Source organism: Arvicola amphibius, chromosome 3 (genome assembly GCF_903992535.2).
Source record: "Arvicola amphibius chromosome 3, mArvAmp1.2, whole genome shotgun sequence".
In the NCBI taxonomy this organism is placed as follows: domain Eukaryota; kingdom Metazoa; phylum Chordata; class Mammalia; order Rodentia; family Cricetidae; genus Arvicola; species Arvicola amphibius.
Window position 1 is genome coordinate 121,765,575 of NC_052049.1, and position 124,026 is coordinate 121,889,600.

At 40.9% G+C, this 124,026-nt stretch overlaps 3 protein-coding genes and 2 long non-coding RNA genes across 7 annotated transcripts in view; 3 read left to right on the plus strand and 2 right to left on the minus strand.

The window, feature by feature from the left end:
• The window catches only part of LOC119810316 (protein NPAT), a 40,564-nt gene extending 22,853 nt beyond the window's left edge, over window positions 1-17,711 (plus strand). Inside the window, exons 13-18 of one of the 2 annotated variants that reach the window (XM_038323735.1) lie at window positions 1,998-3,635; window positions 7,132-7,247; window positions 7,328-7,436; window positions 12,542-12,602; window positions 12,696-13,827; window positions 15,073-17,711. In XM_038323735.1, coding sequence (XP_038179663.1) covers window positions 1,998-3,635; window positions 7,132-7,247; window positions 7,328-7,436; window positions 12,542-12,602; window positions 12,696-13,827; window positions 15,073-15,150 — 3,134 coding nt within the window. In that variant the 3' untranslated portion in view covers window positions 15,151-17,711. The remainder of the gene's footprint in view (window positions 1-1,997; window positions 3,636-7,131; window positions 7,248-7,327; window positions 7,437-12,541; window positions 12,603-12,695; window positions 13,828-15,072) is intronic. The other variant, XM_038323736.1, reaches the window with a different exon arrangement.
• A 6,259-nt stretch (window positions 17,712-23,970) lies between these two features.
• Acat1 (acetyl-CoA acetyltransferase 1) lies at window positions 23,971-52,843 on the minus strand. Its single transcript, XM_038321723.2, has 12 exons — window positions 52,692-52,843; window positions 43,493-43,540; window positions 41,889-42,006; window positions 41,303-41,398; window positions 41,007-41,107; window positions 38,003-38,146; window positions 37,342-37,492; window positions 35,132-35,227; window positions 33,178-33,291; window positions 30,148-30,212; window positions 25,109-25,266; window positions 23,971-24,279 (listed from the first exon to the last, which is right to left on the minus strand). Exons 1-12 carry the CDS (start codon window positions 52,752-52,754, stop codon window positions 24,159-24,161), a joined length of 1,275 nt encoding a protein of 424 aa, XP_038177651.1. The 5' UTR covers window positions 52,755-52,843; the 3' UTR covers window positions 23,971-24,158.
• On the plus strand, window positions 50,854-54,479 carry LOC119809040. Its single transcript, XR_005284610.1, has 3 exons — window positions 50,854-51,467; window positions 51,897-52,052; window positions 54,386-54,479. It is a non-coding gene; the product is annotated as an uncharacterized LOC119809040 (long non-coding RNA).
• A 2,227-nt stretch (window positions 54,480-56,706) lies between these two features.
• On the minus strand, window positions 56,707-117,872 carry Cul5 (cullin 5). Of its 2 annotated transcripts, none has more exons than XM_038321721.1 (19): window positions 117,404-117,872; window positions 96,276-96,385; window positions 93,089-93,188; window positions 91,158-91,334; window positions 88,726-88,867; window positions 83,005-83,150; window positions 82,842-82,922; window positions 76,968-77,061; window positions 75,124-75,254; window positions 74,798-74,905; window positions 73,898-73,962; window positions 71,025-71,157; window positions 67,690-67,821; window positions 66,036-66,159; window positions 65,090-65,265; window positions 63,961-64,122; window positions 62,970-63,088; window positions 62,014-62,137; window positions 56,707-60,243 (listed from the first exon to the last, which is right to left on the minus strand). In XM_038321721.1, exons 1-19 carry the CDS (start codon window positions 117,425-117,427, stop codon window positions 60,049-60,051), a joined length of 2,343 nt encoding a protein of 780 aa, XP_038177649.1. In that variant the 5' UTR covers window positions 117,428-117,872; the 3' UTR covers window positions 56,707-60,048. The 2 variants fall into 2 exon arrangements, with proteins under 2 accessions (XP_038177649.1, XP_038177650.1); XM_038321722.1 differs by lacking the exon at window positions 117,404-117,872 and adding an exon at window positions 110,015-110,333.
• On the plus strand, window positions 69,150-71,377 carry LOC119809041. The gene is made up of 3 exons (XR_005284611.1): window positions 69,150-69,180; window positions 70,465-70,583; window positions 71,245-71,377. It is a non-coding gene; the product is annotated as an uncharacterized LOC119809041 (long non-coding RNA).
• Window positions 117,873-124,026: the final 6,154 nt, after the last annotated feature.

Here is a 124,026-nt window from a genome sequence, read left to right on the forward strand (position 1 = left end):
GTATACAATATTCTGTCTGTGTGTATGCCTGCAGGCCAGAAGAGGACACCACACCCCATTACAGATGGTTGTGAGCCACCATGTGGTTGCTGGGAATTGAACTCAGGACCTTTGGAAGAGCAGGCAATGCTCTTAACCTCTGAGCCATCTCTCCAGCCCTAGTTATGTCTTTCTTTGAGTACCAACATAGCATAGTTAGTCCATACATAGGAAGCACTTGGTGAATTAAAGAAAAACATGAGTAAGTCAGTATTAAAATTTTTAAAATATAGAATATTTTTTAAAGAAATCTTGTCAAGTATACCACAAATTTATAGAAGTACATAATAAAATTGTATTAGCTTTCTGTTGTGTAATCAAATCAAGAACTTGCCTGTGGAATCATCTCTCAAGTGAGAAAAGGTTCATTGCCAGCACAACAAAGAGTCCTTTCAGTCCCTGGGTCTGTGTTCTTCAGATAGTCATCATCTTCACTTTTCATAATTTGGTAAACTTTATGCCTTTTTCAGCAACAGGCACCTCCATATTACTTAGTCTCTCTACAAGCCATGCTTGATTATCATTTCTCCTTACCTGTTTTGATTGATTGGTGATTTTTTTTTTTTTTTTTTTTTTTTTTTTTGTGACAGGATTTCTCTGTGTCGCCCTGGCTGTCCTGGAACTTTCTCTGTAGACCAGACTGGCCTTGAACACAGAGATCCACCTGTCTCTGTCACATGAGTGCTGGAATTAATGATGTGTGCCGCCACCACCTGGCTCCTTACTTGTTTTTAAGTGAAATGAGTAATGGCTTCCAGTTTTTTCACATCTTGTCCTCAAAAACTTGTTTTGGAATATCTTTCTTTGAGTTCATTGTTAATAACAAAGCTCAACTTTGCATTTCTTAGGCTGAACTATATTTGTGCAGTTGTGTGTTCACAACTAAAAGATTGTTTCACTGAAGCTTTCGCATAAGCAAAATAAAACTTGTAATCCTGTCCTCAGAAAGTCTTGCAAATTCATTAAGAAACCTCTTTCAGGTTGAGAATGGAGCGTGTGGCAGAGTGCTTATGTAACCTAGTGCTCAATTTAATCTTTAGCACTGCTTTTTTTTAAGTGTCATTTGTCCTATTTGTGTGGCCTAATATAATTTCCCCTAATCTCTTACCTCAGTATAGAATTAAGTGGGCACTATACACTATATGATTTTACCAGTTATAATAGTTAAAGCCATTTTTATGATTTTTTTCCCTATTTCTTTCCATATTTGTTCAAATTGTCTCAATTATTACTGCTATAAAATTCACTGTATTGATGCTACCATTGTTTCCTCTTAAAAAGATTTTTTTAAAAAAATTTCTTTTTGGCCTTTTTCCTATATTGTATTACAATTTTCTATTCTATGTGTTTTTTCCTAGATATCTCAATCTCTATATCATTGAGTCAATTGTTTATATTTGCATTCTAGAAAAATGTGTATGGTTGTCCTCAGTAAATGTGTTAAATGTTAAAGTGTACACAGAAATAGTGTTAATTGCGCAAAATGATCTTGGTCTCATTTTACCATTAAAAATAAATCAGGCAAATAGAGTCAGTTGACATGGCAAAATTTGAAAATCCCATCATTCAGGAGGCTTGAAGTGAGAGGATCACTGCAAGTTCAAGGCCAGTGTGGGCTACTTACATAGTGGGACCTGTCTATTAAACACTGAGAAGAAGAAAAATGTCCAAATAGGGAAGCAACTATTTCCACTATTGTTTAGAGCCAGATTAGGGCATTTTGTCTTTTGGTAAGTACTGGATGTTCTTAAGCCTGTGTACATTTTCCTTCTTTGGCGTCTGTTTTCCTAGAAACTTGAAAAACAATCTGACATTTATTAATTGTGCATCAGTCTTAAACTTAACTGTTATGCCAAAGATTAGTATTTTCTTGGCAAAGTAGGTTGTACAGGAAAAATGGCTGCTTTCAGAAGCTAAACATACTCAAGGTAACTTTCCATCACACTGGTGTTTTACAGATGGGCAATCTGGTCAGCCTCCCTTTTGTACATCCTATCAAAATGAAGATGTATTATTAAGTGATTTGAAGAATGGCAACAGCCATGATGTTCTTCAACAAGAATCCCAGGAAAATTTCTCCCAAATAAACACTAACATTCAAAAAAAGGTCTTTAAAACAGCTGTACCTGCTGAACAGAAGTGTGCCCTTGATATTACCTTTGAGTCTGTGTCTAATTTGAGTGACTTTAACCAAAGAGGAGGCTCTACTGAATGTAATGACCATTGTTCTGAGTTATACACCAGTCAGATGCCCACTGACACTGAAAGGGCTGTGGAGGTTGAAAAGGATTCTTTGTCTCCAAGTATGCTGAATGAACCTCAGATACAGCCTGACCAGCCCGATGTGCCAGTGACTTCATTTGTGTCTCTTGGTAGTGAAGCCAATGATGAAAACTTAATTCTCTCTGGGAAAAATACCCAACTTTTGTCCCAGGATACTCCATTAACTGGAAAGCCATCTAAAAGTCAATTTTGTGAAAATTCTAACAATATAATAAAAGTTAAAGCTAATTCCCATGGTTCCGAGCCACTAGATTCTTGTCAAACTCAAAGCAGTAAAATTGAAACTAATAGTGTATCATCAGTTGCAGCACAGCCACTGCCAGATTGCCAAGATAATTCTCCATTGCAAAGTAAAACATCACCTGGGGCTGTTGAAAGTTCAGGTTTAAATGTATCTGAACAAATAGAAATTCATCTTGAAGAATCGGTCCCTTCAGATAAACAGCTATCTAATGGTTCAGCATCTGTTGACTTGAATCATATGGAAAACAAGCCTGAGACACTTAAGTCTAAGAACTCCCAAGAGCCTTCCTCTTCTGTGAAAGATGGAGATACAGTTTTTCTCTCTTTGGGTGAACACAACAGCTGTGAAGAAGTTGCACTGGTTCCCCGAGAGGATAATCCTGTGAAAAATAATCATTCGCTTCCTTCAGAATCTGGTGGTTCAGTGGGAGGGTCTCCTGAGACCCAAAGTACTGATGGTAAGCCTAGCAAAGACTCAGTGGAGGTGGATGCATCAAGTATCGTCTCTCTCAAAATTATCATTAGTGATGATCCATTTGTTTCCTCAGATGCAGAGCTTAACAGCGCTGTATCTAGTATCAGTGGAGAAAACTTGCCAACGATAATTCTGTCTTCTAAATCTCCTGCCAAAAATGCAGAATTTGTTACATGCCTGTCTTCAGAAGAAACTACAAGTGCTGTTGTATCTGTTGAAGTAGGGGATTCTGGCTCAATGGAGCAGAACCTTGTAGTGCTGAAACCTGAGGAACCTGTGGTAAACAACCCTCAGAGTGAAGATGGCATTACTTTTTCAACCAGTGTTGCACCATGTGTTCCTAAGGACGGAGGATACATACAGTTGATGCCTGCCACAAGCACAGCCTTTGGCAATTCAAGTAACATTTTGATAGCTACCTGTGTGACTGATCCAACAGCCTTGGGACCAACTGTCAGTCAATCTAATGTAGTGGTATTGCCTGGGAATTCTGCACCTATGACTGCACAGCCTCCTCCACAGCAGTTACAGACACCACCAAAGTCTAACAGTGTATTTGCTGTCAACCAAGCTGTGTCACCAAACTTTTCACAAGGTAACTCTAAGAGCATATTGGAGGTGAGCTGGGGATATAGTGGTGGAAAGCACTTGTATAGCATGTGCAAGGCTGTGGACTGTATCTCCAACACTGAATGAAAAGTGATACGTGTATGTATGTGTAATTTATATGTGTGTGCACACATTTTGGAGCTTCTCTGTATTGCAATATTAATTTTCTTGTGTGAAGTCACTGACCAGGAGATAATATAGATAATTCACATGACAAAATACCATACAAATAATTGCTTATGCCTTTCTTCCTACCTAATTCAGCCAGGTTTTGTTTAAATCTGATAGGATATAGCTTTAATTTTTTTCTTTTATAGTTTTTCGTCTACAGCACTAAGCTGTGAAAAAGAAAACGTAATTCATTTCATAGCTGTAAACATTTTAACTCAACGTAGCAGGATATTTCTTTATTCTCATTATAGTCATAGTTTTTTGTTTTTGTTTTTTTTTACTGGGGGGGGTAAGGGAGTTTTGAGACAGGGTTTCTTGGTATAGCCCTGGCTGTTTTGCAACTCACTCTTTAGACCAGGCTAGCCTCAAACTCAGAGAGATGACCCACTTGACTCTGCCTCCCAAGTGCTGGGATTACAGGCGTATGCCGCCACCACCTGACCCTATACTAAGTTTTTAAGGAATTTGTTTTTTAGAGAGACTTTCAAGAAAACCTGAATTCTACTAAAACTCTTTGTCATTTCTCACATTCTGTTGCTATTTTGAAATGATTCTTTAGAGGCTCCACAGGGGCTCTTGTCTTCATTGTATGCTGGTTTACATACAGTTAGTAATTGACAAGCTTATCATATCTGTTGATTTATGTTTTTTAGAGATAAGAATTTACACATGTTCTATATCCCCATGTGTACTGATTTATAGATTATTAAATTTAATTAAGTATTATCAACTATTAAATTTGGTGAATCTATTTTAAGAACTATTTCAAATGAGGTAAAAGAGAGGCCAGAACTATTGCATAATATGAAGCTTGAGTTTATTTAAAGCTTAGAGAAATGAGGAAAGATTTGAAGCCAACGGGAGTAGAATAAGTATTCGTGGATGTTTGGGAAACTGGCAGGTTTGTATGAAAATAAAATCAATCTGACAGGGATAGTTAGTGTATTAGGAAAAGGTACATTCACATGAAGACTAAATAACTATAGCTTTTCTTGTGGCTGACTCCTAAGAACCATGTATGCACTATAATTTTCCCTTGGTAGTTTAATCTGGTCACAAAAGTATATTGTTTTTGATCAATACCATTATGATAAAAATAGTTAAAGGCTGTAAATTCTCACTTGGAATCCAAGTTTTCTGATACCAAGTTCAAACATGAGACATTGACTAATCAGTGTCTAATTAGTTTCAATCTTCGTTAGAAGAAGCAGTATGTAATGGATCTTCTAGCCATAGTCTCGAGCTTAGGATAATATCGCTAAATGCTCTATACCTTAATATTTAGATTTGCTTTTTCTTCATTTCTCAACTTTATTACTGTACTTAATCAAAAATTTATGAACAGGATTGTCTTAATTAGGGTTTCTTTTGTGATGGAAACACCATTATCATTAACAGCTTTGGTAGGGGAAAGGTTATTTCACTCATTATGCCATAGGGAAAGTTAATCGTCAAAAGAGGTGAGGGCAGGAACTCAAGAAGTGGAGTCAGGAAAAGATGCAGAGCCATCCTGAGGACATAGAGGGCTGCTGCTTACTGGTTCCTCCCACTCTTGCTTATGACTTGCTCTGTCCGCTTTTTTTTTTTTTTTTTTTTTTTTATAAAACCCCAGATCTATAGCTCAGGAATGACACCACCCACGATAGGTTGGGCCCTCCTGTGTCAATTACTAAGAAAATGCCCTACAGGCTTGCCTACAGCCCAGTCTTAGAGAGGCAGTGTCTCAGTTGAGGGTCCCTCCTTTCAGATAACTCTAGCTTGTATCAAGATGACATAAAACTAGCCAGCACAGTTGGTGCCTTGTCATCTTGACACACAAACACATTACTGTTAAGCCATAACTTCTCTTTTTCTTCTCAAAGATCACACATCAGTATCAACATTGCAGTATAAACATTCCAAATTTTAAACTATAAAGTCCCGCAATCTTTAAAAATTCATTCTCTTGGGGTTGGAGAAATGTCTCAGTGGTTAAGAGCATCAGCTGTTCTTCCAAAGGACCCAGGTGTAATTCCCAGCACCCACATGGCAGCTCACAACTGTCTGTAACTCCAGGGGTTTGGCACCCTCAAACAAGCATACGTGCAGGCAAAGGATACATTAAAAAAATCTTTTAAAAAAAAAATCTGTCTTCAAAATAGGCAGTCTCTTTTAAAATTCAGTCTTTCAATTGTGCTCTTATCAAACCAAAAATAGTTACTTCAGGAGGGAAGAACAAGGGCACAGTCACAATCTGGACAAAGCAAAACCAAACTCAACAATATAAATCATTCACTGTCTGATGTCTGAGATTCACTCATCTTCTGGGCTCCTCCAGGGTGACACAAAGAACTTGGTTCACTTCTCAGGCGCTGCCCTCTGCAGCACACACAGCTCGTTGTCTAGGCTATGATGGCTCCACTCCACCACCTACTACTATTCTTGGTGGTCATCCCATAGTGCTGGGGTCCCTTCCTGCAACTGAGTTGCACTTTCAACAATAGCCCTTCCTGGGCTCTTTTCAGGGACGTCAGCCCTGCCATACAGTGCCAAGCCTCAGCTGCTCTCCATGACCCCTTCATGCCTTCAAAATCAGGACTGCCAGGGTGACTCTTACTTACACTACCAAGATTTGCTACCAGTATGAAGTACAACCTTGGCTGCTTCTGGAACACAGCTTCTATGTGCTGACCCCAAGGAAGTACTTCCCAGAAGACTTCACCTCAGTGATGCTAGTCTCTTAGTCACAACTGGTTCTTCAGCACCAACTATCCCAGCAAAGCAAAGGTTTTACTTGAGTACTTCTGGGCTCTTGCTAATCACAGCCAATTCTTCAGCTCCAGGTGACCAGACACTACAGATTCTTCACACACAAGGTCCAGTACAGTGTTTGCTTCCCTCTGAAACTTAACAAGTGAGGCCTTCATCGTCTGCACTGTCCTTAACATTCTTATCTTCCAAGCTCCTAAAGAACAGTTCACTGAACTCTTAATATCTAGCCCAAAGTTCCAAAGTCCTTCCACAGTCCTCCCCAGAATATGGTTAGGTCTGACAGTAATACTCCACTCGTAGTACCAACTTCTGTTTTAGTTAGTGTTAGTGCCGTGATGAAACACCATTACCAAAAGAAACTTGGGGAGGAAAGGATTTATTTCACAGTTCTATATAGCAGTTCATCAGTGAGAGCAGGAACCTGGAGGCTGGAGCTGGTGCAGAGATTGTCAGGAAAGAAGATTTAATGATAGACTTTGCTTCAAAATACTAATTTGACATTTATTGTTGTCAGAAGATTTATGGAAGTAAACCTGATTTTAATGAAAATTGCTTTTTAGGCTCTGCCATCATAATTGCTTCTCCAGTACAGCCTGTGCTTCAAGGAATGGTGGGAATGATACCCGTGTCTGTAGTTGGACAGAATGGAAATACATTCTCTACTCCTCCTCAGCAGGTATGTTTATGAACTAAGAATAGTGTGAGGAAGCATTGCAACAACAGCTTAGTTAATTGTGTCTGTGTGTTTCCTTCTAGGTCCTTCATATGCCTTTAGCAGCACCTGTTTGTAACAGAAGTATTACTCAGTTCCCCGTTCCTCAAAAATCTCAGAAGGCTCAGGGACTCAGAAACAAGCCTATTACAGGTACTTGTTCAAAGAGCTCGAACGTTGTGCTTGTGAAGCAGCAACTGAATGTTTTTTTGTTTGTTTGTTTTTTCAAGATTGGGTTTCTCTGTGTAGCTCTGGCTGAACTCAGATATCTGCCTGCCTCTGCCTCCCAAGTGCTGAGATTAGATACCCAGAGAATGTTTTCTTGAATACCTTGTACATCCCTAACAAGCAGTTCTCTTTCTCTTCAAGCAAGCAGTTTGTTTGTTTGGTTGGTTGGTTGGTTTTTTTTTTTTTTTTTTTTTTTTTTGGTTTTTTGATACAGGGTTTCTCTGCAGCTTTAGAGCCTGTCCTGGAGCTAGCTCTTGTAGCAAGCAGTTTTTGATTGGACAGCTTTGATTCTGGTAAATCCCTTTGCTTTGCTGAAGGCTTTAGGTTTTTTTTCTAGACACCTGCCTTCTCATCTCCCACAAGGAACAGGTGCCTGCCTTCTCCGGGATGACAGTTCATGGGATGCCTTTCCAGCCACACCTCTCGCTAAACGTGGACACCCGGCTCTCCCCTTCCCCACGCCGCCCCATGCCCGCAGGAAGTAGCCAGATTTGAGTCTACTCCCTTTTTCCAAAGAGAGCCTAAGTGTTTGTCATAATTACCATTCCAATTTTTTGTCACCCCTATATCCAAAGAGTCTGGAATGTTAGGTTGGAAGCATAGGTCCCAGTCCCTCGTGTCTATCCCAGCCCCCAGGCCTGGTCTGGACTTCAAATCCCAGCAGGCCAGGTCCTGACCTCTCCCTGGGGGTGGGGTCAGGACCACTTCCAGGGTACTTAAGTGATCCCCCTAAAGAAGAACAGGTGGTCTCCCTTTCTTCCTCCCTGGGGTTGCGTTCCTGTGGCTTCCCGGTTTCCCCCTCGGGGCCACCCAAGAACGCAGATCTCCCATTAAACCTGGATATTTTTTAATTTGGCTTGTTTTGATTTGGCTTGATAGGGAATTTTTGCGTCGTCAGGGAGCTTGTGTTAGGAAATATTCCTAACACCTGGTGAGCCCTCCAGCCCCAGATATTGGAGCCTGAGAAGTCATGCAGCCGAACTAAAGCAAGGAGAATATATCCCTGTAGGCTAGGGGTGATGCCAGTTCCTCCACAAGCTGGGTAAAACTGGCTGTTTTAGGCAGGGTCTTGGGCTACTGACAACTTGATGGGAGGAACTGCTGTAGCCCCCATGAACTGGGCTTTTGGTGCCTTTTCTTTGTTGGAGATTCTTTGAGAGAGAGGGCGTTGGAGAGAGAGAAATGGGGTTTTCCCAATCAAGCAGGAGTGAGTTAGAGGTTCCAGCTGAACAGGCAGTTTGGCTGATCTACCTCTTCAGGCTTCTCTGCTTGTTTGTGACTGTCTCTTAGCAGTCCTTATTGTTTATGTATGCTATGCCTGGGGAGGGAATGACTTGGTTACTCTGATCAGCTTTAGTGACTTCCTGAAGCTGTTGAGTTGATTACTTTCTGAGCCTAAGGAGATTTCCTTGCAGGATGCATTTTTACTTCCCTTTTAACATCCCCTGTTTTAAGGAGCTTCCCTACAAGATGGAGGGTTTGAATCTCAGAAAACAACCATACAATAACCATTAGTTTATTTATTTATCATCATTCAAAAGTATTGTTTAGTTTGCAAGTATCTACTTTCTGAGCTCAACCATTTAAATTGGCATATATTAGTTATAGTAGAATTTCTGGCAGTGCTGTCTTGGTTATTGTGAACTATCTTAACTTGTGTTTGTCTTGGAGTGTGTTCCTTTTTGATTTTTCAAGACAGGTTTTCTCTGTGTTAACCAGGCTAGCCTCAATCTCACAGAGATACTGCCTCTGCTTCCCACCTGCTGGGATTAAAGGCATGAGCTGCCACCACCTGGCTGTTTGGGGGTATTTTCATTTATCAGCCTTTTTTTTTTTTTACTTTATAAATAATACCAATCAAAATTCCCACTTCCTCCCCTCCCACTTCCCTTCTGCTCCCCCCAACACCCTATCCCTTACCCACCTCCAGTCCTAAGAGAGAAGTCCAAGGCCCTCCCTGCTACATCCAGGCTTAGGAAGGTGTGCATCCAAAGAAAATAGGATCCCAAAAAGTCAGTACATGCATTAGAGACAAATCCTAGTGCCATTATCATTGGCTTCTCAGTCTGCCCCAATTGTCAGTCATATTCAGAGGGTTCAGTTTGATCCCATGCTCGTTCATTCCCAGTCCAGCTGGAGTTGGTGAGCTCCCATTATCTCAGGCGCACTGTCTCAGTGGGTGAACCAACCCCTCATGATCATACTTCCTTGCTCATAGTCTCCCTTTGAGAGTTGATTTGCTGGGTATAGCAATTATAGCTGAGAATTATTTACTTGATTTATATCCTTTCCTGCTTTTCTGACTTGAAGGGTATTGGTAAAAGATCTCATGTTGTTTTGATGTTTCTGCCTCTATGTGAGTTAGTGTTACTCCCTTACAATTTTTACTCTTGTTTCTTTGTTCTGAAATTTTGGCTATTGTATATTGTAGGATTGCTCTTTTCTGGACATTATTGGCTTTGGTTTTTGAGTTTTTGTTGTCATTTCTTTTTTGAAAGATTTATTTTATGTATATGACTTTTTTGTCTGCCTGGTGTCTGTGCATGCCTGGTGCCCACAGAGATTAGAAGACAGTACTGTATCCCCTAGAACTGGATGGTTGTGAGATACCATGTGGGTTCTGGAAAATGAACCCCACGTCTTCTAAAAGAATAACTAGTGCTCCTAGCCACTGAGCCACCTCCCCATTTGGAGTTCTTAATACATCTTGTGTTTGGATCTCTTTTTCAAGACTTGGCAAATTCTTGGCTATAATTCTATTGAATACATTGTCTTAGCCTATGGATTTTTTTCTGCTGCTTTTATCCATGGATTCAGATTTGGTCTCTAGAATATAATCTTTTTTTTTTTTTTAAGAAATTTTAGTTTTGTTTTTGTTTTTTCCCCTTTATGTCCACTTTATACCTTACCCTTCATCTCCAACATTGATTCTCCTGTTTACTTTTGTGTGTTGCAGTGACTTTATTTGATGATTTGTTCTTTCATTTCTGCAACTTTTGTGTTATTCTTTTTCATCATCTCGATTTCCTTCATGAATATTTGCTTCAGATTTTTACATTTTTCCTTTTACTGATTATTTTAAGTACTCTAGTAACTTATTTTCTTGTGTAAGTCATGGATTGATATACTTACCTGTGTATTTAAGTCCTTAATATAGTGGTTGATCTGTTTTTTTTTTTTTTTTTAATGGGACTCTGAAATCTTTTTAAAATAAAGAGATGTTGGGGCTGGGGAGATGGCTCAGAGGCTAAAAGCACTAGTTACTTTTCCAGAGGTCCTGAGTTCAATTCCCAACAATCACATGGTGGCTCAAAACCATTTCTAATGAGATTTGGTAGCTTCTGACATGCATACAGAATACTGTGTACATAGTAAATAAATAAATCTTTTTTAAAAAAATATTTAAGTAGTCAAGTGAAAAGGACCTGGGAGAGGGGATCAGTAAGAATAAAGTGTTAGGAGTATGAAAACAATAGAGGAAATTTGTATGATAACAAAAAAGAAATGAAAACATTTAGGGCAAAGATTAAAATACAAACTAAAATTGATAGAAGGATGTTTTCAGTTTGTATTTCTTCCTGGTTGGGGAGAGCCTTCTGGTTACTTTAGTTTAGTCTATAAGGGAGCAGTTTTGCCAAACTATCCATACAGCTTCTTCCTGCTCTTGCCAGGGTGGGGGCTGTTGAGAATTAGATTAAGACCCCTTACTGCACCTCTGTTTTGATCCCCATTCTGCTGTTTCAAGTCTGTTAGTCCCATCAGGATGTTGTGACATGTTCACCATTCTGTTGCTTTTCCTGCAGTCTGAGGATCTGCTCATCTGGGTAGTGGCAGGCGTGAGGAAATGATAAGGGGCTTGTGCCCTTTTCTGGTACCTTATTTATGGCCTGTTGCTCCAATCTCTTCTCCAGCTACATTAAATTCAGCCTCCAATTGGTACTGTCTCTGCCTGGCTCTTTGTAGCATCTGGTTTTCAGAGTTGTTTGATATCACTTTCCTGGACCCAACTCAGCATAACAGTGTGGTGTGGCTGGGTATACCAGCTGGCTTCTTTATGGAGAAAAGTCTGTCTAGTCTTATCTTATTTCATGTAGCTCTTCCTTTTTTTTTTTTTTCCCTCCTCCATTGGTGATTTTATTACTTTGGCTTCCTGCTTTCTTCCATCCAAATTCCAAGTCTCACAAGCACTACCTCTAGTTTATCATAGCTCCTTCTCTCAAGATGCTTTCTTAAACTTAAGCTCTCTTGATCTAAGTACAGTTGACTTCTTTTCTCAGTTTCTTTGACATTTGCAGGTTCAGCCAATTTTGGAGAGTTGTAACTGCATTTGTGCTGAAGAGACTTTTCTCATTGTTTTTCCCTGAACAATATAGTATTAGCTACTAACATGATATTTCATATGAGTAACCTAAAGATGATTAAAGGATATGCTTAAGTTATGTGCAAGTACAGCTCCATTGTTCTGTAAGGAACCAAGCTATGTACAGGTGTTGGTATCAATGGGGTCAATTCACTCAGACGAACTGGTGTAGTAAGTGCCATTAAAAGCTGTAGTTCTTGAAGGTTGGATTCATGTTGGCCTGAAATTAAAGTAAGTCATTTGGTCTTTATTTAGATTTTCTTTATAAAATGAATGAGTATGCTATAAAAAATTTAAGTATTTAAAAAAAATAGTATAGCCAGGTGGTGATGGTGCATACCTTTAATCCCAGCACTCAGGAAGCAGAGGCAGGCCGGTATCATCAATGAGTTCAAGGTCATCCTGGTAGACAGAGTTCCTGGACAGTCAGGACTGTTATACAGAGTGCCTGTCTCGAAAAACCAACCAACCAAATAAATGAATGAATAAATGAATAAAATTAAAAATAATGAGAATAATATGTCTATGAAGATGTTTTATTTGTAAATTAGCAGTCATTTAAATTTTTTCTCATGTAACGTTATCATCTGGCTCATCCTTTTTCAGAGGAGTATATATATATTCTTTCACTATTATTTTTCTTTTCTAATGAGTTAATTTATGATTCCAGGAAAACAAGTAAATAATTTGACAGATTTGTCCGGTCTTTCAGGAGCATGTCATATGCAAAGGTAAGAATAAAATAATTTATACTGTAGATTATTAAAATGCTCAAATGACAAATTTCATGTTACTAAAAATAAGGTGTTATATTTTCATTTCAGTAGAACTGAAGCTTCTGATAAGAATATAGCCTCTGAACTTGGGAAAAAATTAGAAGAGGTCACAATTCCCCTCTCAGCAGAGAGGATAGCTCCTGCCAGCAAGCCATTTGAAAGTCATAGGCGTGTGCTCTGTTTTGATAGCACTGTTTCTTCTGTGACAAATACGCAGGGGCCACAGAATAAGATGACCTCCCAAAACAAAGAAAAGAAGGACACGTCCTGTCCTATTGACTCAGCCATTGTAACCTCCACCTTAAAGCCGCCTTCTAGTAGTGCCGTTAAAAGAGAGCGAGAGAAAACTGTGCCCAAGATTTTATCTAAATCAGAAGCTGCCTTTAGCCGACACACCACTGTGAAAGAAATTCAGTCTGAAAAGAAAGTTTTCCCCACAGAAGTGGCTCTTGAGTCTTTCCATAAAGCAACAGCTAACAAGGAGAATGAGTTGTGCAGTGATGGGGAAAGGCAGAAGAATCCAGACTCTTCAAAACTGCCTGTTGGGCAACAGAATGGGAGCTTGCGGAATGAAAAAGCTATAGCTTCCCTGCAGGAGTTGACCAAAAAACAAGCCACATCCTCAAACAATAAAAATGCTACTTGTATAGGTGGAACTGTGAAGGACCTAAAACAAGAGCAAAGTAAATCTACTAATTCCTTAGTTGGTGCAGAAATATTGCAGGATGTTGCACTGCACAGCCCAGCAAATAGGATTGCTGATACTGATTTGCCAGTACCCCGGACACCTGGCTCCGGAGCAGGGGAAAAGCATAAAGAAGAACCTGCCGACAGTATGAAGGCGCCCTCTAGCAGGCGCTTTGGTGAAGATGGCAGCATGCCCAGAATAATGGTCCCTCCTGTTACTGCAGACTTGCCTGCCTGCAGCCCAGCCAGTGAGACAGGCAGTGAAAACAGCGTGAGCATGGCTGCTCACACGCTTATGATTCTCTCTAGAGCAGCAATCGCTAGAACGACAGCAACGCCTCTGAAAGATAACACACAGCAATTTAGAACATCTTCAAGGAGCACTACAAAAAAGCGGAAAATTGAGGAATTAGATGAGCGGGAGCGAAACTCCCGTACTTCTACTAAAAATCTTGCAAATTCATCAGTACCAATGAAAAAGAAGAAAATCAAGGCAAGTTTAAAAGTTTTCATTCCAGTTCCACTCTGTCCTTTCCTTCAGTGTTCACATTAGATAGCCAACTTAGTACTGTTTTGTTACAGCTACCTGACCAAATGTAACCTCAGGACCATACACTTAGTAGTGTTTCCCAGTCACGATGATATCATTCTTAGGAGAAGTGGATGTTGTATCATGATACCTATCACCCAGGATTTTTCATGGGAATACATAAAATGGGAAGGACTGGGAAGCTACCATTACATGAATTACCCAGTAAAACACCACCTTACTTTCTTTGACTTGGAGCTTTCTACTTGTTTCCCCTCTCTTCCATGGTCTTTAAGAAAAACTCATGTCCCCGTGTTTTTTCTTACCATGATTGTCTTTAGTAAGGCAGTGCAAGGGTAGTAGCAATGATAAATGCATATATGTAAAATTTGTTTGTTTTACTGAGTAGACTGAATCAAAAATATGTGAATACCGTAGAGAAAATATAATAGGTGGGGAAAAGGGTATCTAGGTTTTGTGCCCTGCAACTCTGAGTTTGACCTCTGTTTCAACTGCTTGTCATCCCTGTGACTGTCCATGTTAGTCTGTGGTCTCTTCCGTGCCTCATCATTTACCATAAAATCATACATCTTACTCTGGGTTTTATAGTCTACTATATAGTCTACTACTTCAAAAAGTATCTCTATACTTAATGGTAGGAACTTGGTGAGTGAGTGGTAATCTTTGTGTGTTAGCAAAGGAGTCAGCTGGTAAAGGTACTTGTTCTCAAGACTGATGATTATGGAGTTTGATCCCTAGAAACCATATGGTAGAAGCAGAAAAGCTCCCCCAAAACAGTCCTCTGACTTGTATACTCGTGTGTGTGTGTATGTGTGTGTGTGTGTGTGTGTGTACACGTGTTGCACACATACAAAATCAGTATAATAAAACAATATTTGTTAGTAATACTTTCTAAGGCCTATGGTTTTACAAACATGACCACCTTAAAGGAAGCATGTTCTCGTTTAACATTCACATAACATACTCGAGATTTGTTTCCTGCCTTTTGCCTAAACTAAATTACAATTAAAGTGTATTTTAACATTGGGTTGATAAAACCTGTCTTTCGCTGTAGAAATAAAGTTATGACAGAATCAAAAATGATGCAGTTTAATAGTAAAGAACTCTATATAATGTTTTAGGTGATCTGCTAAGAAAATTATCTGGCCTAGAGTTTATTGTTTTTACTTCTCGTTTTTGTCTTCACAGAAAAAGAAGCTACCTAGTTCATTTCCAGCAGGAATGGATGTGGACAAATTCTTGCTGTCGTTGCATTATGATGAGTGAACCCCCGATGTAGAGAACAGTAGCTGTTTAAAACTAGTGTCCTTCAAACTGTGCGTGTAGGAAATGGGATCGCGACAGACTCTGCAAACATGACCTGCACTTTCATTGTACTGAGATTTCACTTTATATCTTAAGTCACGCTGTTTCTGAAGCAGCTTCCTGGTTTGTAAATAGACTTCCTTGCTATATTTTTATTTTAGAAAAAAAGAAAATGTGCAAAAATGTAAGTAAAGCCAATCTGCAAAACTGTACAGCTTTGACACTGTATATTGTACATGTGTATATCGTGTAGAAATACAGCTTAAGTCAGCCTGATGTTCACACACTCTTGACTTCTATGATGCCCAAGGCTTCTGGAGTAGTTTCTCATCTCCTTTGTAGGAAGATGATGGTTAGTTTTATAAATTACCTTCAGCCAACATTAGTAAAAGACACATATATACAGCCACTAAGTAAAAAATAATGATGATGACCACTTCAGCTGGTTAATAGAGTACCTAATCAGAAAGCAGCAGCTTGATGATTACCCTCAGAATCAATAATTTACCACTCCTGTCTCATAAATTGCAGTAAAAACTATATTTCTGAAATTCTGTACTTTCTTCCAATCATCTGTTCTCTTTGTTTTAAAGAGATTTTTATAAACCATTTATTAAGTGTTCTGATACTTCAATTATAACAATTATAAAATTTTACAGACCATTAAGTGGTTAGACTATTGAGCCATAAAAAATTTGAGTTACGTAGTAGTTGAGATTTCTTTATTGTATATAAACTTTCCCTGAGTACTAGGGATACAAAGAATTGCACTAATTCATAGAATTTTTCACATACTAGTGACCAATGCACATTTAATTTAAATCTTGTATGTAAAGCTTATGTGGAGGATTGTCTTCTGGTGTCTTTGAAAGTCATGTCCATCATAAGATGTAAAAATACAAATCATAGTTCTATTGTAATTTAGTTTGCCCTAAATTGGGGTGTGTAAATAACTGTGTCTGTGCTTACCTATAGAGCATTGTGTTCCTAGAGTGTTGTAAATACTTGTTCTCAAGGGCCTTAGGGGAGAGAGGTGCCTTCTCTGTGCTGACGGATTTATAGAAGTAACAGTCAAGTTGAAAAGCTGGCTTAAACTTTAAAGTAATGACAGAAATTATCATTAATACTTGACCAATTGTGCCTAGATATTAAAGTGTTTTCGTAAGTCCTTTCTGTTTAACTAAATATAAGTATATTAGGATTTTTTTCCTACGAGTGTATATTTTATTAAAAAGTCACTTTCTTCAACCATTTTTTGTACTGGGCCTTTAACAAATAAATCCATCCCACTGTAATAACAAAGTTTTCAATATAAAAATTACGTCTTTAATTGCTAGACTTTACAAATTTATACTGAGAGAAATTTTTATATGACTGATCTATTCCTAAGGAACTGAATAATCATACAGTTAATATTTACAAAACTCAATTTGGGTCTCTCCTACAGTTAAGTTTGAATAAATGTATTTTCATTAACTTTACAAGTTTGAATTTATATTGACAGTCCTATTTAGAAACTGTTGGTTCAATTTCTTTGCAGGTTAGTTAATTCTCACTGTTTTTTAGAAATTCACATAATGCAGAAAATTACAGATTTTCTTGTTTAATTGAAATCTATGTGCTGCATTGTGAAAATTCGTATATAAGTTAACTCGTGATTTATTTAATAGTCGTGTGTGTTTTTTAGTCAGTGTCTCTCATGTAGCTCAGCTCACTTTGAATTCATTATATAGTCGAGTGACTTTTAATTCCTGATACTCCTCTCTACCTCCTAAATGCCCAGTATTGTAGGCATGTACCACACACAACTTCTTCAGGATTCTCTTCATTGTTGTTCTTTGGTGGGTTTGTTGTTGTTTGTTTGTTTTATTTTTTGAGACAGAGTCTCTATGTAGTCCTGGCTGACATCAAACTCAGAGATCTTCTGCCTCTGCCTCCCAAGTTCTGGGATTAAAGGTGTGTGTTACCATGCCGGCCTTCAGGATTTTTAGTGAACTATCCTGAAGCACTAGATAGTTAAGTCCAAAGACAATCTGCACATACACACAACCAGAGAACAATGTCAGGATGTTTTAATTCTCTATGCCATTCTCCCGTAGGACAAGGTCTCTCTAGGCCTGGAGCTTGATTATTTTAACCTGTGCTGACTGGTCAGCAAGTCCCAGAAATCCTCCTGTCTTCCTCCTTGTGGGACCCTCACCCCTTATTCTCAAAGGGGCGAGAAGAAATTTCCTAGCAGAATCTTTTCCCAGGAAGTATGTGGCTTTCTCCTCTCCCACCTGGGAGCACAAGGTCACTTAGCTCAGCCCAGCCAGCCAGCCACCTGGTGATAAAGAAGCGGATGGGAGGGAGCAAAAAACCTTGCGCCCGTGCCAGAAGCCGCTTCAGAAAGCCTCTTTGTAGTTACACCTTTAAATGCTTACCCCACAGAGGAGATACAGCTCCTCTCTACCTCACTGCGGCGGGGTCAGAGAGGGTTCCAAACATGTTTGTATCATGCTAATTAAACCTTGCTTATTACAGTCTGGGCCTCTTTGGTGGTCTCTCTCTGGGGGTCGCAATCTGGGTACAACACTCCTGTCTTTGTTTCCCACATCCAGCAGCAAGTGTACAGGTACACAAGTCATTTACATATGTGCTGTTCATATATAGGTGCTGAAGATCTGAATTCAGATCTTTATCCATGCTCAGCAAGCACTTAGCCACTAAGTCACCTGCTCTGCCTTCATTTCATTGTTTTTAGGTGTTACAAATAGAAACATCATTGAGCTCATTTGTAAAGAAACATCTGTTTACATATTCATTTATTTCCTTAGGAGACATTTTACTAGTTACTTTTCTGCCAACAAGTAGTTGTTTCTTCTAAACCATATATTTATACCTTGCAAAATGTATATTCAACTAAAGCATCACTTATTTCTCTAGGCTCTTATTTAATGTGTTTAAAATAGCAGTAGTTAACTTCTAAATCCCTATGTAATTTGTTTGGGTAACTGGCGTGAAAAAAAATGGCAGAAGAATGTTTTCTCCTGACTCATTTCGCAGTTTGTTAGAGTAAGCTGTCCTTTCCCATGTTCATCTGTGTGTCATCTACCACGATTCACTCTTACAGTTCTAAAGTCTGAAAGCTTCTGACAACCAACCCCTTGTTCTCAAATTTAACCTAGAACCCACTTCATGGTAAAAATTGTCAAAGGGCCTGAGGCCTCTTACACTCTTCTGTTTCATTCTATCTGAACAAACCCCAAATATTCTGAATTATTAAACACAGCTTACTCCAAAAGTTGATAGTCAAGGATTTCGGGCTTGTATGACATTTACCTACATGTGTATGAACTAATACACTGTGTGCATAGATTATGTTCATTGGTTGCATCATAACTCTAGCTGTTAATATTAATTTTTTTCTCAAGTATGCCACTTCTACTTCCTGATTCAGAATCATGTTATTTCAAACTAAAGTTCCATTGAAATCGATTTTCAAAGTACATAAAAGTCATACCTTAACTGATGCTAAATAGCAAGTGGAGGTAAAGTTGGTGGCAGAAGCTTGTAATCCTAGCACTCAGATGTCTGAGGTAGGAGCATTGCCAGGATCAAATGGTAAGCATCATGAGGTAAATATCAATAAAGGGTTTCTTTAGATTTATTTATTTATTATGTATACAACATTCCTTTCATGTATGCTTGCATGCCAGAAGAGGGCATCAGTTCTCATTCTAGATGGCTGTGAGCCACCATGTTGTTGCTGGGAATTGAACTCAGGACCTCTGGAAGAGTAGTAAGTGCTCTTAACCTCTGAGTCATCTCTCCAGCCCCTCAATAAAGTTTTTTTTTTTTTTTTTGTCTTGGTTTGTTTTCATTTTGGGTTTTTGAAGCAGGATCTCTCTGTGTAGGTCTAGCTGACCTGGTAGACCTGACTGGCCTGAACTCCAAGAGATGTACCACCATGTCTCAGTAAAGTTTATATATCCTTACGAATTTCTTGACAAGCTATTTTTTAGGGAACTCTTCATTTCATAACCAGTTCTAATGGTTGTTGGAACTATGTGGATATGTTATTCTTTAATTAATGTAAACTTTTTACTTTGACTTTCTGAAACACCTTGACACGGATTTGATATGTTATGAATCATAGTGTTTTTATTGTCATATGAAGTTTTCTGCATTAGTGGAAACACTGTATTTTAATTGTGGAAACAAAGACAATATATTTCATTCCTCAGTTTATAGGTCTCTAGCTGATAACCTAATATAAACTTTTTACAGTTGTAGTATATAAACAAAGTACACAAAGTCATACACCTCAAGAAATCTCCTCAAACTACATACAGCCCAGATCAATAATATCAGCACTCTAGAAAACCCTAATGGCTCACAGCCCAAAGGATAATAACTACTTTGGCTTCTAGAACCATGGACTCAGCTTCCTGTGTTAGCTATAAGTTTATTAGTGTGGCATATTTGTTGTGAGAGTTGCTCGTGTTTTATTTAGTCTTTTTTAATAACTACAACTTCATTGCGATTTTAACACAGTAAACCTAGTTTTGCAAATGTTTTGTGTTCAATTTTTGTACAATTTGGGGCTGTTATGAAGAAAACTGCTACAGATATGCTCTTTTGTGTTTGGAGAATTGCTACACTTTTTGGTTAGTTATACTCTTACCCAGAGGTATTATTGGGACACATTTTTGTCTATTTCTGCACATGTTGAAAACTGTCCCAAGTGATTGTGCTGATCGAGACCTGCTCTGTAGTTTCACCAGTGCTCAGTCTTCTCATGTTAGTCATTTTAGTGTCAATACACAATATGGTTTTCTTGCCTGATGTTGAATACCTTTCAGATAGTTATTGACTATTGTGGACTGTCCATATCTTTTGCCTAACTTTGTAATGAATTGTCTGACTTTTTAAAAAATCTTACAGTGGTCTTTCTGTGTTCTAGATATAATTGGATATATTGATCTCAGTTGTCAGTATTTTCTGTATTTCTGTTCAACATGGTTTTTTGCTTAATGCCATATTTTAAGAAACCATCAGTCTGGAATTGATGTCCCATGTGGATATCCTGTTAACCCAGCACCATTTATTAAAAGATTGCATTGAAAGAGATAGGAGACCTTCAAAAACATTTGTCCCTGCAACTCATGTGGGCTTCAGGCCCTACTTGTGCACCACTGACCTGCAGCCATGCCTGCACAAGTCCGTGTCGCTGCTGTCCTCATCTGACTAAGCCAATGGCTTGGTCTTTTACAGACACTGCACACCGTGTCTTGTATTCCTGCACCTGTCTGCTTCAGCAGGCAACACCAGTTCTGTTTGGCCAGCACGTGCGGCTTGTACTACCTGATTTCAAACAGCTGGCTATACTGAGCTAAGAAAGAGCCTACAACAGTCCAGGCATCCTGGGAGAGCGTGTCCTGGAATTGTTTCCAGGACGGATGTTGAAGGCCACATGCATGCATGTTGTACACTTAGAGGAAGGACTGATGTGTGTGCTAGGTGAGGACCTCTTACTGGAAACGGTAATGCCTTTCTCCTCCCTTGCCAGAAAAGTTAGGGATCTCTTTGCCAAAGTAGGTTGCATATAGATGTATGTAGTGATATTTCATTTGTAGTATCTTCAGCTTGCCTGAAGACCAGAACGCAAACAGTCACACTAGTCAGCCATAGAGGCCAGGTGTTGGTGGTGCATGTCTTTAATCCCAGCACTAGGGAGGAATATAAGGCAGGATAAGACAGGAACTCGCTCTTTTCAGTCTGAAGATTTCACAGAGGTAAGAGCTTTCTAGTGACTTGGCTGCTTTGCTTTCCTGATTTCAACGTTGAACCTTAATATGTGATCTGGGTGTTATTTGTGCTACAGATGTGTTGATTCTTGTTAACTGAATCATATACTATTCTAATGTCAGAAACTGAAATCAGGTTAAAGATGTGGAGTGTTTTGTTTTGCTTTGTTTTTCTTTTTGAGAAAATACCTTTAAACAACCAATTAGGTCTTAGGTCTTTGATAATAATACAGGTACATCCTCAGTACATTTAGAGTTGTGCTCAAGTCTGGATAGACAATGCAAAAGCATTTGGAACCAGAAGGTGTGGTGCAAGGGCTGGGGGGCGGGTGGGGGGGAAGAATAGTGGCTGAAGATCATCCTCACCCTCAGGGACATTAGTAAGTTCAAGGTCATCTGGCACTACGTGAGACTGCGTCTCAAAACCAATATTGGCTAATAGCACTTAGAAGTTGTTTTAAGCCTGGCAGTGGTTGTAGACACCTTTTTTAAATCCCAGTACTGGGACACAGAGGTAGGTGGCTCTCCGGGAGTTTTGAGGACCGCCTGGTCTACAGAGTTCCAAGACAGCCGGGGCTCCACAGAAGAGAAACCCTGATGTTGGGGTGGGGGAAGGGCAGGGTATTTGATAAAGTAATTCTTTGGAGGAGGATGCCTGTTTCATTTAAATACTTCATAGTCTGTAGCAGTGGTTCTCAACCTGTGGGTCAAGGGATTGAGATCCCTTTGTGGGTCAAATATCAGATATTTTTATTGCAACTCATAACAGCAAAATTACTTATGAAATAGCAATGAAATTATGGTTGGAGGTCATGAGAAATGAGGAACCTATATTAGGATGGTTGAGAACCACTGTCCTAGAAGGATTTAAGTTTAATGCAAGTCTGGTAGCCTTAAAGACAGCAAGGAGTGAGATAACTGATCCTGAATAGTCCCATGTGGGGCAATTAACCGGGGGACTGTAACATGTCCCCTGGCCATTTCTGCTTTTCTAAGCTTGAAACACTGTATGTCAGGGTTAAGTCTTAAATCATAAACTTTGCTTGCATAATTTTACTCTATTAACTTTACTGTGCTGAACTTAATTTTATTCAGCCCCACTTCTCAGTTCTTGCTCAGCTTTCCTGGGCTGCTGGAGTCCTAGTCATTATTTTCCTGTACCTAGACTGGGACATCCAGTTTCACCAGCATCTTTTGTTGAGGAGACTTTTCTTCTCCAACAGTTGCTGAGAATCAGCCATAGCTGTGTGGGTTTATTTCTGGGTTCTGTATTCTGAGGCTTCATTCTTGAATCTCTGTGCCCTCGAATGTTATCTATTGATGAGTGGCAGTAGGTTCATTACAGCAGGGTAATGTTACCGTTCATTTTTGTTCAGAGTTAGGAAGTTGAGTACAGCACATTCATATGTATATACTTCCAATTATTTCTTCTTTTCCTTTCTTCTGTAACTTTCTTCTGTATAGTGCTGGAATGGAACCAGGGCTTTGGGAATGCCAGGCAACCACAACCGAGCTACATTCCAGGCCCTGTTCTCTCTTCTTGATGGACTGTTCCCTTTATTAATGTATAGTGGCATTCTTTGGTGTCTTATCTAAGAAGCTGTCTTGAAATCCAGCACTTGTCACTCATGACCAAAGCTGCATCTGCTTGCTCTTAGCTTCTATTGAAGAGCATATTGTTTACCATTCTGCCACTGTCAGTCTATGAGTCTGGCAGTATTTTCTCTTGTAGACAACACTTTGATCATGTTTTTGATTGAGATAGTCTTTTATTTTTAAGTTGAAGCCATTAAAAGTTTGGGCTGAGAATTTGCCCATTATAATAGTTTTGATTTCATTATTTCTTTCTTATTCTAAGCTTTGCCGGTTTACTGAGTTGGGCATGGTCTGTTTTATTCTCTCCTGGTTCTCAGTTCCTCTCGTGGAACTTACTCTTTGTGGTGCTCATGTTTGTGACTGTTTCCTCCTGCTCTGTAGGATTCCTGTAAGGATCGTCAGTGCTAACTTAGTTTACATGAATTGCTATTTTTTTTTTTTTTTTTTTTTTTTTTTTTGGTTTTTCGAGACAGGGTTTCTCTGTGGCTTTGGAGCCTGTCCTGGAACTAGCTCTTGTAGACCAGGCTGGTCTCGAACTCACAGAGATCCGCCTGCCTCTGCCTCCCGAGTGCTGGGATTAAAGGCGTGCGCCACCACCGCCCGGCGAATTGCTATAGTTTATGCTCACTAGGAAGAGCACTTGGAAGATTTAACGATCTACTTTTCATTGGTACTCACATAACTTTATTTGAAACCAATTTTGACTGCCCAAAGATCAAAGTTCAAAAACAGAAAATATAAATAGCCACACAGTCTTACTCTGTTCGTTCTGATGGCAGAATGGAAAGTTTGCTGGGTGTTAAACAGGTGATGTGGAGGCTTGGGAAAGTCTAGGAGCCTTGTTACTGCAATTGCAATGGTGATCAGCAGCCTTCCTGAAGAAACCTATCTGTGACTTAATCTTATTTCCTTGGTATATTTAGATGTAAAAATGCTGGCTCTCTCTCTAGTCTCATCAGGAGAGAGCCCCCATTACAAAGTATCTCTTAGGATGGCTTCCCTCTATATACCAGCAGCTAGTGAGGTCAGGAAGTTTAATATCTCATATCTCTGGCATCTGCAACATCGTGTGCAAGTCCTCCCTGGGTGTGCGACACCAATGTGGGTCCTGGGACCCAAACATCATCTGCAAGAACAACAGATGCTCTTGGTTTTGTATTTTCAAGACAGGGTGTCTCTGTGTAGCCCTGGCTGTCATGAGACTAGCTCTGTAGACCAGGCTGGACTTGAATTCAGAGATCTGAACTGCCTGCCTCTGCCTCCTGAGTGCTAGGATTAAAGGCTGTGCCACAGGCACCTGGCTAGCAACAAATCTCTTAACCGCTGAACCAGGTCTCTAGCACCAACATTGGTATTTCAAATAGTGGTGTCAGACTGTTCAAGTTTACCAAAAATATTAAAAGGAGAAATTTTTATTTGTACTTTCAATAGGTTTTGGATATGATGATTATTTTTTAGAAAATTTTTAATAGAAAAATAAAAAATGAAAAGCTTATGTTGAATATAAGCTAGCCCAAGAGAGTCAAGTTCACTTCAGCAGGGTTTCTGATCATATGGAACTGTCTCCTAAAACAGGTTGTCTGTCTACAGCTTCTCAATCAGCACAGCAGAAGCACCTCCTCCTCCATTGCAAATACTGGCCAGACCAAATTCTCCTTTCTTCAAGGCATGAGCCAAGTGAACGACAATCCGGGCTCCAGACATCCTAGGATCAAGAAAGCATTTGGTTCTTTAATGAAGGACAGAATTTAGAGCTAACCAGAAGAGTTTCCACTCCAAATTAACTTCTTGAGAACCTTATTAGCCAGAACTTGTAGCTGAGTTAACTACAATTCAGTTTAGGAAATGAGTTTCAGGAAGAGGTTACAGCTCTTACAAAGCCTAGGCTTTGGTTTCTTTGCTGTTCAACACTGTTAGTGTGTTGAATAGTTTGTGTTATCTTAACATAAGCTAGAGTTATCTGGGAGAAAAAACCGACAGAAGATCAGGCTGTGGATAAGACTCTAGGGTATTTTCTTTAAATAAATAAATAAATCTTTATTATGTATCCAGTGTTCTGCCTGCATGTATGTTTGAACGCCAGAAGAGGGCACCAGATCTCATCATAGGTGGTTCTGAGCCGCCATATGATTGCAGGGAATTGAACTCAGGAGCTCTGGAAGAGCAGTCGGTGCTCTTAACCTCTGAGCCATCTCTCCAACCCTCTAGGGTATTTTCTTAGTGAAATGATGATCCTGGCTTCTATAAGAAGGCAGGCTGAACAAGCCATGAGGAGCAGGCCAGTAAGCAGCGCTCCTCGGCCTCTGCATCAGCTCCCGCCCTCGTCTGAGCTCCTGTACTGAGCCCCTCCACCCTTTCCTCCCAGCTTGCCTTGGCAGTGGTGTTTTGTCACAGCAGTGGAGACTCTGACTCAGGTAGATTCCAGAACACAGATATGCTAAGTCTGTGCTCACTGTTTGAGTGACAGGGTGAAACAGCTGATAGGTAGGAGAGGCTACTATTAACTGGGTTGGGTTATTTGTTACAGTACTAACCCGATTGGATGGCCCAGAGAAACAGCTCCTCCATGGATATTCACTTTTTGAGGATCAATCTCCAGCATTTTAATGTTGGCCAGTACAACCACACTGAATGCTTCATTTACTTCCCACATGGCAATGTCTTCCTTTTTCAATCCTGAATATTTAAGAACCTAAAAATAAATTTTAGAGGGTTATCCAGATATTTAGCAATCAACTTGTTTTTGTTATTTTCTGGAAATTTTACAGTTTTGGTTTATATTTCCCCTTGATGTAGTTATTTACTTAAATAAGAAGGGCTTTTGTTTTTTCTTTTTGAAAGGATTTGTTTTCAAATTTTGCTTTTCTCCCTGTATTATAATCAGAATTTTGTTTTCCGTGCATTATGATGTCTACTTTTCAGATACAGAAATTTTTATGTAATTGGACATTCCACATGTACTCTACATGACAGTACATCATGCTGTATGTCCCTAAGATGTGTCTTGCTGGCTATATGTTACTTAGTTCTATGTTCTTGCAGAGTTTTGTCTGTTCCCACATATCCCCCTCAGTTTCCTTAGAAAAACTGTGGGATTATCTCAGGCACAAATACCTTTTGTGAAATTTTGATCATGTTTTGTTTCACTAGTTCCTCATTTTGAGGAGAAGGGATTTTTGTGCTAATGATTATCCTTATGATAATAATAACTTTTAAAAAATATTTCTAGTTTGTCATAGCCAGAACCTGGAAACAACCTAAATGCCCCTTGACCGAAGAATGGATAAGGAAACTGTGGTCCATTTACACAATGGAGTACTACACAGCAGAAAAAATAACGACATCATGAATTTTGCAGGAAAATGGATGGAGCTGGAAAACATTATTTTGAGTGAGGCAACCCAGACACAGAAAGACAATTATCACATGTACTCACTCATAGGTGGTTTTTAAACATAAAGCAAAGAAAGCCAGCCTATAATCCACAATCCCAGAGAACTTAGACAATGAGGACCCTAAGAGAGACTTCCATAGATCTAATCTACATGGGAAGTAGAAAGTAGAAAAAGACAAGATCTTCTGAGTAAATTGGGAGCGTGGGGACCTTGGGGAAAGGTTGAAGTGGGGAGGGGAGAGGCAGAGAGGGCAGCAGAGAAAAATGTAGAGGTTGATAAAAATAAAAATTTCTAAAGTCCCCTTTCCTTAGAAATTTTACCACTGGCTGCAAATCTAGAGCATTAACTTTCAAATGTATCTGTTCCTGAGATCTGCAGCTACTTGTGTCTGATCCTTCTCTAGTCTTATGTCTACCTGCTCCTTTTTTTTTAAATCTGTATATTATTCCCAGATGTCAGCTCTAGCTGGATGGGTCGTATACACCTGCAGTCCTAACTCTGGAGGCTGAGGTAGGAGGATCTCAAGTTCAAGACCTTCTCACACAAACAGAGGTCAAGGTGAGGACATCCCTTGTAAGCATGTATTTGTTGAACACATCCGAGATCTCCGAACCCTGAACCCCTGAGTGATGGAGGAGTATCTATGTGTTACTTTCATTATTAATAAAGAAAACTGCCTTGGCCCTTTAAGAACAGAAAATTAGGTAGGTGGAGTAGACAGAACAGAATTGTGGGAACAAGGAAGTAGAGTGAGGGAGACGCTTCAGGCATTCGCCATAGTGAGTCTCCATGCTTCTCCTCTCCGAGATGGACGCAGGTTAAGATCTCTCCTGGTAAGCCACAACTCGTGGTGCTACCCAGATTACTAAATATGGGTTAAAGGAAGATGTGAGAATTAACTAATAAGAGGCTGAAACTATGGGCCAGGCAGTGTTTTAAAAGAATACAGTTTCCGTGTAATTATTTTGGGTAAAGATAGCCGGGTGGCGGGACACAGCCCACCGCTTCATACTACAGATTGGCGCTCCAACGTGGTGACTAAATCCACTTAAAAACCTTGCCCGCTTGGGATCGGAAAGAAAGTTCTCTGAGACCATGCCAATGGCTCACTGCTCCCTTCCTGCACCTGGGCAGATGGAGGAATCAGGCTTAGGCAGGTGGAAGAGCATGGCGGATTCCTGCCACAATACAGAGAGATGTTTTCAGACTGCGCAGTGCTCTGCATGTCAGATTTGGCTGTAACTTGGATGAAAAGAGTTTTTGTGCTGCACGCTCAGTCTCAGAGTTAAAGTGCTGAGTGCGGCTCCTACCTGGCGGCCCCAGAGCTAGTAGAAAATGGTACATCCTCCATTTTGAAATTGGAGAGAGGTGGAGCCAACATCCAGAGCAGCCCGCAGCTCTGCAGCTCAGAGCTGCAACCGATTCAGAGTCACAAGCGGCTCAGCTATGTTGGACTGGGCGTGGCAAGCCTGCAGTACCTGTTTTTGACCTAGGAATGTCACAGCTTAGATTCTTAAGTGTGTAGCGATTTAAAAGCACAAAACAAAAGTGCTCCTGGATAGTAAAAAAATTAGAGATTCACAATAGGAAAGATTCAGACATAGAAGGCCTTTAACTGGGTCACAATGTTGGATAAATGTACGTAGGCTTGAGAGAGAAAGAGAAGAAAAAATATAGAAAATAAAGTTAATGCCTTTAAAAATAAAGGGTAAAGTCTTTAAAGAGACAGAGTACAGATAGTTATAGATTAAAAGAAGTAAAGTGATAGAGTAAAAATAAGCCACGTAAAAATGGAAAATTCACAGAGAGTCTGGATTATGTATTTTGTTGTGTTTTCTTTGATTTTTTTGACTGTAAAGGAGCTAAATACAGAGAGACATTTCATTATATGGGCTGCCAGTCTAGACCAGAATGGACATTTTAATGGTATGACTTCAGGATTTGGATCTAAGGACATGATGCTTTGGAAAAGAGTTTCTTCTTTTGTTTTCACAGAGGACGAGACTCTGTGGATTGCTTCTATCCCAATATGGTATGATAGACCACGCCCTCCTGAAAGGTTGCTGTGAACATCTTCAAAAAATTACTTCACTCAACTGCCAACTGAGAGGAACCTAGCACACAGGTTATACCATGAAAGACCTAAATAACAACGCCCCCATTCAGCAGGAAGCAGTTTGGAGAGAAAAAACTGCGCCCATTTTCCCAAATATTGCTTATAAATGTTCTTTTACATTTAAAGGGGGAGATGATATAGATATGAATAATTTGCATTGGTATAGATTTTAAGGTCAATTTTGTTATATGTATATGTATTTCTGATTTTGATTAAGCTATTGTGATTGTAGTTCATTTTAAAGAATGTAATGTATTATTAGGAAATATAGGTTGTTAATGGATAATCATTGATAATAGTTAAGCTTGTAGTCATGTTATTAGATTTTCTAGATATGTAGAGATATATTTCAGTTAGATAGACATTCTTCATATCTTTCAAAGACTGCAGAATATGGCATTTAATGTTTTAATAACTTAGGGTTTCTCATGACAATGAGACACGTCTGCTCCTGGCAGCACCAATCTACTTCGAGAGGAAGATGGGCATCGAAGAGGCTACTTATGGAGTTTGTTAGCCATTTGGGCAAGAAACTGCTCTTGCCTGGACTGTTCCATAAACTGGACACAAAGAACCCGCAGAGAGAGGACTGCTGAACTTGCCTAAAGGTGAGATGGTCTCTCGGGGTTCCTGATTCGTGAAAGAGTCTGCGAGACGTTCTGCAGGACACAGCAGAAAGTGACTGAACTGTCTTTGGAATTTTTCTGCTTCATGGAAATGTCTGCTGGATACTGTGGGCCTGAAGCCCGAAGATGGATGCCCCAACGGTACAGAGGAACTTTGGGTGACTGTCCAGGCAGCGAGTTGTCTCTGTCATTTCTAGAGTTTTATAAGTTACTTATTTCTTGTTTACTTAGGTAGCATTATATCCTTCTGGAGTCTTTGATGGAGTTGAAGAATAAATAGATAGTTATAGCTTTCCTTAGTTATGATAAAAGATAAAATAGATTTAAATATTGTAACTGTAATACTTGCTTGATAACTGTTATATGTAATTTTGCTATGTTAAAGTTGAAGCCTTTCTTTTTTGTTTAAACAGAAAAAGGGGAAGTGATGGAGGAGTATCTATGTGTTACTTTCATTATTAATAAAGAAAACTGCCTTGGCCCTTTAAGAACAGAAAATTAGGTAGGTGGAGTAGACAGAACAGAATTGTGGGAACAAGGAAGTAGAGTGAGGGAGACGCTTCAGGCATTCGCCATAGTGAGTCTCCATGCTTCTCCTCTCCGAGATGGACGCAGGTTAAGATCTCTCCTGGTAAGCCACAACTCGTGGTGCTACCCAGATTACTAAATATGGGTTAAAGGAAGATGTGAGAATTAACTAATAAGAGGCTGAAACTATGGGCCAGGCAGTGTTTTAAAAGAATACAGTTTCCGTGTAATTATTTTGGGTAAAGATAGCCGGGTGGCGGGACACAGCCCGCCGCTTCACACTACACCTGAGGTTAAGGGTTCCACGTCCTGAGCATCTTTGTTTGCCTGTGACCTTAATGTGTTCACACAGGCTTGGTATGTCTGCCTTTGAAAACACAGAAAACAATGTGGATTTATTGTATCTAGTGTTAACTCTTCCCTGCAAGACATACAGTCCATGGTTCCTGTCAACATGGAGAAACCTCTGCAAGCAGCTATTTATATTCTAGACTGGGTACCTTTCCTTTACCACACCAGGTGTATGCACTCAGCATCATATTTACAGGTGATTCAGCTGTCCACTTCTAATCTGTTCTAATGAAGGTAGGTTGAGGTTTCCTCTCAGTTAACTATTTTCTGAAGTGAACAGACTCAGTACCAAATTATCACTGTTCTGCAAATGAACATGTAAAATGTAAAAACTGCAATCTTTTTTTGGGGGGTGGGGATTTTCGAGACGGTTTCTCTGTAGTTTTTGGTGCCTGTTCTCTTGTAGACCAGGCTGGCCTTGAACTCACAGAGATCCGCCTGCCTCTGCCTCCTGAGTGCTGGGATTAAAGTCATGAGCCACCATTGCCTGGCAAAAAAAAAACTGCCATCTTAATACAATAAGCAAAGCACACGTTAGCAAAATCACCTTTTCTTACCTTAGGTACAGCATATGCGGGTGCAACTGGAAAATCAATAGGATCTACAGCAGCATCGGCAAATGCTGAAAAAGAGATACCGTTAAACTCTTCTACACATGCCCAAAGACTCATCCATGTCTCTAAGACTCGAAAGCAAAGCTAACAGATAAATGTGCACTGCCTAATCTCTGTGCCGTGTGTGACCATATATGTTCTTTTATTTTTTAAGGCAGGGTCTCACTATGTAGCCCTGCCTATGCTGTAACTTACTCTGCAGAGCAGGGTAGACTCATATTCAGGACATGCCTGCCCCAACCTTCTGAGTGTTTGGATTAAAGGTGTATACTACCATACCCAGCTACACATTTGCTCCTTTTGTAAGATTCTGTTCTTAACAAAATTAAACTAGTCTCTAAGACACTGATTTGTCTGGAAAGAGGTTAAAACTGTGGCACTAGGACGGTGGCTCTCGACTCTCCTAATGCTTTGACACTGTAAATACAGCCTCGTGTGCGGTAACCCTCAACCATAAAATTACTTTCATTGCTACTTCATAATGAATTCTGCTACTGTTATGAATCGTAATGTGTCTGCTATGTGACTCCTGTGAGGGGTGTGTTTGCATCACAGGGTGAGAACTGCTGGTCTGGGAGCAGTTGCAAGCATATGCTATTCTACCAGAGGACCAGAGTTCAGTTCCCAGCACCCACACCAGTCATCTCACAACTATCTCTAACCCCTCATGGGCAATGCTGACACATGAGAAGTGGAAGTGAAACATGCCCCGGCAATGCTGAAGCATGCGTGGGCAAGCCATTTATATTGGGTTTCATGGTCTGAGTTGCTGAGGACGACTGACCAGATCTCTTCCTCAAGGAACAGGTTCCACCGAGAAACAAACTTGGATGGCTGGATTCCGAGTCCAGAGCATTAACCGTTTCACCACAGGAGCTGATGCATCGGGTAGAGCTCATAAGGCTGTTAGTACCACAAATATAAGTTAGTCATGACAAGCTAAGAATAAAATAGTAAATGTATTATAAAGTAAATTCTATTTACAGAGAAGACACTGTAAACAAACTGCACTTTCACTTCCTGGCTGCCCAGACCCAAATAATCACAAAGATAACAGAAACTATTGATTACAGCACTGGTTGGCTGATGGCTCAGGCATATTTCTAGCTAGCTCTTACATCTTAAACGAACCCATTTCTATCAGTCTATGTATTGCCATGTGGCCCTGGCATTACCTCATTTTCTGCACATCTTTTTTCCTCAGTGCCTGGCTGCTTGGCTCCACCTACTTGTTTTTTCTTTAACCAATAAAAGCAACACATAAAGAAGGACATCCCACATCAAGACACAACAGATTTCAAAAGTAAAAATAAGGGCTGACATGATGTCTCACTCAGTAAAACACTCACTATACAAAGTATACAGACCTGTGTTCAATCTCTACATCCCATGTAAAGGTAGAAGGAGAAAACCAACTCCACAGAGTTGTCTTCTGACCTCCACACCTCCATGTGACATGTCATACATGCAGACAGTAACTTCAGTTTGCTTTTCTGGACTCCTACTTCCATATTCATTTTACCTGGCTGTCTCTCAGATAAAATATACCTTTTCCTTTTCTCTGCTAATATAGGATGGATAACAAGAGGGTTTTTTTGTATTTGTTTTGGTTTTGGTTTTGAGACAAGGTTTCTCTTTGTAATAGCCTTAGCTGTCCTGTTCTACAAAGGAACTCACTTTGTAGACCAGGATGGCCTCAAACTCAGAGAGATCCGTCTGCCTCTGCTTCCTGAGTGCTGGGATGTGCCACCATGCATGGCATGGGTTTTTGTTTGTTTTTAAATAATACTCTTTTTTAAAAAATTGGGGTGGGGTATTTTGTGTGAGAGTGGGCATATGTGTGGCATGGCATCTATGGAGGTCAGAGGTGGGAATGAGTTCTCTTCCTTCTACCATATGGGTTTCAAGGATCCAACTCAAGTTATCAGACTTGGCAAGAAGCACCTTTTACCCACCGAAGTATTACCAGCACCTTAAATTATTAAATTATTATATAGTAACAAAAATATTAAAGGAACTTCTACATCAATCAAAATAGAAAGCCAAGTCCACTATTCTGTGTTACCAAGGTAATATCCTGTTCTTAGAACTAAAGATAGGAAGTAATTGAGAGGAGTGCCCAGGCCTCCAGAGGCAAGAAAATACATGCACACAGAATTTTTTTTAACAAAGAAAGAAAGAAAGGAAGGAAGGAAGGAAGGAAGGAAGGAAGGAAGGAAGGAAGGAAAGAAGACAGGAGAGAGAGAGAGAGAGAGAGAGAGAGAGAGAGAGAGAGAGAGAGAGAGAGAGAGAGAGAGAGAGAAAGAGGCAAACCAGGCCTTGTGGCACAAGCCTATAAGGAATGCTGTGCCAGGCAGATAACAAGATCAAAACCAGCCTGGACTAGACAGAATGAGTTCAAGCCAGCCTGTATAACTAAAGTGAGACCCTCTGAAAAAGAGGGTTGGGGAATTAGCTCAGTGACAGAATGCTTGCTTAGCATGTGTGTGCTGGCCAATTTGATGTCAACTTGACACAAGCTAAAGTCATTTGAGGAGGAGGGAACCTCAACTGGGAAAAATGCTTTGATAAGATCAGGCTGAAGGCAGGCCTGTAGGGCATTTTCTTAGGTGGTTATTGACTGGGACGACCCAGCCCATTGTGGGTGGTGCTATCCCTGGATTGGTGGTCCTAGTTCTATAATAAGGCAGACTAAGAAAGCCTCGAGAAGCAAGCCAGATGCAGTTTTCCTCCACAGCCTCTGCATCATCTCCCACCTCCAGGTTCCAGCTTGAGTTTCTGTCCTGACCTCCTTTGATAATGAACTGTGATGTGGAAGCACAAGCTGAACACATCTTTCCTCCCCAAGTTGCTTTGATTGTGGCGTTTTATCCCAGCAGTACTAGCCCTGACAGACAATGTGTTTACACTTTACTGCCCTGGATTCCCAATACCAGAAAAAGAGAAAAGGAAAAACAAGGTGAGAGCATCTACCTGCGATTCGTGCTAGTGGCTTCACGTTGAGCCTCTTGGCGGCCTCTGCAGTCATGAGAACCACAGCAGCTGCTCCATCGTTCAGTGTGCTGGCATTGGCAGCTGTTACTGTGCCTGAAATCAACAAAACATAAAGTCACACATTCTTCTCAGTCCATCCTCTTCTCTCCCACAAATACCCACAGAGCACTGTCTGCCTTATCAAATATATAGACAAGTTATAGACAGGCGTGGAGTTAATTCCTGCCCTGGGGAGACATGCACAGAGCTAGCTCTACAGCAAACGTCTGCTGTTCACTGTGTATGCTGGAGACTTAGTGCATTTCTGCAGTAGTGGAGGCACTGGTGCATGCCCAACTCTCAGGTTTCTTCTCAGCATCCGCACAGCAGACACTATGTATTTTCCAAATCCATGTCAGAATCAGGTGTTCTCTACAGTCAATTGAAGTTGAATGTCAGTGAATACTAAAACCACTCAGCTATATACTTTAAATCATTTTGTGTACATAAATTGTCAATGAAGCTATTTAATATTGACAACGGAAACCATGCATTAGTCTATTTGTTTATTTATTTATTTACTGATTTTTCAAGACAGGGTTGTATCCAGGAACTCACAGAAATCCTCCTGCCTCTGCCTCCCAAGTGCTGGAATTAAAGGCATGTGCCACCATGCCTGGCTTATTTTTTTTCTTTTAATTTTCAAGACAGAATTTCTCTGTGGGTAGTCCTACCTGACTGTTCTGGAACTTGCTCTGTAGACCAGATTGGCCTCGATCTCATCTCTCTCTGCCCTTTTTTTCTTTTTTTTTTTTTTCTTTTTTTTGAAACAGTCTTATTATGCAATCTTGGCTGACCTGGAACTCACAGAAATCCACCTGCCTCTCCCTCCCAAGAGATCAATGACCATGTCCAGTTTAACATGTATTTTTGGGTTTTTTTAAAGGTTTTTTGTTTGTATTGATTTGTTTTGTTTTTTGTTTTGTTTTATAGGACAGGGTTTTTCTGTATATCCCTAGCTATCTCAGAACTCTCTCTGTAAAACACACTGTCCTTAAAAGCTCCACCTGCCTCTCTATCCTGAGTGCTGGGATTAAAGGTGTGGGCCACCACTGCTGACAATGTGTACTCTTACAGCATGTTTTTATTATGCTGACGAAAAGGTGGCTGGTGATTTCTATACTTAGAACTGATTATAACAGCTACACACAGCCAACCTGGAAGAGCTAATATTTTCTCAAAGTTGAGGGCTCCAAACCACTTAGAAATTTAGGGCTAGGCAACAGAAGAGCTAGTCCTAACATGGACAGTCTTCCAAAAGGATATTCAGAACATAGACTCCATTTGTCCCGACATTCAGGGACATACACTAAATGAGGCTTATTTATATATTTAGTATATTTATTTATTTAGTATATCAGTGAACACAGCCATCAGCAGAAGTCTCAAGGAATATATTATGTAAATTTGTATTTTCAGTTCACAAACTATGGGGATGGCTGCCTCTGAAAATTCAATTCTCCAGCCATGTTATATAATCCCCTCTCCCATGCTAGGACTTAATATATTAATGATATGAACTGTTAAATTTAAACATACCTTGAATTTTTATTATTTGGCTAATTTTATTTGAATATAGTATCTATACATGTTAAGTAACATCTAGATGTTTTCTACAGTTACTTTGTTTAAAATGTTAGGCAAGGGCTAGAGAGAGATGGTTTGGCGGTTAGCACTGGCTTCTCTAGAGGAACCCAGACGGCAGCTCACAACTCTAACTCCAGTTCCAGGGATTCATAGGTCATCTGCTCACCCCAAGGACACCAGGTACAAAGTGGTGCATAGACATACATGCAGGTCAAACATACAGAAAAAAAAAAATCTTTAAAAACTGTTAGGCAAATCCAATAATAACCACTGCATATCAACTCATGTCTGACTTCTCAGTACTCACCGTTTTCTTTCTGGAACACAGTCTTCAGCTTTGGCACTTTACTGAAATCAACACGCTTGTACTCTTCATCTTCTTTCACCACCACATCAGGTTTACCTAAAATCGAGATGCTAAGTAATCACACAGTCAGGATGGCCCCTGTTAAACTGTTAAACGTCGGACGTGCCATTCAAACAAGTGTCCATCTAGAAGTAAAGCCTACACCCACAACCCATTATTCCACCCACCCTCATTTTTGAGATATGGTCTATGTAGTCCTGGTGGTCTCGAAGCTCAGTATGTGGACCAAGCTGGCCTCCAATGCACATACATCCTCCTGCCTGTGCCTGCACACCCAGTCTCCCAGCCCTCGTCTATGATCACAGACCTCGCTGTACGCCAAGGGTAGAGCCCAGCCAGTGCTGCATGATAAAGCGTTCTATCACCCACACACAGTGATCACTGGGAAGTGATTCAAACCAAGTAATAAGTCTGTACCATGGATTTGTTGGACTGCTTTCTTTGATTCAGAGCTCTAGAGGTGAATGCTATTCATCTTTCATTTCTGGATGTTGACTTCTAATATAAATCCCTTTTTAAAAGTACTTTTTAGGGTCAGTGAGATGACTCAGCAGACAGAAGTGCTCACTATACAAGCTTGACAATCTGAGTTCAATCCCCAGAACCCATGTAAATGTAGCAAAAAACAAAACTGATTACACAAAATTGTCCTCTGACTTCCACATGCAGGCCATGGAGCATACGTGTACACATACATATGCACACTAATAATAAGTGTAAGCAGGGCTGGATAGACAGCTCAGTGGTGAAGAGCATTACATTATTGCTCCAGAGGACTCAAGTTTGATTCTCAGCACCCACATCAGGCAACTCACAACCTCCTGTATCTCCAGCTTGAGGGACATCTTCAGGATCCTGTACTTATGTGCATATAAACCACATACAATATAGTAAGAATAAAATCTTTTTAAGAATAAACGTAAGGCCAGGCAGTGGGGGCACACTCCTTTAATCCCAGCACTTGGGAGGAAGAGACAGGCGGATCTCTTTGAGTTCAAGGCCAGCCTGGTCTACAGAGGGAGTTCCAGGACAGGCTCCAGAAACAGGTTTCTCTGTGTCAAGAAACCGAAAGAAAAGAAAAAAGGAGAATAGATTTAAAATGTATCTGCTATATGTCACTTACATGAGAAAGAATTCTCTTTTTGTTGTTGTTGTTGTTGTTGTTATTTTGTTTGTTTGTTTTTTTCGAGACAGAGTTTCTCCGTGCAGCTTCTGGAGCCTGTCCTGGACCTAGCACTTATAGACCAGGCTGGCCTCGAACTCACAGAGATCTGCCAGCCTCTGCCTCCCGAGTGCTGGAATTAAAGGCGTGCGCCACCACCACCCGGCTAAGAAAGAATTCTAATAAATACATTTTCTCAAAAACAGTAAGTACGCCAGCTTTCTACTAATCCTGATGCCCTGCCCTGAATCCCTGGAACATACATGGGGAAAAGAGAACCAACTCCTGCAGCTATGCCACAGCACGCACATGCCACAGCACACACACACCACAGCACGCACATGCCACAGCACGTACACGTAACATAAGTACAAGACCAAAAAATAAATTTAAAAAATACTTTATAAAATAGTAAGCTTAGTGCACTGTATACTTGGATGACCTGTAACCTTCCCCTATCTTAACTTAAGCATAACTTTATCTTAACTGTTAATATGTTTAGTTCAAATGAACAAAGATAACACTCACTTAAAATGGAAACATCAGGCCGGGCAGCGGTGGCGCACGCCTTTAATCCCAGCACTCGGGAGGCAGAGGCAGGCGGATCTCTGTGAGTTCGAGACCAGCCTGGTCTACAAGAGCTAGTTCCAGGACAGGCTCCAAAGCTACAGAGAAACCCTGTCTCGAAAAACCAAAAAAAAAAAAAAAAAAAAAAAAAAATGGAAACATCAGTTCTACAACACGGAAAATCTATTAAAAGTAAAATCTAGCTGGATAGTGGTGGCTCATGCCTTTTATCCCAGCACTGGGAAGGCCGAGGCAGGTGGCTCTATGTGAGTTCCAGGACAGTCAGGACTACACAGAGAAACCCTATCTTGAAAAACAAAACAAATAAACAAATAAAAACCCAAACAAAAAAAGTAAAATGTAACAAAGAACAGACAAATATCTATAAACTTGAAATTTACTTTGGAAATGCCTCCTCTACCTTTTACTGAGACCGTGACAGGAGTGATTTCATTTCCAAACTTCCCTGCATCCCAGGCTTCCTTACTCCTGGTGTAAGAGCTGATGGCGTATGCATCCTGTTCGCCTCGTGCAATGTTCAGCTTCTTTGCAGTATTCTCAGCACAGTTACCCTGGGAAAGGTGGAAAATTTACCTCTGCACAACTCAGTGGTTAAGGTTTCAATTCCATTTCTCTAATTCCCTTCCTCTATTCTAGGTGATGTTCCCTCATGTCTTGTCTTCTAATAGTTGCAGGAAAGAAACAATTGCCATTTTAGGATGAAATACCTCGCTCAAGTATGGGGCAGCTTTTCAATAGGTGATCCACACTAAAGAAATGGACATAGTAAAATACTTTTATAAAGTGAATGACTAAAACATTTATAGAACCCACCATAAAAGTATTAAAAATATATGTGTTATGAAAAGTCAAGGATTATGTATTAAATGGAACTCCCTATTAAAACAGCATTTGGGGGCTGGAAAGACCTCAGCAACTGAGAGCACAGACTTCTTACAGAGAACTCCAGTTAGATTCTCTCATCAGATGCCTCAAACCCATCGATTCCAGCTGCCCGGGATTGACACTGTTTGGCTTCCATGAGTACCAACACATGCACATTTCTTAAAAGTAGCACTTACCATATGAATTTTATTGTAGACATCAGTTAGCCCATCTTTCACAATCAGGTCTTCCAGTTTTACTCCGCCATACGGTGTTGCTCCTCTGCTCATCACATATGGGACATTTGACATACTCTCCATCCCACCTGCCACCATCACATCCTGCTCAGAGCACAGTGAAGCCTAGGTTGGTTCAGAGCTGCAGGCTGCTGCACTCTGCACACACAGCTGTCAGCAGTATGGCTTCACTAACCACGGTTACATGGTGAATGCCCTCTTCACCACTTGCCCCCATTAGAAAATAATGGTTTAAAATATTCCCTGGCAATCACACTAAAGCCAAACGCCGGGTGTGGTGCACACATCTACAGTGTGGTGCACACATCTACAGTGTGGTGCACACATCTACAGGCCCAGCACTTGGGAGGCTTGGGCAGGGCAGCAGGAGTCCAAGTTCATCTTCGGGTACACGGTGAGGCTGAGGCCGGCCTGGGCTGAGTGAGACACTCTCAGAAAACACAGTCACACAAAGAGAAAGATACGAACCAAACAAGGATTTGACTAACTTAACTTTTGGAAGATGGACCTGGTAGGTTTTGAAAAGCATTTTGCAACTTCCAAAAATTTAAATCCTCTCACTCAGTAATTCTTTAGGATTTGTTTTTAATATTTTTAAGATTTATTTGTTTATTATATATACAGTGTTCTGACTACATGTGTCCTTGCTTCGAGGGCATCAGATCTCATTATAAATGTTTGTGAGCAACCATACAGGCGCTGAGAATTGAATTTAGGACCCCTGGAACAACAGCCAGTGCTCTTAACCTCTGACCCATCTCTCCAGCCCTATTTTCAGTATTTTTCAAAGTTGCCTTGTTCACTGTTCTATTCTTATAAATCCTAAGTACTCAATAGAAAATAGTCAGATTTAGTAACAAGTCTTCCACATATCTACCTGCCCAAAGTTTCTCCACTTTTAAGTAGCAGAGTATCCAAACTGGCAGGACTGGATGGGGGCAGGGTGCGGGGCTGTGAGGAAAAAACCCTCCTTTTATGCCTTCTCTAGCTGTGAAGTTTCTAGGTGTACACATGCTGTTTGTGTGATACGGTCCCTGTCACAGCACCTCAGACCTCAGTGCACCCTCTTCTTCTTTGAAAGGGAGCACAGAGGTATGGTTTGGTTTGTCGTTTCCATTATCTGTATGTTATGTGTATGAGTGTTGTGGTTAAGATGTGTTACATTTGTTTATGCTGTGGAATATTTGTTTAATGATGCTAAGATGTGTTATATTCTTTTATGTTACATTTGTTTAACTCCATAAAGCTGTGTTACTTTGCCTACCTAAAACACCTGATTGATCTAATAAAGAGCTGAATGGCCAGTAGCTAGGCAGGAGAGAGAGATAGGCAGGGCTGCCGAGCAGAGAGAATAAATAGGAGAAGGAAGAAGAGGGAGGAACAAGAAAAAAGGAGGAGAGGAGGATGCCAGGGGCCAGCCACACAGCCAGCCACAGAGTAAGAAGGGAAGACAAAGAATATAGAAAGGTAAAAAGCCCAAAAGCAAAACATAGTTAAAAAGAAATGGGAAAATTTAAGTTAGGAAAGCTGGCAAGAAACAAGACAAGCTAAGGTTGGGCATTGCTATGTAAGAATAAGTCTCCATGTATTCATTTGGGAGCTGGGTAGAATAATAAAAAAAAAAGCCCAATTACATATGAGTGTTTTGCCTGCATGTGTGTCTGTGCATCATGCAAATGCCTGATACCCTAGAACTGGAGTAGAAATGACTGAGCCACTGCCTGGGTGCTGGCAACTGAAGACAGGTCCTCTGGAGGAGCAGCCGGGTCCTCACCATTGAGCCATTTCTCCAGCCCATCAGTATATTTTTTTCATATGTGAGAAATACAAAAACACGTCATGCTGACTTTAACCTGGTTGTGACATTCAATGGCAAGCGAGAATGTCTAGAGATAAATTCTAATAACGATGTGTGTCCCCTGTGACTCTGTGACTTCAGTGTCCATCACCCGAGGACTGATAAAGCGTTAGCTCCTAAGCCCAGACACAGCCTCTGGATGCCATGGCACGCACTGAGCAGCCTCTCTTCCTCAGTCTTAGACAAAGACAAGATTTCAAGCAACAGGCCTCAAACTTAAATCCTCCTGCTTCTGCCTCACAAATGCTAGAACAGGGCATGTGTTTAATAGAAGAGAATTTCAGGGCTGGAGTTCAGTTTCTAGCACTCACATCAGGCAACTTACACCCACCTCTAACTCCAGGGGATCCAGCATTGTATTCAGGCCCCCACAGGTGCCTGTCCATGTGGCATTCACTCACACAAACACACACACATTAAGTGAAAAATAAATCTTTTAAAAACAAAGGGGGCTGGAGAGATGGCCAATGGTTAGAAGCACTTACTGGTCTTCCAAAGCCCCAGGTTCAGTTGCCAGCAGCCACATAGTAGTTCAGAACCATTCAACAGGATATCCAATACTCTCTTCTGAACTCCATGGGCCCCAGACATGTATGGGGCACACAAACATACATGCAGGCAGAACACTAACACACATAAAAGAAATAAATCTTTTAAAAGGGAGTGGAAGGGAGGCTAGAAATGTGGCCCAGCAGTAAAAAGTGTGTGTTGTTCTCCACAGCACCTGAGTTTTATACTCTATACCCATACTGGCTCATAACTGTCTCTAACTCCCGTTCCAGGGGTCCAGTGCCCTCTTCTGGCCTCTGAACACTAGGCACACATGTGGTTCACAGACATGCAGGTAAAACACTCATATGCATACAGTAAAAATAATGAATCTCAACGACACAGCATAAATGTGCGTAGACATCTCGTGTTTTCTAGGATTTGAAATTATTTTTAGTGACAGATAAAATAAGTGCTTCTTTTTAAAAATTTTTTTATTGTTTTTATTGATCTATACATTTCTCCTTGCTCCCCTCCCCTTCTACTCTCTCCCATGACCCCCATGATCCCAATCTATTAAAACAAAATATTTCTTACCTGATGTCCGCACATAAGATTTTGAGAGGCCATCATGATGGCTTTCATTCCTGAAGCGCACACCTTGTTTACCGTGGTGCATGGAGTGGAAATCGGTAAACCTAAAGCCAACATAAATCATACTTTTGAAAAAAAATAAAGTCATTTTTCAAATATAATTGTATAATTAAAATAGAGCATGTGACCATAATCCACAAATGTTCTTTTCTATAAGAATCATGCATTTACTCGTTTAGCTGAAATGACCCTGACATTTTCAAGAATATTAAGTATAACAACAAGCATGTTCATCATACCTGCACCCAATGCCGCTTGCCTTGTGGGGGCCTGCCCTTCGCCCCCTTGGATGACGTTGCCCATGTAGGCTTCCTTCACTTCTTCTTTTGGGATCCCTTTTAAAAACAGCAGAAAGGAATGTCCTGGATTTACTCAATTTCTTTTTTAGGATTTTTCTTACTGTTATTTTATGTATACGGTTGTTTCCCTGTGTGGATGTCTGTGCACTGTGTGCACACAGGACTCAGGGAGGCCAGAAAAGGACACAGGGTCATCCGGATCTGGAGCTGCCGACAGCTGTGAGCTGCCATGTGGGTGCTGGAAACTGAACCCAAGTCCTCAGGAAGAGCAACTAGTGCTCTTAATCACTGAGCCTTCTCTCCTAATATTCAAATTAATAATTAAGATTACCAAGCAAATTATATGACATGGATCAGGAATGATTTCTCTTTCCTGTTAGTTTTGAGTTTCATTCCTATTGAGTACAAGGGAATTTAGATATGCAGGAACTATGTAATTTCTAAGTTATATATACAGTAAATCCAAAACAATTATGTATCCCCCAATCATTTGGCCCCCTCACCTCCAAACAATGCAACCACTGACCTGCCTTTTCAATAGCTCCCTGAATTGCAATAGAACCAAGCTTAGTGGCTGGCTGAGAGGCAAGGCTGCCCAGGAAGGATCCAATAGGAGTTCTTATAGCACTTACTATAACCACTTCCTGGCAAGGCAGAAAAAGGTAAAAATTAGCATAGGCATATTCAAATCCTGTTTCATTTATCAAACATTCACACTCAGACCACTTATGAATAGCTAGAAGGATTAAAATAATATTTGAGCAGCTGGAAAGCACCACGGCATACCACAAAGACAAGACTGGGTATAGCTCAGGGGTAGAGTGCTTGTCTAGCAGACGCAGGGCCCTGGCTCAACCCACAGTGGCTGGGGGGGCAGGCTGCAGGGGGGACACAACGAGAGAATGAGCAACGTGGAGGAAGAAATTAAGGCAAATTCTAAAGCAGACATAAAAATCCCACCCAGTTCTCTCTGGGAGGTTTAAGGCCAGAAGCTTAAGTTCCAGTTTTGCTTGGTCAAAGCTTTAAAACCTGGGGCAATCAGGGTGGCTCAGCAAGTAAAGGACTTTCAATGCTCACCTTATAACCTGAGCTTGATCTCAGGAAAAATGTCTGCAAGGTTGTCCTCTCACTTCCACATGTATATGTACACACGACAGTACATGTGTGCATACATACCAACACACATGTACCATGCATGCATAAACCCCAGATAATAGAGTTTGTTTTGTTTTTGATTTTAATTTCTTTCTTTCTTTGTTTTGTTTCTGTGACACATAACTGGCCAGCATGGAACTTGATATGTAGTGCTGACTAGCTATGAAATCAGAGTTGCCCCCTCTGCCTCCTCACCATACCTAGCAATAGTAGTTTTAAAACTACTAACTTGAACTAAATTCAGATCTTCTAGAAGAGCAGCAAATGCTCTTTTTTATTTTATTTTATTTATTTGTTTACTTATTTATTTATTTATTTCGGTTTTTTGAGACAGGGTTTCTCTGTGTAACAGCCCTGGCTGTCCTGGAACTCACTCTGTAGGCCAGGCTGGCCTCGAACTCACAGAGATCCTCCTGCCTCTGCCTCCCAAGTGCTGCCAGCTACTCCACAGTTTTAGAGGAAACTGTTTTATAGTGGATTATAGAGAATTAGTCATGGACTGAATGAACGTGATATTGCAGGAACTTAGTATGTGCACTGTTAGCTTTCTCTAACCACTGCATAACCTTTTTAATTGTTAAATACATTCAAGACCTCAATATATGTGACTGTGCTTTAGTTGGTTTGCTGGAAATAGGGCCTCTGGCCTCACCTTCCTGAGAGCTCACGCTGCAAACATGCACCACCATGCCTAGCAACATGTGTGTTTCTACTGGCAACATTGCTTTAAATTCTTGAAACTTTATGGTGCTTTTTATTTTTTTTAAATATTTATTTATTATGTATACAATATTCTGTCTGTGTGTATGCCTGAAGGCCAGAAGACGGCGCCAGACCTCTTTACAGATGGTTGTGAGCCACCATGTGGTTACTGGGAATTGAACTTAGGACCTTTGGAAGAGCAGGCAATGCTCTTAACCACTGAGCCATCCATCTCTCCAGCCCCTATATGGTGCTTTTTAAATGTATACTTACATTCAAAGTGGGTTTGGATGCATAACTTCGCTCCAGGCATCTTCCTTCCTGTAAGATAAATATTTATGTTACAATATTTTAAAATTCATCCATTAATTTCATAATTAGCAATAATAGAATTAAGGTGATTTTCTTCATTCTTACACTTTTATTTCCAAGTTTTACACAATCTATATACACTTTTATAAATCATAAAAAAATGGTTACAATAAATATTACTTTTCTGATAAGCTGTTCATTAGAAATATAAATTTTAACTTCTGATGAACTGCCATTTATTTTTTTTAAAAAACTATTAATTATGTATACAGTGTTTTGCCTGCATGTATGCTGCAGGCCAGAAGAGGACACCAGATCCCATCACAGATGGCTGTGAGTCACCTGGCTGCTGGGAATTGAACTCGGGATTTCTGGAAGAGCAGTCAGTGCTCTCAACCTCCGAGCCATCTCTCCAGCCCTGAACTGCCATTTAAAAATTTTATTTTGAATATTATTTATTTTCATGTGTGTGGGTTTTGTCTACATGTATGTCTGTGTGCCACCCTCATGCAGTGCCAGTGAAGGACAGAGGTATCAGACCCCCTGGGACTGGAGAGACAGACAGCTGTGAAGTGCCACAGGGATATTAGGAACTGCACTAAGTTCCTCTGCAAGAACAGCCAGAGCTCTTAACCAGTAGGCTATCTTTCCAGCCCTTAAAACTATTTATGTAAATATAACAACAACAGCAAAGAGTCCTAATTATTAAGTAAATACTACAATTTAACGGCCTTGTTTGGTGGGTTTGTTTTGAGGGTGTTGGTTTTGAGACAAGATTTCATGGGAACTAGGCTGGCTTCAAACTCACTGTACAGTGAGAGATGACTCTGACTTCTGATTCTCCTTCCTCTCTGTTCCCAAATGCTGAGGTAACAGGCTGAGCTACCACACCTGGGCTTCGGGGATGGCATCAGACCTAGGGCTTTATGCGCACCACACTATCATACTCTCTCAGACACCACACTCTAGCAGCTGAACTACATCTCTAATCATGGGCTACATTTTTGGAAAAGCATCTTCCTATATAGCCCAGGCTGACCTCAAATTCCCTGAGACTCAGAGTAGCCTTGAACACACTCCTCCCTCCTCCTGCTTCAGCCTCTTGAGTAAAATATAATTTAAGTTACATCTAAGTTCTCAATTATGTATACTACAGGTCCACAGTTCTCATTGTTTGCATTTTTAGGAGGCAGGAGATTCAGTTCAGAGGATACTCTTTCAGAGGACCCAGGCTGGGTTCTAGCATGCACACTGGGTGGTTCAGAACTACCTGACTCCAGTTCCAACATTCTCTTAGGACTTCCATGGGCACCAGCACATACTCACTGCACACATAGACACATAATAATAATAATAATAATAATAATAATAATTTTAAAAAACGACTACTGTATGAAAAATTCATTTTTTAAAAAAATTAAGTAAAACCTATTACTCCCCAAGACCTTCCAGCAAGTGTCTCTTGACTTACATAAGGCAAGCAAATGTCATATAATATAGCCTATATTGCCAGATAATTCTTAAGAAGTAAAAGAGGGGGCTAGGGTAGGGGTCAACGGCAGAGCGAATGCCTGGCATTGTGAGGTTCTGGTTGGTCCTCAGCAGCACTCAAAGGAACAGAAAGAAAAACAGACATATAAATTCTTTCCACGCTATTTGTAGAAACAACTGTCAACAAAGGAATTTCTGAAAATGTAGGGCAGAGTTCAAAGCCCTAACTGATCTGAAGCTGGACATGAAGTCAACAAGCCTAATATTCAAAAGCAGCAGCATATATTCACACATCAACTGACAGTTACAGTTACAGCTCATGGAAAGAGCACTAAATAGCCCACAAAAGTCTAGACTTACAGGGGATCCAAGAATTTAGCCTTTCACAGATTAAACAAACACTCTGTCCTAACTGAACACAGATAACTAAAACTTTAGACTGAAAACTTAGAATAAATAAAACTTAAGTTTGACAATGGAGTTATAAACAAGAACAGCCATGGTATCTAAACTGGTTTTCACGGTGTTTGAATGACAGAAGTATGTACAAAGGCAGCCTGACACGGGCATACTTTTTAGGACAGAAGTGGCTCCACAGCAATGGTTTTCTCAATGAAAGCGTGAGAGAATATGATGGGGAAATGTCTCACAATCAACTCTGCTATACAAACAACTTAGTCTAGATCTGATTTTAAAATGTTAACGTCACAAAATTTCAATGTGTCTTCTGCTTTGAAGAGGTTTTCACAGTCTTTGTGTCGTGGGGAGATGACCAACACGCACAAGACGATTGGATCCTTCCTTGTCAACAAAGCACTTGAGCTCATTCCCCTGAAGAAGGCATTATAAAGACTGAGTGCAGTCGCCATGGACCTCCAGCCGCAAGGCAAGCTTGTAAAGAAGAAGTGCTGAAATTGCCTGGACATATTCCTTAGAGTTGGGTAAGGACTACGAGAACAGTACCATAAGCAAGCTACCCTGGGGTTCAAAGGAGAAGGACTCCTTGGTTTGAGCAATGGTCTTCAAACCCCAGGGCTCCAATGAAAAGCATGTTTCTTCCTACTGTTTAAATCTGATAGTAACACAATACATAGTACTAGTTGCTATCAAATTAACCTGTGGTTATTCCAACTCTGAAATAAAACAGCTACTATATCTATCCTTTTTTTAAAAAAAAATTGTTTTAGATAAGGTCTTACTATCTATATAGCTCAGGTAAGAACTAAAATTAAGATCCCCCTACTTCAGACCCTCAAGTTCTAGGATCACAGGTGTGATACCAAACCTGGCCGTTTATCTGTACTTCTTAAAGACTGTCATTACGTTAGGAAATGTTTTACTCTCCTGAGCTTTACACGACCCTTAAGTGACAGTGCACTCAGCCATGACCAATAAACAAATCTGTGCTCAAGTAGGCAAGGCCCAAGTGCATCTGCTTATTGGCTGTCCTCCACAAACACACCCTCTACATATGTAAATCAGGCTGTCATTTCTATGTAATCATACTGTCTGCAATACAACTCTGAATGAAAATTCTGGTATGGTAAGGATGCTAGTCATTGCTACCAGCCACACTCTTCCTCTCTAAGGGGCAACCTTAAGTCCCTCCAAGACAACTCCATCCCCAGCTCTGAGCAGAGCTGATGGCACCAAGAATGGACCAGACTTACCTGGCTGGCACCCTGAGAGCCTGGCCAGCTGGCAAAAGGTATTATTAACCTGAATCATTGAGGGGCTGAAGGCAGTCAGACCTCAGCCAGCCAACACCACATAAAAGAAGAGGCTGGATCCCAGAGAGAAAAGCCACAGGAAGTAGAGAGAAAGGAAGAGCACAAGCATACTCAAGAAATGGGGGTGCAGCGCTCTGCAAGAGGCAGGGGATTCCATGGTCAGCGAGTGTCTACTTAGGGTCTAACAAGGCCAGCTGCACCCGTTTCCTGTCCTTCACTGTCCAAGAATTTGTGTATTCTATCTCTTCAAACAGTTCCAACGTACTTAATGGCAAAGTGTATGCTTGGTATATGGAAGCCCTAGTTCTAATCCCAGTACCACCCCCTTAGCTGCTGTAAAGTGGGGTTGCGTCCATTTTACTCGGTCTTTTCTTGCAAGTGTTTAGTCCATTTTCACCAATGGTCCCTGTGTGTCCACTGTGGCTCTTGTGCCACATGCATGCTTTCCTATTGTGCATCCTTTCTTCCTCTTCGTTCTGGATCATTGCATACGCATGTAATTACACTCTTGTCTGACTCCTTTAGCCTAAAAATTTAAATAAACATATCCCTAGCCCACATTACAGTGAACTCTGACATTACCCATACTGCCTGCAATGTCTCCTTACCCTTGGCTCCTGTTATCTTTGCCAGTTTACCACTGTTGGCTCTGAGCAAGGTCAACATTGTCTGTGGAGCAAAATCAAATAACACTTCAGAGACTTTGCACAGTAGCCTTGTGAGACCCAGACACAGCTAGCTATAGCTATCAATCCTGATATGGCTCTACATGACAGGTGTCCTGTTTAGTAAGTGGCTGTCCATATGCACACGCAAAGTTGTTTGATGAAACACTTGCATACAGCAATAAGTGTGAACATTTATCCATGTTTATGTATGTGGCTCCAGTCACCATTCTTGGTATGTAGCAGAAGACAGTGGTATACCTTATACACTTGTATACACTATCACTATCTATATTTTTATCTATACTAAATAGATAATTCTATCTATTTAGAAAAAATAAATGTTTAGCTACAATCTTTTCAACCTCAGCAACACAGGACTCTCCTTCCTTCTTTGGGAAATACTAGCCTGTTTTTATTGAGTACTTCACAGTAAATCATGTGGGCTAACTTTATTTGGGGTTTTTCTTTTGTTTGTGGCAAGGTCTCACTTTGTAGCCTTGGCTGGATTGAAACTCACTACTTGGCCCAGCTTGAATTCAAACTTAAAGTGACTCTGCCTCCTGAATGTTGGGATTAAAGGTATATGTCACCATGTGCCGCTTCTTTTTTTAAGTTAGACGTGTGTGCGTGTGTGTGTGTGTGTGCGTGTGTGTGTGTGTGTGTGTGTGTGTGTGTGCGTATACGCAGTTATCATGGCACACATGTGAAAGTCATCGGGAGTTACCTGACTGAGGTAGGGTCTCTGGTTTCTGCCGCTGTGGCTGGCCCAAGAACTGGCGATTCTCCTCTCTGCATCTCCCATCTCACTGAGGGAGGGCTGGGATTACAGATGTGCACCACCACATCCAGCATTTGAGTCCAGGGATCTGAACTAAGGTTGCCACTTTTACCCACTGAGCCATCTCTCTGGCCCAGCTGGTTCATTTTTATTCTTCATATCTAAGCACAAATGACAAACCCTACATGATCTTCTTTAATTACTTTTTTAAGTTGGGCCACCAAGGATAATAGCACACATGTAATTCCAGCACTAGGAAAGTAGAGGTGGGAGGATCCTGAGTCCAAAGCTAGCTGGGCTTTATAGTAAGTTCTAGCATAGCTTAAGTTACAGTCCGAACCTGTGTCTAGATAATTGATATAACAAAGTTGACCTCTATTTATTAACTCTCTTATGTTGACATTATCATGTATTGAACATTGTTATCATCCCTTGGTCCTCCCCCTAACAAAATGCAATCACCCTGAGACCAGGACTGTGGCTCTTCTTCACCAATACATCCCAGCATCAAAATTCGAAAGAATGAATGACAGAATTCAGTGTGCTGGAACATGCCTGAGATCCCAGGACTTGGGAAGCAGGGGCGGAGAAAGTACAAGACGAAGGTCAGCGTGGGCTACATAGTGAGACTGTCTCAAAATTAATTACACTTGAAGAAGCAACATTGAACACTACGTAATAAATATGTACTAAATTAATAAAAACCAGTTCAGGCAAGCACAGCTCAGCCTCACAGCCAACCCAGGAACCCTACTCAACCAGACCCCACAGAGGAGAGACTTCCATCTTGCTTCCACAGTAACCTACATACATTCTTCTTCTCTTTGTGTGGTGTATATGGGTGGGTGGCTGTGCATGTGTGTGCATGTGTTTTGACTGTGTTTTATGCGCACAGCATGCATGCCTGGTGCCCAGGAAATCAGAAGGTGTCAGATACCCTGGAACAGAAGTTACAGATGGTTGTTAGCTACCATATAGGTGCTGGAAACCAAACCCTGATCCTCCACAAAAGCTGTCATTGCTCTTAACCACTGAGCCATCTCTCTAGACCCTTTAAAATCTTTTTTAGATTTATTTTATTTGATCTGTGCACATTCTTATTGCTCCTCCATGATACAACTTGAACTTGAGATGGCCTTACTGTCTTCTCACTATATGGTGAGTTACAAGACATGATTTTGTTTACTTCTTATCTCCGTGAGGGCTGCAGGTGCTAAACAAAACCACAACAAAGATTGACGTTTACTAACAAGGCTGAATAACAAAATCCCAGTAATGCCTTAAGAAAGAAGCAAAACCAAGAGCCAGGAGTGATTGCAGCCTACTGCCTTACAGGCTGGAAACAGAACTCAGGAAGAGCAGAGGGCAAGGCTGGGAGCAGAGCTCAGTGGGAGAAAGCTTGCTGAGGCCCTAATGTCAGTCCTCAGGTTAAGGGAAAAAAGGAGCATGCAGTAGTACGGCCTGTGAGCTGACACTGCAGAGGTAGACACAGACACGGGAAAGGTCGGATTCTGCCCATGCCACCCTCAGCCACTCACAGATGGCTTTGCTACCAACACCATAGCCAGTGCATAAAGACCTGAATGTAGGGGGCTGGAGAGATGGCTCAGTGGCTGCTCTTCCAGAGGTCCTGAGTTCAATTCCCAGCAACCACATGGTGGCTCAAAACCATTTGTAATGAGATCTGGTGGCCTCTCTTGGCCTGCAGGCATACATGCAGGCAGAACACTGTATAGATAATAAAAAAAATTTAAAAAACAAAACCAAAACAAAAGAGTATGAATGTAGCTGTGTATAAAGAGGGCAGGAAACAGCTTGTGTGGCTGCTGCCAGGGTACGGAAGAGTTGAACACGGGATCTGGAATACCTTTAACGTTAGGAGTAGCAGCGGGAACTGCAGGTCTCCTTTCACAGACAGCAATTTGAACCCTGGCCGACCCAGCATCTGAAGTCATGAAGTCAGCCAAGGGCAAGTCCTTTGACTTGACGTCCTCTAAAGCCTCTACTCTTGGCATCTGGACTACTAAATCTCTGCCTTACTAAAGTAATAACAGGTCCCAGGAACCTCTTCCCAAAGCACTGTATCGCTTGTTGACCAGTGGTTATCTGCTTCCCTAGTCAAGCCTGTCAACAGTAACACTAATTTTTTTTTATTGTCCCTTTGTAAGTATAGGTATAACCAGAGACACAAAAAAAAAATTTACAGGTAAATTCTCTATGTTAAAGTAAGTGTAAAACCCTGCCCAATATGTTAGGCATGGAGGCACATTCCTGTAATCTCAGTGCTTAAGAAATGGAGGCAAAAGGACCAGAAGTTCAAGGCCAGCATGAGTTCCATGAGACTGGTGTTAAAAAAAGACAGACAGACAAAGTCCCATAAAAGTGTGTTGATTCGTGTCTATTTGAAAGCAAAGGTTAAAGAGCCCGTGTAATGAATGGGTAAAAGGTCAGATTCCATTCTACAACACAGCACAGACTATTGAATATTCAGAAAAGGATTTCTCTGGTTAAATAAATGGTTGCTCAATTTAATTGAAGTGGCATCCAATAGGTCATTTCTAGAGTTTAACAAAGTGAACTGGACTGGAGAACTTGGATGGGATCCCAAACACGTGGCAGCACCTGACTGCTAATTCCAGTAGTCGGGATGTGAGGCAGGAGGAGCGTGTATTGTAGAGACCATCTTAGAGCAAATGCCCAGCTCTTAGGAAGGCAGAGGGAAGCCATGGCATACGCTACATAATCTACAGGTAGTAAAAGGAGCCCAGACCACAGGACAGCAATCAGCGCTGGAAAGACACACTTAGGTCACTAAGACCCAGAGTTGCAGAATATAGAGAAGACCCCACAGCCGGGACTGATGGGAGACTCAGTGACCCTTAAAATGCATTCGATCCTATGCAGCAATCCTTCCTTCAAACTCCTATACTTCGATCATTCTGGTTGCACTATTCTGAGACAAGCTTTCACTATGCAGCCCAGGATGGCCTCAAATTCCCAATCCCTCTGCCTCGGCTTTTTCCATGTGTAAGACTCCACGGCCCTAGCACAGGTTTACCATTCTCGTGCAGAAGGTATTTGCACTTGGTGATGGACACTTTGGTTCTGCACTTTTGTTTCGACACACCTCAAGTTCCTGGCTCATCTAACTCATCGAGGCAACATTATTAGGAATCTCAGTTAACCTGACTTCTCTGCAATTTCTCTCGCCATCCCAGCGACACTAACAGACTAATCAAGAACTCCCGGGCCTGCTCTTTCAATCCCAGGTAATCCAGAGGCTGAACCGGGGAGGGGAGTTCAAAGTCAGTTTGACCTACACAGCAAACCCAAGTGGGAAGAGAGAAAAGAGGAGGGGAAGGAAAGAGAAAAGATAGGAGAAGAGGGAGAGGAAAAGGCAGGATTAGGAGGAAAAACACCAGTGTCTTTCCTGGGAACACTTATTTTATAGGTGAGGTACTGCCCATCTCCAGAATAGAAAATAAACTATCTTTCTGGCTTTCCAATTATCTCAGTCATTCAGGATTTTTTTTTTTTTAATCTTTCCGAGACCAGGTATTTCCAAATTGCCCACGTGGGTTGGAACCCTTGATCTCAAGCTCCTCTTGCCTCAGCCTGTGGAGTGGCTGGCAAGGCAGACACCAGCAACTCCAGTAAGATTAATTTTATAGTTGTTTTCCCTCCACTCCCACCCTCAGGCCACAGCCCTCATGCCTGCAGTATTCTTTGGCAACCTCTCGCAGAGCACTGCTCTCCTTCAGCGTCTATTGCCAGAACTACCCAGTTCCATGAACCCTGATTGTTACAGAAACAAAAACGGCAACCGTCCAGACCCAACTCCAGGCTCGTAGAAGGTAGGTGGATTTCAAAGCTTCCTATTGTAATCAAACTGGAAACGCCAAACTTCACAACTACATTGTGGAGTTTCTCACCCATTCCTAAAACAGTCAAGCGTTTTCTGGAATGCAACACTGCAAAGGTCTGCCACTATCGTGTTCCCCAAACACAACAACCAGAAAAGAGGCAACCGCTCCAAATATATTTTATTTCTTGTAGTGTCTGAGTAGCCATCTTGTTAGTTTTAAGGAGCGGCTGTATAGTATCTTTTGATTGTCACATAGTTCCTCAGTTCTGATAAGATCAATAATTAAACCAATGATTAGCTACCGGAATTAAAGAAAAAGGGGGGAGGGACAATAAACTCACTCTCCCCAATAAATTCATAAGTATTTATGACTTTAAAGAACGTCTCCGAAACTCCTGGGCCTGTAAAGAGGCTCGGCTCTCTGCAGCCTGGGGATCGCGCCTGGCCAGGTCCAGGCAGGTGTGACAGCAACACAGGCGGACTCGGGGACACACGGCCCCGGGGCACGCGTGGTGAGCGCCGTCGCCCGCAAGCACCCCACCCCGGTGGCTCTGCCCCGGCCTTGCCGCAGGGCGGAACCTTGGACGGCCGGTGGCGGGCTCCCGCCCCCGGAATCGACTCCGCTCACCTGCAGCAGCCCGCGAAGCAGAGACCGGCGGACGCCGCCGCGCAGAGCCGAAAGGGAAGCCATGGTGACGCGGAGGGCTGTCAAGGGCAGAGAAAGGCGCCGCGGCCTGCGCTTCCCACCTCAGACCCGCGACGTCGGGGCAGGGAACCGCCCCCGACCCTCTCCTCCAATAGCAGTCCGAGGTCGCTGCGCCTGGCCGGGATTGGCCCGCAGTCAGGGGCGGGTCCAGGCGCTGGGCAGAAACTGTCCCGGACAAATTGACTACTGGCCAACGTGGCTTGACATCTGGCTGGAGCAGTTTGAACTGTTTTTGACCTCCTGACGCCGAGGACTTCCGTACAGCTCAAGACTTCCCATTCACTTAGCTGTACCTGACCGTGTGACTGTGTTTGCCCAGACAAAGGATATTGGTAAATGTTACCAGCAATCCAATTTTATACATTTATAACACAAATAAACCAATTACGTTAAGAGAGTTTTGAAGTTTTTCGACGGATGCGAAATAAAATGCATATTACTATCTAAACTTCATTGAATAGGATTAAATCAACTTCCACAACTCTGCAGGCTAGGGGTGGTGGCAAACACTCAGGAGAGAGGAAGGTGGGTCTGTGAGGTGTCCCAGACCAGCCTGGTCCACGTGGCGAGTTCAAGAACAACGATCGGAGAGCCTGTCTCAGAAACAAAGCAAAACAAAACAAAAACCCTCCATGCATTAATTGATGTTAAGTGATAATTATTCTCACGTTTGTGGAACCCATTGCTGACGTTAGAGGTTTGTTTCGTTTGGGGGTTCGTTTGTTTTTAGACAGGGTCTCGCTATGCAGCTCTGGCTGTACTGTAATTCACTATGTAGCCCAGGCCTGGCTTCGCCTCCCCGGTGCTAGGATTAAAAGCATGTGCCACCATGCCTAGCTCAGACTTTCAGTCTTCAGCTGAGGATAGCAAATCTTTCTGACTTGTAATATTCATTTTCTTTTATGTTAATTTCCACTTAGAAAGTATGACAACATACAACTTGAACAATTTACTTTAAGCCAACCTGTTTGGTGTATGTAGTTGTATGCACTGCTGTGAGTCACTCGGATGACTCCTATGGCTGCCTTATTTTTGTTTGTTTTGAGACAAGGTTTCTCTGGGTAACAGCTCTGCCTGCCATGGAACTCGCTTGTAGACCAGGTGGTCTTGAACTCAGAGACCCCTTGTCACATCTGGAGTGCTGGGATTAAAGACGTGACACCACTGCCTTTTTTCTTTTCTTTAGGCAGGGTCTATCATTGTGCCTGAAGCTCACTAGAATGACTGACCAAAAAGTCTGCCTCCACTCCTTCTCCCCTGACCCATCCACAGAACTGGGAATACAATCAAAGGCCAGCATTCCTGGCTTTTCACATGGGTGCTGAGGCTCTAAACTCAGATTCTCTTTTTTGTGAAGCAAGCACTTTGCATACGGAGTCCCCGCCTCAGCCTTTTTGAGGGTAAGGCATAATAAGTAAGTGTATATGTACATTGCTGCATTTGCGTGCATGCAGGTGCCTGAGGAGGGCAGTAGAGAGCATCAAAACCCCTGGAACGGAAGTTACAGGCACTTGTGAACAGCCTGGTGTGTTTTGGGAACTGAATTTCCTTTGTAAGAGCATCAAGTATTCTTAATTGCTGAGCCATAATCCCCACTTATTTTGCTTTTTAAACAGTCTCAGATAGTCCAGGAAGGTCTCAAAACCATTATGTAGATCAAAGATGACCTTGAACTCCTTCACCTACACCTTTGGATTGCTGGGGATACAGGTGGGTATTAAATCTAGGACTTCATATATATAAAGTCATATATATTGTGCAAGTATTGTGCTAAGCTACATCTGCAACCTGTCTTTTGTTATTTAGTGTGGTTGATTTGGGGGTGTGTGCTGTTATGGTCAGAGAAGGGATGGCTGTCCCACAGTACACATGTGGAGGTCAGAGGAAAACTTGCTGGAGTAGGCTCTCTCCTTGTGACTTCACTCTTATTGTAAAGCTTACATTCTTTTCATTTAATTTTGGGAGGTCATAGTTGTCTATAAATTTATCTAATTCAAGATTTTCTAATTTGTAAACCTGACACTGGTGTCTGTTGTAATATTTCTTTTCAGCTAATTTCATTTAATTTTCCTTTTTGATCAATTCAGCTGGAAAGTCGTCATTCCTCTTTATTTATCGTTTCATAGAAATAGTGTATTGATTCTTTGTTCTTATTTGTTTCCACTTAAAGAGTTTTTGCCATTTTTTAAATTTGTTTTGGGCTGTTTTACTAAGACAAGGTTTTCCTGTGTATCCTTGGTTGGCCTGGAACTCACTGCAGACCAGACTGGTCTTGAACTTGCAGTGATAACACTGCCTTGGCCTCCCCTGTATGGGAATTTTCATTTCTGCCTTGTTCTATTTTTCTGATGGTTTTGATAATGCTATTTTTCTAAGACCTTGAAGTTCATTATTTACTTAAGACCTCTGTGATTTAAAAACATTTTTTTCCATGTGTGTATGAGTGTTTTGCCTGCATGTGTATCTATTCTCCAAATGCCTTGTGGCTATGGAGGTCAACAGAGGACATTGGGAGCCTTGGAAATCAGCTACAGGTGGTTGTGAACCACCAGGTGGGTGCTGGGAATCAGACCCAAGACCTATGGAAAAGCAGTAAATGAGCCACAAAGCCCCTCAGAATCTTGTGAATAAAAAAATTAAGCCGGGTGTGGTGGCACACACATTCAATCCCAGCACTCAGGAGGCAGGCAGATCTGAGTTCAAAGCCAGCCTGGTCTAGTGAGTTCTAGTACAGCAAGGGCTATATAGAAAAGACCCTATCTCACAAAAATAGATTAACTGGTTAATCTAGCCCAGCCGACATAACCAGGATTCTGTTGTTGGGGAAAAGTTGTTACCTTTTTAGTTTTTAGAAAGGACCTTATGTATAAACAATGGACAGGCCTGTATTATTATTACTCTGTGATCATACAGTGCAGTTGTGGAACCCGACAGCAACTGAAGACAGGCCATCAGGCTTCACAGCAATGCCTTTGCCCACTGCACCACCTGGCTAGCCCTTTACTTTGGAGATGGGGTATTATGCAGCTCCAGCTGCTTTCAAACTCCAGACATAACTAAGAACTCTGAGCTCATCCACTTCTCAAGTACTTGGATTTGGGGAGTGTGCGACTACAGACTGCCCATCTGTTTCAACCTGTGACAGTGACCTGTATTTATTCCTTGCAAATTCTGTCTTTCATAACAGACATATCTATCCTATGCCCATCCAGCTGTTTCAATGTTGCCTGCCTCTAAGCGCCATTCGGCCGCTATGGTTGTGTTCTCTTAACAATTTAGCTCACTGTGGAGCTGTTTGTCTGGGTGGTGGGGGTTTCCTTAGGATAAGAATGCTCAGTAGCTCAAAATGCTTGGGAGTTTGCCAAATATTTGGAAAGGGCTGGTGAATGAAACGTAACATTTAAGCTTACTTACTAATCCTGTTTTGGCTCAGGTGAACCTTCTACTTCTCTGTAACTTCAATCCCAAGTCTTGACTTCCCTAATCTTGACTCCCTCCTTCTTGACTCCCATAATCTCAGTGAAGGTACTAGGTTGAGATTCTAGCCATTAGGAAGTCATGTATTCATCCACCCAACTCTCTTATTTCTGGTCCTTATAGTGGCTACAATTTATTATTATACCACAAAAGAGAACAAAGCACTCTTCACTGAGAAAGTCTCACTGTTCTGCCCATACTAGCCTTGAACCACCAGCTACCTCAACGTCCCAAGTAGTCAGATGACATAGGTGCATCACTGCCCAACTGAAACAATTTCCATTCTTTTTAAAGACAGGGTATCCTTGACTGGACTGCAGCTTGCAAGCGCACACTCAGGGCTATGCCTGCTCTGCCGCTGGACACTGAGATTAAAGGCACATCAAACTATTCCTAACTTGCCAAAAACCTTAACTGTTGTTGTAAAACTTCTTATAGTAGAACAACAAGATTTTCTGGATGAAAGCATTTATATTACACTTTTATTTTTGCAAGAAAATAAATTATACAACTTAAAAATAAAATCCAAATGTAAGCAGTTCATCAAAATATTTCAGCCTGCTGCATACAGAAGCTGCTCCCGTGTAAAACTACAGTGTCATCTCAGTATGTAGTGGTGCACATCCCGAACTGTACACATCGTGAGGATAAACTAGACCTCAGGAACTCCAGACCACACGGAGTGTAGGTGACAGGAATGCTCTCAAACAATGTTTCTTTCAGAACTGTGACTTGGGAGAACTGGTGACAGCAGCCCAGCCATTCCCATGAAAACAGAAGAGCCAGCTTGAGTTTATGATAAGCAAATCTTTCTGTAAACTAGCAAGTATTTCACCTAGACTGAATTTTAAAAATCTGCCCTTGGAGCAGGGCTAATGGTATCATTCAATTTAGTGAACAGTAACAAAAAGAATGATAACATTTCATTTTTTGGAGACTTTAATATTTATGCACAAAGTAAGAGCAAGAGATTTAAATGAACAGGTTGATAAACTCAGGGACCCCCTCCAATAATTGTAAAAACTGGGCGACTTCAGAATTTGAGGATCCTTGTAAAATTGTTAGAACAATGATGGTCTAACATGTGTCTAACTGTGAGTGGAAAGTGTGTTCCACGTTTTCCAGCATGTGAATCTGTTTCCTGTCTCCTTAATCTGGCCATGAGCTGGCATGAGGTTACCATTTACAGATGGAAGTACTCAAAACTCTGAGCCTGCTACGCTATTCACTTAAAAATGGCTCTTTGGTGGTGGGAGAGGTGGGGGTTTTCTTCCCCTTACCTGTACAATACTTGGCCCTGCTCAGACAGCAAGAGTAAAGTCTGCAGGGAGAAGAGAGAGGTCAGAAAGGGAACAGTAAGGGTGGTTCTTTCTGAACCTTCAGAAAACTCCTGGTTAAGATCTGTTTCAGAATTTTTAATTAGCAAATCTATTGATAAAACATTTAACAAAAATCTCAACAATGGTAGAGGCAATAGGCACCTTGTCAACTAAACAGTTTTGATAAACACCAAAAAGTAGTTACACTTTTGTATATATATATTTTAAAAAAAGGATGAAAACTTTTAAGTCTGTGGTATTTACTGCTGTTCATTCCCCAAAATACAATTAGGACATAATTAACTATTAAAAAATTTATAAAATTTAATAAAAAACTTTGCTATGGATTTAGTGTTACCCACTTTGCATTAAGTTTGCCTTTATAAATCAAAACATCACAGCTCTCATTCTTAAATGACCAAAGCGATTAGAAATTTCAAAGATGTTCTAAGAAAAATTATGGTTTAAAATGACAAATCTTAAACATTAAGAAATGGCCTAAAATTTTTCCCTTGATTGTTTCCTCCTTTGGCATTCTGGTATTGGGATATGAAAATTTGCCAACACCAAACTATTAAATAGAAGGGCCACAGTCATTATAAAACTATTTCTTTGAACTCTGGATGAGCCAATGTCGGCTGCCATCCAAGGCGCAGAAGCAGCAGGCACTGAGCCGCTCTTCGCACCTGCTCTAGCCACGGCCTCCTCAGAGCAGCAGGGGAGACAGTAAGCACACATGCACTTCCAACTTCCTATGAGTATTACAACAGACATTTGACGATAATTAGCATAACCTTAAATGTCTGACATATATTCCCCTTCCTTCCAGGAAGGGGCTCACAGCTGCTGAGGCTGCAGGCAGGTCCACAGCACACTGTGGTGATATAATACTGTATGCTTCTCAACACTCCAATTTCTGCTAGCTTCAAAACCATATTTCAAAATATTACTTAACATCAAAGGTTATAAAATAATTAGAAAACTTGAAACGTGCACCACAATGAGTAAAAATCCACACGGAGCCACTGTTCCTGATGGGGAATAATTCTCTCTTCCGTTGCTCAAGTCCTCAGTTTCTAACTTCCCACTCACTGCACTGTGAAGTCCTGAGTCACCGCTCCAGATTAACTGAGAGAAGCAAGATAAGTGTTGCCCTCTGAACATCTTAAAAATGTTTATTTTTAAAATATATAAATATATATGTACATATTTGGCAAGGTTACTGCTCATGTTAAGACTAACAGCTCTGGCCAGGCGGTGGTGGCGCACGCCTTTAATCCCAGCACTCTGTGAGTTCGAGGCCAGCCTGGTCTACAGAGTGAGCTCCAGGACAGGCACCAAAGGTACAGAGAAACTGTTTAAAAAAAAAAAAAAAAAAAAAAAAGACTAACAACTCTGAGTGCTTCTCTGGTCTCAGGCTTAATCTCACCCTCTCATAGGTGGCAGATAAAAATTACTTTTTATCAGAGAATGCCTTTCCAGAAAACTAAGTTGGTAAATCCCTAATCACAACACTTTCAAAACACCAAATAATTTTATGCTACAGGTTTAGAATTTTCTCACGGTTCTGGATCAGAGCAATTTCTGCAGTTTTGAATAAATTTAGACACAGCATAATAGATATTACGTGTATAAGGATTAAGTGTATTAGTAACACACTTAACATTTTTGCTTTGTGGTTCTGATTATGCAATCAATGACTTACCTATACTCATAAATTTAACAAATGAAGCAACATTCATTATAATCTTCATATTTTCAAACAAGCTCTCCAACCATACAAGACTTAGAAAGAAAACCCCAAATCCTTATCATTTAACAACAAACAACTAAAACAGCAATCTCCTGCTTAATGACAATCAGGATTGTAAGATAGAAATATTTAATACCATTTTCCGGTCACCATTTAAATCCAGTTATCAAACTGCAAGCAGTGTTTAACAAACAACTTGATAATATTACATCCTCGTCTTCTCAAGTACACCTGCCCTTTCCCAACATGGTGTTGACAATTTCACTCTTTTCATCAAAAGAAGCTAAGAGTGCTACCTCTAGCTTTAATTGCATTAAAAAAATTAAAAGCCTTTTTCAGTGCAATATCTGATATCCTTCCTTGTGCAAGTCTATTCCTTTGAAAAGGAAAAAGGGGGTAAAAGGAGCAACAAGAACCCCACCCTCACCCTTCCAAAACGTTACTTCTCCTGGTTGGTAAAACTGAACTGACTTTGAAGTTCACAATGGGCTCTCCATGAATGCAATCTTCTCCACAAAACAGCATGCTGTTAAAGAGTGTGCAACATGAAGGGAATGAATGCCGTCATGCTAACTAATGTGACTGGCAAAATACAGTCGTTTGTAAGATAAGGCAGAGAGTTTAATATTTATGTAATCAAAGTCCAAATAAACCTTCCTCCAGCTCAAACTGGGACAACTTTCTGTCCAGGTGCTCCAGATCTGCGTGCGAACAGAGGCACAGTGCTCAGCTACGCCATGTATATGAACGTGTTGATGTCGGCCTCGTCCCTCCTGATGTACTTGTGCTCTATCAGCCATTCAATCTGCTCTTTGATCATTTTCTTCTGTGGTAAAAACATGTTCTTCAAAATTTCTACTAATTCAGTCTGCAGCTGAGCATTGCTAATTTTCTTTCTCATCTTCATTATCTGTATGATGGCTTCCTAAGAGAAGAATGGAAATCAAAGTACATTAATACGTTAAACTTGTTTGAGTAAAGAAAGTCAGTAACTTTTCCTACATTATCTTCTAACACCAACCCAATCACACAACAACCGGTAGGTAGGTACTCACCTGGATATTAACTATCATTTTTTTCATTACACTTATTAGAAAGATTTTGAAAAGTGAAGAGAGAGCCAATATGACCCTATAATCTCTCTAACCATTTTTAAAGATTAAAATGTGTTTGGGTGTTTGTCTCCCTGTATGTCTGTGTACACATACATGGCTGATGCCTGCCAGGCTGGCAAAGGGCACTGGCTCCTCTGGAGCCGTGGTTACAGACAGTTGTGAACCACTATGTGATGATGTGACGAGACAGCTCACGGCTCAGAAGGTAAAGACTTATTTGCTCCCAAGCATGAGGACCTGAGATTCACCCATGACGGGCACCAACAAGGTAGAAAATTGAATCAATTTTTAAAAGTCGTGCTCTGATCTATATATGCACACACATAAACAAATAAATAAACAAAATGAAAAACATCAAGAATCCCCTTAGATACATTTGCCTCTAGTATTCAGGTATCCCTTTGTATAACAGATGTGAACCATGGGTGTGTGTCTTGAAAACCAGACTAACAGAGTGCCATTAATGTTTACCAAAGATTCTTTTTCCAGTTTTACTGATTCAATTCCATGTTTTTGATGTTTAAATGTTTCTAAGGGAACAACATTTTGCAAAGTCAATTTTATCAACATGTTCTTGGTGATTCTGAAACTACACAGAGCTCGACAATGACTTACCTACAAGGTGTGACCTACTGCAATTACCATTATCTTTTAGCTTTCCTAAAACTAAAGCAACAGTCTTAGTGCAGATTAGAATATTTTTATAAAGGAAATGTGAAGAGCTATAGTTGGTTCTCTTTATCTATGAGTTCCATACTACAAATGAAAAATGTAATTATGAGCTAGTTGTGGTGACACATGCCTTTAATCCCAATCTAAAAAAACAACAACAGTGTTATTAGGCCTATGATAGCTGTGTTAGTATTAATCATACAAACCTAGACGACATTCTCTAAACATAGTATGGTGACTAGGAACACAGCATTTATACTGTATTAGGTGTTATGATTAGGTATTATGATGATCTAGGTTATATAAAATATATGGGAAAAGATGTGTAGGGCATGTTCAACTACTATACGTTCAACTACACTATATCTGTTTCATATTATATTGTATTTAATTTCTCTTGCGGTTTTTTTTTTTTTTTTTTTTTTGCATGGAGGCCAGAGGACAACTTTCCCAAGAATTGGTTCTCTCCTTCTACCACATAGGATGGAGCAAGCTGTCAGCTTGTTATCAAATGTAATGAGTAAGTTCAGAAATCATCATATTTTTTTTTGTTTTGTTTTTCGAGACAGGGTTACAACTTTAAGTTCTATAAATTCTAAGCTGCTGCTGAGATACATTAATTCAGTTATAATCAAAAGGAGACATAACTAAAAGCCAAAGCTTTACTCAAAGAATATATTAGAATTTACTGGAAGCCTCCAAACTTTAGGTGTATTTCTGGTAGCACTAAAGAATTAATTAGTTTTTAAAATCCAGTCAAATTCACATTAGCTCTTCTTTACAAATAAATAACTTACATGGTTATTAATTCAGGGGCTTGGGGTTGAAAGAACGTACCACCACGCCTAACTTTTGAAAAAATTTTAAAGAAGCTTTCAAACATTTAGTCTTTTTCTCCCTATACAAACCTGGGTTCTTAATATTCTTAGTTGAACTATCCCTTCATTTTCTTCTTCTCTCATTCTTTCTGTAGTGAGCTGCAAGCGTCCAATCAAATTTATTTTTCCCCTTTTCTGAACTTTTGCATTTTTTCTGCAAAAAAAAAATGAAAGTGTTAAACATCTTATTACAGTACAATGTCAGAAGTTAGAATTATTCTAAAAATTAACATCCAGTGCTGCTTAAAGGGTTTAGTAACAATCATGACATAAAGCTTTCCTTTAAGCAACCCCAGGCTTGTTATGGGGGCTCAGGCAACAAACTATTTCAAATAAAAATGTACAAAGCTCTTTGATTCCTGCAAACAAGGTATAGCCTCTGCTAGCTAGTGACTGTTCTCAACAAACTACATTGCCTTGAAACAATAATATTAAGCAGTATCTGACTGAGTCTTCAGATAAATAGCTCTGCTGGATAAGGCTATACTATCCCACTCACTCAACCTTCTGGTTTTTTAATTAAAAAAAAATGAAAGGATGCAAATACAGTGATGATATTCAGTTACTGCTTTACCATCACATAAGTCAAATGCAGTGATGATATTCAGTTACTGCTTTACCATCACATAAGTCAAATGCAGTGATGATATTCAGTTACTGCTTTACCATCACATAAGTCAAATGCAGTGATGATATTCAGTTACTGCTTTACCATCACATAAGTCAAATGCAGTGATGATATTCAGTTACTGCTTTACCATCACATAAGTCAAATGCAGTGATGATATTCAGTTACTGCTTTACCATCACATAAGTCAAATGCAGTGATGATATTCAGTTACTGCTTTAACATCACATAAGTCAAATGCAGTGATGATATTCAGTTACTGCTTTAACATCACATAAGTCAAATGATTATTTTAATAAAATCAGCACTAAAATTCAGCATGGTACTTTTATTTTAAATCAACCAACATGAACCTCACATTAGGCTGAATTCCTGGTTCACGGAGAAGAGGGTCCCTTCTGTGAAGTCTTTGGGGGAGTTGACTTGAGGTTCGTACAACAAAACTTGCCGTTTGAGCTTGGGAAAAGCTACTAAGGACTATGAGGGAAAAAAATACAATTAGCATAGTAAGTTATAAGGAGTGCTAGGATCAACTCTACAATACAGGTAACAATGACTTCTAGACAAACCTGCAACCCAAACTTTTAGGTAACAGCTTTATGTGCATGCAAAGCAAATGAATTATAAAAAGAGGAGAGAAAAGATTTGGTTCTAGAATGTGATAAACGTTTTTACTACGTGTACTGAGACAAAAACTGGTCGGTCATACAGAACCCTGTCTGCGAGGGATATTCAGGCAGTTTCCTCCATTGGAAACAGTTTATTCTGGAATTTGAATTATAGAGTAAGCACGAAATGAAGAACTAAAGAAGAACTCAAACAAATCAACCAAAATGAAGTAACCCAATCTCTCCCTCTTTTCTTTCTCAGGTACTTTTCTACTTTGGTAATTTTCTTCTTTTCTTTCTTCCTTCCTTCCTTCCTTCCTTCCTTCCTTCCTTCCTTCCTTCCTTCCTTCCTTCTTTTCTTTTTAACCATAGATTCTTCAATATTGTGCATTTTTTAGTTAAAAGTCATATTCAGAGTGTTATGAATTAAAAATTTACAGTGGAAAAAATAGAAAGCCGTGGGGTAGTGGCACATGCCTTTTAGTCCTAGCACTGGGAAGACAGAGTCAGGCTGAGTTCAAATAGCATGTGCTACAAAGTGAGTTCCACGACAGTCAAAGCTACAAAAACAAAAAAACCCTGTCTCAAAACCCCTAAATCACCCCCCCCCCAATTTTTTTTTCCACTGGCTTTGGTGTGTAGTTCAGCGGTGGACGCATGACTAGTGTATGGAAGACTCTCAGCACCAGAGTTCACACATTTGTCAGCTGTAGGACACGACAAACAGAAGACAAGACAAACCCATAAAGTCCTTCTGAGTTCAGCATCAGGGAGTTCCGTTGCAAGCTTTAAATTTTCAAAGCTTATTTTCTCTCTGGGCCTTTGGTTCCATGCAAACAACACAGCCAACTGAAATGTGGTTACTTCCAAATCATACTGACCTACTTCATTCTTAAATGTTATCTGTAACAGATAATGAGGCTTTAATAAGTAATTTCTTCATGAAGCTTGCTCCAGTATCTAGTAATATGTACATGACAGACTAGGGGAAAATTGGTTGCTAATTTTCTTCCAAGACCCATTCTTCCTTTCTAATAGTTAATAATTTTAGAAAACCTCTAATGCATCTCCCAGCTTCAATGAGGTCATGTGACTTCATTCTGTCCAATGTGTTTCAAGTAGAAACGGATAAAAATATTCACCTCCTCCTTTCCCTTCCTTTTTGCACACTGACAGAGCTAGGGATCAGATAAAATTCTACAGTCAGGGGCTTGACAGTGGTTTAGAGCACTGGCTGCCCTTCCAGGACACCGGCTCAGTTCCCAGCACCCGCATGGTGGCTCTCAACCATCTGTAATGGGATCTGATGCCCTCCTCTGTGATTCTCTCCTATCTCACAGGCACACATGCAAATATCACTCATATACATAAATAAACATTTTAAAAAGAGTTCTATGGCCCAAGTCACTGAAATTTGAAAACTGTGTACCTAAAACTAGGGACAGAGCCAATATTTTTGGTCCTAACATTTTTTTTTTTATTTTATAACAACATTTACTTTTCCTAGGCAGTGGTGGCGCATGCCTTTAACCCCAGCACTAGGGAGGCAGAAGCAGGCAATCTCTGAGTTCAAGGCCAGCCTGGTCTACAAGAGCTAGTTCCAGAACAGGTTCCAAAATTACAAACAAATCCTGTCTTGAAAAACCAAAAAAAAAAAAAAAAAAAAAAAATTTTTGCAAATGTGTATGTTTTGCTTGTATACATGCCTACAGCACATATGTGCAGTATCCATAGAGGACAAAAGAGGGCATCAGCTCTCTGGGACTGGAGTTCCAGACAGTTGGGAGTCACTGGGAACTGAATCATTGAGCCATCCCTCCAGCCCTTAGGTAACTCCTGCCAGCACCCAAATGATAGCCCATGTACTTACAATTCCATTTGACATGAGATGATGCCAATGTAATTTTCTACCACTATGATTTTTTTTATAAAATTCTTCTACCTCAGGTATCAAATCCTCCAGTTCAGTAGGAAGTGAGACAAAGACTTTCTCAGAGCTTCTAGACCAGGCACCAGCATTCAGAATCTTTATATTAACTGAATCAGCTGCAGGTAAGAAATCAGAAATTATAAATAGTTTAACAAGTTAAAAAATAATTTGCTTTGGTTTTCAAAACAGGGTTTCTCTATACAACAGTCCCAACTATCCTGGAACTCACTTTGTAGACCAGGCTGGCCTCGAACTCACTTGAGATTCACCTGCCTGTGCCTCCCAATGCTGGGGATTAAAGACATGGGTCACCACAGCCCGGCTTAACAAGTACAATTTTACAGAATAAAAACAAGGATGAAGCTTTTGTTAAAAGGGTCCTTTTTCTGTTTTGAGATAAGTATTCATAGACCATATTTTGAAAAGCAGCTCTGAGATGGATTTTGTAAAAATCTTTTGACATTTACTTTTTTCTTTCTTTTTTAAAAAAAGATTTATTTATTGTGTATACAGTATTCTGTCTGCTTGTATGCTTGCAGGCCAGAAGAGGACACCAGACCTCATTATAGATGGTTGTGGGCCACCATGTGGGTGCTGGGAATTGAACTCAGGACCCTGGAAAAGCAGCCAGTGCTCTTAATCTCTGAGCCATCTCTCCAGCTCTCCCTCCTTCTCTCTCTTTCTCTTCCTCTCTCTCTCCCTCTCTCCCTCCTTCCTTCCATCATTAATTTTTCTTTTTTGTTTTTTTGAGACAGGGTTTCTCTGTGTAAAGCTTCCAAGCCTGTCCTGGAATCCACTCTGTAGACCAGGTTGGCCTTTAAATAACTGAAAAAGATACTCTTTTGTTAAGCTTAAAAACACACTTCCATTTAATTATAAATAATACCTGGTAATGCCAACTTATTATTTTTATGCATTTCCTTAAAAGCTTGATTCAAGTCTTCAGATACTTTTATGTCCTGAAACATTCTGGCGAGCTTGTTGACATAATCTGCTGGCATACCAACTTCCTACAAAAACCAAAGACAGAAAGACAATAACTATATAATTTGACATAGCAATAGGAAAAAACTTACAAAATCTTGTTTTCTTTCTTTTTTTTTCAATTATCACACTTGATCAATCTTTATTTTTTTCAAAATGCATTGGTGTTTTGCCTGCACATATGTCTGTGTGAGGGTGTCGAATCCTCTGGAACTGGAGTTAAAACAGTTTTGAGCTGCCATGTGGGTGCTGGGAATTGAAACTGGGTTTTCTGGAGGAAAGCTTACTACTCTTAACCACTGAGAGTCATCTCTCCGGCCACAGGGGAAAAAAACTTAGAAAAATCTTGTTTATTATTTGAGGTTCTGGGGACTGAATCCAGGGCCGAATGCACGATAAGCAAGTTCTCTAGTACTGAGATTCATCCCTATGCTGTAATAAAACATTCTCCTCTTTATGAGAATATAATGTAATACCTATTACATTTGATTCTTAGAAAATAAACAGGATAGTTTTAGATAGTCTTTGCTTTGTAAAATTCCAGGATGCATGGATCTCAGTTACTGCAATGTGAACAAAATCAGCTCCCAACTCAGCTCAACTCTGGATGACACCTTTAACAGCTCAATCAAAAAAAGCAGGACAAAGATTGACAGAAGGACATCAGTCGTACAGCTGAGTCGTCATAGCATCCTAAGGGCCTAGACTTGATCAATAACCTGAAAAAAAAAAAAAAAACCAAACTCCCTATTTATCAGAGGATGGCTTTGACAGATTAGAGGACAATGATCCTCTAAGCCTCCATTTCTTGACACAAAGGCATGTATTACCACTCCCAGCCTTTTATAAAATCACAGCAGCTGCAATTTTATTTTTGTTTTTTTTTTTTCAAGGCAGGGTTTCTCTACGGCTTTGGAGCCTGTCTTGTAACTAACTCTTGTAAACCAGGTGGGCCTCAAACTCACAGAGATCTGCCTGCTTCTGCCTGCCAAGTGCTGGGATTAAAGGTGTGCCTCATCAGTGCCGCGCTACACAGTGGTTGCAATTTATTTACAAATATTTCTGTAGTTCCAAGTATCTAGTACCAAAGACATGTTAAGAGTTGGTCATTTCATCCTGGATACTGCTTAAATGAATTCAGTTAAAACTGAAAGAGGGTGCAAGTGGAAGCTCAACAGCAAAAACAAAGCAGGCTTAAAACTTCAGATAAATCACTTTATTAGATTAATATTATATATTTGATCATATATTCTTATAAAATAAATCTAATTGATACTAATACCCAAATTAATTGATACCCAAACACATTATTTTACTATACGTGTGAATCACGTGCTATATTAAAAAAAAACATTAAAAACAAAAACCCCAAAAAAACTACTTTTAGGCAAATGAGATGGCCAATCAAGCAAAGGTGCTTTCAGAAGGACCTAATCATCTGATCTAATCCCTGGGACCCAAAGGTAGAAAGAGAAAGCAGACTCCTGCAAGCAAATCCTTTACCTCTGATGCCTGCTCCCCACCCCCCAGCAAACGTGAAGAATTGCTGCACTTACTCTTAGCCACTCCACCATGTTTTCTTCAATCTCACTATCAGCAGAGATGTCCAGTATGAGACGTCGGGTAAGATGAGCTTTGTGATACCTCATAAAGACATCCTTATTTTGTACATATTTAAGTACCAAGAGCTGAACAAAAGACAAAGTTATTTTAAATTCTTATGTTCTCAGACATTTGTGTCATGTAGACCTTCCTGTATTCCCCAATAGCCAAGATGTGGAGACTTACAAAAACATAAACAGAGGCCTATTAACTCCTATAATATAAAGGTAACAAATTTGAAACTTTTTTAAGACAAGACAGGTTCTCTATGTAGTCCTGATGTCCTGCAACTCACTCTGTAGACTAGGCTAGGCTCAAACTCAGAGGTCCACCTGCCTCTACCTGCTACATGCCTGGCTGTATATTTCAGACTTTAGCCAATTAATCTTTTAGTTCCTACTACTAAGTTTTTCAGATTTTATATATACATGATAAGAATACTTATGGGAAAACCAGCAGTTAGGTCTCAACCCACTTATTCTCTTTTTTTATGAAACCAACCATCTTTCTAGGCCTTTCTGTCTGATCCCACCTCTGCACTCCTGGGCAATCATTTTACTCACGAACAACGAGGAGGACCCCAACAACAAAAACAACTACTAATTTTCATATACTCTCACTTGTCCCCATCTATCTTAGGCTCTCACAAAAAGGAGTGAAAACTCCACTTGCTTTTTTTTTTTTTCCTCATGGTTTATTTTTTTTTATATTTAAAAATTTCCATCTCCTTCCCTCCTCCTCCCCCCTCCCTCCGCTCCTCCTCCCCCTTCCCTCCCCTCCTTCTCCCCCTTCCCTCCCCTCCCCTCCACCCATACCTCCCCTCCCTCCCTCTCAAGGCCAAGGAGCCATCAGGGTTCCCCACTCTATGCTAAGACCAAGGTCCTCCCAACTCCCCCCAGGTCCAGGAAGGTGATCGACCAAGCTGAGAAGGCTCCCACAGAGCCCGTCCATGAAGAACAATCAGAGCCCAGAGCCATTGTCCTTTGCTTCTCAGTCAGCCCCCGCTGTTGGCCACATTCAGAGAGACGGGTTTGGTCGCATGATCCATCAGTCCCATTCCAACTGGAGTTGGTGATCTCCCTTTAGTTCTGTCCCACCGTCTCCATGAGTGAACGCACCCCTCACGTTCCTGACTTTCTCCCTCATGTTCTCGCTCCTTCTGCTCCTCATCAGGACCTTGGGAGCTCAGTCCAGTGCCCCCAGTTAGTTCCTTGGGCAGCTGAGGAGAGGGAGCCTGAAAAGGCCAGTTCCTATAGCCATACTGATGAATTTCTTGCATATCACCATAGAACCTCCACCTGACGATAGATGAAGAAAATGACAGAGCCCCACATTGGAGCACCGGACTGAGCTCCCAAGGTCCTGATGAGGAGCAGAAGGAGAGAGAACATGAGAAAGAAAGTCAGGACTGTGAGGGAACCTCCAGCTGGCGACAGATGGGGAAGGTGACTGAGCCCCACATTGGTCCACTTGCTTTTTTGTTCTTTAACAGAAACAGACCTAATGCGCCAGGAGTTGGTGGCGCACGCCTTTAATCCCAGCACTCAAGAGGCAGAGACAGACGGGTATCTGTGAGTTCGAGGCCAGCCTGTCTACAGAGCGAGTTCCAGGACAGGTTCTAATGCTGTAGAGAAACCCTGTCTTTGGGGGGAAAAAATCACCTACTGCATCAAGACAGAGCCCGGAGTGTTAAAACTCCAGTACTCAGGAGACAAAGGCAGGCTGATAATGAGCTTAAGGGAAACCACCTTCATTAGAGAGAACCATTTTTAAAAAGCACAAGGCTTTTATAACTAAATGGTATAGTGTCTGTCTAACACATACAGGCCCACCTGAATCTCCAACATCATACATGGGCAAGAGCCTACACTTGGGAAAGGGTATGAACACAATAAATTGTATTTTCAGGAAGCTATTGAACAAAATATTTTAGGTACAATTAAAAACCTTATGAAAGTGTAACACTGTAAAACTTTTGTTTACAAATAAATACTTATCTCTTTGTGTTATATGCACATGTGTACAATATGGAGGCCATAGGTTGACATCTGGCACCTGGAACTTTCCACTATTTCTCTGTACTTTTCTAAAATTTATTTAAATTTATTTTCTGTGTATGGGTGTTCCTGCATGTACCACAGACATACAGTGCCTGTGGAGGCCTGAAGAGGATATTACATCTTTTAGAACTAGAGTTACAGATGGCTGAAAACCTGGTCCTCTGTAAGAACAGCCAGCACTCCTTACTACTGAGCCATCTCTCCAGCCCTTCTTATTTTCTGAGACAGAGTTTCTCATGGACTCAACAAGGCTAGTCAGGGCCTTAGAATCCATCTGTTTTATGCCAAATGCTTACCCCCAGTGCTAGGTTACAGTTGTTCATCTCCATAATCAGCTTTTGGCTTTAATTGTATTTTATATTTATTTTATTGACAGTGGTGTTTTGCCATGGGTGTCTAGTCCCCTGGAAACTAGAGTCACAGACATCTGTGAACTGCCATGTGGAAGACAGGAATTGAATCCAGGTCCTTTGGCAGAGCAGTCAATGCTCTTAATGACGAAGCCATCTCTCCATGCCCTCAGCTTTTGGCTTTTTACATGAGTATTGAGGTTCCAAATTCAGGTCCTCATGCTTGCACAGCAAGCACTTCTAAATCCACCGAGCCAAAGTTAAGTTAGTTTATTTAAGAACATAAAATATAGCAAAATATCTATTTCTTCCTTCACAGGAGACAATGCTGCCTTGGAAAAAAGAATCCTCGTGCTCTCCTTACTGGCACAGCTAAAACTTCGAGAAACACAGGCATGCCCATTCCTGTGTGGCATTCTAAAGACAGAAGCTGAACAGGTCCCAAACATTCTTATGTCTCATTTTAATCCTTCAAACATACGCTTCATACCTTGGCAAAGCATGCCTGCTATATTTCTTTCCTGGTTAGACTTGCTGAACATGCTCAGGACTATGTGTTTTCCTATATGAATTTATATAGACCCCCCATATAACATCTCCATACTTTGTTGGAATAGAACACTGATTTTGATATAACAGTTTCTCCTTACAGGACATAAGTCTTTAATGATTAAAAAAAAAATACTCATTAAAAACATCACTCTGGGGCCAAAGAGATGGGTCAGAGGTTAAGAGCACTGACTGCTCTCCCAAAGGTCGAGTTCAATTTTTAGAAACTACATGGTGGCTCACAACTATCTATAATAAGATATGGTGCCCTCTTCTGGCCTGCAGGCAAACACACACTGTTTATATAACAACATAAAAAAATATACTTACCACTTCTTTAAGTTTTGCTTCAATCTCCTCAGAGGTTAGTTTTTTGCTTAATGGTGTTTTCCTTAACAACATGTCACAGTAATTGGCAAGCAACTCAGGGCACTTCGATTCAGGCTGGGTTTTCAACCCCACTCTAAAACACAAAAGCAGTTTTTCTTTACTACAATATTACAATCAGCTGAGCATCTGCTTCTAAAATGATTTTTCTTCATCTCCACAGCACTGGTGATGAGCTGTCAACGGGCACCGTGAAGAAACAAACAACAGGACCTATGTTAACTGTGGGTTCACCCTTTGGTCTGCAATGGGAAGAGCTGATCACTGTAATCAAAGTATAAACAAAGCTGATTCAACCTACGCTGCAGTTGTGCTAAGAATCGGCCTTCAACTGGTTTACCACTACATTTAAGAAGTGTCAGGCAGGGCTGGAGAGATGGCTCAGAGGATAAGAGCACTGACTGCTCTTCCAGAGGTTCTGAGTTCAATTCCCAGCAACCACATGGAAGCTCACAACCATCTGTAATGAGATCTGGCTACACAGAGTAACCCTGTCACTCTAAGCTGGCATGACCACCAAAAGCTCTATTGCCCTATGGCAAACAAGATTTCTTGGAAAGCAGGGAAACTAACTGAACCCTGGAAGCTTCTTGGTCTGTTTCTGTAGCTCTGTAGTATCAGAACTGCTCTCCCAGCATTTATCTGATTATTTCAGCTCTTCTCAGCAGACACCTAGGTCTACCATCAAGCACTTCATTCCTCCTCACAGATGAGTGTCCTATATAATCTGGATGCTACTACAGGTTTACTCTGTGTGGTAAATTAATATTGGTTGGCAATGTGATTTCACGGAGAAACACCTGCTGGATTTGTCTGTGAGACTGTTTCCAGTCTCTGGTACGAAGTCAGATAGTTATGTCTCAGAGGCTGTTGTTAGGTGGCCTCACTGGACACAGTAGGGTAGCAGGCTGGGGTAGGCGTGGGTGTCCAGACAGCTGTCTCCTCCCTGGCCCACTCCTGGTAGTACCCCAATGTTTCCTCCTGCCTTGATGCAAGCTACTGTTATACCCTCCCTGCCATGATGGACTGACAAAACATAAAAAGCCTTTTTCCTTTTCAATTACTTATTTTTTAAGATTTATTTATTATTATTTTTTTCTTACATTATTTTTGATACAGGATCTATAAAGTCTAGATTGGCTTCAAACTCAAAATCCTGTACCCTCAGGAATTAAAGGAACAGACTACACACCAGCATTGCTTTGAAATGCTAGTTTTTAGCTATGAACTGTAGTGAATTCTATCCAGTAACTGGCGAGACTTAGAATTACTAGATGTTGTGTCGAGGTCAGATTAGTCCAAATTCCAAGTTTCCATTTTTCTCTAATTTTTACTTAGTATAAACCAATTCACTTTACCAACAAGAAATAGTTTTGTTGTTATTGTTGTTTTTCAAAACAGGTTTTGGCTGAGTATCCCTGGCTGTCCTGGAACTCACTCTGTTAGACCAGGCTGGCCCCCAACTCTCAGAGATCCATCTGTCTCTGCCTCCCTAGTGCTGGGATTAAAGGCATATACCACAACTTTCCTGTGATTTATTTTCTTTTTAAATTAAAATTAAAAATTTAAGTTAGTATAGAAAGTAATGGGTTTCTTTTACTTATTTAATTAATCTATTTATGTGTGAGGGTATGTGAAAATCAAAGGAGAATTTGCAGAAGTCAATTCTCATCTATCGTGGGCTTCGGAGATTGAACCCAGATTATCTGGCTTGGCAGCCAATATCTTCACCAGTTTAACCATCTTGCAGGCCACAAACAGGCTTCACCCTGACATTTTGTGCATGTGTGTCATTATACTTTGGCCCACTCCCCACCCCTACTCTGGCTGATCCCTCCCTTCTCTAGCTTGTTTCCAGGCTCTGCCTTCTTGGTGTGTGCATTCTCTTACTAATTCACTTGCCCACTTCCTTCTGAGCTGGAGGTCAAACCCAGGGCTAACTATCTGGTAGACATGCTTTACCAAGGAGATTCAAAATTCAAAATACACATTAAAATTCACTTCCCCTTTTATATCATTATGGTAAAACACTTTGGGTAACTAATAAAGGGAAAACAGGCAGAGAGTCTAAAGACTCTGAACAAAATTTCCAACACCCAAAACATTCAATTATTTTGGTAAAAGGTAGCAAATATTCTAAGAACAACAACAAAAACCAAACCGAGCAAGAAAAAACAACACGGAAGCACTTCAAGGCTAGAAACAAGGGTCTCTGTAGGCAAACTTTCTTAAATTCAAAGAAAGCCAGGTGTGGTGGCCCAGGCCTTTAATCTTAGCACAGGTAGAAGAATGAGGCTTTCTGTAGCCAGGCCAGCCTGATCTACATAGTAAGTTCCAGGTCAACCAGGGTTACACAGTGAAACAAATTCAAAAATTAAAAAGGTTATGGAGCTCAGAGGTGGTTCAGCGGTTAAGAGCAATGGCTGCTCTTCCTAAGGACTGATTGTGAGCACACACACTCACAAACAGCTGTAAATCTAAGGTCAAAGGATGTAGCTCAGTTGGTAGAGTATTTAGCACATAAATAGCCCTTGGTTAAACTCTCAGCATAGAATAAACCAGGCTAGGTGCCCGGAATCTGTAATCCTAGCACTCAGGAGAAGAGACAGAAAGATTAGCAGTCTTTTAAGCTCCTCCTTGGCTACACAGGGGGTTTGAGAGCATCCTGGGCCACAGACCTTGTCTCAGTAACAAATAATACCAACAATTAGAACTTAAAAGCAAACCTAAGAAAAGCCCAAACTTACCAGGGATCACCCAGCACCCTAGTAATGTGTCTCCCAAAGAATTATTTTTTAAAGAGTGTAGAAGCTTACCCTTTCTGCTTCAAAGGTAATTCAAGTTTAAATATGGTAGCATCATTAACAACTGCTTTATATGCCTGTAAAAAGAACCCAATTTGAAATAGAATGACATTTAATATTTAAACTATACAAAGAAACAAATTAACATGAACCAGATGTTTTCTCAGGTTTTGTGTGTGTGGGCGCTGGAATTGGATGGAGACTGCAAAACTAGGTATATGCTCTTATTTTTACTAGTACATCCATCTAAATGACTCAGTACTTCTTTAAACTATCACTACTGGGGTGGGGGTAGGCACAGACAGTACATGTGTGCTGTGGTGGGAGCTCTCTTCTACGTTTAAGAGTTCTAGAGAAAAAACCCAACAAATGACATATCCTCCCACTTCACTGAGAATGCGCCCATGGAGAACAAAGACAGCTTTGAGAGCCACTCCAGGAGCACCAAGGACAGATGACAGAAGCGTCAACTGTGTACCACAGAGGCCACAGGTAAAGGAAGCTGCTGACCCCCATTTTGAGAAAAACATCTCTGGGAAGTTGTCTGTAGACTTCTCTACTCACATGTGGCTTGGCATGCACAACCTCACTCCCCCTCAAAATAAATAACTGCTTGGGATGAGGGATGGAAAACAGTGGTGTAGAGCAGGGAAGGTCTTAAAAGGATGAATAAAAATGCAAATACCAGAAACCTTCAAGACAAAGGGGCAAGGCTCATGAAAAACTGAGGAGGGAGCAGCTTACTGGGTGGTACCCACGGCTTACTGGAGGAAGACTCAACGGGATGTAATAAACGGCTCTAATTGAGCTCTGCCCACTCTAAGTTCTCAGCTTAGCAACACGATGACACTGCTCGTGAGCCAACTTTAGTGGCAGTGCACTTTACACAAAACACCCTCAGAGAAACACTACCTTATCTCTTGCAGTAAGGAAACGAGGATCATCTTGAAAAGCTTCTTTGACAAGTTTGCTGAATCTATTAAACAGAGTAAGCAATTGCTCCACGTACTTCTCAGAGTCCTGGGAAAAAGGTTTTGCATTTCAGCTTTTAAAAGGGAAAATATATGAAACAACAAAGTACTATTCTAAAAAAGACTAAGGCTTTAATTTAAAATTGGGGAGATTTCTTTTCTTAAAAGTAAAACTGAAAAATATTCCAAATTACTGTTTTGCTATTTCAACCACAACTTTAGACGTGATGTTGGATATACACGACTCCTGCCATCTAAGGAACTTACAGTAGTGATGGTCTCAGCAGCTGCCACCATGTCTGCTAGGCCAGCACTAATGATGTGCTCCTCCAAATCCTTCAACATTGGGTCTATTCCATTAGGAACTTTGTCCATCAGCGAAAACATCAAATGTAACTCTGAAAAAACCACAACACACTCATAGAATTACTTTATACATTAAATTAAATTTCTTTCTTGCCTTTTGTTTTGTGCCGGGGTCACTAGGTAACCCTGGCTGTTACTATGTAGTGCAGGTTGCCCCTCAGACTCACAGAAATCTGCCTACGGATGTCTCCCAATCTGTGCGGCACTACACCCAGCTATGGCTTCAGTAGCAAGATCCTGCAGAAATGCTACTTTGGAGTTTGAAATATACTATTAGGTATCCTGTGGCAATAATTTGTTTAAAAGAAAGTAATTTTCTTTTAAGAATCTAATTAAAAGTGATCTTTTTATAGCCAAGGCAACCTGGCTGGACCTCCAAAAACAGAAAAAAAAAATTTTTTTTTCAAAAACAAAATGATGCTGGGTGTAGGGGCAGACAGGACTAATATTTTATGGACACTCTAGGCTAAAGCAAGTTCTGGGGTAGCCTGAGATACAAAGTATCTACAAAATACTATTCATACAGCAAGTGTAATGTTAAAAGAAAGGACTAAAAACAAGAATTATATAATTTTATATCAGTTAACATAAAACTGTATAAAATTTATGAAGCACTGAACTGACATTACTTTACAGTGCTGACCACAAAATGAACCGTTTCACAGAATTCAGTATGGACCAGATGTAACCGGTCAAAGTCATTCTCAGCTGCACGGCAGTCCTGGCCTGGCCCAGACACATGGGATCCAGACAGGAAGTGAGTTGAAATACATCCTGTAAGAGTAGCTACGCACTGGACTCCAGACACAGACACAGGACATTCTGGACAGTACACATAGAAATTTTAATGTGGTTTTGTTAAGGGTGGTAAAGCTGAGTAATTATTTTTATGTTTATATACCTGCTACTTCCCAAAACATAACGTAATTAAGAAAATGTTAATTTTTGTGTGGAAATGAACAGATTTTTGGATTTGTGGGTGGTTTTTTTTGGGGGGACGGAGGGTTCAAGACAGGGTTTCTCTGTGTATCCCTGGCTGTCCTGGAACTCACTCTATAGACCAGGCTGGCCTCGAACTCAGAGATCTAAGATTAAAGGCATGCGCCACCACATCTCAGCAGGATAAACATTGTTAACAGTTTTATACTGTGTTATTAGAGATGCAGCTTTATTAGAGTGTGCGTGCACACGTGCACACGTGCACACGTGCCTGAGTTAAACCTAACATGTGAGAGTCAGATGGCGACTTGTGAGTCAGTTCTTTCTTGCCATCATCTGGCTCTGGAGGCTTAACTCTGGTCATCAAGGCTTACTGAGCCATCTTTATTATTTTCTAAGAAGATCCACCAAATTTCTACACAAAAGTCAAATATTCAGCTGCAGAGTGGGGGTGGGGGTGAAACAGGGTTCCTCTGTGTAGCTCTGGCTGTCCTGGAACTCGCTCTGTAGACCAGGCTGGCCTTGAACTCAGAGATCCACCTGCATCTGCCTCCCAAATGCTAAGATTAAAGCCATGTGTCTGGCAGCTCAGTTCTAGTCCATACTGAATTTCTACAACTTATACTAGCCTTTAAAAGCAGTTTACCTTAGAGGAAAAAGACAACAGCCTCCTGAAACAAATAAGTGTTAGTATATTCAGGAGGAAATTCACCCCAGTCTCTAAGAACGATGCACAGCAATTAATTAGGCGGTTTGCTTAAGATGCTCTCGTAAGAGGTCGCGTCTGGCGGTGACATTTTACCTACTTTCAGTTTCATTTCGTTTGATCATGCCTTGACATTCTGCTAGAATAGTCTCCTTAAATGAGGTCACCAGCGCATTTACACAGCATTCCATGAGCTGAAAAAGAGCAAAAACAATTAGCAGTCAATAATAACCTTTACAGAATACTTACAAGTCCAACCATACTGGTTCAACAGTAAGAAAAAGAAGGTATACTGAAAGTACAAACCACTGTGTAATGCTGAGCACTAGGACAGGACACAGCTGATGCCTAGCCTGGAAGAGGTAACTAATTAAGAGGTAGAGGAGGAGTTAAAGTAGTCATCTGCTAAGATGACTTCTGAATCATATTTTCCTCCTGGGCTGGAGAGATGGCTCAACAGTTAAAAAAAATACTTGTTACTGTTGCTGAGGTCCTGGGTTCAAATCCCAACACCCACACAGGGGCTACAAAAGTCTGTGATTCTAATCCTAGAGTATTTGATACCTTCATCTGGAATCTCAAAGACTGTACACACATGGTACACACACAAGCATACAGACAGAACACCTATACCCGACACCCTTATTCCTGGTGCTGGAGATAAAAGTTAGGTGTTCTACCACTGAGCTATACATGCCCAACCCTTTGTTATTTACTTTTGAGACAGGGTCTGATTGTGCTTATCTGGCTGGCCTGGAACTCAGGGAGATCCACATGCCCTTAAGTGCTAGGATCAAAAGTAAGTGTGTACAACCATACCCAGCCCTGGGCTTAAACTGGATTTTGAAAAATAAGTAGTCCTAAAACATACTATACCTTCTGGGGATAATAAAGTAGACACAGTAAAGAGAGGAAGTAGAAAAGTGAGGTGAAGATAGAAAGAAAAACAATCAAGAAAAAAAAAAGAAAAAAAAAGGAGAGTAAAAAGATAGAAAGAAAAATCTAGTTTATGGTTTTTAGACATAACTAGGAAGGAAAAGCCAGAGAAATTTTAAACAGAGTCTCTTCCTTTCAAGTGACCACTAAAGATCAATGCAATGGCATTCAGCAGGAAATGGAGGGTGGCAGAAAGGTTGGTGAAAGAAGCTGTTGAAAAAAATCAGGGAAAAGGCAAAGGTCATGGTTTACAGAAGACCATCAGGAAAATCTCCTTACGGGGGCAGACAATTTACACCATCCCTGCTCTCTCACTGCCAAGAACAAGTTTACTCACATAAAGATCAAATAAACTATGATGTGATGTGATTCCAGCACTCAAGATGCTGAGCAGGAGAACATTGAGTTCTAGCCTACCCTCAGCTACAAAGACCCTGTCACAATCAAACAAAAATTATGAGCATAGAAACAAAATACACTAAAGCTAATATATCTCTTTTGAAAAACTTAGATCATTACCTGTATTAAGAAGGAAAGAAATTATTATGTGTACCTTAAAAATTAATCTGTCCAAAATTCCCCTTAGAATTGATGTAATATTGATAACCACTGAATATGAATTAGGTAAAAGGAATTTACTGTGGCCCAAGCACAGAGAGGTTTAAGTAGGAGGCCCTTGAATTCCAGACAGCTTAGGCAAGATAGCAGAGACTATTTCAACAAATAAACACAAACCATTCTTTTTACTTCTTACAGATTTTCTAATTAAAAGCTTCTGTGTTAAGTCTCTCGCCTACACCAAGGACTGTCTATTTCATTTCTAGCATTCAAAAAATAATACACACATGGTTAACAACGTCTTACCAAACATAGAGGGAAGCTCTGCCCTAACTGCTGAGTGATGTGTCACTATACCATAGGACCTGAGTATGCTCACTCAACATCCTCCTCTTGAAAGATTAATTTTATGCCGGGCGGTGGTGGCGCACACCTTTAATCCCAGCACTCGGGAGGAAGAGGCAGGCGGATCTCTGAGTTTGAGGCCAGCCTGGTCTACAAGAGCTAGTTCCAGGACAGGCTCTAGAAACTACAGGGAAACCCTATCTCAAAAAACAAAAACAAACAAAAAAAAAGATTAATTTTATGCTACATGTATGAGTGTTTTTCCTTCATGTATGTACATGCACTGCATCCACAGCTGGTGCTAGTCGAGGCCAGAAGAGGGCACTGATCCCCAGGAACTGGAATCATAGGATGTTTATGAGCCACCCAAGATGTCACTGGGGACTGAACTGCAAGAATCAGTGCTCTTAACTGCTGAAACATCTCTCTACAGACCCACACTCAACACTTACCTAGGCCAATGACATCCGATTAAAACCAGGTAAGTTTAATCATATAGAACTAAAAGAGAAACAAAAATCTCTAGATTTCACAAACAGTTCAATTTAAATAAGTTTAACCCCCAGCTACTTAATATTTTCTATTTCAAAAATTTGCACATAAACATGTTGTTACTGGCAATCCAGAATTTTCAGGTCCTAAAAATATAACTTATCATGTTTCAAAATATAGACAGGCTTAAAGGCTACGACTTTGTAAAATGTCCTAAAAATTCAGGTATGATGGCAAACATCTTAAATCCCAGCACTTGGGAAGCTGAGGCAGGTGATCTCTGTGAGTTCAGGCCAGTCAGTGAAACCTCTCATCTCCACACCCAAGAAAGTCATAGAATAGCACATGATAAATAAAACAACGACAGAAAATATCACACCTTGTAACTTTTATTACAAATATGATACAACTAAATTATAAACACATACATATGCATAAACATATATGCTAAGATACTTATGTATATAACATATATTGTATGTAAATATATATTTTAAAAACATGGATTAGAGGTCAGGTTTAAAAAAAAAACTGCACAGAATTTTGTACCTATCTCAATGAAAGGAATCAGGTTGTTGAAGCAGTTTCCAGTCTGAAACATTCAAATGTTCCTAACAAGTACCGTTTATATACCTTTATGTACATGGGTGTTTTACTTGCACATACATCTGTGCACCGCTCCCATGCCTGCCACACATCGAGTTCAGAAAAAGGCATCAGATCCTCTGGAAATGAAAGTAGTAAGCTGACATGTGAGTACTGGGTATTGAACTTGGTTCCTCTGGAAGAACAGTCAGAAGTCCTCCAGCCACACACACACACACACACACACACACACACACACACACACACATGTATGTATGTATGTATGTATGTATGTATGTATTAATTCATATGTATACACATATAAGGATTTGTGGATACACAAAAATGTGGATATATATGCATGTGTGTATATATACATATATATGCATAAATATGTATAAAAGATTACTAACATGAATCCAAGAAAAATATAAGCAAGACAAATTACAAAAAGAACAAGCATTCTTTACTGGACCAGAGTGACACTTGCTGAATATTACTAATTACTAATCAGATCTATCCACACATTGCAAGCTCATCCTTGAACTCATGGTTCAAGTGTTTGCCACTCTGCCAAGCTATTTTGGAAAATATTAAGTATAAAATATAGGCAAAGGCCAGATTCTGAAGGGCTTTGAATAAAGAATAGGATTTTTTTTTTCTTTTTTTGGACATAGGTATATGTGGCCTTAGCTGTCCTGGAACTTACTGTGTAGACCAGGCTGATGTGATACAGAGATCTACCTGCCTCTGACTTCCAAGTGCTGGGATTAAATAAATGGTTCTAAATGAAGAGGTAAAGCATCGGTGATGTATTTAATGTGTAAGAATATTTTGCCTGAAGAGGTCAAGACCATGATGGGGAAACAAGTTTACCTGAACTAATGGGAGCTCACCAAATCCAGCCAGACAGAAAGGAACCAGCATGGGTCCAAAGTAAACCCTCTGAATGTGGGTGACAGTTGAATGGCTGGGACAGACTGCAGGACCACTGGCAGTAGCACTAGGATTTATCCCTACTGCTTGTACTGGCTTGTTGGGAACCCATTCTCTTTGGATGCATATCTTGCTCAGCCTAGATATAGTAGGGAGGGCCTTGGACCTTCCCCAAAGCAATGTGCCTTACCCTCTCTGAGGAGTGAATAGGGGGCTAGTGGGGGGGGAGTGGAAGAAATGGGAGGAGAGGGAGTGGGGACTGGGATTGGTATGTAAAATTTAGACACGCTTAAAGGCTATGACTTTTTAAAATGTCCTAAAAGAATATATCCGGGGGGGGGGGGGGAACTAGAGAGATGGCTCAGCAGTTAAGAGCATTGCCTCTCTTCCAAAGGTCCTGAGTTCAATTCCCAGCAACCACATGGTGGCTCACAACCATCTATAATGAGGTCTGTAACCCTCTTCTGGTCTGCAGGCATACACACAAACAGAACATTGTATACATAATAAATAAATAAATATTTTTTTAAAAAAAAAGTACATCTGGGTATGGTGTGGGGATTTTGGCTGATAGGGACCAAGTCCAACATCTTTTCTTCTTTGGAGACAGGGTTTCTCTGTGTATCCCTTCCTGTCCTGAAACTCACTCTGTAGACCAGGCTGGCCTCAAACTCACTAGAGATCCACCTGCCTCTGCCTCCAAGCTGGGATTAAAGGTGTGGACCACCACGCTCAACTAACCCAGGGCCTTTAACATACAAAAATACTGCAGGTTAAAGTGTATTTAATGATTTATCACAGCTGTGTCTGTGTGTGTGTCTGTATATGTCAATGTCATAATATGTGTGAAGATCAGAGGAGTTTTCAGAAGACAGCTCTTTACCGTGCGGAGGCATAGTCTTTCTAGTCTCCCTTGTGTCTGTGTCCATGCACTGTACTCCAGGCTAGCTGGCCCTAAAGCTTCCCAGCCATTCTCCTGCCTGTCTCCCATCTTTGTCATAGGAGTAGGGGAATTACAGATGTGTCACACTGAACCTGGCATTTTACATGGATTTGGAAAATGAACTCAGGTCAGGAGACGTTCATTTTCCACTAATAAGTCCTTTCGTTGGCAATTCTGTTTTAGACTTGTTGTTCTAACAGCACAACTCACTTGCATAGCAAGCACTGAACCCACTGAGCCACCTCACCAAGCCATGAGGGATGATTTTGACCAAGGCATACCTGTTTAAAAATATACAATGGCCCTGACTTCTTAATAAGCCCAAGCCTAGCTACAAGTTTCTATTCAACTTTTATTAACCACTAAATTAGTTCAACTTTTCTTTGGATCAAAATTACTTTAACTACTAAAATCCATATAGCCTTCTCCAAGAAAAAACAAGGTGAAAGATTCTACTCAGTGTGATGTTTGTTCCAAGAATAAAATTAGCATGACTATCACAAGATTGAAGAATTCAAAAAAGGTCATGAGTAAAATCCCACTGATTTTTAGATATACTTAAGGAGCATGATAAAAGATTAAATACTGAGCCGGGCAGTCATGGTGCATGCCTTTAATCCCAGCACTTGGGAGACAAAGGCAGGTGAATCCCTGTGTTCGAGGCCAGCCTGGTCTACAAGAGCTAGCTCCAGGACAGCTAGGACTGTTACACAGGGAAACCCTGTCTCGAATAACAAAACAAAACAAAACAAAAAGTTTAAAAAGTTAAAATACTGTACATTGCACATAGTGAAGACTAGAAAGTTCAGAATAAGATACCATTGCAGATGTATTTTTCAAGGGAGAAGAACATTATAACCAATTATCAATACTAGTTAAAGACATAACAGAGAAGTGTGAGAAGCTGGAGAGATGGCTATGAGCACTGTCTGCTCATAGATTTAAGATTTAGAGATTTAAGGCTTGATTCCCAGCATCAGTTCCAGGGACCCACAACCCTCATCTGACCTCCAGAGGTCATATATACAGTGCAGATACACAAATGCAAACCACTCAAACTTAGGAAATAAGTTTGAAAAGAACAAAAGAGGAAATGTCATTAGTGTCTGCATTTGCCACCCCTGTGCTAAACCAGAAGGAAACCAATTGCCTATTGATACAGCAGAGTGGAATACTTACTGCTTCAACAGAGTTACATTCTCGTCTTGTTTCTAAGTAACGGAGTGCTCTTTTTTCTTCTTCTTTTAATTTAGCATCTGCCTGTCCAGAAGCAAAATAGCAATCATTTTAAGAATATCAGGAAACTAGCTAAAACTATAAAATACATTAAATTCTGACTTACATATTTCATGTAATTCTGCACACCATTTTGCTGTAAATACGAGGGTGCCTGTGTTCTATAAAATCGCTCTGTTGAGTCCAAGTATGCCTTCTCAAAATTATCCCTATAGATTTGAAGCTTGTCCTCAGGATTAGAACAAAGGTTAACTGAAATGCAAAAGATAAAGCTGTTTTAATTATTTTTGACTATAACAAATGAGTAACATACTAAGGTATGGTTGTAAGAGTCTAGAAAACTTCCAAAGATTCTTGCACAAAGCAGTGAACAAACAAATTTTATAGTCATGTAAAACATTATTTTTTAAGAGGCTGCTTTCTAACTGATGATCACAGAGTCATTCATAGAACAAATGTCATTTTAATGGAATCTTCAGGAATAAAAAGGATTTCCAAAGTCAGGATACAAAAAACAATACCCAGAATAACAAAAACACAAGTGTATTGACCAAGATACCTAATAGGATGATAAGTAAAAACAGCATGGAAAGCCTCAAATCTGAATTTAGCATGAGCTACCCCTTAAAGGGTAGAAAGGAGAGCACTGATGTGACGGTTCACAGGTAAAGGCACTCGCTGCCATGCCTCATGGCTTAAATTCAATCCCTGAGACCCACATGGTGGGGAGAACTGACTCCTACAAGTTATTTTCTAACCTACACACATACAGGGGGAGGAGGGGAGGAGATATAGAGGACAGAAAGAACATGGCACACACATGTCCACACACAAAAAAAACAAAATAAAATTGGGAAAAAAGTGCTGAGGTTATAGTTTATTAGCAGAGTGAAGGCATAGCATGTATGAGGCCTGAGGTTTAATTTGCAGTGTGAAAAAAAATTAAGAACATTTAAAGACTAGATGTAGAATTTAAACCAGTGGTAGATGAAATAAAAAAAATTTCAAAATAATACTAAAGGAAATCTAAAGACTTGAATAAAACACAGCAACAAGGTGTAAAAACAGCTATGGGATTTTTCAAACTGTTTATGTGTTTTTCTCATGAAAATACTCCATCTACTGGGCATAATATAGATGTGGATGGTCAAAAAGATGACTTTTCATTAAACTGTACAGTTATGACGAACAGAAATATGCCAGCATATGCTTCATATAAATAGATCTATTTATTGTTCTACGAGGAGTGGAAGACATGTAGAAGCCTGTTTTGTTTCTTTACTCAGACTAACATAAGAAAACAACAATTTTTCCCCAGTCTAAGACAAGCTACACACATTTAACTGATTTAAGACTTCAGAACAATTTCAAACTAGACCGAGTGTCTCTGTAAATGGATTGTAAGTTAAAGACTTTACAGATATGCACAAGGACAGAGTCACAGGTGTCTAAACCAAGGTTATTAGTACATAGCAACCTAAAATACTATGTGTGTTTCTCTTGCCAAGTGTGGCTGATAAAGACCTACTCATGCCAGGTAGTGCTTGTGATGGAGGAGTGTCTATATGTTACTTATTATTATTATTATTATTATTATTATTATTATTATTATTATTATTACTGATTAATAAAAAAACTGTCTTGGCCCTTTAAGAAAACAAAAAATTAGGTAGGCAGAGTAGACAGAACAGAATTGTGGGAGAAAGGAAACAGAATTGAGGAGACTCTTTAGACAGTCGCCATATGCAGTCATCATGCCTCTCCTCTCCAAGATGGACGCAGGTTAAGATCTCTCCTGGTAAGCGACCACCTCGTGGTGCTACATAGATTACTAAATATGGGTTAAAACAATATGTGAGAATTAGATAATAAGAAGCTAGAACTAATGGGCCAGGCAGTGTTTAAAAGAATACAGTTTCCGTGTAATTATTTCAGGTGTAAAGCTAGCCGGGTAGCGGGACACAACCCCGCAGCTCCATTCAACAGATTGGCACTCCAACGTGGTGACTAAATCCACTTAAAAACCTGAGAGGGCTTTAAATAAAGGAGAGAGAGAGTTTAACACAGCTTTTTGCTGTTTGCTAGGACGTGCCATAGAGAGATTTCCTGTTTCGGCAATAGCAGCAGAGAAAAAGCTGAGTCATTTTAAAATGCAGCTTCCTGGGGCTGTGCCGCCAGTCCAAACTCTGGCTTTAAAGCATTTCAATGGCTTTTATGGGACTGGATGTTTATGTGCCCGCTCGGGATTGGAAAGAAAGTACTCTGAGACCATGCCAATGGCTCACTGCTCCCTGCCTGCACCTGGGCAGATGGCAGAATCAGGCTTAGGCGAGTGGGAGAGCATGGCGGATTTCTGCCGCCATACAGAGATGTTTCCAGGCTGCGCGGTGCTCTGCGCGTCAGATTTGGCTGTAACTTGGATGAAAAGAATTTCTGTGCTGCACGTCTCAAAATTAAACTGCTGAGTGCGGCTCCAATGTGGACTGCAGTCTGCCTGGAACTGTGTGCCGCTCAGGGGCACCAAATGACTGAGAAAGGAGCAGCTTCGGCAGGAATGGCTCTGGCTCTGCTCCGCCATGCTGAACTGTGCTGATCTCAGACAGGATCTATTGTAATTATCATAATAAAAGCGCAGTTAAGGTTTAGATTGGACAGGACACAGGCGATACCCTATTACCTCTACATGGTGTGACTTAAGTTTTTAAAAAGTACTTAGCATTTTAAGAAATGCTCTTGGATAGTAAAAAAATTACAGATTCACAATAGGGCAGATTCAGACATAAAAGACTTTTAAATGAGTCACAATGTTGGATGAGTGTACGTACGTAGGCTTGAGAGAGAAAAAAAATAGAAAGTAAAGTTAATGCCTTAAAAAAGGGTAAAGTCTTAAAGAGACAAAAGAAAATGATAGAGTAAAAATAAGCCACGTAAAAATGGAAAATTCACAGAGTCTGGATTATGTATTTTATTGTGTTTTCTTTGAAATTTTTGACTGTAAAGGAGCTAAATACAGAGAGACATTTCATTATATGGGCTGCCAGGCTAGACCAGAATGGACATCTTAAAGGTATGACTTCAGGATTTGGATCTAAGAACATGATGCTTTGGAAAAGAGTTTCTTTTGTTTTCACAGAGGACGAGACTCTGTGGATTGCTTCTATCCCAATATGGTATGATAGACCACGCCCTCCTGAATGGTTGCTGTGAACACCTTCAAAAATTACTTCACTCAACTGCCGACTGAGATGAACTGACTGAGATAAACCTAACAGATAGGTTATATCATGAAAGACCTAAATAACAGCGCCCCCACTCAGCAAAAAGAAGTTTGGAGAGAAAAAACTGCGCCCATTTTCCCAAATATTGTTTATAAATGTTCTTTTACATTTAAAGGGGGATATGATATAGATATGAATAATTTGCATTGGTATAGATTTTAAGGTCAATTTTGTTATATGTATATGTATTTCTGCTCTTGATTAAGGTATTGTGATTGTGTAGTTCATTTAAGAATGTAATGTATAATTAGGAAATATAGGTTGTTAATGGATAATCATCAATAATAGTCAAGCTTGTAGTCATGTTAGTTAGATTTTCTAGATGTGCATAGAGATATTTCAGATAGGCATTCTTCATATCTTTCAAAGACTGCAGGATATGGCATTTAATGTTTTAATAACTTAGGGTTTTTCATGACAATGAGACACATCTGCTCCTAGCAGCACCAATCTACTTCAAGAGGAGGATGAGCATCAAAGAGGCTACTTATGGAGTTTGATAGCCATTTGCGCAAGAAACTGCTCTTGCCTGGACTGTTGCATAAACTGGACACAAAGAACCCGCAGAGAGAGAACTGCTGAACTTGCCTAAAGGTGAGATGGTCTTTCAGGGTTCCTGATTCGTAAAAGAGTCTACAAGAAGTTCTACAGGACACAGCAGAAAGTGACTGAACTGTCTTTGGAATTTCCTGCTTCATGGAAATGTCTGCTGGATACTATGGGCCTAAAGGCCAAAGATGGATGCCCCAACAGTACAGAGGAACTTTGGGTGACTGTCCAGGCAGCGAGTTGTCTCTGTCATTTCTAGAGTTTAAAAGCTACATATTTCTTGTTTACTTAGGTAGTATTATATCCTTCTGGAGTCTTTGATGGAGTTGATGGAGTTAAAAAATGGTTCAATAGTTATAGTTTTCCTTAGTTATGATAAAAGATAAAGTAGATATAAATATTGTAACTGTAATTCTTGCTTGATAACTGTTATGCTATATGTAATTTTACTATGTTAAAATAAAAGCCTTTCTTTTGTTCAAACAGAAAAAGAGGAGATGATGGAGGAGAGTTTTCTGTCTATGTTACTTTCATTGGTAAATTAATAAAGAAACTGCCTTGGCCCTTTAAGAGACAGAAAATTAGGTAGGCGGAGTAGACAGAACAGAATTGTGGGAGAAAGGAAACAGATTTGGGGAGACGCTGCAGGCAGTCGCCATATGCAGTCGCCATGCCTCTCCTCTCCAAGATGGATGCAGGTTAAGATCTCGCCTGGTAAGCGACCACCTCGTGGTGCTACACGGATTACTAAATATGGGTTAATTAGCCAATAAGCGGCTGAAACTAATGGGCCAGGCAGTATTTAAAAGAATACAGTTTCCGTGTAATTATTTTGGGTAAAGCTAGCTGGGTGGCGGGATACAGCCCGCCGCTCATTCAACACTTGTGCAGGCCTTTAATCCAACACCTGGGAGGCAGAGGCAGGTGGATTTTCGTGAGTCCAAAGCCAGTCTGGTCTACAATACCTAGTCCAGGATAGGCTCCAAAGCTACAGAGAAACCCTGTCTCGAAAAACAAAAACAAAAACAGAAAAAAAGACCTACTCCCTGCACAAATTCTTCAGCAGCCTGTCTCACTGGGTATTATGTATGCCCTCACCTCAGGTCACAGCCTGTACTCCAGCAACCTTGAGGCCCAGGTTGCCATGGTAACTCAGTCCCCACAGCAGTAGCATTTGTAACCTTCTATACTGAAAAAGTTTGTTATTGAACGTGTGTGTGTGTGTGTGTGTGTGTGTGTATCAGCTAGGTAAACAAAGAAGCCAGAGAGAAATGCAACAGGAGAACAAGAGCTGGAAAGAATAAAGGGCTGACCATCAGATCACGTATGTGAGTCTTTTACCTTCAGATAGACAGAAAAATTTTCTGTCACTGCTACTCTTGGCATTCTTTTCTGCAACTGGGGTGCAGTCCTGAGAGCTGGTCTCACAGGCTGCAGTAAGGACTTCATGTGATATATATTACAACCAGTAAAATGAAGCATGAGTAAGACACGTAAGAAAATTATGCCAGGGAGAAACAATTACTATGAATCATTAAACATGAGGACACAACCTAGTCTCAAAATTATGAACGGTCTCCATGAGAAAATGAGGAAAGAGTTTGAAGGTGAGGAGGCATTCTCTAAGTTATAGAGGAAACAGGTATTTGATAGAATAGGACAGACATCATTGTTAGAACTTGTTAGAGAAAACAGAGGATGCACACGAAAAAGTAACATCTAAAAATATCAACACACAAAAAAGTTATCCTTTATGAGCTATAGGTTGCAATTTATAGTTTTCTAGTTTAGGACACTAGAAAGTTTTAGCCAAGAGGTTAATGATGAAGACATATGACAAAAATGAATTTGAACTTAGCAGGTTTCTTTGACACAGAATCAATACCATTTTCATACTGTTAAAAAAGTACATGGTACACAAAGTAGATGTGAGTCTGGCAAAACTATAATATTAGAAAATTTCTAGAAAGGAAATGTGATTATAAAAGTTGAGCACATACCGTAGGACTCTCGCACTCCTATGACCAGCTGGGAATCAAAAGCTTCCCCTAATCTCTCAGCATGCACCAGCTTCATTGCACTATCCTGGAGTCTGTTTTTTATATTTGAAAAAATTGACTCATTCCACGTATCAAGCATGAGCTGGGAAAGTAAGAAAATACAAGATCATCTTGGGTTATTAATGTCCAGTATCACACACAAGTTTCAGGACAAATGGTAGAAAAGAAAATCGTATTACTAGGTCTGTATTGCATAATGCTTTAGGAGGTCACATATATATCATGATAGTAAAGAACTAGGGCTGACATAGCAGATGGACCTTTAATCCAAGCACTCAAAAGGCAGAGGCAGGAGTATCTAATAGTTTGAGGCCAGCCTGGTCTACGCAGTGAATTCTAATACAGCCAAGATTACATAGAGAAACCCTATCTCAAAAATCCAAAACAAACACAAAAAAAGACTCTAGTGCTTCAGAATGGAATTTGGATCCTACCTCTGCTATTTATATCTTTTTACAAGTGTAAAATATTAATCCCAATTTCTAGTGTTTGTTACAAAAATTAAATATGGAAATACATGGAAAACTGTGTTTAGAATGCTCACATGTATGCTTGTGCTAACCATCTTAATAAAAATATGTGCCCATCTATACCTACTAGCTGTAGGTACACACTGGTAAATGAAGATCAATGTCCCCAGTAACTTTGTCAGGCATTTATCAGGAACAGTAAGAATGTTGGGGAACAAAAAGAAAGAAAGAGAATGTTGCTAAGAGGGTTAACAATTCTATACCTCTCACCATGTATCTGGGACTGCACTATGCAATACCCACAGTCCTCAAGTAAGAGCTACCATGATCTCCTCTTTATATGTGAAAACCGGGGCCCAGCAGGCAACACTCACATGCCACACTTAAATATAATATGGTCCTAGAGTTAATGTTCATTTTACTCAGTAAGCCTCACAGCAAATTTAAAAAAATGGTAATTCATAACAAAATTAATAACCCAAAGAGGATAAGATTATAGGGCTACAAGTTAAATGGCATCTTCAAAGATTTTTTTGCCTTTAAAAAGAAAATAAATGTCTCAATTTGCAGCTATTTCTAGCACTGAAAAACCATGTATATCAAGCCAGGTGGTGGTGGTATACACCTTTAATTCCAACACTCAGGAGGCAGAGGCAGGTGAATCTCTGTGAGTTCAAGGCCAACCTGGTCTATCTATAAGAGCTAGTTCCAGGACAGGCACCAAAGCTACAAAGAAACCTTCTCTCTCAAAAAAAAGTATAAAAAAAGTATATCTTATTTTATAGTATTACCAAATACATTGAATTCTAAGAATAGGATGAGATGGTAATACCCAGACCACATAATTCTAATGTTGGTCTATTAACATAACCTTCATAGCAAACAGTATTTGAACTTCAAATGGCAATTTTTATTTTCTACCCTTCACTAAGGCTGAGGATGTAGTTCAGTGGTAGATGTAGCGTGTATGCTCACACATATAAGCTCTGGCTCCATTCATTTCTCACCAGTAGGAAAGCAGTTGGCAAATGAGTATGGCAATTTAAAAAAATAATTCAGAATTGAAAGGAAGCTTGGGACACTAAGGTAGCCTTTGTCCCTTAAAGTACAGTTAGTTACCAGGCACAGGTCTTTAATTAGAAAACATGCAATATACTAAGCTTAAACAATGAGCAAAAGCAACTAGAAAGATGACAGCTGGCTAGCCACAATTAAACACGAAGTTAGAAGGTAATTTAATGAAAGGGTTTTTTCAAAGACAAAACAAGTAATTTTCAGGAAGATAAAGTACAAAGAAATAACACAACCAAAAGGCACTGAAGATAAAATTAGGAAAAGATAAAAAGAAAAGGAATAACTGAGGAGATAATGTCTGGAAGTAGTTATAGTTTAAGAACACATAAAAAGATGAAAGATGGAGCACATGAAGGGGCCGGTCCTGCAGACCCAAAGCTGCTGGACCTTCATGGCACAGGGCAACAACACGATATCCAAGGAGCCCAGCGAGGGCCCAACAATGATAACAGAAACCAGAGGCCTCAAATGAGATCAATGACTCTTTGTAATAAACAGTTCCAGGATAGGCTCCAAAACTTTAGAGAAACCCTGTCTCAAAAAAACAAATAAATAAACCTAGCCAGCTGATGGAGGCCCAGACCTTTGGAACCAAAAGAAGCAGAGGATCTCTGTGAGTTTGAGGCCAGCGAGGTCCATAGAGCCAAGAGCCATAGAGCCAAGTTCCAGGACAGTCAGAGTTGTTATACAGAGCACCCCTATCTAGAAACAACAACAAAAATCCTGAGAGCTATAAAGAATGGTGTGAAGTAGCAAAGCATATGTAAATTATTATGAAGTGCCTTCTTCCTGAAGAAATTTAGGAAAACAATGAGGTAAGAGACATACCTTTCTAACAATACTATCTTCCATATTTGACTTTTTATTGCTGCTTTGTTTACCCAATAAAGTAACCTCTAGTTGACAAAAAGGTTTTGGTAAAATATCACACTGAGTAAAAAATTTTCTCCATTCAACAATATACGCCTTTAGCAAAGCAGTATCATCTTGATGACTCAGGACACGCTGAAAAACAAAATTGTATTAATTTGAAATACACTTAAAATGTCTTGAAAATGAGAATATAAAGCAATGATTTTAAAATATATGATTCATTGTACAAACTATTTAAAAGAAACTAATGCCCTAAATATTCTGTAAATAAATGTTCATAGCCATAATGTTTACAGTCATTTTATCCAAAACAGTAGTAAATATAAGCTGGGCAGTGATGTTTCAAACCTGGAACTGGGGAGTTAGAGGCAGACAGATCTGAGTAGCTCATGACAGTCTAGTCTACAAAGCAAGTTCCAGGAGGGTTAGAGCTACACAGAAAAACTGTCTTAAAAATCAAACACAAATTACCAACAAAAATAAGTGAAGGAAATGTTAAGGCTCATTACCTGATGAAAGGTAAATAAACAGTATGTGCTACAAGCTACAAAACAGAGCAGTACTCCCAAGAACGCAGCACACAGCTGAGTCTTGAAAACAACCCAAGTGAAGACCAGTCATAAAGGTCACAGTTTAGGAAAAGCCAAGAACAGAAAAATGTGTGGTTTACTGGAACAGGGTCTGAGCAGAGAGGTAACAGGAAGTGAACTGCCTGCTAACAGAAATGCTTCTTCAGAGGGGGATAAGATATTCTAGGATTAACGGCTAATGATCTATAACCTAAACCTCTCTGCAAGATAAATTTAAAGTGAGGAATTTTGTTTCTTGTTTGTTTCTTCCTCCTTCCTTTTTGAGGCCGACTCCATTATGCATTCTTGGGTTGGCCTGGAACTCATTCTGTGAAGCAGGCTTACTTCCCACACAAAGATCAGCCTCCAGAGTGCTGGGATTAAAGGTGTGCACTAACACATCCAGCTAAAAGAGTAAATCTTATGTCATGCAAATTATTTCTCTTTGAAGGGTTGAAATACTGCTGAGGTCATACCTAGAGCCTAAACACAGTAGATGCAAGTAGATCTCAGTCAGTCAACCTAATCTATATAATGTACACCAAAATAGCCACGGCTATGATGAGCAACTGTCTCAAACAAAATAAAACAAACAACTAGTTCTCATTGGCCTGCCACTTGCCAAGTAAGCTAGACTGCCTGACCAGAGTTCCAGGGATCCACTTCCCCTATGCTGAGATTACAAATAAATGCAATGAAGATAATCTTATTGCTATTATTGCTGTATAAAATTATGTGTGTAGAAATAAGTACATATCACAGCATACATGTACAGTTGTGTATGTATCTGCATAAATGAGTGCTGATGTCCATATAGGTTAGAAACATTGGATCCTCTGGAAGTAGAATTACAGATGTTATGTGTGTTTGATATGGGTGTGGGGTACCAAACTCAGGTTCTCTGCAAAAACAGTATATGTTCTAAAGCACTGAGCCATCTCTCTAGCACCAGATATATAAATTTTAAAGACAATCCAAGGGGACAGGCACAGTGGCGAACATCTTTAATCCTAGCATTAAGGAGGCCGAGGCAGGAAGAACTGATGCTAGCCTGGTCTATAGAGTAGTTTGAGAAAAGCCAGAGATACAGTGAGACCCTGTCTTACTGTCCAAAACAAAGAAAGAAAGAAGCCTAAGGATGGCGGTGTGGCTCACTGATGAGTACATGCTTATTAACTAACCATCTAAGGTTCTATAACAGATGTCAAACACCTGATGAATACAAGCTTATTAACTAAGCATCTAAGGTTCTATAACAGATGTCAAACACCAAGGTAAAAAAATTGTGAAATAAAGGTGAAAACATGCACAACTTACTGCCTGTGCTTGCTTAATAAACTCAAGAATATCTTCTTTTAAAGCCTGATGAATTTTTGATGAGCCTTTATCATCCCAGAGACAGACTGCATGTACATCCCTGTAAAATCACAGCAGGTGGGCAAACATGAGTAATGAAACAGCAACAGGGACAAGCATTCATCTTACGTTCTACACTGGTCTAGTTCTACGGTTCCCATGGACCGCTGTAAAGTAACAGTGCTACACCATTCACAAGAACCAAACAAGCAACTGTGTCCATTATTTCATGGGTACTGATTGCTTGCTGTTTTCTCCCTAAACAGGGTTTCTTTTCGTAGTCTTGGCTGTCCTAGAACTGCCTACCAGGCTGCTCTGTAACTCACAGAAACCCACCTGCCTCTGCCTTCTAAGAGCTGAGATTAAGGGTGTGTACCACCACCACCACCTAGCAACTTTCCTTAATTCTCATATTCATTACAAAAGTATGTCTGTCTCTTAATCTCTATCCCCACAGTTAATTTCTACTAATATTTTGTTAGCCAGTAGTGTGGTACATGCCTGTAGTCCCAGCACTGAGAGGCAGAGAGAGGACCAAACCAAGAAAGCTTGCCCAGCCAGCCAATTTAGTTGAATTAGTGAGTTCCAGGTTTAGTAAGTAAAAACTTACTAAGAAAGGCAAGGCATTCAAAGTCAATCTTTGGCCTCTGCATAAACATACACATGGAGTACATGCATACACATGTATTACTAACACACACACACACACACACACATTTCTGGGGATCAACTCAGGTTCTCCTGCTTGCATAGCAAGCACTGTATATACTGAGTCCTCTCTCTAGTCTAATTATACATTGATTGTGATTTTTCCCTACTCTACTACTATTTGGTAATTGATTTGGTAAGGTTCAGCATGCACTAATATGGAGTGTTTTGGTTTGTTTGTTTGTTTGTTTGAGACAGGTTTTCTTTGTGTAGGTCTGGGTGTCCTGGAACTTCCTCTGCAGACTAGGTTGGCCTCAAATTCTCCAGAGTGCTGGGATTAAATGTATGTGCCACCACCACCCAGCAATATTTAATATTTCTTGTAACTTGCTGTCTTTTCCTGTTGTAACATAAACCTATTCAAAGAAATTTTGAAACTCGGGATTTCATCCTGACTGATTCACAAATACTCCATGTCTTTTCTAGTAAAGATATAAAGCTATCTTTCCTATTTAAAAAAGCTAGTTCCAGGAGAGGCTCCAAAGCCACAGAGAAACCATGTCTCAAAAAATAATAATAATAATAAAGGCTTCTGTTCTTCTCGGTTCTGAATGAATGAAAAAAACTGAAGTTCCCTTACTGAATGGGGTACACCGACTTTATAAGAGAAAAATAAATGCAGCACCTGGGAAGTCCGAGAAAAAGATCATTACTACTGCTGTGAGTGCCTGCTTTCTGCTCAGACTGCAGCACACAAAATACCTACCGGCACTAAGTGTGAGACAGCTGGGATAACCTTCATTTCTCTCTGCACCTGCCATGCGGAACACTTGTTGCTCAGCTTAGTGCTGTGGCAGGTAAGCAACACAAGGACGAACACAGGAACCTGATGTCATGGCCTGAGATTAATTTGCCGGCTGAACTGGAAATTCCAAGCTGGATGATGGTTCCACAACACTGGCAGAATAATTCACTGGAACTACTGACTAAGAAGGCTTTGCTTGCTATAGCCTAACAATTTTTTAAAAAACATCTTTGTTTACAGTGGTAAAATGTGTCCTCTGGAACTAAGTATGCTCGTGTACATGCCCTGATCAAGACACTACCTTGCTGGTAGTCCTTTCGGTTTCTTCAACTTACTTAGACTCTGTGCCTGAATTAATGCTTCAGGCCTTGGCTACTATGTTCCTGCTCCTACCTTTCCAGGCCAGTACTGGAATTAAACCAAGGTCTTTTTCTTGTTAAGCAAGTACCACTGAGGTATACCTGATAGACCAAAAGTTAGTTTTTAAAAGAAGTATGAGGGTGGGGACACTGGAGAAATGGTCCAGTAGTTAGAAACACTTGTTCCTCTCTCAGAGGACTTGGTTTCAGTTCTTATCACCCACAGTACAAGGGGATCTGACATACTCTATTGGCTTCTGCAGGTACCAGACATGTATACCATGTACTTGCATATATACAGGCAAGTCACTCATCCATATTAAAGTAAATAAATCTAAAAAGTTCACATAGAAAATGAAGGAGAGCCAGGCGGTGGTGGTGCATGCCTTTAATCTTAGCACTCAGGAAGCAGAAGAAGGTGGATCTCTGAAAATTTGAGGCCAGCCTGGTCTACAAAGAGAGTTCCAGGACAGACTGCAAAGCTACAAAGAAACCCTGTCTCGAATTCTCCCAACCCCCCAAAAAAGAAACCCAAAGGAGAAAGCCATTTGGCTTTCTAAGGTAAACTCTGTGATTAATGGGGCTGCTTTAACTTGCTGCACTGTTACTCAAAAAACTGTGCCCTAAAGACATCTGGCCAAGGGCTGAGCAGTAAGTAACAAAGCAGATCTGAGATTGAATTCCTTTGAAAAATCTCATTGTAAGGTTGGTCTTTAGCTGAGAACATTTAAATAAAGCTTCCCGAAATGATAATACTGGTTCAGTGTATGTACCTAAACTGTTGATATGAACATGATTTATACTGAAAGCTTACTCTTCCTAGAAGTCCAGAATTTGAATGACTGCCAGTCTTGCTGCTGAAGAAATTAAATGTCCCAGGACTGGAGAGATGGCTCAACAGTAAAGAGCACTTGATACTCCAGCAGAGGCCCCGACGCACCCATGATGGCTCACTAACTCCATTTCCAAGGGATCCAATACTCTCGTGACCTCCAGCAGCACCAAGCAAACATATCCTACATATACATACATGCAGCAAAATATTCATACACATAAAATTTTAATGTCCCATGTGAATTCTCTGGAAAAGGAGTCTTGGAAATTTGTGCTTAATCTTCCAACTGCATACTACATGTATGTATGACCCTGTAAGGTCAGGCTTATGATGAGTTCACCTAAGAGATTAGGGAACTGTACTAGCAATATGTACTAGCAATCCCCATCACAACCAGTAGGGGTACACAGGTAAGCAGATCACTTAAACTCACTATGCATATGAGTATACAAAGACACCAAAACTCGCTCTGTTAACAAATAAAATTACTGAATTACTTACGAAAACAGATCAAACCACTGCTGTTTTGTTACAGATTCCTGGCGTAAAAGCTTCAAAACAATTGGACGCATGAAATCCCACTTGTCTTCAAACTGGAGAGAACCTTTATTCTTAAAAATAAGAGATAAAAGATAGTTTAATTTTAAAATGATTAAAAAAAAAGGGTCAGCTCATGCACCAGAGACAGGTCCTGACCCGACTGCTAGAGCCCCACAAACAGACCAAGACTGTCACCTACATGCAGAGGGTCTAGACCAAACCAGAGTCTTATAAACTTAATCTTACAGCAGAAAAATCAGAGAAAGATAACTACAAACAAAATTCTGGGCTGGAATTATAGGGTGAAAGTATAGCCCACTGTGCATGAGGCCCGGGGTTCAATGCAAAAGTGGGGGTTGGAAAGACAGCAATACTAAGATTGATTGCATGAATGTATTCAGTGACGAATTTGCTCTAAAAGGGTCTGGTCCTTCCTCTTGGCTCTTTTTGGTAGATACTCCCTGAACAAATGGAATGTGTACCTAGTATGAACCTGAGAACCTTAGGTCCTATGTATGAGACAAACTAACCAATATGGTTTTGGTATGGGACTTAACCACAGCTACATGATCTTAAATGCAGGAGCTGGCCAAATTTAGAAAGATTAACAATGTAATTTAGAGAATGGCTTAATGTCAATCTAAAGATTCAAAGTTCCAAGGGAGCAACCATTAATGTCTTTGTGAAGAAATTCAACACAAATTGTCAAGGCAAAAGTTACATAAGCTTCCTTAGGCATAATTTGTGTATATTGTCATATACTGACATCAGAAGAGAAATATCTGCAGATTACAAGAAGGAAAGCAGAAGCTGTGCTTGGACCAGGTGGTGGTGGCGGCACACGCCTTTAATCCCAGCATTTGGAAGGCAGAAGCAGGTAGATCTCTATGAGTTTGAGGCCAGGCTGGCCTACAAGAGCTAGTTCCAGGACACCTAAGACACAGAGAACCCTGTCTTAAAAACAACAACAAAAAAAAAAGTTATACTTGTCACCTCTTAGACTCTGGCCTATGTTTCTCCCCATTTAATCGACCTAATGTTATATAATAAGTAACAGTGATGATTATACCAGCTTGCAGTAAATTCTGTGTCCTTCTGGTATAATGAGCAGATACATTACAGAGTAAACCCTCTTAATTTTGTAACTGTCCTAAACTTCACAAAAAGAAAAGCTGTCAGACTGGAGAGATGGCTCAGAAGTTAAGGGCACTTGCAACCCTTGCAGAACTGTAACTCTAGTTCCAAGGCATCTGACATTCTCAGGTTCCAGGGACACCATCCATGCACATGGTGCACATACATGCTGTAATGGTCTGGTTTGCCCCTTTAAGAGACAAGCCACGCCTACTCCCCACACCCCTGTAAGGGGTAGCAAGCTGATCTTCAGCTTCCTGCCTGAGTACCCCCCCTCTCTCAAAGAGGCAGCTTCTATCTCTCCCTTCTTCCCATTTCTTCCCTTCTCCCCCTCCCCCCTTTGTCTCTCTCCATTCTCCCCTTTCTCCTCTTCCCTTCCATAATCCACTAAATAAATATCCAACCTCACTCTGCATGGTATGCCTATCCATGTCTCTGAGCCCCACCTCAAAGAGGCAGCTTCAGTCTCTCCCCTCTTCCCACTTCTTCCCTTCCCATGTCTCTTTCTGTCTCTCTCTGTTCTTCCCCATTTTCCTCTTCCCTTCCATAATCCACTAAATAAATATCCAACCTAACTCTGCATGGTGTGTCTATCCATGTCTCTGTCTCTCGCCCAGCCAACTGCATGCGTGGCTCCCTGTCAGGACCAGCTGCCTTCGGAGACCTGCTGCCTGGTCTCATCTGTCTCTCCTCGTGGGACTAACTGACTCATTGGGGTCTCTCACGCACCACTGGGACTCTTAGCCTGCTGCAGCCACTCCAGGATCTGCCTGGGACTGGCTGCTCTCAGACCCGACACTTTGGGGACCTTTGGCGCGGTCTCATGGCCCACTGCCTGCTGCAGTCACTTGGGGATCCGCAGCATTTTACTTAACCAGTCTTCTAGGATTCTGCTCTGTGTCATAGTTTACATGCATATGGGCATCTGTCTGTCTTAATTTCCTGTGTAAAGTCTACCACCAAAGCCCTAGGGCCACCTTTTCTTAAGGCCCCGTGACAAGTGCAGGATGCCCATAGCAAGCACAGATCCCAGCTGCAGAAGCTGACGACCAGCTAGGCAGCATGCATCTGCAGTGTGGTCTCATGGCCCACTGTCCGCTGCAGCCACCCACTCAGGGATCCACAACATTTTACTTAAACCATTACACATGCACATAAATTTGTGCATGTTGGTATTTTTTTAAATGTAAAAAGTAAAGGCTGGGTGTGCTGGCACCTGCCACTAATCCCAACACTCGAAAGGCAGTGAGTCCCAGGGCACCTATGGCTACATAGAGACCCTGTTAAAAATGACAAAACAAAACCAAGCACAGCTGTCTATGCTTGGGGTATGGAGAGCACAGCCATGACAAGCTCAATAGGTCTGCGTTTCAGATTACCTGGTTCCAGGAGCCAGGAAAGACCACAAACTGAGACCACCCAGGTACCACCCAGGAAAGGATGTATTAATTAAGCCAGTGTATTAAGTATCACCTGATGTCCCTTAGCCTAGCACACACAAATCCCCTTTCACCAAGACACCCATAGACAAATATCAGTCAATTAGGGGTCCTGAGCCTTAGAAATCCTCTCACCCCAACCTCTATGATTAAAAAACATACTCCAGGGCTGGAGAGAAGGCTCAGTGGTTAAGACCACTGGCTGTTTTTCCAGAGGTCCTGAGTTCAATTCCCAGCAACCACATGGTAGCTCACAGCCATCCATAATGAGATCTTGTGCCCTCTTCTGACATGTAGGCATACATGCAGATAGAACACTGTACGTATAATAATAATAATAATAATAATAATAATAATAATAATAATAATAATTACTTGAGAAGCAACAGCATTAAAAAAAATACCCCAACTGAGCAAGACTCTCTGATGTGCCAATGTGTTGGACACACGGAGTCCAAATTCGAACTTGAATAAAGGCTCTTCGTTTTTACATATGGGATTTAGTCTCTGTGGTCTTTTGGGGGTCCCTGAGACCTGGGCATAACAGGGTACAAGCATAAAGTTCTGATTTCAAATTCCCAGCACCCACATAAAAAGACAAACATGGCCACGATCTTACCAATAATCCCAGGAAGGTCACTGGGGCTTGCTGTCACTAGCCAAGCTCCAGGTTCAGTGAGATAACTTGACCCTCAAGGGAGAAAAGTATAAATAGGGTAGAACATGCAACATCCTCCTTTGCCCTCTGCAGCTGCACACACATATGCATATACTCCACATGCCTTTCTCTGCCTCCCAAGTACTGGGAACTGCCTTTTAAAATTCAACTTATTTGCTGGGCAATGGTGGCACACGCCTTTAATCCTAGCACTCCGGAGGAAAAGAAGGCGATCTCTTTGAGTTCGAGGCCAGCTTTGTCTACAGAGCGAGTTCCAGGACAGGTTCCAAAACTACACAGGAAAACCATGTCTCGGGGGGGGGGGGGGGGATTAACCTTATTTATATTATGTGGGCTCATGGGTGCCATGGCATGCGTTTGGAAGTCAAAGGACAACTTTTGAAAACAGGTTCATTCCTTCCACCATGTGGGTCACAGAGGATTTAAGTCAAGTTATTAGGCTTGGCAACAAACGCTTTACTTGTTGATCCATCTTAAAACCCACACTAATTATTTGAATTTCATTTTGAGGTACTAGGGCCTTTACAAACGCTAGCCAAGTGTTACATCCTTAACCCTTGGCAGGTTGACTTCCCATTGAGCTACACCTAGCCTGGCTCCAGAGTGCTAGCCCCGACCCTTAATCCACCTTTTGTTTCTGAGTTACATTTTGTTTCTCTTGTTGCCCTCTAAGTGAATCTTGACTTAGAGTTACCCAAAGGTTCAAAACCTATGTAAAACTTGGATGGGAAAAATCCAGCACACTGTAATTTCTTAATTTGCATTTGGCATTGTCCCTCGGGAGCTTAGTCAGGATGTTTTAGGATAAATTTATTGCTAAAACTTGTTAAAAGTGTAAATTTGGAGAACAATAAAAATACCCTTGGCTAAGGAAGGGGTCTCAGTCTTCAAGAGGCTGAGTCCCTCTGTAGCTGAAAATGAAAGACAACCTTAAAGTACCCTGTCCCAGGAACCTCCATGAACCCACACCTCTTCAACAACACCCTTATCATGGGTTCTTTTTTATTTGAGACAGGGTCTTTCTGTGTAGTCATAGAACTTGCACTTGCTCTGGTCTCAAACATACAGACATCCACCTGCCTCTGCCTACCAAGTGCTTGGACTAAAGATGTGCGCCACCATTGCCCGACTTATCACAGATGCTTAACCTGAGGTTCATAAACTGCATGAAATCTGCAAATTCCCTAAATTATACTCCTGAAACCATTTTTCTACATATTGTCTGACAACTTATATCAAAAATCATCTGGGGTAGTGACTTTACATATAGATTCCTAACCCTGCCACAGACCTACTTGACCTAGTGGAATTGAAATCAGCATATTTAGCAAGTTAATGATAATCATGTAAAAATGTTAAAGGTCTATGAGCCTAAAGGTTACTACTACTAACAACCTACCAAGAACCATCATATATGACTAAAACAAAGTGATGTTTCCTCTTTTTTTTAAAAAAAAGACTTATTTATTAAGAATACAGTGTTCTGCATGTATGCTTGCAGGCCAGAAGTGGGCACCAGATCTCATTATAGATGGTTGTGACTCCCCATTGTGGTTGCTGGGAATTTAACTCAGGACTCTGGGAGAGCAGTCAGTGTTCTTAACCTCTGAGCCACTTCTCCAGCCCCAGAAGTGATGTTACTTACACTCACTTATGCAGGTTATCCTACATTATTTTGTCTTGCCCCATGCACCTGCCACCAGTAATACCTGAGACATAACAACTAAAATTCAGGGTCAGGGTTAGCTGAGCTTTCTCCCTTCCCTAACTACAGAGTTCACGAAAGGAATTTATGAAAGGAAAGTGTCACTCAGGAACCCCAAGACCAAGTTCTCAGAAAAAGATCTCAAAACAGTGGGGTTTTATTAACTTCAGAGGAAGAAAGACAGGAGATAGTGAAAGAGGGAAGAGGTGAATGGAGCCATGGAAAGGGGGTACGGGTATGTGTCCCAGAGGAACAACGACTGTCTCTGTATAGAAAGGATACAGACGTGGCACATAGGTGTAGATGGTAGTTTCTGTCCCACCCAGTCCAGCAGTCACTCAGTCCCAAAGAAACTCACAGGAGCTTATATTATAAATTGTTGGGCCTATTAATCTCAAGCTTATTAACAACTAGCTCTTACAATGTAAATTAACCCATAATTCTTGTCTAGCAATGTAGGTTGGTACTTTTTCTACTGCTGTTATTCTATAACGTCACTTCCCTTTTTAAAAAAAAAAAAATTATTGCCGACCGTGGTGGCACACGCCATTAATCCCGCACTTGGGAGGCAGAGGCAGGTGGATCTCTGTGAGTTCTAGGCTAGCCTAGCCTACAGAGCGAGTTCCAGGATATGTTTCAAAGCTACACAGAGACACCCTGTCTCAAAAAAAACAAAGTAAAAAAAATTTATGTGTGTGTCTTTATTCATGTATGAAAATGTGTGTAGGTACCAAACAGAGGCCAGAAAAGAAAGAACACTAACTGGCTCTCTTTGAGCTGATCTTGCAGTTATAAAATAACATGTGGGTGCTGGGAACTACAGGACCAACCAGTGTTCTTAACTGCTGAGGGATCTCTCCAATCACTACTACGTATGTTGTGCGATATTTTGATTGTGATCTGACAAATAAAGCTTGCTTGGATTCAGAGGCGGAGCTAGCCACTATCGACCTAAATTAACCATACAGGTTTGGAAAGCTGTAAACAGAAAGAAGACAGGAAGTAATAGTGCGGGGCAGAGAGAGGATCTCAGCCCTTCTCAATTGAGGAAGGGTAGAGGTAGGAGGTGACTGGTGGCTGCTCTATCCTCTCATCTTTCAGATTCTTACTCCAATATCTGACTATCGATTTTTTATTGATATAGATTAATTAGATTAATATGTCATATGTATATTTATTTTTATCTCAGATGGCCTAGAATTCACCACGGAGAACAGACTGGCCTCAAACAGCCTCTGCCTTCACTGTGTAACTTTAGCTGGTCTTGAACTCAGAGATCCACCCCTCTGCCTCCCACAGTGGTGGGATTAAAGTTATCAGTCACCACACTCATTTCTCTATATGTCCTTCCTTTTTGAAAAGAGTGTACAAATTGTAGGAGTCCTAAGACTTCCTGGTGCTGGGGAAAAACTCAATCTCTTAATACTTTCTCACTCTCCAGAGGCACTTTTGGCAATTGCTACAGATAGAGTAGTTACATCAGAAAAATTAAATACCAGTTAGATGCTAAAATCTGATACAGAAAGAAAACAAATATTTTTTTGTTCTTCGACACCATAAAACATTAAATACTAACTATAGAAACACTTTTAAGAGTCTGAAAAAAAAAGTTCAAGGTTAAGACCTGCTCAATGACGCTGCAGAGCTAAGCATTAAATCCTAACTAGGCTACAGAACACCAAACCTCCAATCTACAAAAGAAATGTCTTAATTGATGAGCAAAGGAAACTCCTAATTATGAGCCCTGAGCTACAAATGTTTCTACTGCCTACCTGGATCCTATCTCTAACATTCTAAGGTCTTCCCTGCTTTACTCAATTACTGCTGAGAATATCAAGTAGGACAGACTCCTAAGTGCTTGTGTACAACTGTTTCACACAACTCTTCCTCTAGCCTTCATCCTTTACAATACTTCTCTTCAAAGGACACCAAGAGAGGAACATACTTGCTATACCAGAGGCTGCACAAAAGAAGATAACTTACATTAATCAAATCGGTAAACTAGGTAGAATCTCTCTCCTCTCTCTCTTTCTCTCTCTCTCTCTCTCTCTCGGCAGGGTTTCTCTGAGTTACTATGGAGCCTGTCCTGGAACTAGCTCTTGTAGACCAGGCTGGCCTTGAACTCAGAGATTCACTTGCCTCTGCCTCCCACGTGCTGAGATCAAAGGTGTGCACCACCACCACCAGCAACTAGGTTGAATCTTGTAATGCCTTGAAGATTATTGGTATTTCCATGGTGGAAATAACAGAATTCTTGATACCAGGCATATGGAATATGCAAAAAGAAGTGCGACTTCAGGTTTGTCTAAGAAGTACAGTATTAGAACCAACTAGAGTGGAAATGATGTAACTTAAAAGCTGGGGCTGCAAAGATGGTTCAGTAGTTAAGAACACCTGTTGCTCTTAAAGGGGACCTGGGCTCAGTTACCACCACCCACAAGGTAGCTCACTTCCCTAACTCTAATTCCAGGTGATTCAATGCCTTCTTCAGACCTCCACAGGTACCAGGCATGAACATGATTCATACATATATGCAGCATAAATATTCATACACAAAAGTAAGTTTACAAATTTTTTAAAGAAGAAGCAAGGTGGTGGTGGCACACAACTTTAATCCTAGCAACCTATAAGTTTGAGGATAAACTGGTCTACAGGAAAGCCAGGGCTACACAAAGAAATAAATCCGTCAAAAAAAAAAAAAAAAAAAAGAAAAAAAAAGAAAAAGAAGAAACAAAGAAGAGAGAGGATGATAATGATGAAAGAGAAAAAGGAGCTCTGAATTAATTTTTGGAAATTAATATCTTGCTATGTGGTCCTGAGAAGCCTAGAACTCACTATGAAGACTCAGTGGCTTCATGCATACCTCTGCCTACTCAGGGCTGGGATTAAAGGTGTGCAAAGAGGTGAAAACAAGACATCAAGATGATGAGACAGGGACTTCTGTTGTGAACAATGAAAGACTAACAGGAACCAAACTTCCCCTCCTGCTTACACATCGGGAAAGCTGAAAGGCAGCACAAGGCAGTGCTTTCTCAGAAATAAAAGATGAAAGGAGTCTAAAACTAAACATACTTGGTTTGAGAATTTTCAGGGCTCAACAATAGAGAAGGAACCTGAACTCAGCCCAGTGGTTTCACTAAGTTTAAAATCCAACAGTTTGAAGGGTTGTAGAAATGACTAAAGTATGGGCATGGGAGAAAGACAGAGACAGAAAGAACAATGTAACTGCAGATCTACAAAGGAGTCCTCAAGCTTTGGCTGAGTATTAACGGTGCATGCACATAAAAACCAGACTGAGGAAAAACCATTACAAAGGAGGAAACAGACCACTTGCCAGAGTGTTATAGTGTTTGCACCAGCCAGGATGGAAACACACCTAAAATGGCAGCCATTAGGTAGCCATCAGAAAGGTGCTACGCTTATGCTGGAGAAGCCACAGCTCCAATCCTGAATGTTACTCAAAAGAGTGGTGCCCAGGGTGTTATGCTGAGACTTTTAGCTAGTAGGACCCTGTGGGAGACCCTTAGGTTAGTGGGGTTATGCCTGAAGACTGTAGGATCCCACCATCTTCTACCTTCTTTCTTGTAGTTTTCTAGTAGTTTTGCTCATTCATCCATACCATGGTGCTTGCTACCCATATCAAAGAATCAAAGCAACAGGATCACTCAGTCAAAAACTGCCATATCATTTCCTGTCTGTCTATACAGACCACTAGCCCCTCCATGATTTTTAGGCAAGCTTTATGTAGAGTACAAACAAAATATCACCAAATTTCCCTTTTGTCTAAAATAAAAAAGGTTATAACTAATAAAAATATACAATAAGTACAATAACTATATAATATATACAAGCAATAAATACATCAACAATATCTAGTCCACTAGCAATTGACAAATTCAGAGAAAATACTCCATATCTAGCCTATCTTGTTGAGTTCAAAAGGTTGTACCTAATTCACTTTCTACACTAACTTGCATTACCAAAACTATCTTTTAATGTCTCTTAACCTTATACACTTTACACCTCTGTAGTGAATTTCATTCCTGCATCTGGTAAGGAAGACAACTAAACTATAAAGTCTTCAACTCCATCAGAGATCCAAGAAGGAAATATTACCTGAGTAAGCAGGAAGTGCAAGCAAGCAACTACCAAAAAAGTGTGAGAAATGACAAAAAAAAAAAAAAAACAGCTGACTGCCTGGACAGTCACCCAAAATTCCTCTGCAACGTTGGGGCATCCACCTTCGGTATACAGGCCTAGAATATCTGACAGTCCTTTCTATGAAGCAGGATATTCTGAAGGGCTATCCTACCTTGTCTTGGCAAAGTTCGGCAGTTCTTTCTTGTTTGTCCTGCTTGTCCAATTAGGACAGCATACTGTAAGCAGTCGAGGTAAGGGCACTTTCTTGCCCAGTGGCTTACTTCTGCCACAAAGAAAGTAAACTCCACATAGAGTTTCTTCAATGCCCATCATCTTCTCTGAAATAGATTGGTACTGCCAGGAGCAGCTCATTGTCAAAAAAAAGAAAAGGACCTGTTATTGAAACATCTTATATGCCATACTATGTAGTCTCTGAAGTGTTTGAAGATGACCTGTCTAAAATTCATCTGTCTGACCTTGAAAATATACCTAATATGACTACAAGTTTGATTGTAATGACTAATTACTAACTTGCATTTCTCTATATCCTAAATAAATGGTAATAAGAACACTGTTAAATGAGATATACAGGTACAGGAACTTGAATATTAGAAATGTAATTAGAGTATGGTCTAAAAAAATTAATCTCAAATTTGTATCAATATACAAAGATCCATACCACTGTAAAATACTTTTTTGTTTAAAATTACATTAAATAATCCACCTTTTTATCCTGTTTCTATATCCCTCCTTTTCTTTTCAGAATAGACTCAATAATCAAACTTTATATCCTATTATATCTATATCCCCATATTTTTTCAAAATATGAACTCAAAATCTACCCTTCTTTGATCAATGTTTCCTGACCATTACCAATAACAACTCCCCTAAACAATGACAATATGCATAAGCCAATAAAAAGACCAAAACCCACCCCCCCACACCTTTTGGGAATGTGGCAAGTTGTTCTTAAATTTACTTGCTGCTGTCTGGGGGTTTTGGCACACCAAATTTTTGCACACTCAGGTTTTAAGTGATTGATTAAAATCCACTTAAAACCTGAGGGAATTTGGGAAGAAATTTTAAGCAAAAAAAATAAATAAATAAAAAAGGTTGAGCACAGCTTAATCCTCTGGATCTTTTAAGAGAGGTTTTCATGATTCAGCAGTAGCAGAAAAAAAGCCAGTTTTGAAATAAGCAGCTTTCTGGGCCTTGCTGCCAGCACAAACTCGGGCTCTTCCAGGAGGACAAGCATTTAAATGGAGTTTAAATGTGAGCAGCATCCTGCAAGTTATTTGGTGGCTGCATAGGCCAACTTGCTATCAGAGTTGAGGTGGTGAGGACCGCTACCACCCACCAATCTCAGAGACAGTGACGGACTTCCATCACATTGGACTTGGAGGAGGAAGCAGGGAGGTCCATGTTTGTTCTACCAATGCCACCACTTGCTTTTAAGAGCTTAGCATTTTAAAAAGCACTCCTGGTCAGAAAAGGATTACAAATATGCAGTAAAGACAAATCCAGATGAAAAGGACATCTAAATGGGTCACAGTGTTGGATGAATGTATGTAGACTTGGGAGAGAGAAGAACAATAAAGAGAAGACAGTTATAGATTAACAGAATAAAATAAAATATTAAACTTGTAGAAAAAGAAATAAGAATAATAAAAATAGCCACATAAAGATGGAATGTACACAGAGAGTCTGAATTATGCATATTATTGTGTTTTCTTTGAAGTTTTTGACTGCAGAGAGACATTAATTCTGGGGACTGCTAAGCTAAACCAACATATATGTTTTAAAAGTTTCTTGATTCCAAAATTTGAGTCTAAGGATATGTTGCTTTGGAAAAGAGGTTCTTCTGTTTCCACAGAGGAGGAGAACCTGTGAATTAATTCCAGACAAATGTGGTTTGATGGACCAAGACCACCTGAAAGATCACCGTGAACACCCCCCAAAAATTACTTCGCCCAATAAAATGCAAGAAGTAATTTGGAGAGAACTGCCCAAATTCCCAAATATTGTTTATAAATGTTTCTTTTTAACATTTATAATTAAAATTTAAAGAGGATATGCTATAGACATGGATACTTTGCATTGGTATAAAACTTGGTTTACTGATACAAATTTAAAATCAATTTTGTTATGTTTATTTCTGTTCTTGATTAAGGTATTATGTTTGTGCAGCTCATTTAGAAATATAATGTATAATTAAGAAATATAGATTAATAGAGAGTCATCTATAATAGTCAAGCTTGTAGTCATGCTAGTGAGGTTTTCTAAATGTACAGAGATGTGTTTCAGATGGATATTTTTCAGATCTTTCAAAGAATACAGACTATAGCATTTAAAATGTTTTAAAAACTTAAGGATCATGACATGAGACACATCTGTTCCTGGTAGCACTAAGCTACTTCAGGAGAATGATGGGCACAGAAGAGGCTCCTTATGGAGTTTGCTAGCCATTTGGGCAAGAAACTGCTCTTGCCTGGACTGCTTGATGTTAATGCTGTATGAACTGGACATGCAGTACCCACAGAGAAATGATTGCTGAAGTTGCCTAAAGGTGAGATAGTCCTTCGGGTTCCAGCTTAATGAAAAAGTCTTGCCAGATATTCTACAGGACACAGAATAGTGACTGACAAACTGACAATATAGGCAGAATTGTCCTTAAATTTTCCTGCTTCCTGGAAGTCTGCTGAATATTATGGGCCTGTAGGTTGTAATGGTGTTCCTAATACAATGCAAGGAAGAATCCAGCTAGTTCTCTTGTTTTTGGAACAGTTGTTAAAATTAATCTCTCCAAAAAATTACAAGCTCTTTGCCAAGGTTCACTTTCTGGCCAAAATTGGTCAATTTCATTATTAGTAAAAGGTACTACAATTACAGCTAATTGATAAAGTATAGGCAGAAGTTTCTGTTACACCCAGTCCAGCAGCCATTCAACCGAAAGAAACACACTAGGACTTAATATTAATTATAAACTGTTTGGCCTATTAGCTCAGGCTTATTATTAACTAGCTCTTAAGACAAACTAACCCATAATACTTATCTATGTTTAGTCACATGGCTTGGTACCTTTTATGAGTGAGGCATTGTCATCTTGCTTCCTCTGTGTCTGGTTTTTGACTGTCTCTCTGCCTTTTCTCTTCCCAGCATTCTCCTAGTCTGGTTGCCCCACCTATACTTCCTGCCTGGCTTCTGACCAAATGGCATTTTATTAAACCAAGTTTATATAAGAAAATTTTGAATAATTTATTTATGCAATGGCAGAAGTCATCAATGAAAATTTAGAAGGCCGGGGGGCTGGAGAGGTAGCTCAGACGTTAAGGGCACTATCTTTTCTTCCAGAGGTCCGGAGTTCAATTCCCAGCAACCACATGGTGGCTCAAAACTATCTATAATGAGATCTAGTGCCCCCTTCTGGCTTGCAGGCATACATGCAGGCAGAACATTGTATACATAATAAATAAATCTTAAAATAAAATTGAGAATGCAATTTGGGCCATTTGTACTGTACTGAAGCCAGAGTGAGGCTTTTTAATAAAACTGGAGTCTGCAGAGGAAAAGAGGAAGAGTCTCAAAGTGAACTCCACTGGAGGGAGTTTCTATAAGCTCCAACTGTGAGTTAAGAGACAGAAGGATCAAGGTAGCAGAGGCCCAGGTGTACTTAAGGAAGCTGTGGGGTCTGGCAGGCAGCTCCTAGAGGGAAAAGGCCAGAAAACAGGGACAGTTCCAGTATGTGTCCACTATTATAGAGGGTGAGGCCCCAGAAGGTACAGTAGGCTCCAGGAGTCATAGAGGACATTTACCAAGTAGGTAAGGAGCAATGGATAGAACTTGAAACCAAGTATCATTAGTAGCAAAGACAGCAGAAACAAATGATCTGCACACATCTTCAGAGTCAAATCAGTAACTTGAGTCATTGTGAAATATTAAGGCATGGGTACTAACTACAGGAAAAATGCTGCTGGGTTTAAAATAAAAGCCAGAGATCCTGAATCGAGTGGTAGGTTCCACTGGTTCTTATGACTGTGAGTATGGGGGTATTAAATGTAGAATTGGAAGCAGAAGATTCCTAATAGGTGAGATGAGAAACTTAAATCCCCTGAGGCTTTAGAAGAAAAGTGGGTATTAAGGCAAGGTGTTATTTGGTGAGGTTTTGTTATTAAATGATAAGGGAAGAGATATTTGATTACAGAGTGGTTTTGAGTATCCCATACCCAGGGATCTACCTAAGAGGGAAGTATAAGGGAAACGGTGTGTCAGATCATGTGGTTTGGAGGACAGGAATGGCTGGAGAGCCTGTGGTAAAGCAGATGGGGGAGCAACTGAGATAGAGGTTCCCAATTTGGCTAGGAAGTTCTTTCCCAGGAAGAGGATGGGACAGGTTGGCATCATTAGGAAGGAGTGGATAAGGGGAATACCCCTAATGATATAGGTAAGTGCTGCTGTTTGGTAAGCATGGTAAGGCTGTTCTCCTACTCTGACAGTAGAGGAACAAGGGGAGGTGGGTTCCGAGAACTCATCAGGAAGGACTGAAGAAGTGAGCCTGGTGTCCAGAAGGAAGGAGATGAATAGCCCCTGATACTGTGATAACTACCTGAGGTTCCCTGTCAGAGATGGTGGTGGTCAAACTAAGGGAGCCCAGGCCCCCTCAGTCATTTATGGCCAGACCAAGGCCAGATGAAGGGTGATCGAGCTTGATGTCCTCATGCCAGAAGGGACATGGAGGCAATCAACACTTCAGTGCCCTTCTTGAAAGCACCTTGGACATGGTCTAAGTAGTGTATGTCCTGTGACGCTTGATAATCCCAGGCAGCAGTCTTGAATCTGTTCTGGATGTAGAACTCAGACATCTGGGCCATCTGCTCCTATTAGAGATTTCTCAGGGGGTCTTTCTTGATCAAACCTGATTTTTCTTAACGAGGAATGAATCCACAGCCTCTTATTTCCTGTAGAAACAAAAGCAAAACCTCTTCTCCAAAGTAACATACCTTTTGACTTCAATTTTGAAGTCAAGGTATTTTCAAAATACCTGTTTGGATTAATTCAGTAGCATTTATAAACAAATATCTTTTAGCAGCTGTTGCTCCTTCCTCAGCATTCAAACAATTTAAAGAAAACATAATAACATACAGTATCCAGGTTCTCTGTGTGTTTCCCATCTTTATGTAGCTTTATTTTAAACTATTTCTTTTATTTTTAATTTTTGGCTTTTTGAGACAGGGTTTCTCTGTGTCTCTCGCTGTCCTGGAATTTGTTCTGTAGACGAGGTTGTCCTTGAACTCACAGAGATCCATCCACCTGCCTCTCCCTACCAAGTGCTGGAATTTAAGGTGTGCCACCACACCTTGAACTCACAGAGAGCTGCCTGCCTCTGCCTCCCAAATGTAGGGATTAAAGGTGTGTGCTACCACATCCAACTGCTTAATGAACTGGACATGTAGGACCCGTAGAGAAATGACTAAAAGGTGAGACAATCCTTTGAGGTTCCTGCTTCATAAAAGAGTCTGCCAGACATTCTGCAGGACACAGAAAAAAGTGATTGACAAACTACCAATATAGGTGAAACTGTCTTTGAACTTTCCTGCTTCATGGGAAAGTCTGTTGGATATTATGGGTCTGTAGGCTGAAGATGGATGCCCCAATGGTACAAAGAACTTTGGGTGACTGTCCAGACAGTGAGATGTCTGTCAATTATAGAATTTTGAAATTTTCCTACAATGTACTTCCTGTTTACTTAGGTAATAAATATTATATCCTTCTGGAGTCTTTGATGGAGTTGAAGAACAGATATAGTTTTCATTAGTTATAATAAAGGATAAAGTTAATATAAATATTGTAACTGTAATTTTTGCTTGATACCTGTTTTGTTATATGTAATTTTACTATATTAAAGCCTTCCTTTTTGTTTCAATAGAAAAGGGGAAAAAGTGTGGGAAGTCCTTCTATGTGTTGTTTTTATTGGTTAATGAATAAAGAACTGCTTTGAGCCTATAGCAAGGGCAGAACAGAACTAGGTGAGAAAAGCTGGGTTGTATGCTGGAAGAAAGAGGGCAGAGTCAGGGAGAAACCATGGATCCACAGCCTGAGACAGACACTGGGAACTTTAGCTGGTAAGCCACTGCCATATGGTGATACACAGATTAATGGAGATGGATTAACTTAAAATGTAAGAGCTATCTGATAAGAAGTTAGAGCTAATAGGCCAAGCTGTGTTTTAAATATAGTTTCTGTATGAATATTTCAGAGCTGAGCAGCTGGGTGTCTGAGAAACAAACAAAGCAGCCCCCCTTCCTCCTACAATTATCCATGCAACTTTACCTCAAAGTTGTTTTCTTAACAGTGAGAACCTTTCACATCTGGCCCCAACTTTTGTTTTATTCTTCCTCTTGTTTACTTAGATTCTGGGGTACTATCATGCAACAGTTCCAAGGTGCATCATCCATACACAATCCAACACAACCTGCCACTTATTTCTCCATTCCTACCAAATTTATTCCTCATCACCACCATGAAGACTACTGAGAGGCAGGATGGTGGCAGCACTTGGGAGGCATAGGCAAGCGGATCTCTGTGAGTTGGAGGCCAGCCTAGTCTACAAGAGCTAGTTCCAGAACAGGCTCCAAAGTTACACAGATTAAAAAAGTACTCAGAGGCTGGAACCATCAAGAGCCCTTGTTCTGGGGCTGGAGAGATGGCTCAGTGGTTAAGAGCATTGACTGTTCTTCCAATTCCCAACAGCCACATGGTGGCTCACAACCATCTATAATGAGGTCTGGTGCCCTCTTCTGGCCTGCAAGCATACAAGCAGACAGAATACTGTATACATAATCAATAAATTTTTTTAAAAAAAGCCCTTGTTCTTCCTAAGGACCCAGGTTCAGTTCTCATGGTATCTCATAACTCTAGTTCCAAGGGATCAAATGACCTCTTCTGACCTTCATAAGCACTGGACTCACAGTACACCTACATACTTGTACACATAAAATATATCAAATAAAAGCAAAACTTGAAAAAGATATTTTTTAAAAGTACTTGGAAAACAGTGCAATGGCTCTGTTTTGTAAGTATTCGCCTTACAAAAATGACAGAACCTGAGTTCAATCTTACAGAACCCACATTTTTAAAAAAATAAAATGGTAATGATGGCATTTGTATAATCCCAGTGCCCGTGCGTCCCTCAGGGTCCCTCCTAGGCTAACTGGCAAATTCTAGCCAAGTTAGAGTCACTGTGTCAAAGAACAAGGTGGACAGCTCCTGGGGAATGAGACCTGAAGCTGACCTCTGGCTTCCACATTCATACATGTATGTATGCATATACATACATGCACACCTGCAAACAGAGTACCCATTCTTCAAAACTCAGCTCCAATGCTCTCTTCACAACACTATTCCATCAAAAACTTTCTTCACCTGTGTAGCACCATTTCAGAAATGTCTGCCTTAGAGAAAACCATCAGTACCACCTTCTCTTTGAGTATAATGAACTCCCATAGAGCAAGGACATTATACATGCCTTTGTATTCTTAACGGTACCTTGCATGTTGTTGTCCAATAAATAATTTTAATAATGAATAAGTTCTAGACACTTAGAATTGGTCATTTATATTTATTTTCCTTCTCTTTCAAAATGACAAAAATTTTATGATAAGAAAAAGCTAAACTTCCTATTTAATACTTTTTCAGTTTCTTGTTAAGAGTCAACTGGAAAGTTCTCAAATGATTGAACTACGGACAGTAAGCAAGAAATTGATAGGGTCAGATAGAGATCAGATCAGCACTAAGAGAAAAAAATAGTGAAATAGAACCAGATGGTGGTGGTACACTCCTTTAATCCCAGCACTCAAAAGGCAGAGGTAGATGGATTTGAGTTGAGGACAGCCTGGTCTACAGAGTTCAAGGTCAGCTAAGACTACACAGAGAAAACCTGTCTCAAAGGAAAAAAATAGTGAAATAGGACTGTACCAGAAAAAAAATAGAAAGAGAGAAAGTGCTGAAGATTCAATCCTGAGAAATAATTTGGATGTCAGTGAAAAACAGGTAATTGGGGAAGACAGAAAAATATGGAGAGCGGGAAAAAAAAAAATCACACAAACAAGAAAGACAGCAGATGATGTGATCAACAATGCCAGAGGAATGATGACGCTTATCAAGAGAATCTGGGTTGTCAATCAGGGTACTATCAATGCTTTTACACTTGATAGCTTCAAGATAACCATGTGGGTAAACTAAGGAAAAAGAGCTACAAAGAAGCCTATAGGCAAAGTCTGAGGCAGAAGCAGAGTACCGGCTAAGTTTACAAAAGAGACACAAACTTTCTTATAATTAGAGATGTGAGGGAAAAGGGATAGCAGAGAAGGGAGACATGCCACCAAGTCTTGGGGGACAGCAAAGGCTAAAAAAGAACAGGTAGAAGGTGACTTGAAAAGCACAATACAGAGAAACCAGAAAAATGTGTGGTATGGCCAAGGGAATACAGGTCTTAATTGGTAGGTAATGTGCTAAGAACTGAGGTGTGAAATTCAACTGCTTCAATAATTGCTATTTGGAATAGGATAATCAACAGAAAATGAAGAAAATGAGCCCAGCTGACAACTGCAGAAGAAAAAGAACAAGCAGAATTAAGTTTCAGAAGTAATGTAAAATAGATAAAACAGCACTATCACATTGCGAGAAATGTTCTACAGATAAACTGTGTTAAAAAAAAAAAAAAACACAGATAAAGTACCCCAAGTAAAAGGGGGTCAGATTTCACTTCCCTACTCAGCTGATGAACTGTATGTCAAAATAAACTATACATACATCTTTCTATACTCAAAAGATTTCCAAGATTCAAGAACAGTTCACTTGGTAAAAGAAGAATACAATCTCAAATAATTAGAATTCCAATATAAAACAATGTCTTAGAATTTCACATGAAGTTTCTTTTGTTTGTTTGATTGGTTGGTTTTTTGGTTTTACAGGACAGGGTTTCTCTGTGTAGCTTTTGAGCCTGTCCTGGAATTCACTCAAAGACTAAAATGACCTTGAACTCGAGATCCTCCAGCCTCTGCCTCTCTTAAGTGCTGGAATTAAAGGTGTGCACCACCATTGCCTGGCTCACGTTAAGTTTCTAATCTTAAATTTCTTTAAGATTAGGATGTACTAGCTATTTCTCTGAAATATGTCAACTAAAACAAAACCCCACACCAAAGAAATTAAACAAAACAAAAATACCCCTGTTTTCAAGAAACAAGCAAATAAGGCTCTCTTGCAGGGATTCAGCGTGCTTCACGTACAGTTAGTGGAGCCTAGCCGACATTTCTTTCTCATCTCTGGACATACTAAATTTCACTTTGGTGAAATCTTGTTGCAGAAGGAAGTCCATGGCATTTCTCTAATAAACCAATCTACTAATCCCCCCAAAAGAAAAGTAGGCTAATTTGGCCACTCTCTAGTATGTCCTGTATCTATAATCCCATAAATCCCTGGCCTCTGGCAGGTCTTCACATATTTCTTCAGTCTTCCCATTTTATGATTAGTACTTTTCAATATGTATTTGGAATTCAACCTTCCAGCTTTTAAAACAAAATTATGAACTTAGGAGGGAGAGGGTGGATTGTACCTTACAGTCAAGCAATGAACAAGTCAGAAGCTTGCAAAGAATCAGGAATCCAATATTTCTTAAACACACTTCAAGTAATCACATAAAAATACTGTTTATGTGAACATGAGAGCATTAACATAAATTTTGAGAAATTTTTGAACTAATGCATTAGGATTAAAAGCAGGGGTTCAGGAAGACGGCTCTGGGGTAAAGTGAGCTGGATTCCTAGGAGCTGCATAAGGCTGGGAGGAGAGAACCGACTGCACAGAGCTGACCTCTGCTCTCCTACACCCATGCGATGTACGCACGCACACACAGCAGCTTAAGGCAAACTGGGAAGTGAGCATGATCAAAATACACTATGAATATGAAATGCTCCAACATTAACAAAAATAAATTAAATTAGAACAAAAAAAAAATCTAAGGGCTGGCAAGATGGTACAGCAGATAAGACACTCTTGCCAAGCAAGCCTGACAGCCCGAGTTTGACCTCCAATCCCAGACGGAATGGGAGAACTCTCAAAAGTTGCTCTCTGACCTCCACAGGTGTGTGACTGCACTCTCACACACTCTATTATGAAAAACAAAGCCAAGTAGAGTCAGTAATATCACTTCTGTGAATTACTCTATAATGTAATCTCAGCTGGTTCCAAATTCACTACTCAATTCAGTTTAGGCTAGAATTCATGGTCCTTCTGCCTCAGTGGCTGCCATACTGACAACGACCCAAACCTCCAGGACCAGATTTCAACTGTTTTCGGGTTTTTGGTGGGGGGAGTGGTAGGGTTTCTCTGTGTAACAGCCCTGTCTGTCTGTCCTGGAACTCACTTTGTAGACCAGGCTGGCCTCAATCTCAGAGAGAGCCGCCTGCCTCTGCCTCCTGAGTGCTGGAATTAAAGGCGTGCGCCACCACCACCCAGACATTCTTTTAGGTAGTTCTAGAGCTTTAGTGATTTTATAGTAAATGCCATCACTGTTTGTTTAAGTATTTTACATAATTTGATCATCACAACAATAAGAAAAAATGGTACTAATGTTTATGAAGAAAGAAACTTGGGCAGAGGTTAAGAAACTCAAAGTGATACAGCTCTTAAGAGACAAAAATCTGTCCAGCGGTAGTGGCCTTTAATCCCAGTACTTGGCAGACAGAGGCAGGCGGATCTCTTGTGAGTTCGAGGCCAGCCTGGTGGACTACAGAGCGAGTTCCAGGACAGGCGCCAAAAAGATATAGAGAAACTCTGTCTCGAAAAAAAACCTAAAAGTGGTGGCACAGGCCTGCTCTGCAGAGCTAGTTCAAGGACAGCCAAGGCTACACAGAAAAACCACATCTTGAAAAAAATCAAGAGATAGAAATTCAGGGAATCTAGGTCCTTATTAAAGGACTCCCCAGGGTGGTGATGCAGGTCTCAATCTCTGCAGACCGAGGCAGAAGGATTTCTGTGAGTTTGAGGCCAGCACATTCTGGCAAAATGGAAATAAAGAGATCCTGGGTTTTTTTTTTTGGGGGGGGGAGCATTTTCTATTTTATTATTACTCATCCACGCAGCCTGAAAACGGTTTATTTTCCCTCAGATGATCACTATTTCAGTTAGTACTTTCAGAATAGGATTCTTACTAAAAACACAAACATAACTCAAATTCGCCCCATATCTTCCTTGCCAACTTTTTAACAGAATCAGCTTCTCCCCCCTTTCACACCCCCCCCCCCGGGCCTCTTTTGGGATTTAAAACTTTTCAATGTCTTCTTTGAGAAAAGAAACTTGCCTACAACCTAAAATGATAGCAGCACTTCATCCGGGTGACATCTGATGTATAAGGGGAGTCGGGTTGGAGAGACAGTTCAAGGAACAAAATAGGGTGTAAATATGAAGTCAAGAATGAGAGAACTAGAGGGAAGGTGTAACATGCAGAAAAAGGAGAAAGGGGGTAGAATGGGAGGGAGGCACTGCAATCTGACTCGCATTTCCTAAGAAAGAGGGAGACCAGAAATTAAGGAACTGGGGAGGGGGGAGAGGGGTCCAGTCATTGAAACCTGTTAGGTATCATTTTGTTGGGATTGTTCCTATTATGTCTTTGACTCTCGCATCAGAAGAAACGGACCTTCCGAGTCACAATGGCTGGGCCGCTGAGGGCACAGCGACAGTGCTCTCGAGAACTCGCAACCTGGGTTGGTCCCCTCGAAAGCATCGCTCCGAGTCAGTCAGCGGTAGGAACCACCGGAGCCTCAGGACCCCAGGCCAGGGCCCCGCGTCGGGGTGCTCGGGGACAGCCGCCCCGATTCCCCTTCCGGTAGACAACCCTGAAACATTCACATCTCGCCGCTCACTCCGAGACCAGCCCTCCCCGAGGAACTAAACGCCTCGGTGGCGAGCAAGAGCCCGGCAGGAGGCAGGGGCTTACCTTTAACAGATTAGACGTCGCCATGTTCCTTCAACTTGGACTCTCGCGAGACGCGGCGAGAATTGGCGGCGCTCCGGGCCAGGCCTCCTCGGGAGGCCGGAGTTCCCAGCAGGGCCCCGCGGGCCGCGGCCGAGATGCTTGGGGGGAAATGCTGGAGCTGCGTGCCGTCCGCGCCGAGCGTCTCTGCACCCGTGCTTCCTCGGGTGTCCCCGCTACATGGTCACCGTGGCCTGCCCACGCGAGAGAGCGCATGCAAAGGCTCCAGGGGACGCGAGCGACGAACGGTGGGAAGGGACCGGGAGCCGACCTGACCGGAAAGAGGTAGCATCTACCTCCCTGGGCCTCCCACACTCGTCTCCGGGTGAGCCTCTGGGGTTGCACTCGCCGCGGCGGCCGGCAACGACTTTTAACTCGGCTGAGGCCTGGCACCTCGGGTTCCGTGGTGGCGTCACGTGACGCGGCGGGCGGGGGCTCGCTGGGGAGCAACCGAGGAGCCTGCGAGCCACCGGGTCCGGAGGCCGGGCGGAGGGTGCGAGCGCGCCCTCTATTGGCTGGAGCCGGCGCCGCCTCCACTCGCTCGTCCCAGATCCAGGGACTGCAATTCATAGCTCTGGATTAGATTAGCCCAGAAGATTTTTTTACTCCTGTCCCCATCCCCCCACCCCACCCCCGCCACCTGAAAAATCTGACCAGGAAAACACGCTCTGTAAATACTTGTTAAATGAATGCATATACAAACGTGTTAACTATCATCACTCTGCTCAAAAATGTCCGACTTGTTCAAGAAGTGGTTATTAATCTTGGATTCCTTAAAACATGTCCTAGACCTAAAGCATCCTAAACTATTTTCCCCAAATTGTATTGCTTCAAATCACGAATCTCTGAACAAGAGAATATAATTTATATAGGGCTCTCATAGGTTAGCTGTTACTGAATTATGCAAGTTCCTAATAGTATTCTTTTTGGGGGGAGGGGGTTAGTTTGTCTTAGGAGTGGGTTTCTGTTTGTTGTTGTTTTTAAATTTATGTTTTGTTTTCTTCAAGACAGGATTTCTCTGCGAAGCCCTGGCTGGCCTGGAGCCCCCTCTGTAGACCAGGCTTACCTTGAACTCAGAGATCCACAAAAGCTAGTTCCGAGACAGTCTCCAAAGTTACAAAGATACCTGTCTTGAAAATCCAAAAAAGAAAAACAAAACAAAGCAAAATATTTGAGCCGGGCAGTGGTGGTGCACGCCTTTAATCGCAACACTTGGGAGGCAGAGGCAGGCGGATCTCTGTGAGTTCGAGGCCAACCTGGTCTACAAGAGCTAGTTCCAGTACAAAAAAAAAAAAAAGAAAGAAAGAAAGAATTTTGTCTACCACCCTGAACAAACTTGATCTCGTCTGATCTGGGAAGCTAAGTAGGGTCGGGCCTGATTAGTACTTGGATGGGAGACCGCCTGGAAGAAAAAAAAAAGCTCTCAGTGGTGTTAGTGGCATCTGCCTTTAATCCCAGCACTTGGAAGACAGAGGCAGGCAGAACTCTGTGAGTTCAAGGCCAGGATAGCCAGAGTTACACAAATAAATCCTGTCTTGGAAAAACAAACAAAAAATGTTCTCTAATCTCTTCCCTCCTACCTCATAAAACTTTTCTTGTTACTTGTTAGAAGTGTGATTTTGCTTTCTCATTTGTTTCCTCTTTATACATTACAGTATATATTTAAATTTTTCTCAAATATTGTTGATACATTGTCTTTTGTATTAATTATATACTAGAATAACCTGGGGTGCTTTTTTAAAAATATTTATTTATTTATTCATTATGTATACAGTATTCTCTCTGTGTGTATGCCTGCAGGCCAGAAGAGGGCACCAGAACTCATTACAGATGGTTGTGAGCCACCATGTGGTTGCTGGGAATTGAACTCAGAATCTTTGGAAGAACAGGCAGTGCTCTTAACCTCTGAGCCATCTCTCCAGCCCCCCTGGGGTGCTTTTTTAAAAACCAGACTTTCAGGCTCCACTCTATTTTATTTCATAGATGAAGAGATCTCAAATTTCCAGGCAGTAGTGGGCATGCTTTATATTCCAACACTTGAGAGGCAGAGGCAGGCAAATTTTGTCCCAGGCATTCCGGATAGCTTTGTTTGTTTCTTTATTTTTAGAGGTCTTTCTAAGAAGACTTGGATGGCCAGAAATTCTCTATGTACACCAGGCACTAGAGTGCTGGGATTTTAAGTGTATGCCTCCAAAATAACCAAGAATTCCTTGTATCTGCTTTGGGCTGGGTGTGTTAGAGCAAGCCTTTAACTCAAGCACTCTGGTGAGTTCCTACCAATCAGCTATACAGTAAGATGCTGTCTTAAGAAAATGGTGCTTAAGATGGGACAAGTTCTCCACTTCTCTTAGATCATAGTAAATCTTAATTTCCTTATTTGTGAAATTAGTATAAAAACATCTACATCTTAGAGCTATGGCAAAGATTGATAAAGGCTAGAGAGATGGCCCTGTGGTTAAGAGCACTGACTGCTCTTCCAGAGGAGCTGGGTTTGATTTCCAGCAGCTACTGGGGACTCACAAGTGGTTCCTGTCTGACCTCTACAGGCACCAGGCATGTGCATGGTACACAAATATACATGCAAGCAAAAACACATTAAAAATTAAATTTTTTTAAGCATTAAATATAATAATGATATAAAATGTAATGTATAATTTGTTATACATATAGGCATTCAGTGTGATAAGATTTAAAGTGTACGTTTACTATATTTAAGACATAGTTCTATGTATTTCAATAGATTAATACAGTGAATGCTAGAATTTCTTCTTGCAGAGACCTTACGTATCAATTAGACATCACATGTGAGAAGAGCTGTGTAGGAAAAACAGAAACGCAGATGATACTGCCAGACAGGCTCGCCAGCCACAGGCCAGCCAGGGTCCTCAAGGCCCTGGCTGGAGGAAGACAGCCATGGGTCTACTCAGTGCCCATTATGATAAGCAAATAAGTGTGGAGAAATGAGAGAGAAAGGAAAGCAGAATGGTCCACACACTGTGGAAAGAGACAGAAAGGAAGACAGTGAGCAGTAGGCAGATGTTAGGTGCCTACTTGGCACCTGGGGCTGTGGTGAAGGCCATGAGGAGTAGACCAAGGGGGAGGTTTGCTTGCCACCCAGGGCCACAGTGATGTCTTGGCTGGGCCGCTGCCAAGGGCCATGTATGGGTTCCTGGTCCTACAGCAGCCAGGGTCTGTGTTGATATACATGGCTCCTGTTGCCATGTAGGGCCATGCTGATACTAGTCGCCTGGGCCACCATCTGGGGCCATGTTGGGGATCCCTGGGCCATGCTGCTGCTGGAGCCATGCCAGTCTGGGTGGCCTTCGCCACTACCTGGGGCCATGATGACAGCCAGACCCAGGTTGCTGCCAGGGATCATGTCTGAGTTCATGATCCTACTACAGCCAAGGTCTGTGTTGATATCCTTGACCCAAGTTGCCACCAAAGGCCACATAAAGCCTGGGGTCTAGGTTGCAACCTGTGGCCTTATTGGTATCTGGGGGCCACGCTGCTGCTGGAATCATTCTGATCTGAGTGGCCAGGGCTACCACCTGGAGCTACAATGTGTATAGGACCTAGCTGCTGCCTGGGGTGTTGAGTCCATGGTCCAGGTTACCAATAGAGCCCATTGAATCTGGGCCACAGGCCTGCAGCCTTGTTGGAATTTGGGGACCATGCGGCAGCAGGGGTCATACAAATCTGGGTGACCTGTGCTTCTACTCAGGGCCCGGCTGCTGCTGAGGACCATGTCTGAGACCAGGACCCTAAGCAGCCAGGGTCTGGATTGACAGATGTGGCTCCTGTTGTCACCGAGCACCATGAGGATGCCTAGGGTCAGGTCAACCACCTGAGTCCAGGTTGGTATTCGAGGGCCATGATGCTTGCAGATCTGAGTGCCATAGGGACATCTGGGCCATAGCTGTAGCTGAGGGCCATGTTTGGGTCCATAACCCTACTGCAGCCAGGGTCTGTGCTAATTAATGTCCGAGGCTCCTTTTACCATAGAAAGCCATGCAGATGCCTGAGGTCTAAGGCCATCTTGTTGTCTGAGGGCCACACTGCTGCCGTGACCCATGCCAATCTGAGTGGCCTGCACTGCCACCAGGGGCAATGGTGACATCCAGACCGGGCTGCTGCCTAGGACTGTGTCTGGGTCTGTGTGATTCTACCGTGGCTGGGGTCTGTCCCATATTGCCACCAAAGGTCACATAGAAGCCCAGGATTGGGGCCACAACCTGAGGCCCTGGTGGTGTCCAGAAGCTATGCTGCTGCTGAACCACTCCGACCTGAGTGGTCAGTGTTTCCACCCAGAGCCAGGATGTTGTCCAGGCCCAAGCTAGTGCCAAGGGCCATGTCTGGGTCTGTGTAGCCCGTGTCTCTTCGGTGGTGTGTGTGTGTATGGGGGGGGGGGGTGTCTTAGGAACCAGAAGAAATCAAGAAGAGTATGCTGCATTCTCCCTTTGCTGGTCCAGAGAAAGCTGGCCTTACCTCTTGCTGGACACTGGAACAGGAGAGCTGGCCCCTGCACCACAGGCAAGTGTCAACCAGTTCTAAGGGCTTAAGCTTGGGGAGCTGATCCCGCCCCCTCACCTGGCCTGGACTGACCAGCTCAGCGCCCACCAAGGACCTGCTGGGACCCCTGAAAGAACTGCTCCTGTAGGACAGCACAGCAGGCTCTCCAAGACGGGATAGCCATGGGCATCCCAGAAGAGTTCTGGTGATGAGGGTGTACCAAAAGCCAGAGGCTTGAGTAAGAACAACGACTCATTGAATATTTGCAAGGAAAGCTGTTGGACAAAAGGCCCCCAGTGCCACCAGAACAAGTGAAGAGGTGTTGGAGAGGTGGGGAAGAAGAAGCAAAGAGGATTTTTGGTTTGGGGACTTGGGGGTAGTAGTTCATGGGGTTTTTTTTGGTTGGTTGGTTGGTTGGTTGTTGGTTTTTCTTTTTCCCCTTGTTTTCTTGCTTTGTTTTTGCAGGGGTAAGGGAGAATATGGGGGGACCAAGAGGTGAGCGTAATTGGGGTGCACGATGTGAATCTCCCAAAGAATCATTAGAGAAGTTAATTTTAAAAATGAAAAGAAAGAAGATAAAGAAATAGAGATGGACCAGAGAGGTGATTCAGGGGTGAAGAACACATCTGGCTCTTAGGGAGGCCCTCTTAAATTCTGTTCCCAGCATACATGTTGTGTGGCTCACACTGTAACTCCAGTTCTGTGGGAATCTAATACTTCTGACCTTTAAAGACTCCGGCACTCACAAGCATATACACACACAGAGGTACACATGCACATAATTAAAAATAAATCCTTTTAAAAATGAAAGTGGGAAAATTCCCAGAATTAAGTTCTTTGGGAAGAAAGGATGGCACTTGGCGTCCCGGTATACGAGGCACCGCGTCTTCTAGAGTAGTGAGGAGTAACTGTTGTGTGACTCCTCTTCAGGGAACCTGAACAAACATCCATTTCCCCACTAGAGTGCTGAGGAGAGACCAAAGAGGAGTCCACCCCAGTGCAGCTGAGTGAGCCAGTGTGTTTATTGGGGTCACCTACAGGAGTAGGAGTAACTCATGCCATCACTAAAAAGCCCACCCCAGGGGCTGGAGAGATGGCTCAGAGGTTAAGAGCACTGATTGCTCTTCCAGAGGTCATGAGTTCAATTCCCAGCAACCACATGGTGGCTCACAACCACCTATAATGAGATCTGGTGCCCTCTTCTGGCCTATAGGCAGGCTACTGTATAAATAAATAAATCTTTAAAATAAAAATAAAAAGCCCACCCCAGAATGGGGGAGGACTCACAAATGATGTGCCCTCAAATCTCCCTGGGCAGCTGGCTGGAGGTTTTCCTTCAGCAATAGTTACTGCCGTCACTGTATCTATAGCCTTGGGGAGGGGCCTGATAAATCGTGGAGGTTCATGGATATAATGTTCATTATACCGGTAAATTGTGTGATGGTTAAGCTTGTTAGGAACAGAGATTGTGGAGGCCTTATTTCCTCTAAGAAGGACCCCCTCACTACAACAAGGGGGAAGGAAAACAGCAAGCTTCTAAGAGGATTGAGAGATTGTCTTTGAGAGCATATAGAAGGGAAACTATTTCCAAGCAAGGTTTTCAGTGTTTGTCCCACAACATAAAAATGCCTGCAGTGGCCGGGCAGTGGTGGTACACATCTTTAACCTCAGCACTCAGGAAGCAGAGGCAGGCGGATCTCTGTGAGTTCGAGGCCAGCCTGGTCTACAAGAGCTAGTTCCAGGACAGGCTCCAAAGCCACAGAGAAACCCTGTCTCAAAAAACAAAAACAAACAAACAAAAAAAAAGAGCTAGTTCAAAGTCTCCAAAGCTACAGAGAAACCCTGTCTTGGGGAAAAAAATGCCTGCAGTAGTGTGGTGTTTTAGATAAGAATGATCCTGATAGACTCCTGGATTTGAATGCTTGATTACCAGGGAGGGGCACTATTAGGAAGCTTGGCCTTGTTGGAGTAGGTGTGGCCTTGTTGGATGAAGCCTGTGACTTGGGTGGGCTTTATCCAGTGGCATACTCCCTCCTGCTGCCTGACGATCCAGATATAGAACCCTCGACTCCCTC

Coding starts and splice junctions, on each gene's coding strand:
- Acat1 (XM_038321723.2), bottom strand. CDS start 52,754: ATGGCTTCCCTTTCGGCTCTGCGCGGCGGCGTCCGCCGGTCTCTGCTT. Junction 38,147..41,006: donor ATCTTATGTGCGGACATCAG/GTAAGAAATATT, acceptor TGCTCTGAGCAG/GATGTGATGGTGGCAGGTGG. Junction 37,493..38,002: donor TCTACAATAAAATTCATATG/GTAAGTGCTACT, acceptor CACCTTTCCCAG/GGTAACTGTGCTGAGAATAC.
- Cul5 (XM_038321721.1), bottom strand. CDS start 117,427: ATGGCGACGTCTAATCTGTTAAAG. Junction 93,189..96,275: donor CAGTGGTTTGATCTGTTTTC/GTAAGTAATTCA, acceptor GTGATTTTACAG/GGATGTACATGCAGTCTGTC. Junction 75,255..76,967: donor CAAACGAAATGAAACTGAAA/GTAGGTAAAATG, acceptor TGGTTTTTTCAG/AGTTACATTTGATGTTTTCG.